This window comes from Odocoileus virginianus, chromosome 3, assembly GCF_023699985.2.
Source record: "Odocoileus virginianus isolate 20LAN1187 ecotype Illinois chromosome 3, Ovbor_1.2, whole genome shotgun sequence".
NCBI lineage: Eukaryota > Metazoa > Chordata > Mammalia > Artiodactyla > Cervidae > Odocoileus > Odocoileus virginianus.
In genome coordinates this window covers 4,967,549-5,087,138 of record NC_069676.1, presented here as the reverse complement: position 1 = coordinate 5,087,138, position 119,590 = coordinate 4,967,549, and the positions used below count along the sequence as shown (strand labels likewise).

The window sequence follows — 119,590 nt, the reverse complement described above, 5'->3', positions numbered from 1 at the left end:
GTCCATCCCCACTCCCGGAGCTTGCTCAGACTCACGTCCATCTAGTCGGTGATATCCAACCATTTCATCCTCTGTCGCTCCCTTCTCGTCCAGCCCTCAATCAGGGGGAGATGAGAGCTCATCAAAAAATCGCTGTCTCCCCCGCTTCACCCCTTTCCCCGCCCCGCATCCTTGTGTTGTTTCCTACAGGAGATTCAGAACAGACCCCCAGCCCCCAGTCCCACCTACCCTTGGGGGTTGGGAGGAGGACTCATCACAGACCTGCGTCTCTCTGTTCCCTCCCACCAAAAGGGTCAGAACCGCCGGCTTCCCCCTCCCCCCGGCCCCGCCCCAACCTTCCTCTTGAGGGTTTCATCATAGAACCCCCAGTCCTGTCCACCCCATCCAGGGGTCAGAACAGTCCCGCGGCCTCGCCCTCGGCCTCGCCCTCCTGTCCTCTTCCCCGGCCTCGTGCGCCCCGCGCGGCCGGGTCTACGCGGTACTTGCATCGGCGCAGGGGTTCGGTGAGGCTCCGCGGCGCGGGGTCGTCCAGATCCTCGGGCTGCAGAAAGCTGCGGTCCAGCACCTCAGCCGCCTCCTGCCAGTTGGCGAAGCAGGCGGGGCCCAGGCGCCGGATCTCGTCGGCCGCGTCGAGCGTCAGCACATCCCCGCTGGGTTTGAGCACCACGACAGCCGGCAGGCGCTCCACGGAGAACTGGCGCCCAAGGTCCCTGCGGGGCGGGTGGGTCAGTCCGATCGGACCCTCGTCCTGGATCCTGAGCTGAGGAGCCCTCCACCCCTCCTCCTAGTATTTACTGAGCGCCTTCTGTGTGCAACTGGCCCACACCAGCCTCTGGGAATGCCCAGGAACCCAGAGAGGCCGGGGGCCACACTGGCCTCCCGGCTGTGCACCCACCACAGGGCCTTTGCCCTGGCTATGTCCTCTACCTTCAGCACTCTCCCCAGACATCTGAGGATTGAGACCCTGTATGCTGCAGACACCTAGCCTTACGTTTCAGTGCCTCTCTCTCTGCTCATGCACGACTCTCAGCACCCAACACACTGCATAGTTTATTTCTCCTGTTGTCATTTTCTCCCACAGTAGAAAGTAGTTTCACTGGGGCACGGATTTCTGTCTGTATACCCGGGTGTCCCCAGTTCCTGAAACAGTGTGGGGCACAGAGTAGATGCTTGGAAAATGCACATGGGATGAAGGAATAAATATTGATCAATTCCATAAAGAGATATTAAACTGGCTAAGGGTCAGAGAGGGCCTCTCTCAGGAGGTGCCCTTGGAGCTGAGATCTGCAGGATGAGGAAGGGGAGAACAGGGGAAGGCTTTCCCAGGCAGAGGCTTAGCTGGTGCAAAGGCCTGGACGTCTGGGAGAGATTGGAGTGCCGCCCTGATCATAGTGCAGGGCCATGGGAAGGACTCGATTTTGTTTTCTGGATGAGAGGAAGGCTGTCAGAAGCCATCCACTGGAGGCCCCAGACTTCATCTCCCGTTTAGGCCAGAATCTTATGCAGTCTTCGTAGAGTAAAGAAGGCTGCCAGGGCTGGGCCCATTCATCAGCAGTTCTTAATTTGGGTTCTCCGGTGGCCCTTTTGCCAACCTTCATGCAGAGAAACATAGTGCTTGCAAAATCCCAAAGGAATAGGTTGCCAGACTTAGCAGCTAGAAATAGAGGATACCCTGTGTGAACAAATTTGAATTTCATGTAAACAACAAATAACTTTTTATAAGTATGTCCCTGAATTATGTGGGACATACTTATAATTCTCCATTGCTTATGTGAAATTTATATTGAACTGGGTAGCCTGTATTTTGTTTATTTTAAAAAATTGTTTTTAATTTGGCTATGCAGCCTATGGGATCTTAGTTCTGTGACTAGAGATCAAACCCACAACCCCTGCATTGGAAGTTTGGAGTCTTAACCCCTGGACCACCAATGAATTCCCCTGGGTATCCTGTATTTTATCTGGCAGCCTGGTATGTAGGAAGGGTAGAAACTGTCTGGATACTTGCCTAGGGGAAGGGTATCCTACTCTTTGTGACCCCATGGACTGTAGCCCACCAGGCTCTTCTGTCCATGGGATTCTCCAGGCAAGAATACTGGAGTGGGTTGCCATTCCCTTCTTCAGGGGATCTTCCCAACCCAGGGATTGAGCCCTTGACTTTTCTCCTGCATTGGCAGGCGGGTTCTTTACCACTAACACCACCTGTTGTTGAGAGGACCCTGCCCCAAACAAAGTTAGTGTTTGGCTGTGATGCCCTTGTAGTTGGCATTTCTTGCCCCGCGGGAGCGAGATATTTGCCCTTTGGGGAATGGAGCCTCCTCAGCTGCAGAAGCCTGTGGGAGTGAGCAAATTTGCAAGCTCTGATAATCTTGGGTAGTGGATAAAGGTCTCCATGACCAGAAACTTCGAAGTTTTGTAACAAAACTGATGAGATCAGTAAAATGTCCCAAAATCTGCAACATACTTTCAAATGGTTCAGCACAAACTTCACACCAGTGGAGATAAAGCAAATAGAAAAATATGAATAATTTTCATGGGGTTCATTGTGTGCTCCTTCCAACTTTTTGGTATCTTTGAAATTATTCTTATCTCTCTCTTTTTTTTCTCTTGGATGCTCTGTGTGGCTTGCAGGAAATTTTTCATGATAAAAACGTGGGGCTTAAAAAGAATATAAGTCTGAGACTCCCCTGGTGGTCCAGTGGTTAAGACTTCATGCTTCCACTGCAGGGAGCATAGGTTTGATCCCTGGTGGGGGAATTAAGATCTTGCATGCCATGTGGTGCAGCCAAAAAATAAAGAATGACAGTCTTATTGCAGAAAAGGGGAAAGTTTTAAAATAGCCACAAATAATCACACTGTTTATCGGGCAGCTCACTGGAAAGCTTGAACCCAACCACCTCTCTCAGCTCCACTGCTGTCTGAAGATCGCATGCCCGCTTATTAGGTGACATTTGGGGCACTGCTACACATGATGCCTGCTGGCTTCCCAGGTGGGCGCTGGTGGTAAAGAACCCGCCTGCCAGCGCAGGAGACAGACTTGATCCCTGGGTTGATCCCTGGGTCGGGAAGATCCCCTGGAGGAGGGCATGGCAACCCACTCCAGTATTCTTGCCTGGAGAATCCCATGGACAGAGGATGGCTACAGCCCATGGTTATAATCCATGGGGTCACAAAAGAGTCGGACACAACTGAAGTGACTTAACATACATGCATGGTGCCTGCTGGCTTCTTACTCTGGGTGTTCCCTGAACTGGCTGTTTTTTCTCCGAAATCCTCCAAGCCTTTGTGCTGTGTCTGTCCTCTGCCTGGAAACCCTTCCCTTTCCTCACTCTTTACCCTCCTATCTATCCTCTCTGTCCTTGGGGTTCTCCTTTTGAAGCCATTTCCTCTGGGAAGCATCCCCCGACTCCCAAATCTCAGCAAGGTCTCCCTGTTATATTTTCAGAAGACACCCTGGCTTTGGCCTTTGGAACTGCTGCAGTTTGTTATTATGTATTTCTTTGAATGTTTGAGTCTTGGTTTTATGTTTGGCCTGCCTGCTAGGTGGTAAACTCCCCTGCAGCTGGGTGGAAATGGGCTTAGGTGCCTCTCCCTCCCCCATCTCCACACCTGACTTCTCTGTCCTGATTGGCCCACAGAGGGTGCTTTTATCAACTCCAGATGGAACAGATACACCAATAAACAAATGGTCTTCCTGGGTAGCTCAAATGGTAAAGAATCTGCCTGCAACGTGGGAGACCTGGGTTCGATCCCTGAGTTGGGAAGATCCCCTAGAGAGGGGCATGGCAACCCACTCCAGTATTCTTGCCTGGAGAATTTCATGGACAGAGGAGCCTGGTGGGCTCCAGTCCATGGGGTTGCAAAGAGTCGGACATGACTGAGCAACTAACACTTCACTTTCAGCAGAAACAGCCCCTCCTCCAGGAAGCCCTCCCTGACCTCTCCTCTTGTCTCACCTCCTCAGGTCATCCTCAAAGGGCAAGAAGAGCCACTTCTTGGGCATGTCCCTGAGGAACAGGTCTTGCTGCTCCTCCGTCGGGTCCTGGGACACGTACACCAGGGCCAACTGGGCTGCCCGCAGCACGTAGAACTCATCCGTGAGCCGCACGAAGAAGTCCCGGAGGATGGGTGCAAAGGCCTGGCATTCCGGGCAAGACCCAGCACCAAAGAACAGCAGCAGCAGCCGGTTTTCCAGCCGACGGCTGAGCTCAGCCTCTGTGTCCAGCTCATCCTGGTCGCTGTTGTTTCGGATCAGGACGCGGCCAGAGAAAAGGGAGGCCATAGCAGCTCCGGCTGGGTGCTGGGGACAGGGTGGAAGGACTTCGTGTGACCCTGAGCCTGCTGGCTGGCTGCTGCCCCGGGATTAGGCATCCTTAAGAGGCCAGTGTAGGACGTCAGTAATCTGACTAAACCTCGACCTGATTCTTTGCTGCCTCTGAGGGCAGAGGGCCAGCTGCTCATGGGCTGGTCTCAGGAGACAGCTGCGAAGAAATTAAGAAGCCAGTCAGACTGAGATGCGGGTGTGAAAATATTTTATTCAATTGTGATGTAAAAAGATAAGTGAATCTTACTGAATGCACTCAGGAATTCAATCTTCATGAATGCATTTGGTAATCCTAAATCACAAAGACTCTATTAATTAATTACTGTGATGTCTAAGTTGTTGTCACTCAGTCATGTCTGACTCTTTGTGACCCCATGGACTGCAACACTCCAGGCTTCCCTGTCCTTCACTATCTCCTGGAGTGTTCAAACTCATGTCTGTTGAGTTGATGATGCCATCCAACCATCTCATCCTCTACTGTTCCCTTTTCCTCCTGCCCTCAATCTTTCCCAGCATCAGGGTCTTTTCCAGTGAGTCAGCTCTTCATGTCAGGTGGCCAAAGTATTGGAGCTTCAGCCTCAGCATCAGTCCTTCCAATGAATATTCAAGATTTCTTTCTTTTAGGGTTGATTGGTTTGATCTTCTTGCAGTTCAAGGGACTCTCAAGAGTCTTCACATTTCAAAGGTATCAGTTTTTCAGTGCTCAACCTTCTCTATGATCTAACGCTCACATCCCTACTTGACTACTGGAAAAGCCATAACTTTGTCTGTACGGACCTTTGTCGGCAAAGTGATGTCTCTGCTTTTTAATATACTGTCTAGGTTTGTCATAGCTTTTCTTCCGAGGAGCAAGTGTCTTTTAATTTCGTGGCTGCAGTCACCATCCACAGTGATTTTGAAACCCAAAAAATAAAAGTCTGTCCCCATCTATTTGCCATGTGATGGACTGGATGCCTGATCATAGCTTTTTGAATGTTGAGTTTACTGTGATTTCTAAGTTGAGATGAGTGTAAATGATACTTGAAGGTATCCGCCTGCCATGACCATGAGGTGCTATGAAATTATCTTAGATTTACGCAGGTGACAGAGTCACAGAACTGGCCAATAGCTGCTTTGGTAGCCCATGAGAACATGCACAATTCCAGTTAGAAGTTAATAAGAGTCAGCTATATTTTTTCTTCCCTCCTCCCTCCTGAATTCTGTGTGGACAGCCCACCTTGAGATTCCACGGTGTCTAAGTGTGAAACTCACCGTCATAGTATTTTGCAACCCTCTCCCATCAAGCCCTGGGGACTAGTTTCCCTCTCCTTAAAGCCAAGTTAGCTCCTAACTTGCCCCCCACCTTTTTTTAAAGTTTATTCATTAAAAAAATATTTTTAAATTTATGGGTCTGTTGGGTCTTCACTGCTACTCGCAGGTTTTCTCTAGCTGCAGTGAGCAGGGTCTGCTCTTCGTTGTGGTGTGTGGGCTTCTCATTGTGATGGTTTCTCTTGTTCCAAAGCACGGGCTCCAGAGCACAGGTTCAGCAGTTGTGGCACACAGGTTTAGTTACTCCGAAACATGTGGGATCTTCTTGGACAAGGGATCGAACCACTGTCTCCTGCATTGGCAGGCAGATTCTTAACCACTGAATGACCAGGGAAGTCCATTCTTAACTTGCTTTGACCAATAGAATGTGGTGGAAGATGCGAATTCTCAGGATAAGGCTATTCTCGCCTCCCACGCTCTTTTGGAACTTGGCCTCCTGACATCCCGTGTAAGGAAGCTGATCTAGCCTCAAGGCTGGCAGACTTTTTATGTAAAGGGCAAGGGAGTAAATATTTTCCACATTGTAGGCCATATGATCTCTGCTACAACTTGGAATTCTCTCATTATGTGCTTTCAAAAGCTTCTCTAAATAATATGAAAATGAATTTATGTGTCTGGCTTCCAATAAAACTCTGTTTACAGACATGGAAATTTGAATTTCCTAGAATTTTCATTTGTCATGGGATACCAATCTTTTGCCTTTTTTTTTTAAACTGTTCAAAAATGTGAAAACCATCCTTTGCCCATAGTGAGCAGGGTTTGGCCTGTGGCCCTGTTCTAGCCTACTGGTTCAGAAGCCACATGGAAGACACCTAGATGCCCAGCCAACTGCCAGGACCAACTGCCACACGTGTGCCCTTACAGCCTAGCTGCTAGCAGAATGTAGCAGAGTGACCGAGCCAGGTGAGGCCGGCAGGGGACCATCAAGTGTTACTGACCAGGGTTGGGTTCTTGGCCTCCTTAATCAATAGAAATTGATCAGAGGCCAGACAAGAAGTTCGAGCAAGACTTTACTGGCAACCCTGCTGTAGCAGTGGGGAGAGAGAACAAGTAAGAGTCTGTTGCTTGCTCACTCACTGGGAGGGGGAAAGCTTGTTCCTTATTTGGGGTGAGGCTAAGTGTGTGTCCAGGAGTTGGGTAGGAGCGGTGGCTTTGGTGGTGGTGTGTGCAGGTGGCATACCCGATTATTGTTGCTAAGTAACTCAGTCCTGTTCAACTCTTTGCGACCCCATGGACTGCAGCACGCCAGGCTTCCCTGTCCCATCTCCCAGAGCTTGCTCAAACTCATGTGTATTGAGTCGGTGATGCCATCCAACCATCTCATCCTCTGTCGTCCCCTTCTCCTCCTGCCTTCAATCTTTCCCGGCATGAGGATCTTTTCCAACGAGTCAGTTCATCGTATCAGGTGGCCACAGTATTGGAGCTTCAGCTTCAGCATCTAATGAATATTCAGGATTGACTTCCTTTAGGATTGACTTGTTTGATCTTGCTGTCCAAGGGATTCTCCAGCGTCTTCTCCAACACCACAGTTCAAAAGCATCAATTCTTCTGCATTCAGCCTTCTTTATGGTTCAACTCTTATATCCATACATGACTACTGGAAAAACCATAGCTTTGACTATACAGACCTTTGTTGGCAAAGTAATGTCTCTGCTTTTTAATATGCTATCTAGGTTAGTCATAGCTTTTCTTCCAAGGAGCAAGCGTCTTTTAATTTTGTGGCTGCACTCACCATCTGCACTGATTTTGGAGCCCCAAAAAATAGTCTGTCACTGTTTCCATTGATTCCCCATCTATTTGCCATGAAGTGATGGGACCTGATGCCATGATCTTCATTTTGTGCATACTGAGTTTTAAGCCAGCTTTTTCACTCTCCTCTTTAACTTTCATCAAGAGGCTCTTTAGATCCTCTTCGCCTTCTACCATAAGGGTGGTGTCATCTGCATATCTGAGGTTATTGATATTTCTCTTGGCAATATTGATTCCAGCTTGTGCTTCATCCAGCCCTGTGTTTCAAATGATGTACTCTTTATTTAAATTATATAAGGGGGACAACATACAGTCTTGATGTACTCCTTTCCTAATTTTGAACCAGTCCATTGTTCCATGTCCAGTTCTAACTGTTGCTTTTTGACCTGCATACAGGTTTCTCAGGAGGCAGGTAAGGAGGTCTGGTGTTCTCATCTCTTGAAGAATTTTCCAAAGTTTGTTGTGATTGACACAGTCAAAGGCTTTAGCGTAGTCAATGAAACAGAAGTAGATGTTCTTCTGTAATTCTCATGCTTTTTATGATCCAACAAATGTTAGCAATTTGATCTTTGGTTCCTCTGCCTTTTCTAAATCCAGCTTGAATGTCTGGGAATTCTCGGTTCGTGTTCTGTTGAAGCTTGTCTTGGAGAATTTTGAGCATTTCTTTGCTAGCATGTAAAATGAGTGCAACTGTGTAGTAGTTTGAACATTCTTTGGCATTGCCTTTCTTTGGGATTGGAATGAAAACTGATCTTTTCCAGTCCTGTGGAACTCCTGAGTTTTCCATATTTGCTGGCATATTGAGTGCAGCGCTTTCACAGCATCATCTTTTAGAATTTGAAATAGCTCAACTGGAATTCCATCACCTCCACTAGCTTTGTTTGTAGTGATGCTTCCTAAGGCCCACTTGACTTATCACTCTAAGATGTCTGGCTCTAGGTGAGTGATCACACCATCGTGATTATCTGGGTCATGAATATCTTTTTTGTATCATTCTTCTGTATTCTTGCCATGTCTTCTTAATATCTTCTGCTTCTGTTAGGTCCATACCATTTCTGCCCTTTATTGTGCCCATCTTTGCATGAAATGTTCCCTTGGTATCTCTAAGTTTTCTTGAAGAGAGTTCTAGTCTTTCCCATTCTATCATTTTCCTCTATTTCTTTGCACTGATCACTGAGGAAGGCTTTTTATCTCTCCTCGCTATTCTTTGGAACTCTGCATTCAAATGGGTATATCTTTCCTTTTCTCCTCTGCCTTTTGCTTCTCTTATTTTCTCAGCAGTTTGTAAGGCCTTCTCAGACAGCTGTTTTGCCACTTTGCATTTCTTTTGCTTTTAGTTTTACCAGTTTATTGCTACCAACCCATCTCCCTCCAGCTTCATCTATGTGTGCTCAGTCATGTAACCCCATGAACTGCAGCCTGCCAGGCTCCTCTGTCCATGGGAGTCTTCAGGCAAGAGTACTGGAGTGGGTTGCCATTTCCTTCTCTATGCATTTCTTTTTCTTGGCAATGGTTTTGATCACTGCCTCTTGTATAAAGTCACAAACCTCCATCCATAGCTCTTCAGGCACTCTGTCTATCAGATCTAATCCCTTGAATCTATTTGTCGCTTCCCCTGTATAATCATAAGGGACTTGATTTAGGTTTACCTGAATGGTCTAGTGGTTTTTCCTACTTTCCTCAATTTAATTCTGAATTTTGCAATAAGGAGTTCATGATCTGAGCCACAGTCATATCCAAGTCTTGTTTTTGCTGACTGTATAGAGCTTCTCCATCTTTGGCTGCAAAGAATATAATCAGTCTGATTTTGGTATTGACCATCTGGTGATGCCCATGTGTAGAGTCATCTTTTGTGTTGTAGGAAGAAGGTGTTTGCTACAACCAGTGCATTCTCTTTGCAAAACTGTTAGTTTTTGCCCTGTTTCATTTTGTACTCCAAGGCCAAACTTGCCTGCTACTCCAGGGATCTCTTAACTTCCTACTTTTGCATCCTAACCCCCTATGATGAAAAGGACATCTTTTTTTGGTGTGTGTTCTAGAAGGTCTTGTAGGTCTTCACAGAACTGTTGAACTTCAGCTTCTTCAGCATTAGTGGTTGGGGCTTAGACTTGAATTACTGTGATATTGAATGGTTAGCTTGGAAACAAACAGATATTATTCTGTCGTTTTTGAGATTGCACCAAAGTACTGCATTTTGGACTCTTTTGTTGACTATGAGGGCTACTCCATTTCTTCTAAGGGATTCCTGCCCACAGTAGTAGATATAGTGGTCATCTGAGTTAAATTCACCCATTCCCGTCCATTTTAGGTCACCGACTCCTAAAATGTCGACGATCACTCTTGCCATCTCCTGTTTGAGCACTTCCGATTTACCTTGATTCGTGGACCTAACTTTCCATGTTCCTATGCAACACTGTCCTTTACAACATCAGACTTTACTTCCATCACTAATCGCATCCACAACTGGGTGTTGGTTTTGCCTTAGCTCTGTCTCCTCATTCTTTCTGGAGTTATTTCTCCACTGATCTCCAGTAGCATATTGGGCACCTACTGACCTGGGGAGTTCATCTTTCAGTGTCATACTTTTTTGCCTTTTCATACTGTTCATGGGGTTCTCAAGGCAAGAATGCTGAAGTGGTTTGTCATTCCCTTCTCCAGCGGACCTCATTTTGTCAGAAGTCTCCATGACCCGTCCATCTTGGGTGGCCCTACCCAGCATTGGCTCATAGTTTCACTGAGTTAGACAAGGCTGTGATCCATGTGATCAGTTTGATTAGTTTTCCGTGACTATGGTTTTTATTCTGTCTGCCCTCTGATGGATGAGGATAAGAGGCTTGTGGAAGCTTTCTGGTGGGAGGGACTGGCTGTGGGGCCATGCTCAGCACATCTTTAATCCAATTTTCTGCGGATAGGTTGGGCTGTGTTCCCTTCCTGTAGTTTGGCCTGAGGTCAAACTATAGTAGGGCTAATGGCAGTAATGACCACCTTCTTCAAAAGGACTTATGCCAGAATGCGGGGCCTCCCAGGACTGCTGTAGTTAGTGCCCCTGACCCTCGGCAGGCCACTGTCAACCCACACCTCCACCAGAGACTCCTGGACACTCACAGGCAAGTCTGGCTCACAGTCTCTTGTGGGGTCACTGCTCCTTTCCCTGGGTCCTGGTGTGCACAAGGTTTTGTTGGGCCTTCCAAGAGTCTTGTTTCCCTGTGGGTTCTCAGCCCTTTAGCTGGATCCCCAGTTTGGGAAATCTGTTGTGGGCCTTAGAACTTCTGCAACAGTGTGAGAACTTCTTTGGTATAATTGTTCTCTGTTTTGTGGGTCATCTGCTCGGCAGCCCTATGGTGGGGCTAATGGTGACTTCCTCCAAGAGGATGTAGGCCACATGCCACGATGCCCAGGTCTGCTGCAGCCAGAGCCCCTGTCCCGTGGCAGGACACTGCTGACACTTGCCTCCACAGGAGACACCCAAACACTCAAGAGCAGGTCTGGCCCAGTCTCCTGTGGGGGTCACTGCTCCTTTCCCTGGGTCCTGGTGTGCATAAGGGTTTGTTTGCGCCCTCTAAGCATCTCTGGTGGGTCTGAGATTTGATTTGAAATGCGATTGCACCTCTCCTACCATCTTATTGGGGCTTCTCCTTTGCCCTTGGACACTGGGTATCTTTTTTTGATGGGATCCAACATACTCCTGTCAATAGCTGTTCAGTAGCTCGTTGCGATTTTGGTGTTCATGCAGAAGATGAACTTTTGTTCCTGATACCCTGCTTTTGTTCCCCGATCTTCAGAAGTGGCAGTTGGGGTTTTTTTTGGTCTTTTTGTACCTTGTTGTCCACAGTTTGCAGTTTTTTTGTGTGTGTTTTTTAAAAAATATTTATTTGTGTTTATCTATTTGGCTGTACCGGGTCTTAGCTATGGCATGCAGGATCTTTAGTTGTAGCATGTGGGATCTAGTTCCCTGGTCAGGGATTGAACCCAGGCACCCTGCCTTGGGATCGTGGAGTCTTAGCCACTGGACCACCAGTGAAGACCCATATGCAATAGTTTTTAGTGCTTGATCTCCCTCGTAGCTCAGTTGTTAAAGAATCTGCCTGTAATGCAGGAGACCTGGGCTCGATCCCTGAGTTGGGAAGATCCCTTGGAGAAGGAAATGGCAACCCACTCCAGTATTCTTGCCTGGAGAATCCCATGGACAGAGGAGCCTGGTGGGCTACAGTCCACAGGGTCGCAAGAGTCGGACACAACTTAGCGACTAAACCACCATGAAAGCAAAACTTGCTCAATCGTGTCTGACTCTTTGCAACCCCATGGACTATATAGTCCATGGAATTCTCTAGGCCAGAATACTGAGTGGGTAGCCTTTCCTTCTCCAAAACCACCATAGTTTCTTTGTATTTTGCTCCACAAGGAGACATTTGTCCAGGTACAAGCATTGCAGCAAAGGGTTCCAGGTCCCAGGTCCTAATCTCAGAGATAGCTCATGGGACCCTGAGAAAGAGTTGATGACCCTTGTATGAAAGCACTCAGTTTGGAGTGATTTACTACACAGCACTAGGTAACCAGAACACCAGATCTTGTGGACGTTTTCTTGATCTGGGGAAATGTGAGAGACTCTGAAAGAAACTCAGTACTGGTTTTAAATAGCAAAAAAGAAAACCCACGCAATCCTCATTCTCAAGAGTCTCCTTTGCCTTGTCAAGGCTTTTGTCACCAGGCCCATACCTGATGGGTCCTCTAGGCTTTGCTGGTGGCCCTGTGGTTAAGAATCCGCCTGCCAATCCAGGAAACGTGGGTTCAGTCCCCGTGTCAGGGGGACCCCCTGGAGAAGGAAGCGGCAACCCATTCCAGCATTCCTACCTGGAAAATCCCATGGACAGAGGAGCCTGGTGTGCTATGGTCCATGGAGTTGAAGAAGAATCAGATATCATTCTGATAGGGATAGAGTGAGATAGTTACAAGGTTAGAAATCCCACTTGGGGATGGTAGGTAGAGAAGGAAGTGCCCAGGCCTTCTGGCGACTAAGCAACAATTGGAACATTTTGAAATTAAACAAACTTACTTAGGCCAGTATCACAGAAAAAGATACAAGACCGGCTCTTGGCCTTGAGAGGTCTGTAAGATAAAGAATCCTGAAAAACTGCATTCCAGCACTTAGCGTACACAAGAATATGGGGGAAAGGTGAAAGAAACTAGGGGAAAGGTGACATTATACTGAACCCTGAGATGAATTACCATATTTTAGTCTATGTTACAGACTTTTTTCTAAAAACCAATGATTCTAGGTAGCCCATGAGAGTCCCACTTAGACCATATAGAGCTAAAAGAGGAGCTAATGATGTAAGTCTTGACATCTACCCAAGAGTGAGGAAGAAAGTGGCATTCTTTCCTCCCCACTTTTTCTTTGTAAAGATGTGTCTGTTTGCTTATTTATTTGTGGCGGTGCTGGGTCTCCGTCGCTGCTGGTGGGATGTCTCTAGTTGCAGGGAGAGGGGACTGCCTTACGTTGTGATGTGCGGGCCTCTCACTGTGGTGACTTCCCTTGCTGCAAAGCAAGGCTCTGGGAGCTCGTCTTCGGTTGCTGTGGCGCCCGGGCTTAGCTGCTCCAAGGCCTGTGGGGTCTTCCTGGACTAGGGAGCGAACCTGTGAGCCTTGTTTTGGCAGGTGTATCCTTAACCACTGGACCGCCTGCCTGTGGCTCAGACGGTAAAGAACCCACCTGCGATGCAGGAGACCTGGGTTCGGCCCCCCTCCCTCGCTTTGCCTGCCTGCTTGTGTCCTTCACAAGCATCTTACGCTATTAAACCCACTTCTTACCTATCACGTTGCCTCTTGTTGGATTCTTTCTGCACCAAGACAAAAGCATCTGAGCTTCAGCAAGCCCTGTGATCAGGTGTGACTTTCAGCTGGGAGACTGTGGGTTTGAGTCCCATCTGAGGCATGTGGCTTCAATTCCGTTCAGAAACAATTTCCTGGTCAGATTTTCCTCGGTCTGCCAGAACCGTGGGAAGTCCCAACTTGTTATGAATTCCAGATGTTACTGAGAGCAAAATAATTCTCAACAATGAATTTTCCCATGATGTTTATGAGGTGTGAAAAAAAAAAAGGAAGCCTCAGGAAAATGGTGTTGGGAGGCCAGAAGGGGGCGCTCTCACGCAGTACACTCAAGGTCAATGATAGAAAGAACTGTCCTTTACAGGCCCCAACAGAAGAATCATCAGTCACAGGCACCAAGAAGAAAAGATGTACATTGCATCGCATACAGGTAATCGACTACCCTAGGAACTTTGCCAATGAGAAACTGTCATCACCTGAACTCTCACTTTTCTCCGATAGATTTTCCTAAAACAATGCCTCTCAACTTCCTCCTTTTTCTTCGTAAAATAATGACCCTCTCCTTTAAAAAAATGATTATTTATTCATTTATTTGGTTTTTCCAGTAGTCATGTATGGATGTGAGAGTTGGACTATAAAGAAAACTGAGCACGGAAGAATTGATGCCTTTGAACTGTGGTGTTGGAGAAAACTCTTGAGAGTCCCTTGGACTGCAAGGAGATCCAACCAGTCCATCTTAAAGGAAATCAGTCCTGAATATGCATTGGAAGGACTGATGCTGAAGCTGAAACTCCAATACTCTGGCCATCTGATGCGAAGAACTGACTCATTTGAAAAGACCCTGATGCTGGGAAAGATTGAAGGTGGGAAGAGAAGGGGACGACAGAGGATGAGATGGTTGGATGACATCACTGACTCAATGGACATGAGTTTGAGTAAACTCTGGAAGTTGGTGATGGATAGGGAGGCCTGGTGTGCTGCAGTCCATGGGGTCGCAAAGAGTCAGACACGACTGAGCAACTGAACTGAACTGAACTGAACTGATTTATTTTGGCTGCATTGAGTGTTTGTTGCATCATGGGCTTAGTTGTGGTATGTAGAATCTTAGTTCCCCAAGCAGGGATTGAACCCAGTCCCTCTGTATTGAGAGCACAGAGTCTTATCCACTGGACCACCAAAAAATCCCCTTGTCTGTTTTTTTTTTTTTTTTTAATCATTGGACTTGCTTATGGTTTTTGCTGTAGCTTGCGTGTCCTGAATTGCAATTCCATGTTACTCCCCTATAAGCCCATCTTTGCTGGTAAAATAAATGTTTTATTTTTAAGGTCAACAGAGGTGCTGGCCTTGCATTCTCGGAACAGCCCTATAAAGCCTGCATGGTTTTACTCCATTTTACAGTGAAGCACAGAATCTGGGAGCAATCACTCAGCCAATGATATCTGTCAGACTGCACAGCCCATTCCAGCTTGACCGGATCTTTCAGCTATCCCAGAATTTCCAAACTGTACCACCTCCACCCTTTGGGCCCAGATCATTGTAGGGGCTGTCTTGAACATCACAGGACATTGGCAGCATCCCTGGCCTCCACTCACTAGATATCATAACAGCTTCCACTCCCACCACACATGATTCATTGTAACAATTAGCAATGCCTCCAGGGACTTCCCTGGCTGTCCTCAGCTGAGACTCTGAGCTCCCAACACAGGGAGCCCTTTTAGCCCCTGGTCAGAGAACCAGATCTCACATGCCACAACTAAGACCCAGCACAGCCATATAAATAAATACAAAAATAAATACTTTAAAAAACATCTCTAGGTGTCAACAAATGTCCAAAGGGGGCAGGATCGCCTCCTAGTTGAGAATCACTGCTCCAATGTGTTACCCTGCTGTTATTGGGCTGACTGGTTGCTCTTGCAGAGACATATGCAAGTCCTAACCTCTTAGAACCTGTGACTGTGACCTTTTTTTGGAAAAAAGGTCTTTGCAGATGTAATTAAATTAAAATTTCATGATGCAATCATCCTGGATTATCTAGGTAGGTCCTAAATCCAACAAGTGTCCTTGTAAGAGGAACAAGAGATACACACACAAGGAAGCAATGTGAACATGGAGGCAGAGATTGGACAAAGGTGGCCATAAGCCAAGAAATGCCTGGAACTGGAGGCAGGAGGTAGATGCTCGTCCACCCCCCCCCCACCCACCCAAAGTAAAGGGATCAGGGATTCATTCCCCGTGGACTGAAACTCCAAGACAAAAACTGCAGGACAATTAAAGGAGGAGGCTGGGCCCTGCCCAGACCACATATTTCTTATTCTCGAAGTCAGGAGAACTTCCCGACCACACATGTGCAGAAAGACTCTTTAGAAGTCAAAGGTGATGTGAAGGGATGCTCTATGCCTTTTCAGTAGAATCCATCTTGGCTAAGAGATGCGTACGCACACATGGGAGGATCCTGAGATATACCAAACATGGACTGCAAACCAGGAAATCAAAATGACTGTCCAAAGGAAGCCCAGAAGAAATGCCCCCTAAAAGCAATTCAACTACCACAAGGGCGTAACTCAGCGGCTCTTTCTCTCTCTGAGTTTGGCCATGTGCCTATCCACATGTCGGTCAGATCAGTCACTCTGTCATGTCCAACTCTTTGCGACCCCATGGGCTGCAGCATGCCTGGCTTCCCTGTCCATCACCAACTCCTGGAGTTTGCTCAAACTCATGTCTATCGAGTCGGTGATGCCATCCAACCATCTCATTCTCTGTCAACCCCTTCTCTTCCTGCTTTCAATCTTTCCCAGAATCAGGGTCTTTTCTAAGGAGTCAGTTCTTCACATCAGGTGACCAAAGTACTGGAGCTTCAGCTTCAGCATCAGTCCTTCCAATGAATATCCACATGTACTGTACTCTTTTTCTCTTAATAAATACCTTGTTTCACTACTTTCCATCTTGGCGGGAACTCTTTTCTGCAAAGCCGAAGGGCCAGGGCCTTGTCACTGACCACCAGTCCACTGGCTAAGATTTGGTGGTCTCCCACCGACCCGGTCTCAATCTCCAGCTGGGAACCCGAGCTCTGCTTCAGGCTGTTGCTCGCTGAGAACACCTGAGGTCAGAACCACCAGAAATTGAAAGAGGCAAGAAAGGACCCCTAGAAATTCCAGACGGAGTAAAGTTGCTGACACTGATTTCTGAGCCTGGCTTCAGGAAGAACTGTGAGACAATACACTCCTGTTATTTTTTTAAATTTTTTTATTTTTTTGCATCTGACATCACCTTTATTTTCAGGATAATGAAAGTGTTAATTGCTCAGTCGTGTTTAATGCTTTGCCACCCCATGGACTGTAGCCCACCAAGCTCGTCTGTCCATGGAATTCTCCAGGCAAGAACATTGGAGTGGGTTGCCATTTCCTACTCCACACTCCTGTTATTTTAAGCTCCGCAGTCTGTAGGATGTTGTTATGGCATCCCCACTGAACTAATCCCTCTACTGTGGTGGGCACTTGAACTTGGCTGAGAGAAACTACTCCCTCCCCCACAGGGCTCATGTTCTATTTATATTGCAATTCCCACGCTGTGACGGTCCACTTATTTTATTTCAACCTATGCTTCACTTCTCTCGTTCTGCCAGAAAGTTCCAATAATGCCCTCTGCTGAGGGCTCCAGACCCCTGTGGTTACCTGGGGAAGGGAGACACCTATCTTTCTGTCTCCCCCACCTACTGTGTACCTGTTCACCCCCCAGATGAGAAGCCCCCACGAAACTTTGTGCATGGCGCCCTGGGAGGTGATCACCCAGAGGGCAACCAATGTTCAGAGGTGAGAGGTGACCCACCCAAGATCACCCCACTGGAGAGGCTCAGAGCCTGCTTTGACGCTGAAGCTTGAGTTCTGGTCCCCTTGTCCAGGTCTCAGTTTCCCCTTCTGTGAAATGGGGACAGGACTGTTCCTTTACTGGTCATCTGGAACCATGGAGAACTGCTGTTTTTGGAACTGGGAATCATTCAGATCTTAGGAAGGAAAAGCTCCCAGGTGTTGTGTGATGTCCCGGAGGGTATGTGGAAGCCCCTATGTAAAGAGATAAAAAAGGGCTTCCCAGGTGGCGCTAGTGGTAAAGAACTTGCTTGCCAATGCAGGAGATGTAAGAGAGGTGGTTCAATCCCTGGGTCCAATGCCTGGGTCAGGAAGCTCCCTTGGAGGATGGCATGGCAACTCACTCCAGTATTCTTGCCTGGAGCATCCCATGGACAGAGGAGCCTGGTGGGCTACAGTCTATAGGGTTGCAAAGAGTTGGACACGACTGAAGCGACTTAGCAGCAGCAGCAAGGGTAAAAAAAGAACCCTGCTCACTGAAAACAGCTTGGGTCAGTGCTAGGGAAATGGTCCCTCCACTGGAGTACTGGCACCATCTTAAGAAAAAGGTGGCGCTCCAGAGCCGTTAGGATTTGGGGATTGCTGACTGAAGACCCAGAAGAGTGTCTCCGGTAGCCATGGCAGGAGTTAGAAGAGATCGTTATGCAGCATGTGGGATCTTAAGTTGCTCCACCAGGGATGAACCCCGTGGAAGCACAGAGTCTTAATAACCACTGGACCACCAGGGAAGTCCCATGTGTACTACTGATATTTAGTCAGGGCTCAGTAAACTTGGAAAGATGGGGGGAGGAGGAGAGAGAAGAAAGTGGAAGAAGAAGCGGGGAGGAGGGAAGGCCACAGGATGGGAGGAGGAGAAGGTAAGCAAAGGGGGAGTGGAGGAAGGCTAAAGGAGGGGGCAGAAAACTTGAAGAAGGGAAGGAGAATGGGGGAGAGAGATGGGTGGGGGGAATCAGGGCAAGATGGAGAAGAGGGAGAGTTTAAGGAAGACTGAAAGGGGAGGAAGGGGAGCAAGCTCTCTGCCCACATTTGTGAAAGAATGAATCTCAACTCCAGCTAGTGCAACAGCGTCAAGCCTCAGTTTCTTTACCTGTAAAATGGGGTGATCACAATAGTGCTATCTGGAAGGAAAAGAGCAGCTGCCGAAGTTTCTGGGCATTGCTGATCTCTAGCTGAGAAAGTCAGGGACCAATGGCTGGCTCCGGGCCTGTCCTCCGGATCTGTCTCCTCGTCCCCATTTCACCCACCCTAGGCAGCCTGCAGGGACCAATGGCAGCATGTGTGGGGGGGGAGTGCCTGCCCAGTCCTGTCCTCTAAATGGTGCTGGAAGCAGACGCTGGCTGCCTCCCAAGGAGAGAGCTGAGAAGGTCGGCCAAGCAGGGAAGAAACAAGCAGGGGTGGGATAGGCAGGAGGGCAGAGGAAGGGGGAGCTTGGAGAGAGGGTTCCAAGGCAGAAGCCCACATGGGCACAATGCAATCGCAGCAGGCCCCATGAGGCTGCAGAACCAGAAGCCCCAAGGGGAGGTCCTCTGTCTTGGCCTCACTGTCGGTGCCCGCCTCCTGCCTGAGCGTCTGGGAGCCCACGACCGAGCAGTCAAAGCCTGAGGATCCGTGAACGGCTCCAGGTCAGCCAGGGAACAAGGTGGTGAGCAGTGAGGATAGCACTAGCCCTCACCTGATCAGTTGTAGGGCTTTAGGGTCTCTAGGTGAGCATTTAGGACTCTGGAATGCAAATAAAGGACTCTGTGGAGCTTCCTGTGGAAGGATGGGGACCTGGTGTGTGGATTTTTTTTCCTCCCTGGGCAGCTGGGGTGTTATTGAGACTAAACTCACAAGATTTGGAGACTCATTCGTATTTGGGATTAGTTAGGTCCCTTTAAGACTGAGATAGGGGTTGGATTCCCTCGCAGATCAGTCTCAGTTGGTGAAGAATCTGCAGTGCAGGAGACCTGGGTTTGATTTCTAGGTCAAGAAGACCTAGAGAAGGAAATGGCAACCCACTCCAGTATTCTTGCCTGGAGAATCCCATGGACAGAGGAGCTTGGCAGGCTACAGTCCATGGGGTCGCAAAGAGTCGGACACGACTGAGCGACTAAACCAACCACCCAGGGGTTGGATATTCTGGGGCCCCTAAGCTGTGAGTTTAGGGCTCCTCAGGTTCCTGGAACGTCTGTTTAAAACCGAAGAGGCATTAAAGATTGGATTTAGAACAAGCTGGGCCAAAACCCAGTACAGGTAGGCCCTGAGTATAAACTGGGACTTTATAGTCCCCGGGCGGTTAGAATTCAGTTTGCCATCTAGGGGTTAGGCCAGGAGCGCCGGGGAGCCACGCCTTTTGGCTGAGGGACGCACAAGTTTTCTAATTACCAGGCTGGGAGGGGAGCTGGGAGCCTGGCGAAGTTTGGAGACCACAGCTGTCCTTGCCAGGGCGTTCTAGCCCCCGGGTCTCGTTGGCAGTCGTCACTCTGGCCAGAAACCCCTCTCTATGGTCCCGGCCTCCGGTACGGGGCGGGCCTCTGCTGTGCCGCAGGGGGGCTCTAAGTCAGGTGGGAAGAGAGCTTGTCTGGGAGAGCAGGTGGGGCGGGGCCTAGGGTACTAGGTGGGCCCGGGGGGTGGTGACTGCCAAAGCCTCAGGGCGGGGTCGGTAGCCGGGGTGGAACTCAGCCTGGGAATACCAGCTCAACCCAGGACTGGGGGCGGGGCCTGATTCAGAGCGGGGTGGGGCCATGGGACTAACCTAGGGGCCGAACCTGGTCTAGAGGGGGCGGGGCTCTGGAACCGTGCTTGGCGCTTACAGGCGGGGCCAGAGGCCCAACCTGGGGGCGGGGTCAAGTGAGTGGCGGAGGCGGGTAGAGGTGGGACCTAGAGGAAAGCCGCCCAGGACCAGGGTCTGTGGTGGGGCCAAGGTGGAGCCTAGGCTTGTGGGTAAGTCGTTAAGGTGGAGCTTGGGTTCAGGGTACCGCCGCTCAATCGACGCATGGGGCGGGGCTCGCCAGTGACTGACGGAACAGAAGACTGTGTCGGGGGCGTGGAGATACACTAATGATTGGCAGGAAAGCCTGGGCCGGGCTTGAAGCAGGGAGGTCTGGGACGGGGCGGAGCCTGTCCGAGACACGTCCAATCCCAGACATCGGGGCGGGGCCTGGCTCGAAGCGGGAGCGGAGCTCGACCTGGGGGCGGGGTTGGGTCGGTTGTAAGGCTGGGCCCGGGCTGCCCGCGGCCTCAGAGCTCTCTGCCTCCCCAGGATGCGGGCTCCAGGGGCAGGTTCGGCTTCCATGGCCTCTCTGGTGCTGTTATGGTTGCTCGGACTGCCGTGGACCTGGAGCACGGCGGCGGCGCTCGGCGTGTACGTAGGCGGCGGCGGCTGGCGTTTCCTGCGCATCGTCTGCAAAACCGCGAGGCGGGACCTCTTGTGAGTGCAGCCCGGGCCTGATCCAGGGGCTGGGGTCGGGGGCGGGCTGAGTGTCCACGGGGTCGAAGAGAGGTGGGCTGCAAGGGCGGCGTGAAGACTTAGGGGAGAGAGGTTTTGGAGACTGGGAGGCGGGGTTTGGGTGAGGGCGGGGCTAGGGGCGGTGCTGGGACGGAAAAGAGCGGATTGGGGACTCTGAGGGCACCTGCAGGGGTCTTTGGAGGGAGATGAGTAGGTTTCAATGCCCTGGAGACTGAGTGGGTGACTTCAGGGAGCTGGCCGACAGCTTGGAGGTATTAGGACTGCGAGTAGGACTTCCGGAGAGCTGAGACTGATGGAGGGGGAGCTGTGCGTTTTAGGGGGGCGGGGGTCTCTATGCGGCTTTGGTGACTGGGAGGACTGGGGACTCTTCAGGGACTCTGGTAGGTCCCTAGGGGGCTGTCAGGGGAACTTTCTCGGGGAAGATGAAAGGGCTTCCTGGGGAACGTGTAAAGGGTTTTTAGGGGCTTTGAAGGGTGTTTGTCTCCTCAGGGCCATTTACAAGTTTCTCTGTAGTTAGAATGCTGTTTGAGAGTTTGAGATCTGTGCGTGATTTGGGGGGTTGTTCAAGGCCTGCCGAGAGGTTGCTGTTATTCCAAGGCTTGCTTAGTGGTCTCTGGTGACTATCTCTAGGGAGGGTTCACAGGCATCCTTGGAAGATCTCTGGGCTGTCTCTGAGGGCCTTGTCAGAGAAACTGTTGGGAGTCCTTCTGGGGTGAAATAAATGTTTCTGGGCATTCCACCGGAGCAAGTCTTAGGAAGTCTCCACGTGGAAGTCCGTGAACACTTGCTATGGGTCTGCCAGTCTCGGTGCCCATGAGATGGGAGGACTAACCCATTGTAAAGATAAACTGAGTTTTGTGAGCCACAGGGATGGTGTGGAGTTGGGAAAAGTTCCTTTGCTAACTGACTGGTTCTGAACCTTTCAGAACCCGTCCTTTCCTTTCTACACCCTGGTCCCTGCCCATGGTTTTCTGACATGCGGCTCAGGTTGGTGCTCTCTGCTCACACAGTTTCCACGACCTCTACCCGATGCAGTAGAAAAGACTCAGTCCCTAGCTGTGTCCTTGGGGTTCCGCCATTCTATTGCCTGACCACTTACCACTCCCCATGTCTCCATAGGTTCACCCGGCCCCCAGATCAACATGCCTTGTCAGGCTCAGGCTGCTTCCTCTGCCTGGAACATGTACCTGTGCGTGCTCTGTCGCTCCGTGGTGTCTGACTGTTTGCGACCCCCTGAGCAGTAGCCCACCAGGCTCCTCTGTCCATGGGAGTCCCAGGCAAGAATACTGGAATGGGTTACCATTTTCTTCTCCAGGGAATCTTCCTGACCCAGGGATCAAGCCTGAGTTTCCTGTGTCTGGAGGATTCTTTAGCACCGAGCCGCCTGGGAAACCCATGGGCCCTCTTTTTTTTTTTTCCACCTGGTGATGCCTTATGATGTTGCCTCCCTCAGAGGAACCTTTGCTGAATTTTCCTAGGCAGCACTCTTGCATGGCTCCTTGTTGCTCTAAGAATCTAGACCACGTGAGCTTTCTGACCTTGTCCCCAACCTCCTGTCTTTGTCACTTTTCCCACTATACTGGCCTCCATGCCATTCCTAAACACGTTCCTATTTATTCAGACCCCAAGGCCTTTGCACTTGCTGTTTCCTTTGCCGAGATCACGGTTCCCTTGCTCTTTATTTTCATCATGGGTTAAATGTCACCTCCTCAGACAGCCCTCCCCTGACCCTGGGTCTCTGCAGACCCTCCTACCTTCCTGCTTTCTGGGAGAAGAGCCAAGATTGACGCGGGGCTCCCTCTGTGTGAGGCACCCTGGGAATCACGACTTCTTCAAGTCCTCCCAGCCACCCTGGGAGGTCCGTACTGTCTTGTCCCATCTCACAGATGAGCGGATTGAGGCGCAGCATGGTTTGGTCACTTGCCCAAGGTCACACAGCTGGCCAATACAAGGGGCAAGATTTGAACCCAGACAGTGTGGCTCCAGAACTTGACTTGTAACCACGAGCAGCATCAGTCACTTACAATTATCTTGTGTGTCTGCTTTCTTGCCTTTTAATTGTGGGGTGTCTTTCCCCCTAGGACTAACCTGTGGGCCTGGTGGGGGTGGGCGCACAGACTGTGCCACTGTGGCCCTGGCCTCCTCCCATCAGGGTGGTACCCAGCAGGTGTACAGAATATATTTTTTGCCTGACAGACCTTTCCCCACCTCCTTCCTTGGACTTGCCTAGGCCCCAGCTCTGCTCCGCGGGGCAGGGGCTATCTGTGCCCAGTCCTGTCTCCCCTGGAACAGGGTAGGAGCTGAGTCCACTCTGAATCCCCGACACAGAACTTGGCACACTTTCTGTACGGAGGCAGCTTGGAAGATGGTTGCGCTTTCTGGTCTTCATAGCTTTGTATGATCCCTTTGCTTTGAGTGTGGGCTGGACCTAGTGATTCACTTTTTTTTTTTTAGTTCACAAATGTTTATTACCAAATTGCTGAAAGCTTTTAAGAGAAAAGGTAAGAGGATTTCCTTAAACCTGGAAAAACAAAACACAAAAGAACCAGCAATGTTTTAAACAAAAAACCATAAAAAATTATAATCATCTTCATCAGTGCATTCAGTCCTATGCAATTAGTTTTTGATCTTCATCTTTTGTTAGTAGTTTTATGAATCTAGTTTTTCTTTAGAGTTCTATAAATCCTTACCCAGTTGATGTTACGATCTGAAAGTTACCATAAACTTGTATCCTAGAGTACTTGTCAGAATCCTTTTTAGAAATTTCTCTCAAGAAGGAACACTCTTGTAGAAACACTTTAGGAAAAACCTCACAGAAAAGCAGTAACTGTCTGTAAATGTCAAAAGATTTAAAATGCCATGGCTAAAGATCTGATTAGAGTCCATTACAGTGTAGTTGAAAGGGAAATTTGGTTATTTCTATGACACATAGCACTCTAAGACAGTAACTAGAATTATGACTGGTAATATTATCAGTTATTATTATATTATTATTATAAATAGAATATCACTATATGTATTATAATGTTTTATCACAACATTACCAGATACTAGAGTATATTATATTTCTAGGAACATCATATAATTTTAAAAATACTCATATACCTATATAAATACAATATAAAGAAAGCTTAGTATTTTTACTTGTTAATGCTTCTTCACATGTAATTTAACATATCAAATAAGTCTAACTAGTTTAACATCTATATTTTTATGAGAAGAGAGAAAAAAAATCTTTTGCAATATGCTAGGGGCTCTCTAAAAAAATCCTAAAGTTAGTTTGAGGTCAAAAAGACTTCTTTGAGAATTTCATTTTTGGGAAGTTTGTAAAAAAATATTAAAAGGTTTAAAAACACTTGCTCATATAGGGTCATAGGACACTGTGAAACAATACTAATGTATTTAACCAAAGTGGCAAAGACTTTACAGGCAAATATAGGTTGCATAGCTAATGATTCACTTCTGATGAACAGAATATAGCAAAAGCAGTAGGATATTTCTGAGATTAGGTTATCAAAGACTGTGGCTTCCATCTGGGGTGCTCTTTCGTGGGTCCCTTACGTGGCAGTCAGTAAGGCAGCTCTCTGGAGAGTTCACATGAGTGAACTTGGAAGTGGATTCTTTCCCAGTGAAACCTTGAGATGACCACAGGCCCAGCCAACACCTTGATTTACAAGAGAGCCGGAGCCAGACCACACAGCTAAAATGCTCCTGAATTCCTGAAACTGTAGGTAATGAATGTTTGTTATTTCCAGTTGATAACTTTGGGTGTAATTTGTTACACAGCTATAGCTAACTAATGCAGCTTGTCATAATACCCACCTTCCACTCCATACCAGTGTTCTAGAGTTGTCACAGTCTTGTAAGGAAGGAATGCTTACTAATCCCATTTGATCATTGATGAACCAAAGCACAGATAGGGCAGGTCATTTGCCTAAAAATGCATAGTCAGGGAGGGGCAGGGCTCTAGAGTCTGTTCTTAGCTGCTGTGTGGTGCTGGAGCAGTGGTGGAGGCTGGCTGCCTTTAGATCTGAGGTTCAAAAATGTTTAAGCACCCTGCCCCAGTTCTTCCAGCTCTCCTCTATTTTCATCATGAAATCTGATCACATTCATCCTTGTTTATTTCTTCCTGCCCCGGTGCCCTGGAGCTCAGGGTGGAAACAGGAGGGGGCAAAACGAACAGAGGGACAAGAAGAAGTCTCGGGAAGGGTCCAAAAGCAGACAGTGGCCTCTTTGTCCTCAGAGTGGGGGTGGCTTGCGCTGCTGCCAGGCAGGGCGGCCCAGGCATGTAGCTGGAGCCCAGCGCTGGAGTCCACAGCCCGCCCGTGGGTGTGCTCCGGAGAGGGCCGCCAGTGCTCAGGTGACGTGAGCACGAGCCCCTGCGGCCTCAGTTCACATTTCTTTGCTGTGTTGTCTGTGGACAGGAAGCACCCTTGTGGGGGCTCTTTCTTAGGATTCCCACCCTTACTGCTAACTCGCTGCCCATGGCTGTCACACTAGTACCCCTTCATGGGGTTTTTGGGGTACGCTATTGAATTCATCCATGGGAAGCTCTTAGAGGAGAGCTGGGCACCAAGCAGGTGCTCAGACTTGTTGGTACTGATTGCCTTCAGGCAGCGGTGGGTCCCTCAGTGCTTAGGAGCTTGGCGGCTGGAGCCAGAGTAGCTAGCCCGTGAAATATCACCCTCTGGGTCTCCGTTCCTTCATCTGTAAGAGTACACCTTGTACAGCGCCTCTCCTTCAAGATAACAGAGCACCTGCTGTGTGCAGCATGGGCACTTGGCCTGCCACGTGGTACCTGTTTAATGTTGCCCTCAGGCTTTGGGGCAAGCTTGAGCAGGAGCAGAAGGACCCTGCCAGGGGGCCTGGGTCTGGGTTGTTCCATCCTCTACTTCTTGTGTGACCTTGGGTATGTTAATTCACCTCTCTGAGCCCCCACCTCATCCACCATCTGACATGGGCATTTTAGAACCCTACTTTGAAGGGTGGCTGTAAGGTCACTCAATAAACACTGAGGAGGATGCTCATCGTAGCAACTCTGTTCATTGGTCGAATGGCCAAGATATCAGGATTTGACCAGGGAGTTGAGTGTATAAACAGCTAACTTTTGACATTTTACATTTTCAGATATTTTTTGGTAGTGATCAATACATAACAGGTACAAAATTCAGATGTTAGAGAGAGGTTTGCAGTGAATGTTGCCCTCTCTGGACTGCCTGCAGCCCTGCAGTTCCCCTGCTCAGGGGTGTCTTCTGTCTCTTTTCCAAGATATAGTTATGTAGGGGCTTCCCTGGTGGTCAAGTGGCTAAGACTCCATGGTCCCAATGAGGGGGCCTGGATTTGATCCCTGGTCAGGGAACTAGGTCCTGCATGCTTCAACTAAGAGTTCATAGGCCACAACTAAAGAGCCTGCTTGCTGCAAACAAAACCTGGTGCAGCCAGATAAGTAAATACATATTTTGAAAGAGAAATATATGCAGACCTTTTGTTGTTTATTAAAGGTATTTGGCTGCACCCCGTGACTTGTGGGACCTTTGTTCCTCAACCCAGGGTCAAGCCCATGGCCCTTGCCTTGGGAGGCAGAGTCTTAATCACCGAATGCTGGGAAGTCCCAGACCTCTTGTTCTTGGTGCTCACCAGTGGCCACACATTCATCATCATTTTCTTCACCTCATGCTTGCTTTCTTCTCTCCACTTACACTTGAAATTTTCACTTTTATTAAAGTCATGCAAGGTTCAAGATGAAAGATTCTAAGCCTTCTACCTCAAGTGGCAGCTGCCTGCTCAACCTTGACCCACATTTTCTCTTCTCTATCGGGAGTGATTCTTACCTCTTGTTTGAATCTCCAAATGGCTTATGTGACAATATCTGCATTTTTTCACTTTGAGAGCTGGTCTGTCATCTCCCTCTATGGAAGATGAGGATTCAGCATCCCTTTATCCCCCTGTCCTCATTTTCTTTCTGCTCCTGCGCATGTTGTACACATACCCACCGCCCTCATACATACCCAGACATACATGTTTTTCCATTCCTTCATTGTCCCAATATTATCACAGTAGATTCTCATCATCTGTTCTACAAAATTGCTGCAAACATTGAATTAGCAAATACTGAACCATTGTTCCTAGGGAAAATACAGGGTTAGGTTCCTGAGAGCCTCTGATCACAACATTTCCATCAACCAATCAATACATAATCTTGTGTTATACGTGTTCTATTTAAAGACACCTCCTATATATTGTTTATTTATTACAACTGAACTCACTGCCAACAACATTATAACTCATGCCTGAATAAAACTTATCTAATATGTACATCTTCTCCAGAAGGCGCATCACAGCCTTCTTGTGCTTAGGAACCCTAGACATCATTTCAGCGTTATGCGTAGGACCCCTTTTAAACAGAAAAATCACCAACAAAAAACAAAAAGCTGACAAAAACTGTGGTGTATGTGGTGTTTAGTAGACTGCCAAAAGGATGCTTGTTTATAATATGAGCGAAACAACTTTATGTATTTTCTCTGGAGTTATTGATTGCCTTTGTATTTGTTAGTTCTATGTATTTATCTGTACTTCAAGCTCAGACTCCACACATTTGTCTCTGTCTCTTCTTATGTTTATAGTATCAGATGGGCTTTCAATTTCACCTTTTTGGAGAAATCTCTGTTCTAGCCTCCAATCTGTCCAAACCGTGCAAATTGCCCTTTCCACCTGGTGTGTAACCATCACCCCAGCCTTGCTTCTAGCCATCTTCCTGAGGACTAGCATCACTTTTCTCTGGGTCTGGATACCCTGTTTCCTGAGTTCCTGGTAGCCCTCCTCTTTGATTTGCTCTTTTAGTTGGAGCACATCTTTATGAGTTTTGGGACAAATGATGCATGGGAATTTAAGTTTTTGAGACCCCCCCGCCCCCACATATGAAAATATCTTTATTTCCACCCTCACACTTGACTGATGGTCTGGGTATAGACTTCTAGTTTGGATATTATTTTCCTTCAAAATTGAAGGCATTTCTTATTTTCTTCTCACATCATGGTTATTAGTGAGAAGTCTAAAACCTTCTGGTTCCTGATCCTTTATAGCGGCCTGTATTTTTGTTTTTCTTTCTGGCAGCTTGTGGGATCTTTTCAAGAGAGTGGGCTATTTGCATCCATTGTACGATCTGTTGGTGGGGTTTCAGGTCAAGGAAGTTGTTTTAATGCTGTCACTGGTGATTTCCTCACCTTTCCTTCCTTTGTTCTTAGAACTCCTGTTATTGAGTGCCTGGAACAATGTCTAGCTTGATAACTATTTGTTGAATATGATGTTGGATCTTCTGGACTGATGCTATAATTTTCTTATCTGTTCTCTTTTATTTTCCATCTCTGTCTTTTTATTCTACTTTCTATGATATTTCTTCAAATTACTTATAACCCTTCTATTAATATTTAATTTATGCTCACATTTAAAATTTTTATTATGATTATCATTTGTTATTAATAAACTCTTTTTATTGATCTTTTAATTATTATTTTTTCTTTTTTATAAAGACTTCATTTTTTATTATCAGTTTTAGGTTTACAGAAATTGAGCAGAAAGTATTATATACTCCCTTCCTCTCCCCTGCAGTTTTCTCTATCTTTAAGATCTTGTATTGGTATAGTACACTTGTCACAATTGATAAGTCATTATTGATACATTACTATTTACTAAATCCATATTTTTCACTAGGGTAATGTTGTATGTTGTATATTCTATGGTGCCCTCACATTTAAATTTTCCAGGATCTTTTTTTTTCTTCATTCCCTGAAAGCTTTTTTTTTTATAGCATTCTATTCTTATTTCATGGATGCAGTAAATCTTCTTACATCATCAGGGATATTAATGATTTTATTAGGATTTTTTTTTCCTGTTTGCACAATCTTTTTTTCCTCAAAGGTTTTCTTCTTTGTTTAGTTTAGTCTCCATCATCTCTGTTAGAGGAGATCCCCAGGAGTCTGGTAGTCTTTGGTTATAAAGTCAATTAGAAGCTCTCAGCATGAGTGTGTGTAAGGGGTGAGGGATCTTGTCAACTGAGCTTCATGATGAGAGTCACCTGGCCAGGTGGTGCTTTGGGGAGACCTCAGTGCAGTGTCTTTGGGTCTTTCCTCTGGGCCTGGTCACATTTTCCCATAGGAAGCTCTTCTGGTCTTCTGCCTGGGGTAGAGAACCCACCAGCAGCATCCCAGGAATGCAGAGGGGGAAGAGGGCTGGAAGCTCAGCGTCTGGCAGGGGAACGTTAACACCCATTTGCAGGGAGGTGTCCCACCCAGAAACCATCCTGTGGTTGGATGTTCAGTCTCCTCCTGGGTGGCAAAGGGGCCACTTTCTTTCTAAATTTTATTTATTTATTAATTATTTTTGGCTGTGCTGGGTCCTCCTTGCTGTGTGGGCTTTTCTCTAGTTGTAGCAAGTGGGGGGCCGCTCTCCAGCCGCAGTGTGCGGGCTTCTCATTGCAGTGGCTTCTCTCGTTGCAGAGCACAGGCTCTGGGGCGCGGGCTTCAGCAGGTGCAGCACACGGGCTTAGTTGTTCCACGGCTCATGGGAATCTTCCTAGAGCAGGGATCGAACCCCTGTCTCCTGCACTGGCAGGCAGGTTCTCTTCCACTGAGCCAGCAGGGAAGCCCTGATTGAGATACTGACATATCATACTCCTGGTTTCCGGTGGGCAACATAATGATTGGCTATTTGCATAGAGGTTTCTCCTGCTATACAAAAATAGAGCATTCCTGTGAAACTGTTCAGAAGCCAGAAGGATGTAATGCAAAGAAGCAATTACCTTAGGATGCATCTTGCTAATGGATGCACAGAATCAATTGAGATAACAGTCAGATGCTCACAGAGTTCAAAGCTACAGTGGCTTGACACTGGGCTGCCGAGTGTCTTTAGTTCCAGGGTAAGGGGCTTGGCGGTGCCTCTCTCGCTGCTTTGGGTTCATGCTGCCCCTGTAACAGCTCCCTGAAAAACAAACACTGGGGGCTGCTTTCACATTTTGCCTTTTACCATAAAAGCGAAAGTCCTCTTTGGATTTCTTTTGGTTAACAAAAACAGGTACTCATTTAGGTCTTTCACATAAGTGAAGAGGCCTTAAAGTGAATTTTTGAGGAGTAGAGTGCATTATGTATATTATGAAATGATTACATTATATATATTATATCTTGTATATTATGAAATGATTAACCACAGTAAATCTAGTTAACATCCATTACTATACAAAGTGACAAAATTTTTTTTTCTTATGATAAGAACTTCTAAGATCTACTCTCAGCAACTTTCAAATATGCAATGAGGTATTATTAACTCTAGTTGGTATGTTGTACATGCATCCTCATGACATTGATTTCACAGAGGGAGATTCTTAATTTTATTTTAGTTTTTGGCCATGCCATGTGGTATGTGGGATCTTAGTTCCCTGACTTGGAATGGAATCTGCACCCCCTACATTGGAAGCACAGAGTCTTAACCATTGGACCTCCAAGGGAATTCCAGAAGGGGTTTCTTAAACAGATTTCTTTCAATCCTGCAGCCCAGGATTCTGCTTTCTCCCAACTCCTAGAGCCCCCACCTCTTATCTGCTGTTTCCCAGTTTTCCACAGTGAGGTGATTCGGTCTCTGTGCCCATCTTACCAGTGAGTACACACTTTAAAAAAAAAAATCCCTTTTGGGACTTTCCTGTTGGTCCAGTGGTTAAGACCCCACACTTCCACTGCAGTGGGCACGAGTTCAACCCCTGTTTGAGGAACTAAGGTCCCACATGCTGTGTGGTGCAGTCACAAATAAAAACAAAAAAAATAAACCCTTTACTAGCTGTTTGGGGGGATGCAGGGAGGTGTGATGATCAGTCAGTGTCTGGGTGCCCAATCAGCTAGCTACCTTTGCTAAGAGATCAGCACTGACTTTTCCCGTTTACCTTCAGTGTCCTTCCTCATTCCTTGCAGTGGGGGTGCCATTCTTGTGTGCAGCTTTCTGTTGTAACTTCGAGCTGATGTTCATCTAACCCCTCACCTACTGCAGGATGTTTGGATTCCTTCCTATCTTCTGCTCAAAGCTTCCCAGGTGGCTTAGTAGTGAAGAATCCACCTGTCAATGCAGGAGCCGCAGGAGACCCAGGTTCGATCCTTGGGCCAGGAAGATCTCCTGGAAAAGGGAATGGCTACCCATTCCGGTATTCTTGTCAGGATAATCCCACAGACAGAAGCCCCTGGTGGGCTATAGTCCAGTGGGTCACAGAGTCAGACATGAACTGAGCACACACATCCACCTTCTGCTCACTGGAAGCTACAAATGAATAATGTGCCATCATTTCCCCCATGTGACTTTAATGTGCCAAAGTCAATCCATGAGTTAGTGGCGTGATTCAGAGCCATGGAGAGAGATTTCTGATCCCATGCTCTTTCTACCCAGTCCTTGCTTCACTCTCTCTTTTCCCCCGTGGGCCTTTGCTCTCTATCAACCTGCCAATCTCCTTTCTGCCTTCAGGTCTTTGTGCTTGTGGAGCGCTCCATCTGGAATTCTTTCCCTCGAGCTTAACCTATGGCTGATTCCTTCTTATCCTTCAAAGTTCAGTGCAGATGTTGCTTCTTCAGGCAAGGCTCCCCTGTCCCCGTGGGTGAAATCTGGTCCTGGTTGTGCCTGATCACATCAACCTTGTTTGCTTTTCTCTTAGGAAACATATAAAACTGTCACGGCTTTTGTCTGCTTTCTCCGTGATTATTGACTGTAGACGCATGGTGGCAGGGCTCACCCCTACCTGGTCACCTGTGTGTCCCCGTTCCTGGCATGATGTCCAACATGTTGCAGCCCTTCATGGAGGTGCGCGGCACATGTGGATCAGCTCCTCTGGGGAGGTGTTCTCTGTGAGGAGGCTTCGGCTGCAAATAGCGGGGATCCCAGTTAGAAGTGGCGTCCATGGTAAAGCACGTGTATAGCCACATGCAGTGGGATACTGGAACATGAGATGGCTTCAGGCTGATCAGTTTGTGATCAGCATGTTCTATTGACCCAGGTTCCTTCTGCCTTTCTGCTCTGGCATCCTTGCTGCAAAGCCTTGGTGTCTCCAGTTGGTTACCCTCATGGTCTCAGATTGGCTGCTGTGGCTCCAGCCGTCACATGCTGACAACATCCTTGGACAGAAGAAAGGGAATACGGGACTACCATGTCCCAGGTTGCAGGGCGTGTGAAAGGAGCTATTGCGATGGCAGGGGGTCTGTGAGTTGGGCACTGATGGAGTCAGAGCCAGATTTCCAGAGCTTTGAACACTGAGCAGAAGAGTCTTACGTTCCCAGGGAATGGTTCTGAGTAGGGAAGCACCCCAGCCAGGCTGACCTGCAAAGAGGAGGATGGTGGCTTGGTGAGGAGGATTTGGGGCAGCCAGGCAAGAAGTGCTCTTGTTCCCAGATAGTGGGAATGGAGACACACACCCCTCTCTCCCCTTGAATGGGGCACAGGGGTGAGAGCAGTAAGGAAGACAACCAAAGGTTGGAGATGAAGCAGTGTGTGTTAGTTTCCTGTGGCTCTCAGAACAAAGTAGCGCAAACTGGGTGACTTATAACAACAGAAATTTATTTGTGGAGGCCTGCAGCCTGAGTCTTCCGAGGTGGCACAAGTGGTAAAGAACCCACCTGCCAATGTAGGAGACAGAAGAGATGGGGATTCAATTCCTGGGATGGGAAGATCCCCTGGAGAAGGAAAGAGCAAACCAATCCAGTATTCTTGCCTGGGAAGTCCCATGGATGGGGGAGACTGGTGGGCTACAGTCCACGGGGTCACAAAGAGTCAGACACGACTGAAGCGACTTAGCACGCACCCACAAAGTCTGAAGTCAAGGTGTGGGTAGGGCCTTCTGGAGGCCCCAGGGAGAATCTGTTCCATGCCTCTCTCCTAGCTTCTAGTGGCTTGCAACAATCCTTGGCGGTTCCTTGGCTTGTGGTTGCATCACTCTGTCCAGTGTCCGCCTCCACCTTCACATGGCCTTCTTCTCTGCGGCTGTGTCTCCTCTTCTGTCTCTTAGAAGGACACTCGTCATTGGATTTAGCTGTGCTGAGTCGCTCAGGCATGTCTGACTCTGCAACTTCATGGACTGTAGCGTGCCAGGCTCCTCCGTCCATGGGGATTCTCCGGGCAAGAATACTGGAGTGGCTTGCCATGCCCTCCTCCTGGAGATCTTCCCAACCCAGGGACTGAACCCAGGTCTCCCATATTGCAGGTGGATTCTATACCATCTGAGCCACCAGGGAAACCCATTGGATTTAGGGCTTACCCTAAATCCAGGAGGATCTCGTCTGAAGATCCTCAACCTTGTTCCATCTGCAGAGACCCTTTTTCCACATAAGGACTTATTCACAAGTTTGGAGGGTCAGGACTTGCATGTGTCTTTTGGGGGCCACCATTCACCCCACTACGTACAGGGTGGGGCCTGGCCCAGGGTGGAGGTGGGAGACTCGGAGGAGGGGCCTGCACTGTTTCAGGTGTGTGATGTGGGGCCTTGGCCGTGCTGGTGAGATCATCAGGCTCCCGCTAGTCTTCAACGGAGAAAGTAATTGGTTGTACCCATCCTTGCGGGCCTCCTGGGGACCACACCCCATCTGGGCTTCGGGATGCTGGGGTCACTGTGACGTGCTGTGAACACATCAGGCACTTCTTGTGTCCTCTGGAGCCCACAGCATGGTGAGGAAGGAGAACACTTGAGCAGGAATAAAGGAAATAATTTAAACATCAGAAAGTGACAGGAAGGGGGCTTCTCTGGTGGCTCAGCAGTGGAAGAGCCAAGCTGCCTGTGTGGGAGACACAGGTTCAGTCCCTGGTCTGGGAAGATCCCACACGCTGTGGAGCGACCAAGCCCGTGCGCCACAGCGACTGAGCCTGTGCCCCAGCGCCCGGGAGCAGCAGCTACTGAAGCCCTGCCCTAGAGCCTGTGCTCTCCAAGAGGAGCCAGCGCCACCAGCGTAGCCCCTGCTCACCTCTGATAGAGAAAAGCCCGAGCAGCAATGAAGACCCAGCACAGCCAAAAATGAAAACAAATAAATAAAATTTATTCTTAAAAAAGAGAGCAAGTGACACAAAGAATCCAGCATGAAGGGGGGAGTCAGGGTTCATGCTTGACTACTTCAGCCAGGGCGGTTAGCAGGGGGCACCCCGCACAGGTGCTAAAGAAGAAGGAACCAACCTTGCAAAGCCTAAGAAGGAAGACCTGCTCCAGGCAGAGGGGGCATCAGGTGCAAAGTCTGGAGGCAGGACCCTCCTAGGCAGAGTGATGATAAATCCCTCTTATTCAGTCCTTTTACTTGGTCGGGCACTTAATACACTTGACAGGTATTAGGGCAAGAGTCCTATTGTTTCCCCACATACACAGGCATTGCCACTCTGGGCCTTGCTTCCTGTTTGTAAACGGGGTGATGGCAGTACCTACACTTCGCTGAGCTGCAGAATACTTTAGAGGTTGTGATGCTTAGCCTTCTGATCCCAAGTAAGGAAACTGAGGCCCAGAGAGGGCAGGATCTGCCCAGGTGCCACAGTGGGTAGGTGGTACCAAAGCTTCAACTCCAGGCCACTTCTTCTTTCCTCTGGGTTCCGCTGGAGCTCAGAGCTCTGGGACAGACTTGAGGAATCAGTGTTTGCACAAGGCTCTCAGGTGATAACTTGCCCCATCTCCTAGACGCCTTGGGGATTTCTTGTGCTGGCCTCCACTCTTGGAACTTGTGTGTTCCTCTTTCTTCCCTGCAGGGTGGGTATGAGGCAAGTTTGGGAGCCTCCCTGGTAGCTCAGATGGTAAAGAATCTGCCTACAATGCAGGAGACCTGGATTTGAACTTGGGGTTGGGAAGATCCCCTGGGGAAGGAAGTGGCAGCCCACTCCAGCATTCTTGCCTGGAGAATCCCATGGAGGGAGGAGCCTGGAGGGCCACAGCCCATGGGGCCATAAAGAGTCAGACACGACTGAAGCAGCTGAGCATGAGTCAGGTTGCTGGGCAGATAAAATGCTAATTCTGTTCCGATTTCTTATTGATAGTGCCTACCTCCCTGAGGACAGGATAGTAGCAGAGTTGACTGAGAATGTAAGACGTGTCAGGCCCTGTCCTTAGAGTCTCCATCCACCTCTTTTATCCCCCAGTGACCTGGAAGGCACAGAGTCTCATTGTCTCCATTAACCAGGAAGCCCCATGCAGGATGTACCCAGCAGGGTCCTCTATATGAGTGTCCTGGGGCTGCTGTTACAAATGACCACAATCCTGGTAGCTTAAAAGAAAAGGAACCTGTCTCCAAGTCCTGGAGACCAGAAGCCAAAATCAGTTTCTGGGGACTCCAGGTGTCTTTGGCTTGTGGCTGCATCACTCCAGTCTCTGCCTCTGTCTCCACAGGGTTTTCTCCCTTGTGTCTCTGTGTTCTCCCTTCTTCTTCTTTTTGAAGGTCAATACTTCTTGGCCATGCGCATCACTAGCATGCAGGATCTTAGTTCCCCAACCAGGGACTGAACCCACAGCCCCTGCAGTGGAAGTGCACTGTCTTCACCACTGGACCACCAGGGACGTCCCTCTCTTCTTATAAAGATACCTGTCTGTGGATTTAGGGCCCACCTAGGCAATCAGGAAGACCTCATCTCATATTTATCTTAATTATATCTACAAGGACCCTGTTTCAAAATAAGGTCACAGCCTGAGATTCCAGGTATACATGAATTCTGGGGACACGTTTCCAAAACTACAATCACACAGAAGAGACTGGGTTGCATTCGAGTCAGCCTGTGGGACATTAGCATCATCCTTACATTCTAGGCCCTGTCTCTAGTGCTGGGATTACAGCTCTGGACACAATAGACAGACAGACAGACAGATGGCATGCCTGTTGTCACGGAAAAAGAACTGTGCAACCCACAGCTTCAGATTGTGATGATTGCTCTGAAGGAATAAAACCGTATGGAAGTGGGAACTGGGAGTGTATTTACCCACTGTTACCCACTGCTATGTAACAAATTACCCTTGAGCCTCAATGAGGGGCCTAGGGCAGATACTCCAGGCAGTGGGAGCTGTGCAAAGGCCCTAGGGTGGGAACCTTTGACTTGCTGAAGATCAGGGAAGGAGGCAAGAGCAAGCTGGGGAAATGAAGGGTGAAGAGGTGGTCAGATGCATGGGGCTGGTCCATGCTGGGCTTCCCGGGTCACAGGGAAGACATTTGATCAACAAAACGATGGGAGCCTTTGGAGAGTTAAGTATTATTTTTTTAAATTGATTTTTAATTTTTTTTAATTTTTAAAAATTTAGGGAATTCCCTGGGCAGTCAAGTGGTTAGGACTCCATGCTTCCATTGCAGGGCACCCAGGTTTGATCCCTAGTCAAGGATCTAAGATCCTGCAAGCCGCATAGTGTGGACAAAAAAATAAAAATTAAACAATTTTTAATTTTTAAAATGGAAACATTTTAAATTAAAATATTTTATTTATTTTAAAAATTATGTATTAAAAATTTTACTCTGGAAAATTCAAGGCTGCAAAAGTAAAAGAATAATGTAATAAGCCCACGTGGCCAACCCCCCAGCCTTCGTGATCTTCATATGATTGTTTCCTCATCTCCACCCACTTCCTCCTCTGTCTGAATCTCAGTGGCACCTATTTTCATCTGTTAGTTTTCCAGAGTATATCTCTGGAAGGCAAGGAGTCCCTTTTTTAACCTTGCCACAGATAGGCTTCATGAGTTTCAATAATTTTTGTTGTAGTAAAATGCATATAATTTACCATCAGCAACATTGAGTACATTCACAATGTTGTGCAACCGTTAGCTCTAATTCCAGAACATTTCCATCACCCCAAAAGGAAACCCTGTCCCCATTAGCAGTCACTCCCCATTCCCCCTTCCTCAGCTCCTAGTAACCACCAGTCTGCTCTGTCTTCATGGGTTGTTTTTGAGGTGTAATTTACATATAATAAAATGTACCCATTCTAAGTGTTCAAGTGGGGCTTGGGGTATCGCACCCAGGTTACCACCACCATCAAGATATAGAACATTCCTGGGCTTCCGTGATGGTCCAGTGGTTAAAAATCTGCCTTGCAATGCAAAGGATGCCGGTTCAGTCCCTGGTCCAGGAAGATCCCACATGCCGAGGGGCCACGTGCACCACAACTGCTGAGCCTGCGCTCTAGAGCCCTTGAGCTGCAGCTCCTGGAGCCCACCTGCCCTGGAGCCAGTGCTCCACACCCAGAGGAGCCACTGCAGTGAGAAGCCTGTGTGCCTCCGACAGAGAGCGGCCCCTGCTAGCCACAGCCAGAGAAATCCCGTGCACAGCAACAAGACCCGGTACAGCCACAAATACATACATAAATCAATATTTGTAAAAGTTGGACTGATCATTTAAAAAGATGGGGCGTTCCCATCTCCCCAGGGCCCTCTCCTGCCCCTTCCCTCTGCCCCAGGCCCCACTGATCTGCCTTCTTCCACTCGGTCAGGTCACCTGTCCGCAACAGGTGCTTACTGTTTCCAGGATGAGTGATGGAAACTGTGCCTTCGTACTGGCTGCCAGGAGGGGACAGGATTCTGGGCTCCATGTTCAGGGATGTGAATACAATCATTCAACTTCTGTTTACAGAGCACCTGCTATGTGCCAGGCTCCTGGTCAGATGCAGAGGGTGTTGCTTCCTCTGGGCCCCCTCACCAGGTTGCTGCAAACAGCGGCTTTGAGAGGGGAACGCTCCAATTGGACATGTTCACTTACAAGGATCCATTCAGCCACCAAGAGTAACAGGGCAGGCACCCAAAGGGACCTGGTGGGCAGGAACCTGCCCAGGACTCCTTGTCCTCGCTCTTCACATCTGTCCCCATTGCTGGCCCCTAGACTGAGAGGCCTTGCCCCAAGACCTTATTCATGTGTGGCTGCCCCAGCCTTTGCCAAGGATCTGACCAGGGCCTGACCAGCTGCTCCCTTTGGTTGCAAGGTTCAGACCTGGCCTGGGAGCCCCAGACCCTCCTCCCTTCCTCCAAGTGTCCCATGCGCTTCTTTGCGGCAGGCTCACTATACTCCAAGAGGATGAACCTTGGTCTGTCTCCTCCACTGCTGTTTCTCTTGGGCCTAGAATGAAAAAGACAGAAGCCCTGCCTACCAGGAGCAGGGAGAGACAACTCAGAGGCAAGTGGTGAATGAGTAAACTGCATTTGGCATTTGTGTGTATACATGTGTGTGTGTGTGTATGTGTGTGTGTTAGTTAGCTCAGTCATGTCTGACTCTGCGACCCCATGGACTGTAGTCTGCCAGGCTCCTCTATCCATGGAATTCTCCAGACAAGAATACTGGAGTGGGTTCCCATTGCCTTCTGCAGAGGATCTTCCTGACCCGGGGATTGAACCCAGGTCTCCTGCATAGCAGGCAGTTTATCATCTGAGCCACCAGGGAAGCCCTTTAAAGATCTTAAGTCCTTGTTAAAACACAAAGTCGGAGGGGACTTTCCTGGCGGCCCAGTGGTTAAGACGTCACACTTTTACTACAGAGGCTGTGAGTTTGATCCCTGGTGGGGAACTAAGATCCCACATGCTTTGAGGCATGGTCAAAGAACAATAATAATAAAAAGCAGGACGGAGTTCCCTGGTGGCCTAGTGATTAGGAGTCCATGCTTCCACTGCCATGGCCCATGTTCAGTTCCTGCTTGGGAAAGTGACATCCCACAAACCATGCAACACAGCCAGAAAACAACGAAGCAGGGACCCGAGGGGGAAGAGGAGGGGGTGATGCAATAACAGATGGGGGTCCAGGAATGGCCACCTGAGAGGGTGGCATTTGAGCCAAGACCTTACAGAGGTGGGGGAGGAGCCACTTGGATGTTGGGAGAAGAGTGGTCCGGGCAGAGGGCAGAGCCTGTGCAAAGGCCCTGAGGTGGAAGCATGCCAGGTCTGTTCAAGCAGCAGCAAGGAGGCTGGAGTGAGTGAGTGAGGGGGAAATCTGTGGGGAGGATGGAGGGGGAGGAGGGCTGGTCTCCATCACCACTGGGTCTCTCTAGGCCTGGCACACAGTAGGTGCTCACCATTTGGGGATGAATGGAATAGTCTGTGCTGGCTGCTAGAGAGGGCAGGCACACCAGGTTCTGAGTTCAGGCAAGAACGCAGTTATTCAGTTTCTGTTTACTGAGCACCGACTACATGCTAGGCTCCTTGGCTGGAGCAGATGTAACTTCCCTGGCTGCTCATAACCCTGGAGAAAACGGACTCACAACAGGGTGGCCTCACACAGGGGTTTTGATGGGGGCGGGGTGCTGCAGGTAAAGGGGATTAGGGAGGGCTCTTGGGGTGGACAAGAGAACATTCCCTGAGCCCAGCCAGCACCCAGTCCAGACTGACCCCCTTTGAGAATGTGATGGGGGAGCAGTGGGCCCAAGCCCTGGAGGGCTCCCTGGGGGAGGTGGTGAAGGAGTCACCAGAGAATGAGCAAGCATGTAGGCCTGTGTATAGCTCAGTGTGCTGGCAGGTGACATGTGTGGAGGTGCTCTAGTTGAGCCCAGTCACAAGGGCCACAGAATCCTGGTCCCTTCCCAGGGGCAGCTAGAGGGGCCTTCCAGGGACTGTCAGGATGTGCAGCTTGACCCAAACAGGAAGTCTCATAAATCTCTCAGAACTCTGACCTCTTGTTTTTAAAAACTGCAGATGCAGGTGGCTGTGTGGATCCATCCTCTCCTCTAACAGACCTTCCCGGCCCACCCAGGACCTTGTCTTCCTCCATTCCCCAGGTCCAGTCCGACCCCAGGGCCTTTGCACTGGCTGTGAACCTGGCTTTACACTCACACCACTGCTTCTCACTTCTGAGGCCCTGCACAGGCCTTACATGCCTGGCTCTCTCCAGGGCCACCGGTGCCTCCATTCTGCCCCACGTCACTCTGGCTGAATCATCTGTCACAGCCTTGTCATCATCTGGCACGTTCCTCATGCTCATTCATTTATGTAGACAGTGCTCAGACTTGTTGGTACTGATTGCCTTCAGGCAGCGGTGGGTCCCTCAGTGCTTAGGAGCTTGGCGGCTGGAGCCAGAGTAGCTAGCCCGTGAAATATCACCCTCTGGGTCTCCGTTCCTTCATCTGTAAGAGTACACCTTGTACAGCGCCTCTCCTTCAAGAAGACAGAGCACCTGCTGTGTGCAGCATGGGCACTTGGCCTGCCACGTGGTACTTGTTGAGTGTTGCCCTCAGGCTTTGGGGCAAGCTTGAGCAGGAGCAGAAGGACCCTGCCAGGGGGCCTGGGTCTGCGTTGTTCGGTCCTCTACTTCTTGTGTGACCTTGGGTATGTTAATTCACCTCTCTGAGCCCCCACCTCATCCACCATCTGACATGGGCATTTTAGAACCCTACTTTGAAGGGTGGCTGTCACAGCCTTGTCATCATCTAGCACGTTCCTCATGCTCATTCATTTATGTATACGGGGTTTCTCTCCTGGGAAAACTATGAGCCTCAAAGGATTGGATCTAGTCGTCTTTGAGCTAAGAATGCCCAGTGTGCAGTAGATGCTGGTACCAAGAAAAAAAGAAATCCTGAAACAAAACAAACAAAAGTAAAGCCAACTAGATCTTCTAATTAAAATATAAATAAAGCCAATTAGATCTTCAAACTGAAAAAAACAAACACAGTAGGCCCTGATACATATCAGCTGCCTTCATGAATTAGGGACAGAGGGAATAAATGAATGAATGAAAATGCTGAGGTCTGTTGTAAATCTGTTGAGTCTGAGGAAGCTACTGCAGGGAGTTAAGGAAGCAGCGCAGAGGAAGCAGTAGGGACACAAAGGATGGTTCTGAAACCAATTTGACGCTGAAACTGTTGGGACACAATAGCCAGATGAAGGCTCAAGAGGGGGCAGAGTCAAGACCACTTGTATTGGTCAGGGCAGAGGAAGCTGCTGTAACAAACAGGTCTTCACTCATCAGTGGCTTAACTCAGCACAACGTTACCTCTCAGGGCCAGGGGCTCTGGATGGTGGGGCAGGGAGCCAGATAAAGCCAGGACACCACTTGTTTCTTGAGCTTCTGCACTAGGAAGTTCTGGCTTTCTCGGTTCTGTGATCTAAAAGCCATCACTTTTTCTTTAAACAATACAAACAAGTTCAAGTCTCACTCATCTCATGGCCTGGCATCAGTGATGGCTCCTCATCTCGACAGGGTCATTTGGGAGACTGGCTCCTTCTCCTGGAGTTCTTTCCCCTGGGACCTCTGATCGCCTCCTTGTATCCTCTGTCCGGCGGGGGGACAGAGGAACAAGACCTCTGCCATTAGGGCCTCTCACTAGCCTGTCTCCTGGCCCAGCTTAGGTGGGGCACCCGAGCTGGATGACTCAGCCGACTCAGCCTAGTGCCATTCAGAGACTTGGGAGTGGAGCAGCCACCCAGCTCAGGGATGAACCCCAGGGCCCAGTTGAGGTAGGCAGGGCATGAGGAGTCTAGGCTGGAGGCGGTGTGGAGTCAGCATGGGGTACTCTGGATCTCCCAGTAAGGAGAAACGGAGGACTGGGCCCTCGCTTCCTGAGGGTCACCGGGCAAGCTGTGATGGGGGAGGACAGGGTGACTCTAATTAACACTGCATGGCCAGCTTTGAGAATCCACCTCCTTCTGGGCTGGTTGGTAAATAGCCCTTTGCCCTTCCTCATCTGAGAGACCCGGCAACCCAAACATCCTCTTCTAACCCTCGTTGCCCTTCGGGAACTGGGGTCTGTTCCTCTGCTCTCTCCGTGTGGGGATGCTGAGGCTCAGCGAGGTATCCGGGGTGGGTGGGGCACGCAGTGACACCGTCACCTCATCCCCCCTTCCAGCGGTCTCTCTGTGCTGATACGCGTGCGCCTGGAGCTGCGGCGGCACCAACGCGCGCGCCACACCATCCCGCAGATCTTCCAGGCGGTGGCTCAGCGGCAGCCTGAGCGCCTGGCGCTGGTGGACGCGGGCAGCGGTGTGTGCTGGACCTTCGCGCAGCTGGATGCCTACTCCAACGCTGTGGCCAACTTCTTCCGCCGGCTGGGCTTCACGCCGGGCGACGTGGTGGCCATCTTCATGGAGGGCCGGCCTGAGTTTGTGGGGCTTTGGCTGGGCCTGGCCAAGGCAGGCGTGGAGGCCGCGCTGCTCAACGTGAACCTGCGGCGGGAGCCCCTGGCCTTCTGCCTGGGCACCTCGGGCGCCAAAGCCCTGGTCTTCGGAGGGGAGCTGGCGGCGGGTGAGGCCGGGTGTGGGTAGCATCTTCTCGGTGGGGGTCTGGGGCTGCCCAGGGCAGGGAGATTCTGCTTCCCCGGCCCTGCGAGGGGCACTTGTCCATCTTCAACCACGACATGTTTCGGGCCGCAGTGGTGGCGGAGGTGAGCGGGCAGTTGGGCAAGAGCCTGGTCAAGTTCTGTTCTGGTGACGTGGGGCCTGATGGCGTCTTACCGGACACCCAACTCCTGGACCCGCTGCTGAAGGAGACCTCCACAGCCCCCTTGGCGCAGCCCCCTGGCAAGGGCATGGATGGTGAGTCCAGGTGGGATCCCCCTGCCCACGCCCATCCTGTCCCCTCGTCCCACCCAGCTCAGCCTCTGGTCCCCAACACCCGTGTCTCTCTCAGATCGACTGTTCTACATCTACACATCGGGGACCACGGGGCTGCCCAAGGCTGCCATTATCGTGCACAGCAGGTGAGGGGCCCGTGGGTGTTGCCCAACCCCCACCCCCCACTGGAGAGCCACTCCAGGTCGTCTCTCTAAGGCCTGATCATCCTGCTCCCCCCCCCCCCCGCCCCCACCCCAGCTCTTTTTGAGGATCTTGTGGGCATCTTAAAGTCAACTGGGTAAAACCCACAGCCCGTCTCAGGACCCAGTGCAGTCCTCTGCCCCTCCTCAGCCTCCTCCTGCCCCCATTCCTGCCCCCAACAGCCCTCCTCTCCTCGACGACCATAGGACATCCCAACTCGTGCCAAACCGCCCTGTACTTACCTTGGCCCTTGGATAAAAAGCCTCATGCCTGTTGTGCGACACCTGCCACTTCTCTGATGTCATTTTCCTCCTCTGCCTCTTTGCTCGCTCTCTCCTCGATTCCTCCAACCTGCCAGGTTGCTTCTGACCTCAGGACCTTGCATATGCTCTGCCCTTCATTTGCGTGCCCTTCCCTAGCTCTCCCCACAGCTCCTTCTCACCAGGTTTCAGTCGCATCCCCAGACAGTCACATCCCCGAGCCTCCCTGGCTTTGTCCCCTTCAGCTGCTCTCTGTTGCTCTGTGATATTCCTCATGACCAAGCATCATTTCCTTTCTTTGTCGCATGTTCCTCACCCGCCAGCCTGTAGGGCCCCTAAGAGCTGGGCTGGCTCCGCTTGGGTCCCTGCTGTGTCCCCAGCACCCAGCAGGCTCCCCACCCCCCGACCCCCACGCTTTTCTCGGGGACGTGGGCCCCAGCCCCTGCGCTCCCTGCCCCGCAGGTACTACCGCATCGCAGCGTTTGGGCACCACTCCTACAGTATGCAGGCAGCAGATGTGCTCTACGACTGTCTGCCTCTGTACCACTCGGCAGGTACCACGGGGCGGCTCGGGCGGGAGAGGGCGCGGGGGGCCGGGGACCCCTCACCGAGCCCACTCTCTGCAGGGAACATCGTGGGCGTGGGCCAGTGTCTCATCTACGGGCTGACGGTGGTCCTGCGCAAGAAGTTTTCGGCTAGCCGCTTCTGGGATGATTGCGTCAAGTACAACTGCACGGTCAGGCCCCGCCCCTCTTTCTCCCCTCCCCTCCCCCCACCCGTCCGCCATTACTTCTCTGAATGGCTGCCTTGCAGGGACATGAGGGGGCTCGGAGGGGGCCATCTGTGCTTTATGGTCTCTGTCCGGCCAGAGACTAAACCTGCAACATGTAAGCCCCTTGTATCCTCATAGCTGCTTGGGAGCGGGCAAAGGCATCACACCCATTTTGCAGGTAGGGAAACTGAGACTTCTAATGCAGTTGGGATTGGACGCAGACTGCCTGAGCTCGTTAAGATGCTGCCTTCCCCATGCCCTATGCTGGAAAGGTTTTCCATGCTGGTAGCTGCAGGCAAATGGGTGCCGTCACCGCCCTGGCCTGGTTAAGGCCACAAGGTCCAGGGCTTCCTGGTGGGGTAAGCATGAGGCAGAGGTGGAGGGCATCCAGTGTCCTGCGGAGCAGGTAGGGGTTAAGACAAGTCCTTTCCTCTCCTCTGCCCTCCTCAGTGAGAGGAGACACCTGGCAGGGCTCAGTGCCATGGTGGGGGTGGAAATGCAGGTGCTAGTACTTTCCTCCAGGTGGAAGAAGGAGTGAGAAGGGGGTGTGTCCAGAGACTGACACAGGAGGTACTGACCTCACCTTGAACAGGTGGGGCCCAGAGAGGTTCAGCCAGTTGCCTGAATCACAGAGTAGGGCAGGGTGGGAGCTCTGGGTTGGCATCCTGGGGGATCCCTCAGGGTGAGGCCTGTGACCTGCTCTGCTTCTGAGGATTTTATGTTGTACTTGGAGTTGGGGGAGTCTTGGGAAAAATTGCTAATCTGAATCTTGAAATAGAAAACAGTCCATTTGACTAACTTAATTATTGAGAGTTGCAAATATAAACGTGGACAGAAACGTTTAGGGGCTTCCCAGGCACCCATCACTCAGCTCCAGAGGAGATCAGATACCCTGTCCTGCCCCCTCCGCCTCCCCACCATGTCCCTCCTTCAGCCTTGTTGTGAGGCAACTCCAGACAGCAGCCTGTTTGCTGCATAGATACCTCAGTAAAACCTCCAGAAGATGATCGTTCATTTCTAATTGAGGTGAAATTTACATAAGATTAGCCACTTTGAAGTGGACACTTTAGTGGTATTTAGTCCATTCATAGTGTTGTACAACTAGCCCCTCTATGCAGTTCCAAAAAATTTCCATCACCTCAAAAGGAAATCCTGTCCCCGTTGGCAGTCACTCCCCATTCCCCCTCCCCAGCCCCATGGCAACCACGAATCTTTCTGTCTCTATGGGCTGGCCTGTTCTGGATATTTCTTGTAAATGGGACCTCTCTGTGGGCTTTTGTGTCTGGTGAGGGCTGTTCTTAAAACAGAAGATCTGAAAGCAGGGTCTCAAAGAGATATTTGTCCATCCATGTTCATAGCAGATTATTTACAATAGATAAAACATGAAAGCAACCCAAGTGTCCATCCACAGATGAATGGATAAGGAAAATGGGTGCATCCCTACAATGGAATATTATTCAGCCTCGAAAAGGAAGGAGATTCTGACACAGGCTACAACGTGGATGAATTTTGAGGATGTTATGCTAAATGAAATAGGCCCATCAAAAAAAGACAAATTTCACTTATATTAGGTACTCACAGTAGCTAGAATCATAAACAGAAAATAGGGTGGTGGTTGCCAGGGGCTGGGAGGAGGGAAGAGTGGGGAATTAGCATTTAATGGGGATACAGTTTCAGATTCACAAGAGTTCTGGGGATGGATGGTGGTGATGGCTGCTCAATAATGTAAATGTGTTTAATACCCCTTTAAAATGGCTACCCAGGTGGTGCAGCAGTAACGAATTTGCCTGCCAATACAGGAGACACAGACTCGATCCCTGGATTGGGAAGATCCCTTGGAGAAGGAAATGGCAATCCACTCCAGTATTCTTGCCTGGGAAATCCCAAGAACCGAGGAGCCTGGTGGGCTACAGTCCATAGAGTTGTTAAGAGTCGAACATGCCTGAGGGACTGAGCATGCACACACAAAAATGACTAAGATGGAAAAAGAAAATGCTAAGGTGGTGAACTGTATGTGTATTTTACCACAATAAAAGAAAGAGGGGAAAAAAAGGAGAAAAACTGCAGTATCATTATCACAGCCCAAAAGCGACAGGATTTCTCAATCATCAGGAATCTGGACACTGATCCCGTGTTTTACCATGTCGAAAATATGGGTTTTGTTTTTTTTTCTTGTTTCTATATATATATATAGTTTAAATTTAAAGTAGATAAGACCCACACATGGCACCTAGTTGATGTTTCTTGTAAGATTCCTTGTCTCTCATTCTTTCTCCTTTGTCTCCCCCCCTCCCTTTATAATCTATTTATTGAAGAAAGGGAGTTTGCCCTGTGGTGTGTTCCCAGTCTGGGGATTGCTGCAGGTCCCTTGACGTACTCTTGTCACTCTGGTATTTTCTGTGCCTTGGGAGTAGGGTTAAGCACAGCAATTTTTTTTAATCCATTTTTAAAAATTGAAGTATAGTTAATCGGCCATGTTGTGTTAGTTTCAGGTGTACCGCAAAGTGATTCAGTTATATATGTCTCTTTTTTTCAGGTTCTTTTCCATTATAGGTTATTATAGGGTACTGAGTATAGTTCCCTGTGCTACACAGTATGTCCTGTTGTTTATTTCATATATATTCATATATATATATTTCATATATAGTATGTGTATCTGCTAATCCCAAAGTCCTAATTTATCCCTTCCCTATCCTGTTGTTTATTTCATATATATTCATATATATTTATTTCATATATAGTATGTGTATCTGCTAATCCCAGAGTCCTAATTTATCCCTTCCCACCCCCAATCCCCTTTCATAGCTATTATTTTTCTATGTCTGTGAGTCTGTTTCTGTTTTGTAAATAAGTTCATCTGTATCAGTTTTTTAGATACTGCATGTAAGTGATACATGATATTTGTCTTTCTCTGCCTGACTTACTTCATTTTATATGATACTGTCTAGGTCCATCCATGGTGCTGCACATGGTATCATTTCACTCTTTTTTTATGGCTGAGTAGTATGTTTATTCCATTGTGTATAAGTACCGTATCCTCTTTATCCATTCATCTGTCAGTGGACGTTTAGGTTGCTTCCATGTGAACATTGAGATGCATGTATCTTTTCAAATTAGAGTTTTGTCCAGATATATGCCTGGAAGTGGGATTGCTGGGTCATGTGGTAGCTCCGTGTTTGGTTTTTAAGGACTGTGCTGCTCTCCGCAGTGGAAGCACAGCGTTTCTCAAGGACAGCAGTGCAGACGCTTGGTGCTGCCTCGTTCTCTGGGGTGGGGGCCATCCTGTGCACAGTAGGATATTTAACAGCAGTTCGGGCCTAAAATCACTGGGTGCCACCAGGACCCTACCTCCCAACTGTGATAACTCAAAATGTGTCCAGACATTGTCAGGTGTCTTCACCACTGCTTTAGATACTTGACGGATTCAAGGTCTGCTTTTTTGTCTGGGGTTCCCTGTGGGTGGTGGCATGGCCTCCTCCTGGGAGGCCCACAGTGTCTGATGGTCCCTCTCTTTGTCCTTGACATGCCTATGCTGCATCGGGCTTTGTTCACTGTCTCCAGGCCCCTGAAAGGCTTCTGTTCTGTTTCCTTGAAGAGTTACTTCTGTGACCAAGAGAAAGCATTGAGGGGCTCTGTAAGGAGTACAGAGGGTGGAGTCCTCAAGTGAAGGTCACTCAGTCGTGTCCAACTCTTTGTGACCCCATGGACTGTAGCCTGCCAGGCTCCTCTGTCCAGGGAATTCTCCAGGCAAGAATACTGGAGTAGGTAGTCATTCCCTTCTCCAGGGATCTTTCCTACCGAGGGATCGAACCCAGGTCTCCCGCATTGCAGGCAGATTCTTTACCATCTGAGCCACTGGGGATGCCAGGGAGACTTAAGAAATGCTGCTGGGTTCAGAAATCCCATCTCATGGCTGTTGGGTGGGGGAGACTACATGGCTGTTTTTCTTCTTTTGCAGTAGTGGGTGCTGGCCCAGAACAACTGCCCAGCTGTCCTCATCAGAGGCAGCAGGCTGTAACCTGCTTTCTTGGCTGCATAAAGCAGGTGGCAGGCAATAGACAAGTCAACCCATCATCCATCCATGGGCATACAGTTCCTGTGTCTCCCTGTCCCTTTGGGTGTGTACATTTGGAGTTGTAGCAGGGGTCCCAGGTTGACAATTCACTCCTAGCTTCTGCCCAGGTGCTGCCCCGCAGGTTGGAGGTCACAGCATGGGGCGCCTGGTGTCTCCTTCTCTGAGCTGACCTGAGTTGTTTTCCCCTTAGCCCTGGATCTGTCCAAAGGTCCAGGCCAGAGTAAAGATCAGCCGTTTGACTCTCAGTATGTAGAGCTGGCCTCAGAGCCGCAGGGATGTCATTGTCACCTTCAGCTGCCTCCGTGTGGTTGCGTTATCCCTTCCCCAGCCTAATTTCTGAAGAGGACGGTTGAAAGCTGCCGGGGACTACTTGTAATGGTCTGGAGGGCAGCTCTGTTCTTAGGCAGGACTTTGTCAGCTGACAGGTAAAACCAAAACCCTAGGCCCAGCCCTAACCTAAACTCTAGCTTTCTTGAGGAAAGGGTATATCAACTTATGGAACTGAGGAGGCCAAACAGTGGACAGCTTCAGGCACACCTTGATCAAGGCGGCGGCGGTGGGGGGTGGGTGGGTGGCTTCCTCCCCACCCTTGCTTCCCCGGGAGGGTTGACGAAAGAGCCTGTGGGCCCACCAGTCTATCAAAAGTCTCAGGGATGATTCTCATTGGCTGAGTTGTGATCACATGCTTATCCTTGAACCAATCAGTGTCTGAGGATGGACTGGATTCTGATTGGCCAGGCTGTATGACTTGCTCTGCCCTGGAACTGGGGTGGGCTGGGCCACCAAGAAGGAGCCTGAGGGCAGAGGGAGAGAAACCATCACGGGTCTCTGATCTTGCCTTCCCCAGGCTTGCCTCCTGGTGATCTTCGCCCAACTGCATCTCCTCCCTGGGTCTTAGTGCTTTCATCTTCAGTAGGGCGTTTTGGGAAGATTAAACAGACGAGCTCTGTGTTCGACAGGCTTGTATTCATCAGAGCCGCACCAAGTCCTGCTCAGCCATGGTGGCATTTGAACTGAGACCAGCCTCTCAGTGCGTCAGAGGGAAGAGTGTTCTAGGCAAAGGGCACAGTATGTTCAAAGGCCCTGAGGAAGAGACCCACGTGACAGCCAAGTGAGCACAGGAGTTGGCGGGAGACAACGCAGTGAGGAAGGCAAGGTAGTGAGGAAGGCAGGGCCAGATGGAGTTGATCACAGGTCAAATTTTATAATGCATTTTGGTGTGAGTACTTTGAAGCTATAATGACTGCCATGGTGGTTCATTCTGAACATGTAACTGTTTCATTGAGACTCTGGAGCCAGGATGCCGGATTCAAATCAGATTTCACCACATTCTCAGCCTTGGTGGGCGCTTCCTGTCTGTGAGCATCTGTAAAGTGGGGAGGGTAATTATTCAGAAGCCCACCCGGAGACGGGGACTCAAGGGCAACTGGGGTATCTGGGAGATGACCCAGAGGGTGGGGCCACTGGAAAGGGAGGGAAGGAGCCTGCGGAGAGGGGTGGTGAGTAGATGGCTCCCTGGGCCGCTGGGGCTAGGTCTGTGACTTGAGGGAAGCCACAAAGAACATGACCTGACAGTTGTCCCACCCCTAGGTCAGGGCTGTGGGCGGGCAGCCTGAGCTCAAACGGGGCTCTGAGCGAGTGCATAGGTATAAATGGTCTGGACTGTTCTCTTGCTGTCATAATCTTTAAGGCCGTTTTGCTCCTAGCGCCCAGATGGGAGGAAGGAGGTTGTTGGGTCTGGGGGACCTCCAGCCCACGGCAGCCTCCTCCCCCAGGGGGCTCCTTTCTGCCCCAGCGCAGGCGCCCACTGCTCACTGCCCACCTCACCCACAGGTGGTCCAGTACATCGGGGAGATCTGCCGCTACCTCCTGAAGCAGCCAGTGCGAGAGGCAGAAGGACAGCATCGTGTGCGCCTGGCATTGGGCAACGGGCTGCGGCCGTCCATCTGGGAGGAGTTCACGGAGCGCTTCGGGGTCCGCCAGATCGGCGAGTTCTACGGGGCCACCGAGTGCAACTGCAGCATCGCCAACATGGACGGGAAGGTGGGCGCGGGTGGGGCGGCCCGGGCAGGTCTAGGGGTTCGGGGAGCACTGCTCCCTCTGCCCCGCCGGCCCGGGTTCCCATAGAACAGCCTGGTTTGTGGTGGGCAGCTCGGCCAGGGTGCTGGGCAGCCTTCCTGCCAGCTTGCTCAGTCACCTGACTGTTGCCCCTGAGTTCCGACTCACAGCATGGCTCTGTGCCTCAGCCTTTCAGAGCCCCAATTTGTAGCAATGGAGGTGGCAAGGGAGAGCAGGGCTCTGGGGGATCCAGGGCCAGGAATGGGGTGCTGATCTTCTACTAGGCAAGTCACTCAGGCTTCTTGGGTCTCAGTTTCCTCATCAGTAAATGGGATTAACAATTTAGGTTTGTTCTAATCATGGAACATCCTGAACTCAGCATAGCACCCTTTCCCCCTGCAGTAAGCCCTCTGAAAACATGCAGACGTTTATGATTAGAAAGTATTATCTCCGGTCTATCCTTGCAGGACCCTTCTTCTCCCTTATCAAGTCTTTCCCACCCAATGTCAGGGACAGAAAAGGAGAATAATAATAAAGCAAGCTCCCTGGAGGCAGGCATTCTTTTCTGTCTCTTGCTGCTGGGTCCCCAGCGCTGGACGGCAAGGCCTGGTCCCCACCATATACATGGGTTGAATGCGCAGCCCCAGAGTACAGTCTTGCCAAACCAGCAGAGGTTGCTGCTGTAACAAATACGCCCAACCGTGTGCAGTGTGCAGACCCTCTAGATGGGCATTTCTGCTCATAGAACTGAGCCAGGCAGCATGCCATGCAATGGGCAGAAGCTCTGCCAGTCTCCCTTCATGGCTTCAGAGTCACTCTGGGCACCCACTTCCTGCCAGCTTGGAGGGTTTTAAGGACCAAGAAGTGGTGGCCTACTGGCAGGTCTCCTCATGTGACTGCAAGGGAGGCTGGGAATGGGGAGAGAGGGGGCATGATTCCTGGTGGGAGCCTGCACTTCATAACCCCCTCGTTCAGATCATCAGAGGTCACAGAGCTAGTGCTAATTCTAGGCCCTGAGGCAGGAGAGGCAAGGTGTCAGGGGTGGGGTTGGGGGAGGCCACACCGTGTCATTGCAGGGCTCCTCGCTGACTGGTTTGGCCCCATCCCAGGTCGGTTCCTGTGGCTTCAACAGCCGCATCCTGCCCCACGTGTACCCCATCAGGCTGGTGAAGGTCAACGAGGACACCATGGAACTATTGCGGGATGCCCAGGGCCTCTGCATCCCGTGCCAGACCGGTGAGCAGGGTCCCGTCCAGTGCCCCTGGGGAGCTGGGGACCCCACCTCCTGCCTGCCGGCACAGCCTGAGTGCTGCCTCCTCCCCAGGGGAGCCCGGCCTTCTCGTGGGTCAGATCAACCAGCAGGACCCGCTGCGTCGCTTTGATGGCTACATCAGTGAGAGCGCCACGAGCAAGAAGATCGCCCACAGCGTCTTCCGCAAGGGTGACAGCGCCTACCTCTCAGGTGTGCAGATCCCAGGGGCCGGCTGCGGGGATGGCAGGCCACCATCTCACCTCCCCGTCTCCCCTCTGCCAGGTGACGTGCTGGTGATGGATGAGCTGGGCTACATGTACTTCCGGGACCGCAGCGGGGACACCTTCCGCTGGCGTGGGGAGAACGTCTCCACCACTGAGGTGGAAGGCGTGCTAAGTCGCCTGCTGGGCCAGACAGATGTGGCTGTGTATGGAGTGGCTGTGCCAGGCAAGCTGGGGCTCTGGGGGTGGTCCCGGGGTCCTCGGGGCAGCCCCAGAGGAGCCCAGCTAGGAGGAACTTGGAGGTACAGGTACCCTGGTAGGCAAGACCTAAAGCAGTGCACAGCCTGCACAACTGCACTCAACAGGGTGGTGGCCTGGATCTGGAATTATTTCTCATGCCTGATGCTGAGCTTCAGTTTCCTCATGCAGGCAATGGGCTCATGAAATCAGCTGTGGCTCAAGGTTGCTCAATAAAGTGTCCACTGCTTCAGCGAGCATTATCCCAGGTGCATAGGGTTGGAGATCAGAGGCTGGGGGCCACCACTGGAGAAGGGATCTGGTTTCATGGTGGGGCAAGGGGTGGTGTCTCAGCCAAATCTCTGTCTCTAGGAGTAGAGGGCAAAGCAGGCATGGCAGCCATCGCAGACCCCCACGGCCAGCTGAGCCCCAATGCGCTGTATGAGGAGCTGCAGAAGGTGTTGGCGCCCTATGCCCGGCCCATCTTCCTGCGCCTCCTGCCCCAGGTGGACACTACAGGTGCGGCCCCCGCCTCTCCGTCCATCCATCCGTCAGCTTCTCAACCGTTTACTTACCCGTTCTGGTTCAGCCCCTGTGCCTGGTCTAACCTGATGGTCCACGGCCAGCCGGCACTGTGAGCTAAGCCCTTCTCTTCTTGTATTTTCACGCTTATTTCTTTCCATTCCTCATTCCTACTCCCACTGGCCATCCTGCAATGTTTGGTACATTTCTTCATTTCCGGCATTTATCTGAGGACTAGGAAATTTGAGCGAATCATCTCACACCTTTGAGGTTTCCTATTCTGTAAATCGTATCTTTGACCGATCTTAGTATTGTCTCATTCTTTCTTTGTGATTTACAGGAGTTCCTCCTAATAGTCTAGACGTTAATTCCTTAGCAATTGCAGACATTTTAAATCTCCTCTATTTTGGAATCTGTTAACTTTGTCCATGGTGCCCTTTATTGAAAAGAAGCTTTAATTTTGGTACAAATGTAAACCCCACCGTCATCATCTCCGACCTTGCTTTTTTAATCTTAAGGTTTGTACTTTTCAAGTTGCTTTCCTTTTTTTTTAATGGCCAAGCAGGATAACTTGTGGGATCTTAAGATCAAATCCATATCCCCTTCAGTGAAAGTGCAGAGTCCTAAACACCAGGGAAGTCCCTGAAGTTTCATTAAAAAGAAAACAAAAAGCCTTCCTAATTCTTGAGCACACAGGGATTCTCCCTTGATTTTCTACAAACCCAGATCTTTCACAAAAGATCTTTAATTGTCTACTGCAGGGAGTGCAAACTTTTTCTTTAAGGCCCAGATAGTAAATATTTTCAGTTTTGCGGGCCACAGCCTCTGCAGCAGTAATTCACCTCCTCAGCTGTAGGTAGGGCAGAAACGGCAGTAAGTAGTGTGTATGTGCCGGGGGGTGGCTTCCTCAGATGTGGGCTTGAATTTGGCCCGTGGGTGGATCATGGGCCTATAAGTTGCTGACCCCTGACCTCCTGTGTGACCAACCCAGCCTTTTCACCTTCTTGGTCTTGTGTGGGGTGGACATGTGACAGGCAGGGAGTATACATGGAGTTTTGGGTCATGCGGGGGGTGGTCAGGGTGGCCTCCCTGGCAGAGGGAGCATGAAGCTGAGATGCAAAGGCCAAGGGGGAATCAGGCGGGCAAAATGGGGAAGAATGCTCCTGGCAGGGGGGACAGCCTATTCAGAGGCCTGGAGGTGCCGGAGAAAATAGTGAACTGGGGTGGGGAGAGGTTCCTGGCAGCCCACTGCCAAGTTCCTCCCCCACTCCCACTCCCACTTCCGGCCCCGCCCCCACAGGCACCTTCAAGATCCAGAAGACCCGGCTGCAGCACGAAGGCTTCGACCCACGCCTGACCTCGGACCGGCTCTTCTTCCTGGACCTGAAGCAGGGCCACTACTTGCCTCTGGACCAGGGTGTCTACACCCGCATCTGCTCAGGCGCCTTCGCCCTGTGACACTCCTCTGTCAGCCCGAGACTCCGCGCCAGGCCCAGCGAGCAAGGCGGGCTGCAGCCAGACAGCCCTGCCGGGTCCTGGGGCAGAGAAGCCTGATTACAGGAGGAGCCCTTGTTTCCCGCCTTCTTCCTCCTCCTCTCCACCAGCTGGCCGCCCCCGCCTGTCTTCCACTCCCGTGTCTGTCTGTCTGTCTGTCTCTGCTCCCTGCTTCTGGGCCTCCCCGCTGTCCCTGACTGCCCCCTGCCTCCATCTCTCCTCCCCTGCCCACTTCCTGCCAAAAGTAGAAGAGGCATTTCTGGGAGCTCTGGTCTGTGTGGGCCCCACAGCTGTCCTGGGGGCCTCTGCGGGTCCTCCCTGCTGGGTGGAAAACCCAGAGTGGGGCCGCTCCACCTCCCTCTCAGCTGTGCCTTATTAACAAACCCCACCAGCCCAGCCCTCCCTAGGCCGCTGGATTCCAGGACTCTGTAGCCCTGTGGGAGCTCCAGGCAGCCCCTCCACCTTCCTTGCTGAATGAGGAGCTAGGCATGATCTGCCTGGACAGCTTGGGTTCAAGGGGGCCTCGGCCCAGGGCCCTCCAGGCCAGCAGGGTGTCTCTGCCCAGCTGGGCCAATTGCCTTTTGCACTTCCTGTCCCTGCTGGCTCTCCCTCCTCTTGCCTGCCTTTCCTGACGCCCCAGAAACTTCTGGAACTGATTGTGACCACTTGGATGTTGCCCCTGCCCAGCTGTCACCATGGAGCTCCTGCTAGAGGGAACCTGAAGATGGCCCTGGGTGGCTGCTTGGCCCACTGCTCAGATGCTTACCCTGGAGGAGGCCTCTTGGGGACCCCACCTGCCGTGGCTGCTGGCAGGACTCAGGGGAATGGCAGCAGTGGATTTGGGGAAGCCTCCAGGTCAGGGGTGGCCCCAGATGCCCTCAGGGGTTCCTGCCTATTCAATGTTCCCCTGACCTTGCTAGTGACAACTTGGACCCTTGGTTGGTGACATCCCAAGACCACCCCGCCAGGACAGCCCGGACATTCCCATCAGCTTCGTCGGTGGCTCATCCCAGACACCCACCGGTGGGGGTGGCCACCCAGACTGCCCCCCGTCCCTCCCTCTGGCAGCACCGTCCGGCAGCTAGAACAGCAAGGCCAGCAGCAAATGACCCCATGCTGTTTCGCATTGGCCTTTTCAAGCACTGAGGTTTTACTTCCTTATTGAGTTTAAGAAATAAACCTGCAGAGCATCTGGTGCCTGATAGGAGCTCAGTCACTCACCTTTTGTCCCCACGTGGCCCAGAACCCTGTGAGTTTCAGAGAGCAGGCCCCTCCCAGGGACCACATGGTTGGCCACCAGACACGGGCAAGACACGGCCTTCACTGACAGCTCCTGTTGCCTCTTCTCCCTCCGCAAGCTCCAGGGTCTGGAGACTTGGTGGCAGGGCCGTGGGTTAGTGTCCTTACCACCTCCCTACAGCCCAGGGTTCTGGCAGGTGCAAAGGATGGCCCAGGACAGACAGTATGTCTCGGCAGGTCTGGCTGCCCCTCTGGGGGGCCAGCATGTGTGGCTGTAGCTCTGAGTGAGAGCCAAGCCTGCGAGGGTAATTGTGTGAGCTGGGATTTGAACCCAGGACATTGAGGGCCAGAGTTCATCTTCTCAGCTTCCTCCTCCAGAATTACAATGTCTGTCTTATCTTGTCTCCAAAGAAGAAGGAAGAAAATCATGAAAATTGCTAGGTGCTAGGTGGGGGCACCCAGGGGATGACTCTGGGGGTGGATGGGGGTTGGATGAGTCCTGGACCAGCCTAAGAATGGATGAACTATTGTTGTGGGGTGCTGGTCCTTCACTGCCCACAGTGCAAGGAAGGTGATGCAAGGTAGAGCCTTTGAGATGCCCAGGGAAGGTGAGAAAGATGTGTCGTGGTGGGGATGGAGGCCCCTGGTGTGCTGATAAGCAAGTGCATTCTGGGTAACATCCCTTCAGACATCCGACCACCTGCAAAGGTGTTGTCCTGGTCCCTGTTGAACAGATGAGGAAACTGAAGGCATAGGGAGGGGAATGAAGTCACGGGGGCTCTGGTGAGGAAGTGGTCTAATGGGGAACTTTCTCATTGCAAAGTCTGTCACTCTAGCTGCAACACTGTAAGTTCCCTCCAGACCAGCAAGAAAATAATCCTGATGACTCAGGTTCCAGCTCTGTGTGTGTTTGCTCTTAAAAATTAATAGATTTTATTTATTAGGGCAGTTTGAGGTTTACAGAAAAATGAGCAGAAAGTACAGTTCTCATATGCCCTTTGACCGCTGTTTCCACTAGAATTAACATCTGACATTCGTGGGCTACATTTGTTACACCTGATGAGTTAATGTTGATACATGATTATTAAGCCAAGTCCGCAGTTTACATTAGGGTTACACTCTGTTGTACATTCTGTGGGTTTCAACAAATACATAATGGCTTGCAACCACCGTTAGAGTATCACAAAGAATAGGTTCTCTTGCTCTAAAAATCCCATGTTCCATCTCATCACTCCTATCCCAACCTGTGGCAACCACTGATCTTTTTACTAGTCTCCCTAGTTTTGCTTTTTCCAGACTCTCATGGATGGACTTGGAATCAAACTGGGTGTCCTCTTTTCAGAGTGGCTTCTTTCATTTGAGGTTCCTCTATGCCTTCTTGTGGCTTGATAGATCTGCATTTTTTTTTTCTTCGTACCAAATTAGAAGCTCCATGACTTGCCCCTGGGGACCCTCAGTAAATCATGAGGAGAGATGGGAACTATGGTGCTCTGCCCCGAGCTGCTCCTTTCTGGATGGGCCCCAGAAGAATGTGCAGAGAGAACGCCTGTACTTGTGGGAAGAGAAACGCCCCAGCCTGGTGTTGGCAAGTGTGCCGTGAGAGGCAGGGGCTGAGCCGTGCACAAGGGACCAGGAAGAAGCAGCAGCTGCCCGAGAGGGCATATGAGTAGAGTCAGCGCCAAGAGCTTCCCGAGGATAGGGGGCTGCAGGCTGGGTCCCTGCCCCACACTCTTCTGGCGTCTCCATCACTTCGGGGAAGATTCCAGGCTCTTTGGCTAGCACTGCCGTCCTGCAGGCTGTTTTCCTTGTACCATGGATAATTGTTTCCAGCCTATGTCTGGCTTCAATGCCTTCATTCCTATTGTTCCTTGTGCCCAAATCACTATTTTTAACTGAGCTAATTATTTAGACCATAAATTCGCCCTTTTAAATTGTGCAACATGGTGGCTTTTAGTATATTCACAAGGTTATGCAACCATCCCCTATGTCTAATTCCAGAACATTTTCATCAGCCCAAAACCCCCTCATATCCATTAGAAGTCACTGCCCATCCTCTGTCCTCAACCTCTGGCAACTACTACTTTCTGTCTCTGTGGATTTGTTTATTCTAGACACTTCATAGAAATGGAATCACAGTCTGTGACCTATGGTGTCTGACTTATTTTTCTCAGCATGTTTTTAGATTCATCCAAGTTGTAGCTCATTCCTTTTTATGGCCAAACAATATACCATTGTATGGGTAGACCACATTTTTTTTAACCACCAGTTGATGGACATTGATTTCTTTTTTTTTTGGGGGGGGGGGCGCTATTGTGAATAATGCTGCTGTGATCATTTGTGTAAGTTTTTGTGTGAACATATGTCCTGAATTCTCTTGGGTGTAAACCCAGGTGTGGAAATGCTGGGTCACATGGTCACTATGTTTAACCTTTTGAGGAACTGCCAGACTGTTTTCCACAGTGACTGTATCACTTTATATTCCCATCAGCAGCAGTGTGTGAGTTCCAGCTTCCCACATCCTTGTCAGCACTTGCTGCTGCTAGGTCGCTTCAGTCGTGTCCGACTCTGTGCGACCCCATAGACGGCAGCCCACCAGGCTCCCCCATCACTGGGATTCTCCAGGCAAGGACACTGAAGTGGGTTGCCATTTCCTTCTCCAATGCATGAAAGTGAAAAGTCGAAGTCGCTCAGTCGTGTCCGACTCTTAGAGACACCATGGACTGCACCCCACCAGGCTCCTCCATCAATGGTATTTTCCAGGCAAGAGTACTGTGGTGGGGTGCCATTGCCTTCTCAGCACTTAGTTTCTTTTATTTTGGCTGCACCGCTAGGCATGCAGGATCTTAGTTCCCCAACAAGAGGTCGAAATTGCGCCCCCTGCAGTGCAATCTTAGAGACAACCACTGGACTGCCAGGGAAGTTCTGTCTTTTTTTATTGTGGTTATTTTAGTGGGTATCCAGTGGTATCTCCTTGTAGTTTTGATTTGCATTTCTTGAGGGCTAATAAGCAGAACATCTTTTCATGTGTTTGTTGTTGTCTAGTTGCTAAGTCCTATCTGACTCTTTGCCACCCCATGGATTGTAGCCCACCAGGTTCCATGGAATTCTCCAAGCAAGAATACTGGAATGGGTTACCATTTCCTTCTCCAGGGGGATCTTCCCAATCCAGGGATCAAATCTGCATCTCCTGCATTGGTAGGCAGTTTCTTTACCACTGAGCCACCTGGGAAGCCATCTGTATACCTTCTTTGAAAAGAAATGTCTATTCAGATCCTTTGCCCAGTTTTTAACTGGGTTGTCTGTTTAGAGTTGGAAGAGTTCTTAATATAATTCTGTATACCAAATCCTTATAAGATATGGTTTGCAAATTTCTCCTATCCTATGGATTGTCTTTTCACTCTATTGGTAGCATCCTTTGAAACATAAATATTTTTCATTTTGATGAAGCCCAGTTTATCTATTTGTCTTTTTCTCTGGCCACACTAATTAATGCAGCATTTGGGAACTTAGTTCTGCAACCAGGGACTGAACCTGTGCTCCCTGCATGGAGTCTTAACTGCTGGGCTGCCACGGAAGCCCCACTCTTGCTTTTGGAATCAATTTCTAACCCAAGGTCATAAAGATTGATGCACCTATTTTCTAAGAAGAATGTTTTAGTTTTAGCCCTGACATTTAAATTTTTGTATACGGTTTGAGGTGGGGATCTGTATTAGTTTTTTAGTGCTGAGGTGACAAACACCGCAAACTTGGTGGCTTAACACCAATTATCTTACAGTTCTGAATGTGAAAAGTCAGAACTGGATCTTACTTGGCTAAAATCAAGCTTTGGCAGGGCTGCATTCCTTCTGGAGTTTCTGAGACAATCCACTTCCTTGCCTTTTCCAGCATTTAGAAACTGCCCACATTCCTTGGCTTATGGACTCTTCCTCCATCTTCAAAGCCATCAACAGTGGGTTGAGTCTTTTTCATGCTTTCATTTCTCTGGTCCTCCTCCTTCTGCCTCCTCCCATTTTCAGTGACCCTTGTGATGATATTGTGCTCATCCATGTAATCTCTCCTAAGGACAGGTGATTAGCAATCTAATTCAACCTGCAACCTTCATTTCCCCCTGCCAACTAACCTAACAAATTCAGATTTAGGGAACTATGGTGTGGACACCATTGGGGGACTACTTTTCTGCCTACCACAGGGTTCAACTTCATTCTTTTGCATGTGACTGTCTAATTTTCCCAGCACCAGTTGTTGAAAAGACTATTCTTTTTGTATTGAATGCTTCTGGCACCCTTGTTGGAGAGTCACTGATCACAGACATATGGTTTGTTGTTGTTCTAGCTCAGCTCTATTCCATTGATATATATATGTCTATTGTATGTCAACACCACAGTTTGATTCCCATAGCTTTGTAGTAAGTTTGAAATCAAGAAGTGTGAGTCCTCCAATTTAGTTCTTCAAGACTGGTTGGCTATTTGGGGCCCCCTGCAATTCCTCATGAATTTTAGAATCAGTTTATTGATATCTCAATAAAGGCTCTCAGAATTTTGACAGGGATTACATCGTGTCTACAGATCAATTTGGGGATTGTTGCTATCTTAACGGCTTTCCCATGTGGTTCAGTGGTAAAAAATCTGCCTGCCCATGCAGAAGACGCAGGGGTCACGGCTTTGATCCCTGGGTTGGGAAGATTTCCTGGAGAAGGAAATGGTAACCCACTCTAGTATTCCTGCCTGGAGAATCCCATGGACAGAGGAGCCTGGCAGGCTACAGTCCATAGGGTCAGACACAACTGAGCACAAGCACTCATGCTATCTTAACAATATGAAGTTTCCCAATCCATGAATATGGGATGTTTTTCCATTTATTAACATCATATTTTAAGTTACTTTTCAGCAAAGTTTTATAGTTTTCAGCGATTAAGTCTTATACCTCTCTTGCTAAAATTATTAAGTATTTTATTCTCTTTGCTGCTGTTATAAATGGAACTGTTTTCTTAATTTGCTACTTCTTTGAAAGATGCACTACCTATGCAAATCTCCTTGCACTTATTACACTATCCTAAACTCTCAGGTTCTGAGGTTGTTCGGCTGCCCTAACACCAGACCTTCTGCCCCTTCCAATCCTCCTTGCTCATGTTATTCCCTAAGTATTATATCTCATCGGGCTTCCCTCATTGCTCAGTCGGTAAAGAATCTGCCTGCACAAATGCTCGGGCCTGGTGCACTGATAAGACCCAGAGGGATCGGGTGGAGAGGGAGGTGGGAGGGGGGACCGGGATGGGGAATACATGTAAATCCATGGCTAATTCATTTCAATGTATGACAAAAACCACTGCAATGATGTAAAGTAATTAGCCTCCAACTAATAAAAATAAATGGAAAAAAAAAAAAAATCTGCCTGCAATGCAGGGGACACCGGTTCGATTCCTGGGTCAGGAAGATCCCCTGGAGAAGAAAATAACAACCGACTCCAGTATTCTTGCCTGGAGAATCCCATGGACAGAGGAGCCTGGTAGGCTACAGTCCATGGGGTCGCAAAGATAGGACACGACTTAGCGACTAAACCACCACCATTCTATCTTATCAGCCAAGGCCCACTTGTCTCAGTCTGGGAGCTTCTCCAGGCAAGACCCAGGGGGGAGGAGGTCTCCACAGAGAACATGCAGGAGAAATTCAACACAGCTCTTACACTGTGCCACAGTTAAGGAGGCTGAGAGGACTCTTGTGAACAAACCAAATACACCCGTCCTTATAAAGTATATACTTTAAAATACATAATTATACTTTAAAGAGAGAAACAACAAATACCAACAAGATAAACGTGCTAATTCAGAAATTTCAAAGTCCACCAAAATGCACGCCCTCCAAGAAATCGTCTCCCTCCAACCCCACCCCAGGGCTCCCTCATTGCGAGCCTCGAAGCTCTGAGCTCCGCTCTCTATTCCCGCCCTGATATCGGGAAGTAGAGCTCAGCTGCACCTACTCTGCCTGCTCCAGCCCAGGAAAAAGCTCCAAGATCAGGCAAAAAAAATCAATGAGCGCATCAGGACCTACTGCCTGCCCGCCCCCCCCGCCCGACGTCATTCGTGGGTCTGCGCATGTGCTACAGGCACCTGGGTAGCAGGACTGGCGTTCACGCAGGCGCACTCGTGGCCACCGGAAGGGCTTCCTCCTCCCTGCCACCGCCATCGCCATGGCCGCGCCGGCCCCCCACCTCATTTCTGTCTTCTCGAGCCCGCAGGAGCTGGCTGCGTCGCTGGCCCAACTGGTGGTGCAGCAGGCAGCAAGCTGCCTGGCGGATGCCGGCGCCCGCTTCATGCTCGGCTTGTCCGGCGGCAGCCTTGTCTCCATGCTGGCGCGCGAGCTGCCCGCTGCCGCCGCCCCCGCTGGACCCGCTAGCCTCGCGCGCTGGACGCTGGGCTTCTGCGACGAGCGTCTCGTGCCCTTCGAGCACGCCGAGAGCACGTACGGCCTCTACCGGGTGAGAGCTACGGGGGCCGCCGGGGGTCACGCCGAGAGGGCCGCGCACATCGCCTGGACCTGGCTACGGAGGCCACCGGGGTCATTTCGAAAAGGCCGCGCCCACCGCCTGAACCGGGCGACGAGAGTTATGCAGGGTAGAAACCGTGCCCTCTCCCTGGACCGGAGCTGGGAATGGCCCGCTGGGTGCCCTGAGGTTCTGGGTGCACCTCCACTGCCCCCCGGGTGGACCGGTGATGCCTTTTTGTGTGTGTGCTCTGTCGCTAAGTCATGTGCGCTTCAGGTAGCCAAGCAGAGGGAATGACAAGAGCAAAGGCATAGAGGCGGAACAGAGTGATCCATTCCAGGGACTTCGAGGTCAGACTCTGCAGGCTAGTAAGTGCAGAGGCCGAGTTAGGGAAGAGCCAGGTAGGCGGGCTCTGGTGTGGAAATTGGGCCTCGGTTTCCCCATCTCTAACCTGGCGAAATCTCTTTGATCTCCACTCTGCTTGTGGCGCTGACAACTCCGTGGCTGGTTATTTTTGGCCTGGGGCCCCAGACTCCTATAGAATCAGGGGAACCCCCCCACTCCCCATTTTATAAGCAGGGAAACTGAGGCCTGGAGGAGCTATGATCTGAGCTGCCCTTCACCCCCCCACTTTGAATCAACTCTTCCTGCCATGGTAGGAGAAGGAAAACCCACCCAGGGAGGTGTGGGAGGGGTGGGTTTGGCCAGAAGCCTCAGGTTGCTCGGGTCTTGGGTGTGTTGAGTTCTCTTCGCAAAGGAGCTTGAGCTGTTTTTTTGTTTGTTTGGTAATAAGGAAGGTTTACTGATTACCATGGCTTTATCCACATCATCTCATGAAACCCCACAAGTGCCTATGAGGCGGGGACTGTTAGTACCTGGGTTTCATAGATGGAGAAACTGAAGCCAGACAAGGAGAGTCACCTAGTGACCGTGGAGGGAGCTGGGGTATGAACCTGCTGGCGGAACCCCCAGAGAGCACCTGGGACACATTTCAGGGGCAGGGGCGGCTCTCAAGTCTTCATTGAATTTGTTACAATATTGCTTCTGTTTTATGTTATGATTTTTTGGCAGTAAGGCATGTGTGATCTTAGCTCCCTGGCCAGGGACAGAACCCATATTCCCTGCGCTGGAAGAGGATGTCTTAACCACTGGACCATCAGGGAGGTCCCTGAAAGACTTTTAATTAGGAAAGCCATACTTGCTCAAGTAACAGAATCCTAACAAAACAGTCAAAGAGAAAGTTGGAAGGATATTCTGTGTGTGTGTGTGTGTGTGTCCTTGTATCCAGCACTAGGGACAGTTCCCTCATAGGGCTCATAGTGCGGTGGGCCATCAACACACAGGGCAACAAGAGTGGAAATCCACTCATAGCCGCCGTGTAATGCAGTTTGGACAAAAGATAACAGTGTGAGATGATGGGGACTTCCCTGGTAGTCCAGTGGCTAAGACTCCACCTCCCAGTGCAGGGGAGGGACCTGGGTTTGATCCTTGGTCAGGGAACTTAGATCCTGCATGCTACAATGAAGATCAAAGATGCCAAGTGCTGCAATTAAGACCCAGTCCAGCCAAATATTTTTTAAAAACAGCATGAGATGATAAGTGCCAGGGGAGAAGGGAGAGCACCCTTCAGCCAGGGCACTGGGGCACTCTGAGGAGGTGACATTTAGGCAGCGACCGGGAGGATATGAGGAGCTGGCCACAGGTAAGCTGGGGCAGAGGGTACAGCACAAACAAAAGCTATGCGGTGGGAACCGATGTGGGGCGAGGATTTGCTCTTGCCAGTTTCCCCGGGAAGGGATGTTAGTTTCCTGGGGCCGTGGTAGCAAAGTACTAACCAATGGGTAGTTTAAAACAACAGGCATTGATTCACAGTTCTGGAGGCCAGAAGTTCAAAATCAAGGTGTCAGCAGTCCCATGCTCCCTCCAAAGGCTCTCAGGGAGGAGGCTTTCTTGCCTTTTCCAGCTTCTGGGGGTTCCAGGGGTTTCTTGGCTTGTGGCCACATCACTCCAATCTCTGCCTCTGTTTCTACGTCACTTGTTCATCTGCTTCTCTCTGTTTCCTCCTCTTGTAAGGACACAAGTCTTTGAATTTAGGGCCTATCCTAGTGCCCCATGACCTCATCTGCAGTAACGACAACTGCAAAGGCCCTCTTTCTAAATACGGCCACATTCTTTTTTAAAATTAATTAGTTAATTTTTTTGGCTGTGCTAGGCCTCTGTTGCTGCATGGGCTTTTCTCTAATTGTGGCAAGCGGGGACTACTCTAGTTGCGGTGCACGGGCTATTCTTGTTGTAGTGGTTTCTCCTGTTACGGAGTTCGGGCTTTGGTAGCTGTGGCTCCTAGGCTTTAAAGCACAGGCTCAATAGTTGCACACAGGCTCAGTTGCCCTGCGGCACGTGGGATCACCCCAGATTAGAGATCAAAGCCGTGTCTCCTGCATTGGCAGGCGGGTTCTTTACCACTGAGCCGCCAGGGGAAGTCCACATTCTGAGATTCCAGGTGGACGTGAATTTGGGGGTGGGGGGGAGTCGCTAAGCAACATGGTACAGGGATGCAGAGGCATTCCTCTCCTGGAGGAGGGACCCCGGGCAGTTGGGGTTCTCTGAGCATGGATGGTTCACCCTGTACCATGGGCCTTCTGCTCTCCAGGCTGGGAGGAAGAGCTGGGCCCACCTTCCTGGGGATGGTTCCTCAGCACCTGCAAAGAGTTTAGAGAGAACCCACCGGATCAACCAGCAGTTCCAGTTCTAGGAACCTGCCAAACCGTTGTCCAGCCTGAGGAGGAGGAAATGGCTCTGAGCCTCTAGGGGGAGGGCAGCTATGAAGGGGACTCAGGTGACAGAAATAGGGCACCCGTACTGCCCCCTGACTTCACTCAGTACAATCCCCAAGGGTGTGTGTAGATAGGGACCTTGGGCAAAACTGGTCTTTCCAACAATGGATCTGTCTGATCGTGCTCCTCCCCAGCTCACATACCCTCCTTGGCTCCCTGTTACCCTCAACACAGAGCCTGCACTCCTCAGGCCAGCATTTGGTGAGGAATCAGCACCATAAGTTCTGGCTGGTTTATCCCATGTCCTTGCTGCCCTCCCCTTCTGCTCCAAACACTATTTTTGTTGTTTACCTGCTTTTACTTTGTGGGTCGGCCTGGCATTGCCTTGGCTGAGCTAGGCCCTGCCCAAGAGGAGGCACCGAGGTGGGGGTTGCCAGTGTCCATCCCAGAGCAGATCAAAGGCCATGGGGCTCATCTCTGTGGGAAAGGGCTGGAGCCTTCTGCCTTGCAGGACTCCTGACTCCAGATACTTCTGCATTAAACCCACCAATCATAGGCTGGGGTGCTTGCTATGGGCCGAGCATGCTCACTCTATAGTGCAACCCAGAAGAGATATCAGTGCTTACCACAGTTACATGTCACACCCCCAAGCAGCAGTTGGGGAAGGTGCAGGCAGAGGTGGCTGCTCAGAGGAGGCAGCTTGAGGGATGTGTAAGAGTTTCCCGGGCAGGATCAAGAACTGGTGTACCTGCTGAGGCATGGAGGTCAGCAGGACCTCCTGGAGTGCTGAGAGGGGCTAGGTTTTATCCTGAAGCCCAAAGGACCCTGGGTGTTTACAGACAGGATCCTGGTGTGGCCAGACAGGTGCAGGCCGGAGCCAGGAGACCTCCAATCACCAGGGACTTGAAAGACCTCTGGCGGAATGCTGCTGGGATCCTCACTCACCCAGGAAGTGGGTATAGGACAGTCGTGTCCTAACCTGGAGGATCCAGGTAGTCCCAGGGGTAAGCCCCATGCCCCCACTGACTGTTTCTGTTGGTGACACTGTGCCTCTGTCCACTGCAGACCCACCTGCTCTCCAAGCTCCCTATCTTCGACAGCCAGGTGATCACCATCAACCCTGAGCTGCCTGTGGAGGAGGCGGCTGAGGACTATGCCAAGAAGCTGAGACAGGTGAGCCCCTTGGAGCCGCTGCAGGAAGACCTCATCCACCCAGTGCGCTCTCCTGGGGTGATGGAGTAAGCCTTGTGGTGACACTGAGTGGTCATCACTGGTACAGACTCTCCCTGGGGGCGGTCAGGAGACCCAGTCTCACCCTGGGCAGACCCCTCTGAGGATCCCCCTCTGAGAGGCCACAGCCCTGCTCGGGGGGAACCCCCAAAGGCAGCCTCACCCCTGGTAGTAGGCCTGGGTATTCACATCTTGGGGACAGCTGCATCCCCAGATTGTCAGGCCATTGAGACAGTGAAATGTGGAGCCTTGTTAACAGAGTTCCTTTTTTTTTGCAGATGAGGCTGAGCCTTGCTTACTGTGTTACAGCAGCTTGTTTTTCTGACAACTGTTTCTTTGTGTCCTCTGAGCTCTTCCCTCACAACTTCTCAGGACTGTCTTCTTTCCCCACCCAGGCCTTCCAAGGGGACTCCATCCCGGTTTTTGACCTGCTGATTCTGGGTGTGGGTCCTGATGGCCACACCTGCTCACTCTTCCCAGACCACCCCCTCCTGCAGGTGAGCACACCCACGAAGGCCCTGCTCATGTCTGAGCCCCGACCTCTGCCATCTGGGGCTCCCAGAGGGTTGGGAGGTACCTGCGGCATGGTGTGAGTCAGCCTCAGCCAACAGGCGTGCCCACTGGGGCTTGGCCCTTCTGAGCCTCGGTTCATCCCTCAAAACAGGGGCCTTCAGTCAAGTACCACAGAATTAGCAGGGTGGGATGGAAGGATGGCTGGACGGTGCCTGGCCTGTGTGAGTACTCAGGAAGTCAAGTGATGTTTTCCTGTTTCCACCTTGGGCCTCCCTGCCCCCAGGAGCGGGAGAAAATTGTGGCCCCCATCAGTGACTCTCCGAAACCACCTCCGCAGCGTGTGACCCTCACTCTTCCTGTGCTGAACGCAGCCCGAACGGTCATCTTTGTGGCGACAGGAGAAGGCAAGGCAGCTATTCTGAAGGTACCAGTGAGGGCCCCCTTCCCTAGAAGGTTGTAGGCAGAGAATGTGATCCCAGACACTATTGTGCTGAAAGCACCAGATCCCAAGGTATTTCGGTAATTCTTGGGTTGAAGGAGAGATGAAAACTGCAAATACAGGCTACTTAGGGGTTAACAATTATGAATTGAAATTGACAAGATATGGCCAAGATGGCTCACAGGTAAATTCATAGCACTTAATGTGTATACATATATATTTCATTATTAACTAGAAAACAATGGAAATAAACCAATCAAGCACTTTAGAATGAGAACAAAGGAAAATAACATAAATCTAAGAAAAGTCAGAGGAAGGAATAAGTGAGATTGAAATCACTGAATTGGCTCATATTCTTAAAAACTTAATGGTAAATAGATCGATAACATAGACCGCCATACATAGACAAAGCCATAACACAGACATAGATCCATAACATAACAACTACCCCTGGCAAAACTGGAGAAAGAATCATATGTAGTAGGAATAAGTAAAAAAAAAAAAGAAAAAAGTAGGAATAAGAAAAAAGGTATAGTTACACATAATATATTAGGAAAATATAAAATTAATGAATTTACATTGGGCTACCCTGGTAGCTCGGTGGTAAAGAATCCTCCTGCCAATGCAGGAGACATGGGGTTCGATCCCTGATCTAGGAAGATCCCACATGCCATGGGGCAGCTAAGCCCGTGCATCACAGCTACTGAGTGTGATCTAGACCCCACGGGCTGCAACTACTGAGGCCCACATGCCCTAGAGCCCAGCTCCACAGCAAGAGAAGCCACCGCAATGGAAGTGCCTGTCCCACCGCTAGAGAGTAGCCCCCACTCGCCACAACTAGAGAAAAAGCCCACGCAGCAGTTTAGACCCACCACAGCCAAAAATAAACAAATAAAACCACATTTTAAAAATCATAAAATGGATATTAAAAATAAACAAAAAAATACTTTAATTACCGTCACTAAAAAGACCAACAACTGAGGAAGAAACTAGACATATTTTTAAAGATAAATAAGTAACAATTCTTCCACCGAGTGTTGGGCCCAGATGTCTTCATGAGGGTGGCCAATGTTAGGGTTCAGGGTGTAGACTCCAGCAGACCCAGTGTCCCCGCCAGTGACACCCAGCATGGCCTTAAGACTGTCACTGAACCCCCCCCCCCACCACCCCACCAAGCCTCAACTTTCCCTTCTGCAAGGAAGGTCCCTCCCCATGACCCCCTGAGGGTCAGTTAAGGCAGCTCCAACCCACAGTCCACTCACAGGAGGCTGCCCTCAGCCTCAGCTTCCCGGACTGTAAAAAGAGGGGTGAAAAAGAGGCAACCCTGCAGGGCTGTGGTCAGAAGTGAGCAAGTTAATGACTCAAGAGTGCTTGCGGCAGACCCAGCTGGCAGAGAGTGCTACTTCCCATGCCCGCTGATCCCACCACAGCTAGAGGGACTGAATCCTCCTGACAGCTAAGAAGGCTTTTGACCTTTTGAAGCAGTTGGGAGAAAAAGCAAAAGAGGAGGAGTATTCTTCGGTGTGTGAAGATGTTACAGAATTCAGATTTCAATGTCCACGGATAAAGATTTGTTGGAACCTGGCCACACCCCCTTGGCGAAGAGTCACCTGCTGGTGCTTCTGCCCTGTAACCGCAGAGCTGAGTAGTTACATCAGAGGTGGGGTGTGGTCTGCAGAGCTGAGATAGTGCCTCTCTGGTCTTGGCAGAAAAGGTGTTCTGGAGACTTCCCTGGTGGTCTAGTGGCTAAGACTCCATGCTCCCGATGCAGGGGGCATGGGTTTGATCCATGGTCAGGGAACTACATCCCACGTGCCGCAATTAAAGATGCCCAATGCTGTAGCTAAGACCTGGTGCAGCTAAATAAATCTTTTTTTTTTAATGTGTTAAAAAAAAAAGTGTGCTGACCCCACTGTTAAACAGTCACAGATGATAAAAAGGAAGAGCCCCATCTCTGGTGATTGCCTGCAGCCAGGACATCTGGGAAGGGTGATCTCACCTCCTGAGGGTTGGAGAGGTCTGAGGGGTGCTGGGGTGCAGGGGGACCCCACGCTCCTGCCCTCTCCACACAGCGCATCTTGGAGGACAAGGAGAACCCGCTCCCCGCCGCACTGGTCCAGCCCAGCACTGGGAAACTTCGCTGGTTTCTAGACGAGGCAGCAGCCCGACTCCTGACCGTGCCCTTCGAGAAGCATTCCACTCTGTAACCCATGCCGAGAGATGCTACTGCTGTGACTGTGTGCAGTCCCAGTGGACTGGGACCTTCTGGGGCTGGGCCCCCCTGCCAACCCACTCCAGGCTTCATTTTTGAAAAGCTGAGTGGCGCCACTGGAAGCCGGTAGGGTCTGGCCACCAGGCCCGCCCAGGGGCTTAGCCTGTGGGCCGTGGCTCTGGGTGACTCGGATATTAAAAGGAGCATCTGTTTGAATTTCCACTGTCTCGTGGTCCTTGGTGGGTGGTGGGACCATCGGTCTCCAGGTGGTGCGCCTGACTCGTAACAGACATCCCAGCCTGTGGAGGGCAGGGATGGGCATCTGGCTTGAGTGTCCTGGGCCTGCCATAGCCAAGTACCATACGTCAGGTGTCTTTTAAAACAAGTGCAGGTCACTGTCTCACAGTTCACAAGGCCAGAAGCCTGAAATCTAGGTGTCGGGAAGGTTGGCTCCTTCTAGAGGCTTTGCAGGAGAGTCTGTCCCAGGTCTCTCGTGGCTTCTGGTTGCCGCTGGCAGTTCTTGACCTTTCTTGGCTCGTAGGCGCATCACTCCAGCATCTGCCTCTCTTGTCACATGGCCTTCTCTGTGTGTCTTTCCGTGTCCTGTCCTTTTCTTTTTTTCTTTTGGTTTGTCCTAATTTTTTCTTTGGCCATGCTCCTAGGTTTATGGCATCTCAGTTCCCAGGCCAAGGATTGAACCTGGGCCACAACAGGGGAAGCCCAGAATCCTAACCACTGGGCCACCACTCACTCCCATCCTCTCCTGATAAGGACCCCTGTCCTGGGACATAAGGCCACCCTCAGTCCTAAATCTTGAGAGTTCGTCTCAAGAGCCTGAATTCATTATGTCTATAAAAATGCTTATTCCAAATAAGATCTCATTCTGAAGTTTCAAGGGTTAACTTAACTTTTTTTTTAAACTGTATTAAAATAACACATAACATAAAATTTACCATCTTAACCATTTTTATACAATTCAGTGGTTTCAAATACATTTACATTTTTAAGCAGCCATCACTGCCATCCATCCCCATAACTCTTTTCATCTTGTAAATCTAAAACTCTGTATTTGGGACTTCCCTGGTGGTCCAATGGCTAAGACCCTGTGCTCCCAATGCAGGGGGCCCGGGTCCAATCGCTGGTCAGGGGACTAGATCCTACATGCCGCAACTGAGACCCAGTGCGGCCAAATAATTAAATAAAAATAATATATTTGTATAAATGTGTGTATATATTTATTTATTTAAAAACTGTATCTTATTAAATGCTCACTTTCTATTCTCTCCTCTCCCCAGCCCTGGCAAGCACCATTCTGTTTTCTGTCTTTATGATTTTTTTTTTAAGTATAGTTGATTTACAATGTTGTGTTAATTTCCACTGTACAGTACATTATTCAGTCACACATGCATATTCATTTTCCATATGCTTTTCCATCCATGGTTTACCGCAGGATGTTAAATGTTTTTCTCTGTGCTATACAGGAGGACCTTATTGCTTATTCTCTATCTTTATGATTTTGACTACTCTTAAGTGCTTCATATAATTAAAATCCTACAGTATTTGTATTGATGTGATGGGCTTATTTCACTCTGCGTGGTGTCCTTAGGACTCATCCATGTTGTAGTGTGTGTGAACTTCCTCTTTAAAATATGAGCATATCATATTTTAGTTATTTATTCATCAATCAGCAGACACTTGGGTTACTGCTGTGTTTTGCTATTGTGGATAATGCTGCTGTGAACAAGGGTGGACAAAGAGATCTTCTGGAAGAGATCTTCCAGAGCCTACTCTCAGTTCTTTTCAATAGACATCCAGAAGTGGAATTGCTGGGTCATGTGCATATGGTAATTCTATTTTTAATTTTTGGAGGACCCTCCGTATTGTTTTCCATAGCACTTGTATCATTTTTATATTCCTGCCAACAGTACACAAGGATTCCAGTTTCTCCACATCCTGGCTCACGCTTGTTTTCTGGTTTCTTGATAGTGACCTGTAGACGTTATCCTTTGGGGGGACACAGTTCAACCCTGTCCACACTGACTTGACCGAACTCCCGCTGCAAACCCAGGGCCAGGGTGACTTCTGCAGCTGGCCCTGCTGCAGGTCTGCTCAAACCTTGAATGCCCGAGGCACTGCTTCTTTGCCTCAGGGCCACAGCATTTCCCCAGTGTGTCTGCTTATGGCCCACCCGGCTCCAGGGGCCAGGGCAAGCTGGTGGGCAAGGGGCATGGGAACTGAAACCTCAAATCCGAAACCACAGAAAGTGAAGTTTCTTTCAACATCTTGTCTGGGTTGATCGCTCAGATGTGAGAGTGAGGAAGTGGGACTAATTCTGAACGGAAACCGAGGAAGGTGGAGGAGAGGTTTGGAAGGAAAGCAGCCCAGCCATGACCTTGGGCAACAGCAGGTGTCCTGACCCCTGAAGCCATAGGCGGAGGCTGAGAAGTGGAGGGAAAGTGATGAGACAGTTATGAAGACCCCATGTGGAGGGCCCTGCCTGAGGCGTGTCACTTCTGTACCCCTCTGTTTCTGCTCCAGACCTGCCTGTGGCTCCCCTTGCATTCATGGGAAACCCATCCTTCTCACTCGACCCACAAGCCCCCATGTGGCCCCTGCAATTCCCCACCCTCCTACCTCACATCTACCCCCCCATTCACTCTCCTCCAATCCATCCACCTTGCGTTCTTCCTGGAACCAGCCAAGTCCATTCCCACCTCAGGGCCTTTGCATGTGTTGTGCCTGCTGCTCGGTATTCTTTTTCATCCAGCTTTTTGCACGGCTTGGCCCTTGTTTCCTTCAGATCTTGGTGCACCATAACTTCCCTGACCCCTCCTTGCCCCTAGCATTTTCTATTTTTTCCTATTCCATGTTTTTCCCTTATCCATACTTTCTGACAGTTTTGTTGTTGTGCTAACCAGTGGTCCATGGGGGCTGGACCGTGTGGTCTGTTTTGCCCATGTCTGCATCTCTGCTCAGGGATGGCACTCAGGCTATTATGGAGTGATGTTGAAAACAGAAATTCTGGGGAATTGGTGAAGATGACAGTCAGATGCTCCTGGTTTAAACAAAATGGAGATTTAGCTTTTCCTCTGGAGGGAGGCCACCCAGAACTGGTGGAGCAATGTCATGAACTCTTTGGGGACTCTGCAACTGGCATCATAGTTGTGCCATTGTCATCATGTGAGTTTTACCTCGTGGTCCAAAGTGGTTGCGTATGCTCCAGCCATCATGTCCATGTTGCACCCACTGGAATTTGATGCTCTCTTCATCTGAAATCCTGTGAAAACCCCATCTGATCACATTTTAGTCTGAAATGTAGACCTTCCTTCCTCCCTGCCTGCCTTTCTGTCTTTCCTCCATCCCTCCCTTTCTTCCTTCCATTGCCAAACACTGAGGACTGCTTTGTGCCAGGCAGTGGAAAAACAGGTGAAGGGGTAAGGAGACCCAACTATTTCAGCACAGTCCTCTGCTGTAGCCAGGTAAAGCAGGATCCCAAGGGACATGTCCCACCTGCCTACAGCAGAACAGTGGCGCCCCTAGCACGGACCCCAGGACTGGAGGTGTCAGTCCAGTTCTGTCTTCCCAACCTGGGGCTGGACTAGGCCTGAATCCTTTTGGGCCCCAGAATCACCCCGTGTGGGTACAGATGAGGGAACAGGTACATGATTTAGATGCCCTATCCCTGCCTTCTCCCCGCTTCCCTGCCCTCCCAACACTAACCGTTGCTCTCATGTGCTGCCAGATGTCTGCCCTTCATCCACCCTCCAAGTCCAGCTAGGTCTTTTTTCTCCACCCGCACCCTGGGGCAGCCCCTACAGAAACCACCAGTTCTGGGGAACTTGGCCCAGGGGAAGCGAGAGGACGCAGGTGCAGGGTGAGGCAGGCGGGGCAGGGGCAGGGCCGAGTGGGGAGCAGGTATCCCACGCGCACAGACAGGACTGTGCTCTGGCTTTGGATCCCAGGCGGCTGGTCTTGCAGCATTTGGGCCCCTCAGGTCACCTTGCTCCCAGGTGGCCCCTGAGCTGAGGAACCTGGGGCGCTGTGGGGAGCAGAGGGGTGTTAACTTCACTCAGCGGAGCCCAGGAGACGGCAGCAGGATGGGCGGGCGCCCCTCCAGCCCCCTGGACAAACAGCAGCAGCAGCACCTGAAAGGTGAGTGAGGTGGGAAGGAGCCCGATGTTGGCAGGTGGGATTTAGGGCTGGGTTGTCAGCTACACAGGATGTCCTGTTAATGTGAATTCTAGAAAAGCAATGAATACTTATTTTAGTATCAGTATGTCTCAGATTTTGTATGAGGGCATATTTGTGCTGAAAAAAAGTATTCCTTAGTTCCCTGAAATTAAAATTTAATTGGTGCCATGTACTTTTATTTGGTTCAATGTGGTAATCCTACTTGGGGCATGGGTTCAGTTGTGAGGGGGGTGCATGGGGCCAGGAGGGAGGTGCCCCGAACCTGGCCAGACATGGAATGGTCCTCTCAGGCGGGCAGGGACCAATAGGCCCCTCTGTGTGGACCTCACGGACTGAGTCACAGTCCTCCTCGAGACAAAGAAGGGCCAGCGTCCTTCACACTCCGTCCTACGGCTGAGCACTCACTGACACGCGCACTGGGGATGTGGGGGGCTCAGACCAAGAAACAAGGTCAAGTTATCATTACATGGATGGATTCAATAAGCTACTCTGCGGAGTGTTGAACTTTTTTTCTGTAGTGGCTTAAGCAAGATATTTATTCTGTGTCTTATAAAGGGTTAGAATCCCTGAAGAAGGAAATGGCAATGCCTGGGAAATCCCATGGACAGAGGAGCCTGGCGGGCTCCAGTCCACAGGATTGCAAAAGAGTTGAACGTGACTGACTGACTAAACAACCACGACATAGAGGGGAACAGTGGGAGGCAGGCTGATAAAAGACAACCCATGTTCTCCATCTCATGATTCTACCATGCGTGGCGTCTGTGCCTGAGGTCACCGCCTGACCCAGAATTGCTGCTCAAGCTCCAGTCATTACATCCACATTCCAGTCTGCTCGATGGATGTGTTGTAGACACAGTCAAGTGCACACATCTTAGAACAGCTTAAAGAGCTTTAACACTTGTGTAATCACCTCCTAGATCAGGCTACAGGACACATTCATCACCCCCAGAAAGTTCCCTTATGCTGGGTGAGGTGTTTAAAGATTTTGATAGTCTCCTCAGGTAAGGGACACAAGGAAATTTTCAGATGCAATGATCTGTTCTTTACCTGTGATAATTTCACAGGCGTGTACATGTGTCAGACTCATTAACGTCTGTGATTTATACAATTAAGGTGTGTTGTACATCGGTTATAAATTAAGCCTGAGTCCCTTAACTCCCCTGCCCCCCACCATCCCCTCTGTGGATAAAAGCAGATAGTGAAGGGTTAAGGATGAACGGAATTGGAGCCTGTCTTTCAGGGAAGCTTTGGAGTGTGGGTAGGAATCCATAAGTAGCTTCTCTGCCTGTTTGGCCTCCACTCCGGCAGGTTGAGAGGACTTGACTCAGCTACCTCCCCATCCTCTTGTCCCTGCAGGCCAGGTGGACACCCTGCTGAGGAACTTCTTGCCTTGCTACCGTGGGCAGCTGGCGGCCTCAGTCCTGCAGCAAATCTCCAGAGAGCTGGGCCCCCAGGAGCCAGCAAGATGCCAACTACTGCAGAACAAAGTGGGTGCTACAAGGAGGGAGGGAGTGCAGAGCAGGCAAGGCTGGGAGGCTGTTTGTTTGAGGGGGCCTCTTCACATCCTTGCCCGTGCAGGAGCCATGACCTAGGGTGACTATTAATTCATTCTTGGAATGCAGTAGTGACATTTGCAGCCACATGGATGAAGCCACTAGATTAAGCTAGACTTACAGAGTGAAGTAAGTCAGAGAAGGAGAAATATCGTATGACATCCCTTGTATGTGGAATCTAAAAAGAAATGATACAAATGAACTTACAAAACAGAAAGAGACTCATAGACTTAGAGAAGGAACTTACGGTTGCCAGGGGGAAAGGATGGGGGGAAAGGATAGTTGGGGAGCTTGGGATAACAGGTTCACACTGCTTTATTTAAAATGGAAAACCAACAAGGGCCTGCTATATAACACAGGGAACTCTGCTCAATGTTATGTGGCAGACTGGATGGGACAGGAGTTTGGGGCCAGAAAGGATACAAATAAGGGAAAAAAGATTCATCCTTTGAACAAACATTCACCCAGCATCAACTGCCTGCCACATCCCTGGTTGGATGCTGGGGTGCAGGGTGGTGTTAAGTTGCTTCAGTTATGTCCGACTCTTTGCGACCCCATGAACTGTAACCCACCAGGCCCCTCTGTCCATGGGATTCTCCAGGCAAGAATACTGGCGTGGGTTGCCATGCTCTCCTTTAGGCATCTTCCCAGCCCAGGGATCGAACCCACATCCCTTATGTCTCCCGCGTTGGCAGTCAGGTTCTTCACCACTAGTGCCACCTGGGAAGCCCACCAGGGATGCTGAGGACATGGTAGGAACTGAGAGAGATTTCCCTCTGCCCTCTGGGGCTCACAGTCTAATTGGGAGAAACGACAAGTTAGTTATCAAGCTAACGTATCATGATGCAGGATAGCCCCTGATAGGTGCTAGGAAGACAAAATGAAAGGTGGTGTTGAGGGTGGGAAGCTGGGGTGTAGGAAGGCCCTTCTGAGCTGAGATGTAAAGGCTGAGACAGAGCCAGAGCATTCTGGAGCCCACATCGGAAGGTCATTTTGTGAGAGGGCACAGTCAATACAGAAGCCCTGAAGTTGGAAAAGGTGTGGCCTGGCTGAGTGTAGTTCCCAAAGGTGCAGCATGCCTGATGGACCCCCGGCCTTTTCACATGCCATCCTCCCTACTCCATCCCATCCTTTGGCTGCCACTTCTTCCAAGAAGCCTTCCTTGATTACCATCACCCTTGCCTGAGTGGGGCCCCTCCTCTGGAATCCCCGTCCGTCTGCTTCTCCAGCGCAGCTCCAGGGTCACAGGGCTGCCTCCTCCACTTGTCTGCTTTGTAAGGGCAGGGTTCAAGTCTTACTTCCCCTTCCCCCTCACTCCTTGTGCCCATGGGGGTGCCTGCACCCAGGAGGGGCTCAGGAAGAGTGTGCCAATGGAACAGAAGAGCCTGGAGCTGACCATTCTCAGCTCCAAACGTCTTCTGAGCTGGACGATGGTGCCCAGGATCTCCACGTACCCTGCCCAGCTCACCCCATCTTCCCCAGCCTCAGAAGATGAGTCTTTGACCATTGAGGAAACCAAGGCACAGAGAGGTGAAGTGACCTGCCTGAGGTCACACTGCCAGCAGGAGGCAGAGGCGAGATTGGAACCCAGAGCCCACAGTCCTCATGACACTGGGTCATCTGTCCCAGCCAGGGCTCTGAGAGCCTGGACACCCCATCTCCTGGCTGTGTCTGCCCTGCGATCGGGGCTCCCTGGTTCTGTGGACGCAGACCCCACTCCCACCTGGGATGCCACCTGTCCCGCTTGGGCACCACGGGGCCTGGGTGTTGCCCCCACCTGCGCCTTCCACCACCTGCTGGTCCCAGCCACCTGGCCAGGGCACAGCTGATGCTGGGGTTCAAGCGGCACGGAGGGATTTCCTCTCACTTCAGTTGGAACATTTTCTTTAGCATTTATTTTTATCTATTTGCATTAGGTGTATCATTTCCATAATAACATTTTTAAGAATATTGCTGTGAAAAATGTCAGACCTAGGAAGAGGGATGGAGAATCCTTTAACAAACATCTTAGTTCCCACTACTCTACCAAAGAATCAAAACATCACAAATGCTGGTCATTTAGTCATCAAATATTTACCAAATGCCAACTATGCACCAGGCATCACACTGGGGCTCAGTCGTGGGGCAACACAATTCAGGTGGACAGGTAGTGAGATGAGCAATAAAGAAAACGAAACAAGTTAATGTCCCATCCTGCCTGAGGGAGGGGTCTGTGGACAGAGGCCTGGCCATTTCTCATAAACTTAAACTAACACCTGTTCCATGATCTAGCAATCCCACCCGTATCAGTTAGCTATGCTGCATAACAATACACTGCAAAATCACTCCTTCAAACAACACACATTTATCTTTAAAAAAAATGTTTTAAAATTTATTTTTGGCTGTACTGGGTCTTCGTTGCAATGTACAGGCTTTCTCTAGTTGCAGCAAGCAAGCAGAGGCTACTCTTAAGTTGCAATGCATGGGCTTCTCATTGCAGTGGCTTTTCTTGTTGCAGGGTTGGGGCTATAGGTGTGCGGGCTCAGTAGTTGTGACTTATGGGTTCCAGAGCGTGTGGGCTCAGAGTTGTGGTGTCCAGGCTTAGCTGCCCCATGGCATGGAACCTTCCCAGACCAGGGGTCAAACCCAGGTCCCCTGCATTGGCAGGCGGATTCTTTACCACTGGACCACCAGGGACGTCCCAACATGCATTTATCGTCTCAGTTACGGTGGGTCAGGAATCTAGATGGAGCTATGCTAGGTCCTTTCTTTCAGTTTCTCACAGGCTGCAACCAAGATGTTGGTCAGGGATGGGGTCTTATCTGAAGCTCAAATGGGGGGGATCCCCTTGCAAGTAAATTGGAGATAACAAAAGTCTCCGCCTCGATTTGTATTTGGAAGTGAATGCTGTGAGCATGTGTGATAAAGAATAAAACATCACAACAGCAGCTCCCAAGCACCTTGTACTTGGGGGCACCCAGGTTACAGCATGAGCTGTCCAGGGGATTCGGACACTGGGACACTGTCAGATGCTTCTGACATCTGCCTGCCCATCCTCCCACAGAAGCTACCCCGAGTCCGTGAGCACCGAGGGCCCCTGACCCAGCTGCGGGGCCACCCACCCCAGTGGCAGCCAACCTTCTGTGTTCTGCGTGGGGATGGCCGCTTGGAGTGGTTCAGCCACAGGGAGGTGAGTGAGTGGCTTATAGTCCATTTACCTCTCCATCCCACCCTCCCCAGTGTGGATTTGTGGTCCAGGTCCCGGCATAGCCCCCCTCCTTTCTTCAGTCAGCAAATATGAATCAAGGTCATCTGTGTGCTTGGCCCTGGATGGGCAACCATCTCCTGCTGTTCCAGGTGGGTAAACTGAGGCCCAGGCCAGTGTAGGGACTCACTTGTGGTCATCAGCAGAGTGAGGTTGAAACCATGCGAGGCCTTTGCATAATCCACTTGCATCCTGCTTCCCAGCTGGGGAATTCTTGTTTCCCTGGGATTCAGTTTTCACCTCTGTGAAATGGGATGATGATGGTCTATGCCACATGGGGCTGTGAGGATTTGATGAGATAGTCCTCATATAGCACTTTGGACTGGCCTAACACACAGTGGGTACTGGGGGAAGGGATGGAGGCAGGGTGGTGGGTTAACCCCAGTTAACCCCAAATCTTCCCCTGATCCTACATTGGAATATAGAAGCCACCGTTTAGACCTGTCCCAAGACAGTTCTTTGGATGCCCTTTGCAGGAATATGAAAATGGGAACCATCCCCTGGGCTCCACTACCCTGACGGGGTACACAGTCCTGACTTCCCAACGTGAATATCTCCGCCTGTTGGATGCTCTCTGCCCAGACTCCTCAAGTAAGGCTCCTGGGGACTCCAAGAGCTGGTTTCTCTACTTTTGCACTGCTGATGCTGGAGCCAGATCATTGTTTTTGCAGTGAGGGATGCCCTGGGCACCACGGGATGTTAAGTAGTATCCCTGGCCTCCACCCAGCAGATGACAATAGCACGCTGCACCCCACATGTGACAACCGAATATAACTCCAGACATTGCCAAGTGTCCTTAGGGGCAGCATTGCCTCTGGGTGAGCATTTTGTCTCTTGGAAGAGAAACATCCACTCTTGTCAGGGTGCAGGAGTTAGGTCACTAAACCAGAATCAAAGCAGCAAAGGGTAAAAATGATAAAAATCTGGTGTCAACAACATATGGAGAGATGGACAGTGGTGGGCAGGAAAACTGTACAGACTTGTTAAGAATCTAATTGTTCGGTTTAGTGTTTCCAGGGGGGTTCTCCTTCCCTCCTTCCTGTCTTTACTCCCTCCCTCCATCCTCCTCCTCTTCCTGCCCCTCCAACCTCTCTTCCCCTCACCTCCCCTTCCTCCCCACTCCTCCTCCCTCTGAATAGGGTAAGGAGCAACGTAAGTGGCTGGCATGAATCTGACTGAGGACCTGCATCATATCATTGACTCTGCCCAGGAGGCAGTCCCATTACTAATCACCCCATTTCGTAGAAGGGGACACTGTGGCTGAGGACTACCATACCGTAAGGGATAGAGCCAGAATTACACCTTTGCTTCACTGCAGAGCTATTCTGCTGCTTAATGATGCAAAGATGTAGCAACAAAAACTGTCTGCAAAATGTTGATGATGTTGAAAACACGGGAGTCCACCCAAATACTCATCCTTTGGGGTTGCTTAAATAAACTACGGCCTCACCCTTAGGAAGGAAATCTGTGCAGCCTCTGAAGGTATCCCAGACATACACAGGAGCCAAAAGGCCAGCTATACATCAGAAAACTCCACCCTGTTAAAAAATGCATCCCAGAAAAGGGAACCCTCTTACACTGTTGGTGGGAACGCAAATTAGTACAGCCACTATGGAAAACAGTGTGGAGATTCCTTAAAAAGCTGGAAATAGATCTGCCATATGACCCAGCAATACCACTTCTAGGCATACACACTGAGGAAACCAGATCTGAAAGAGACACGTGCACCCCAATGTTCATCGCAGCACTGTTTATAATAGCCAGGTCATGGAAGCAACCTAGATGCCCATCAGCAGACGAATGGATGAGGAAGCTGTGGTACATATACACCATGGAATATTACTCAGCCATCAAAAGAATTCATTTGAATCAGTTCTAATGAGATGGGTGAAACTGGAACCCATTATACAGAGCGAAGTAAGCCAGAAAGATAAAGACCATTACAGTATACTAACACATATATATGGAATTTAGAAAGATGGTAACGATAACCTTATATGCAAAAAAAGAAAAAGAGACTCAGATGTATAGAACAGACTTGTGGACTCTGTGGGAGAAGGCGAGGGCGGGATGTTTCAAGAGAACAGCATCGAAACATGTATATCTAGGGTGAAACAGATCACCAGCCCAGGTTGGATGCATGAGACAAGTGCTCAGGCCTGGTGCACTGGGAAGACCCAGAGGGATGGGGTGGAGAGGGAGGTGGGAGGGGGGACTGGGATGGGGAATACATGTAAATCCATGGCTAATTCATTTCAATGTATGACAAAAACCACTGCAATGTTGTAAAGTAATTAGCCTACAACAAATAAAAATAAATGGAAGAAAAAAAAAATGCATCCCATACAGCTTTGTGCAGATTTAAAAATCTGGGGTAATGTCCCCCAAACTGTTAGCAGTTATCATTTCTGGAGGCTGCGATTAAAGGGATGCATGATGAGGAATGTCCACTTCTTTCTGCATTATTGTATTTTACTGCAGTGTGTATATATCACTCTGGAAATTTGAACAAAACACTTAAGGACTTATGAGATCCCAATTTAATTAATTTGGGGCTTTCCTGGTGTCTCTGTCTGTAAAGAATGCCTGCAGTGCAAGAGACCACAGGCAGCCTAGGAGACCTGGGTTTGATCCCTGGGTAGGGAATATCCCCTAGAGAAGGAAATGGCAACCCACTCCAGTATTCTTGCCTGGAAAATTCCATGCACAGAGGAACCTGGTGGGCTACAGTCCATGGGGTCACAAGAATCAGACACAATTTAGCAACTAAACCACCACTCATTTTTGTCCTCCCAACAGTTCTATGTCATTGGTATCACTTTTTAGCCCATTTTACAGATAAGAAAACTGAGGGTTTTTTAGGGTGATGAAAATCTGTGCAAAGAGATAGAAAATGGTTTGGCCAGGTATGAATCTGGGCCTAGCTCCAGCTCCCTCCAGCAAGCAGGGCTCAGATCACATGCAGTTCAGACAGTTGTTGGTGGCTGCCCAGGCCGCCGTGTTGAGGAGAATGCTGAGATGGATTATTCATATATGCCCTGGGCACACCTCCTCCTGGAACTGAGCTGAAATCGGGATCTTCTAAGCATTTCAGTATTCTTGCAAAAATTCCATGGACAGAGGAATCTGGTGGACTACAGCCCACGGGGTCGCAAAGAGTCGGACATGACTTGAGCAACTGAGCTCACACAAGCATTTCATGGTGAATGAAGGGAATGAATGAATGAAGACGCGAGCTTCTCTGTCTGCTTTCAGGAGACCATACACAGGAAGAGCCTGATCCCCTCTTGGAGATGCCAGTTAGCTCCCCCCTGTTCCTGCAGCATCCCTTCCGCAAGCACCTCTGCTTCTCTGCAGCCACAGGGGAGGCGCAGCGTGCTTGGAGACTAGCCCTGCAAGGTGGCATCCGGCTTCGAGGCACAGGTGGGTCCTGGCAAAGGGCAGGCAGTAGTGGGGTGCAGAATCTGGGGTCAGATGGCTCTGCTCCTGCTGGCTGTGGAATCCTCTCCAAGCCTCGGTTTCCTTATCTATAAAATGGATTGTGGGGAAGGACAGAGGGGAAACAGGCAATAATGCATGGCCAGGGCTGTGATGAGGGCACAGGCCTGTGGGAGCTTAGCCTGGGGATCAGGGAGAGGAAGTCAAAGCTGGAGTCTCAAAAAGACGAGGGACCAGCCAGGTCAAGAAGAGGAACAGAATTGACACATACAGTTGGGCAGGTTGTTGACTGAACAAATGTACCTAACTGGAGAGGCAATTGGAGACTGCCTCGGGACTGGGTGGTGACTGCCTGTAGGGGCTGTCTTTTCCTAAATGGCATTGGCATCCACAGGAAATTAAGCCAACTGCAGGAGATAGTGGAGGACAGAGGAATCTGGCATGCTACAGTTCACGAGGTCACAAAGAATCAGACACGACTGAGCACCTGAACAAGAAAACATAAAGCTCGCTTATGGGCTGGTGATGGTCTTAGGGAGGTGTGCTTCCTGCGGAGGGCAATTCTTTGTGCAAAGGACTGGAAGTGGTTGACCCAGCTGTTTGAACCTGGCGAGGAGGTGGAGGGCTTCCTCCTGAAGTGATGGGGAGCCAGGCAGCCTGAGGAGAGCAGGGGAGGGATGGGTGGAACTCAGGAGTCGCCCCCTCAGTCCTGCAGCGAAGTCAAGCGCCGGCAGCCCGTGCCTTCCTAGATGCCATACGGCTCTACCGGCAACAACACGGCCAATTTGGCAACGATGACGCGACCCTAGGCTCCGACGCTGAGGTCAGTGCCACACCAGGCCGCACCTGGGACCCCCAGGACTCCTCTCGGCCCACCGAAGCACCCACGGTCACCGCTCCTCCAGGTGCTGACCTCGGTACTGATGCGGGAGCTGCTGCCAGAGCTGCGAGCCCAGACTCTGCCCGGCCTGCGAGGAGCCGGCCGCGCCCGGGCCTGGGCCTGGACCAAGGTAGGCGCAGGGTCGAGGAGGTGGAGTAGGGACGGGGGGAGGCCAGGAGGGGCAGGAGTCGGACTTGAGTGCCCAGTTTCTCTGCGCGTCTCTCTGTGCCTGTCTGTCCCTCCGTCCCTCTCATCCCCGCCCCGTCTCGGCTGTCTACCGCGCCCCTGACCCTTGTGGGGTCCCCTCGCTGGTCTGAGCAGCTCCTGGATGCCGTCCACGCTGCAGTCCTGGCTGGGGCCTCCGCGGGGCTCCGCGCCTTCCAGCCCGAAAAGGACGAGCTGCTCGCGTCCCTGGAGAGGACAATCCGCCCAGACGCGGATCAGATGCTGCGGCTGAGGGCGCGCGTGGCTTCAAGGCTGAAGGGTGCGGTTCGGGGGCGTGGCCTAGAAGGGCGTGGCTTGAGTGGGAGGGGAGGGGCTGGGAGCCCTAGAGAAAGAAGGGAAACTGGTTGGGTGTAAGCGGTGGGGGCCGATGGTCTGGAACCCGGAGACCTAGCAGGGGCAGGGCCAGAAAAGGAAAGGGCGGGGCCGAAGTGGGAGAATGGACGTGGTTTTGAGGTTTAGGATGAGGGTGGGGCGAGACTAGGGCCGAGTCAAAGGAAGGGCGGGGCCACGGGAAGGGGGAGAGCCAGGGATGCAGAGGGTGAGACTCCAGACCCTGACTCGGTGGGGAGAGGAGCCGAACCTTTGGCAGTAGCGGGTCTGACCCGGGTTGGGGGTTGTCCGGTCAGACAGCGGAGATGGCAAAGAGAACTGGGTTGGAATCCGGACTCAGCTCCCAGTGAGCGACTTTTGAGCTGACCCTCATCGCACTTGAAGCCTCAGTTTTCTCATTTGTAAAATAGGGTAGAGGAGGATGCTCAGAGTCTGCGCTCCCATCTTCCTCACACTGTTTGAGCAAATGGTCGCACACCTCCCCCCTTCCCTATCCCATTTGCTGAGCACCTAGAGGAGATCCAGGCCACTGTCTTCCACTCGCAGCCGAGGTCCAGAGCCCCCTGGAGTCGTGCCTGTGCGGGAAGGTGGACGCACAGCTGCCCCGGATCACGCAGACGCTGCTGAGCACTGTGGAAGCTGAACTCGCGGCGGTGCGGACCCTCCTAACCCAGGGCATGGACCGCCTGTTCCGCCTCCTGCGTGGGAGCTCCTCCAGCACCCAGCTGCGGAAGGAGGTGAGTTCCAGGGGCTCTGGGTTCATCGGCCTATGGGCAGTGTCTTAACTTTATGGAAGAGTCACGTGAACCTTGCATCTTTCTTGTTTGAAAATCATCTTTTGAAAATCTCCAAACTTTCACTTTCTTCTAGGCTGCATTTTACTTAGGGTGGGCCACGATGGGCGGGGAGGAGTAAGAGGACAAGATTAGCGATTTAGTAACATTGATCTGGAGTCACCTTACCTGAAAACTCTTCCTCTTCCCATTCACTTGTTTGGCCACAGCCCACCCCATCTCCTGAGAGAATTCTGCTCTATGCAGGTCAGCTCAGTTCTGATATGAAATGAGAGCGTACTATATGCTAAGAAACATTCAACTCATTAAGTGTCTGTTGACCTTTAAAATGAAAAAGCCAGTTATTTTACCAACAAAACACTTTAGGGAGAGAGAGACAGCCTCCACATTGCAATTTGGGACAGGCAAGCTAGGGCAAAACCATAGGCATGTCTAAAAAAGGGGAGGAACATTATAGAGAAAAAGGAGAAAGTTGGGAGGGGTGACTTTGAAGGAAAGCAGTAGTTCAGGATGGTGACACTTTCTCATTGGCTGAATGGTGGTAGTTTCTCACTGGTTGAGGCTGTTGCTGGATAAGGAGGAAATCCTCCTGTGGGAGTGGTAAAGCCGTAATTTTCTTTTCCCTGTTTGGAGTCTGCAGAGGGCAAGGAGTGGCAGTGCGTGAGAGCTCTCCCTTTAGGGCTTAATGGCTTCATTTTATTTATTTATTTGGCCCAGCCACTCGACTTGTGGGATCATAGTTCCCTAACCAGGGACTGAACCTGGGCCGTGGCAGTGAAAGTGCCAAATCCCAACCACTAGACTGCCAGGGAACTCCCACGACTTAAATTTTAAATGAGGTTTCCAATACTCTTGACTGGAGAATCCTATTGACAGAGGAGCCTGGTGGGCTACAGTCCACAGGGTCTCAAAGAGTCAGGCACAACTGAGTGACTAACACTAACACTCCCTTTAGTAATCTTCACATCTCCATTTCATAATCACCTCCTCCAGAAATTTTCCCTAGCCCTTTCTGTAGCTGCAGCTGCTTATGCTTCCCTCCTCATATGAGCATTTACGCATCACTATAGTTGTTTGTTTAAACTCCTGTCTCCTCCAACTTCTGCGTGAGCAATTTGAGGGAAAATACCACTTTGGATTATTCCACTTCTGCAGCCTCAGGATCCAGCACAAAGAGAACATCAGGTGATGGCATTGGTGGGACGAGGGCTGGGCATGCCCATTTCCCCTCAGTCTCGCCATCACCACATTATCATTTTTTTTCTTTTTTTTAAATTTTATTTATTTATTTATTTTTTTCATCTATTTTTATTAGTTGGAGGCTAATTACTTTACAATATTGTAATGGTTTTTGCCATGCATTGACATGAATCAGCCATGGATTTACATGTGTTCCCCTCATTTTTTTCAAGTTTCACCATTTTATGTCCATCACAACATACCTCACCTTTATTGTGGGACTTTTTTTTTTTTTGGTGACAACTGAGTTGGGATGTGTTTCCAGTTGTGTTTCTCCTTCAGTGAATGGGCTCTATGGCCCTTGGCTCTGCTTTTCCACTGGTGGTGTTTTTCTCACCTGACTGTCATTGGAATGCAGGTGTACTCATTTGGGGAGATGCCATGGGACCCAGAGCTGATGCAGATTTGCTACCGAGAGGCCAAGAGGAGCCGGGGGCAGCTGGGGCAGCTGGCAGCACCGTTTGGCTTCTTTGGAACACAGAGCCTAGTGTTTGGGGCCCAGGATCTGGCGCAGCAGGTAAGGGTTGGTGGGAGGCTGGGAGGAGACGAGGCAAGGATGGCAGCCCCTACCTAACAGGTGCTACGTGTGTGCTGGGGAGACCACAATGACCCAGCCAGACCTGAGCCTCCCTGGCCAGGCTCCCAGTGTCACGCAGACATGAACTCATGAGCAGGCAGTAACCACATCTGATGGACAGGGCTGTGATGGGGGCACCCAGGGTGCTATGAGAACCCTGAGGGGGCACCTGATCCATCTCCAGGGTGGGGAGATTTTCCAGGAGGAGAGGACTGCCAGGCTGGGGCAGCCATGGGAGGAATGGGAATAGGGTATGTCCTGGGTGTAATGAACAGTGTGGCTAAGCCCTGGGAGGTGAGAGAGCTTGTCCACCTTTGGGAAAGTAAAGCAACTTAGAGACATTGGGTTGTAGATTTCAAGAGCGGGCAATGATGTGAGAGATATGACAGAGAGGTGGGGAGGCAGATGAATCAGGGCCTTGAGTAATGGGGCTGCAGGGGCTGGGTTCTTTTCCAGGGCAATGGGAACTACAGCAAGTGTGTGAGTGGGATAGGGCACGAGCAAATTCAAAGGTTTTTAGAAAGCCCTGCCTGCCATGGGGAGCAGTGGCTGTTGGTGGCAGGAATGGAAGCAAGGAGGTCTGAACCAGAGCAGGTTGGTGGAGAGAAGCCAGGGGTTTTGAAGGCCAAGGGGGTGGGACCTGCTAATGGACATGGTGAGTGAGAGAGACAGAGCTTGAGAAGACCCAGTACTGCCTGGCCCGGTTGTTCGGTCTGCGTACTGCACAAGAGGGCTCAGTCATGGAGCCTGGACTCTGGACAACTCTCTGCTCCCCATGCTGGGCCTCCTGGCACTGACTGGATGAGGCCCAGGTCCTGAGAGGAAGAGAGTGCTATATTTGTCTTTTTTTTAATTGTATTTTTAAATATTTATTTATTTGGCTGTTCCCAATCTTAGTTGTGGACGCAGAATCCTTAGTTGCAGCACATGGGAATCTTCAGTTGTGCCATGCGAACTCTTACTTGCATCATGTGAGACCTGGTTTCCTGATCAGGGATCAAACCAGGCCTCCTCATGGGAGCTCAGAGTCAGCCACTGAACCACCAAGGACGTCTCAAGGGTACTGCATCTTGAGACAAGAAGGAGCCTGGGGCGAGGTAGCTGGTCAGGGCAGGCTGGATACTGAGAAAGGTTCAACTGAGCAGGCGCAGGGCCCAGAAAGAGCATGGATTTCCAAGGCTCATCTCAGCATCTCCTCCCACAGCTCATGGCTGATGCCGTGACCACCTTCCTACAGCTGGCTGATCAGTGTCTGACCACGACTCTGGACTGCAACCAGGCCACCCAGCAGCTGGAGAAAGTCAGGGGGCGCGTGCTGAAGGTGAGGTCTGCGAGGAGGGCGTGGCAATGGGCCTGACTGTTCAGGTGGTTGGGGGACCAGCTGCTGTGTGTGTCCTGCAGAAATTCCAGTCGGATAGCAGCTCGGCGCGGAGGAGGTTCATCCACGGCTGGCTGCTCTGCATCTTCTTGCCCTTCGTGTTGAGCCAGCTGGAGCCGAGCTGCAAAGCGGTGAGCTGATGGGGGACAGGCCCTACAGAATAACCAAGCATCATAGAACCACCTTGATGCGTAAAGACTTTTGTCCCCTGAGCCCCAAGGCTGGGTCAGATGGCTCTTCTGGGCTCCCATAATGTCCTCTGCTTCTCCCATGACGGTGCTCGATGTCTGCCATTTGAGAGTTGGCATGGGGTCCCAGGTATCACATATCAGCAGGTGATAGAGGCTTCAGAGAAAGGAGGAAGCAGGGAGGACTGTGCGTGGGGGAAGGGTTCTGAGTGGTTAGGGAGGGTCTCTTTGAGAAGATGATGCTTGAGAAGCAGTGAACTAAAGGCATGAGACATATGCAGGGGAAGGGTGTTCTTTGCCATGTGCATAGGCCCTGAGGTAGATCCATTTCTGGTATGTCGGAAAACAGTGAAAAGGCGAGTGTGGCCGGAGCTTGGCGAGCAAGGAGGTAGGAAGTAGACAAGGAAAGAGGTCCCAGGCACCTGGCTACAAACGGCTTAGGGGCACTGGAAAGTGGTCTGCAGCAGGGGTCAGGCAGGCAGTGGCTGTGAGGGGACCCAGCAGGAACACCTATACTGTTCCCACTGAGGTGTGATGTGCTTTATTTCACCAATCCCCACAACAACCAAGGGAATAATGAGTCAAGGAGCCCATTTTAAAGATGAGGAGACTGAGGCCCAAATTTACCTGGCTAATCAATGGACATGAGTTTGAGTAAACTCTGGGAGTTGGTGATGGACAGGGAAGCCTGGCGTGCTGCAGTCCATGGGGTCACAAAGAGGCAGACACGACTGAGCGACTGAACTGAACTGAATCAGTGACAAAGCTGGGGAAGGAGCCCATTTTAAAGATGAGGAGACTGAGGCCCAGATTTCCCTGGCTAATCAGTGACAAAGATGGGGCTGGAACCCATGTCACACAGAGCCCACTCCTCTAGCTCAGCCCCTCACCTGCTTCGGTTTCAGGAGCTGCTTAAGTTTGAAGGGGACGTCCTTGCTGTGGGCAGCCCTGCCCTGACTATCGAGGGGATTTACGAGGATGTTGTCCGGGGGTTCCTGCTCCAGAGGATCAATCGAGGTGAGCCCCGCCCCCTACAGCTCAGGGGCGCCTGGTGACTCCTTGCTGGGTCTGCTGAGCCCTACCAGAGTCCCCATTGCCTCTCACTTCCTGTGAGCACTAGCCTTTTGACTCAGGGCCAGGACTGGGAAAGAAGGTATCTGGGGTGGGAGAGCCTATAGGGACAGTGATGGAAGTTCCCTGAAGGAGGGGGCACTGGAGTGGGGCTGTGAGGGATGTGTAGGAGTTCTGAGGCCGAAAGGAGGGAGGGAAAATTTTAAAACTGGGGATACATATTACATTTATTCATTCAGTAACCTCTTCCTGCTTTATTCTGAGCTTGCACTGAGGCCCCAAGTGTACCTGGACTTGGGAGTAGGCCTCTCAGGATTTCCTGGGCTGGGAAGAGGTTCCTGAACGGTGTCTTCTCCCTCCAGCCTTGTTGCTTCCTTCTTGACCCAGTGCCTGTGGCTGCTGAGACATGTGTGCTCACAGGGTGATGAGCAATGTCTCAGGGTCTTTCAGGGAATGCCACAGTTGACATGGAAGGAGAGGGGGCTGGAGGCTGCCAGGGAAGATGTGCAGGGCCTGCATGGCAGGCAGAGGCGTTTAGACATCTCGTGGCAGGCAATAGAGAGCCACGGACAGTGTGTGAGCAGAGGGCCACAGAGGCCAGACTGGAAGCCAGAGAGGAGGCTGAGGACCTGGTCCTGGGAGCAAACGATGGATTGAGCAGGCGCAGAAACCAAGGGGATGGAGCCCAGGCATGAGGAAGAGGCAGAAATCAGAGGCTGCTGTTGGCCTTGGGTGTTACTGGGTACCTGGGAGGGACCACAACCCTGGAAATGGTGTGGATAGACTGGAGAGGTGTCCCAAGGGCCTGGATTTGAAGGACACAAAGAAGAAAGGGGTCTTGCCTGGCAGTCCAGTGGTTAAGAATCTGCCTGCCAGCGTAGGGACACAGGTTCGATCCCCGGTCTGGGAACTAAGATCCCATATGCCTCAGGGCAACTAAGCCCATGCACTGCATCTGCTGAAGCCTGTGTGCCCCAGAGCCTGTGCTCTGAAACAAGAGAATCCACTGCAGTGAGAAGCCTGAGCCCTGCAACTGGGGAGGAGCCCCCACCCGCTGCAACTCTAGAAAAGCCCACGCAGCAACAAAGACCCAGTGCAGCCGAAAATTTAAAAAAAGATAAATAAAACTCAATGCATATATATGTATATGTATTTTTTCTTAAAAAAGAGTAAGAAGGGATGCAGAAAGAGCAGTCAGAGTTAGCAAAATTCTGGGAGCCAGGAAGTAAGGGTGAGAAGAAACTCAGAGAATCTCAGAGGAGAAACTCAGAGATAGCAAAGTTATGGGAGCCAGGAAGTAAGGGTAAGAAGTTTCCTTGTTCTGTGCATGGTCAAACAAAAAGAACGCGTTTATCTTAGAATAGGGGACATTTTAAATGGAAAAAGGCTATCCTGTGGAAACAATTTTTTAGAAAACAAGTTTCTATTCCTAGAGGCTTTACAGGTCATGTGGGTGGGGTATGGTGGGTAGTTGGGGGCGGGGTTTCCATCCTGAATTGATTTGTGATGTCTGTTTGAAGTGCTGTGCTGGAAGGTAGAGTAGGTCGCATTCAGGCTCAGTGAAGGTGTGAAGATTGGCTAGCAATGTCTGCCATGGGTACATGGGACATAGGTTGGTATGAGCCATTCCTTTAGGGTTCCTGGTTGAGATACATCCCCCATCCTTTGCCCTCTTGTGGCCTCTATGGGAAAATTCATGGAAGCCCTGGGATTACGGGGTTTGTCCACATGGGCCCAGGGGTTTCTGTTTTATTTTAGAATTGAAAAAGGCCCTTGGGGCCAGAAACATGTCCTGCATTCTGGATGACTGCTCAGAGGAGCCATGGGACCAGGCAGAAGCAGGTGAGGCCCTCAGAGGCTCTTGGCCCATGCCAGTGAATTGCTGGGGGTCAGGCAGGGGGGTCTCCAGGGGGGTTGTGAGTGTGGGTTCTTGGATGGAGCAGCGTGCACCTTGTCTGTTGACTTGGCCAGGTTGTCCAGGCTCATAGTGAACTAGGGCAATGGGAAGCCACAGAATGTACCTGAGTGATAGTGGTATCCTCTGACATGCATGTGAATTTGTGTCCCATTTCTTCTTGTCAGGACTCTACAGGGCCTCTCCCAGCAGCTACTGGTTCCCAACACTGGTGGGGAAGATAGTGGTGGTGGGAGTTTTGAGTTCACCTTGAACAATACAAGGAACTGATTTCAGGGCTGGGGTAGCCTGGCCTCCTACTATAGGACACTACAGCAAGCTCCTTGTTGGAACAGTAAATGTGTGTAGGGCTGAGGCTGTCACTGCTGGTGGTGTGGGGATCCTGAACTCCAGCCCTAAGATGGAAATGTTTTATGGAGAATTCCCTGAAATTGGACAGAAAATAGCTGGTCTAACTGGAAGCAGACCAATGGGCAAGATGTTTATAATCTGGGTGCTCAGAACCCAGGGTGGATGTAGGGATTCTGGAGTGGCTCACAGCTCCTCAACTTCCTTGGGTATCACTGTTTAGAGAGCTTTGTGAATCCACCCAGCTACGTGGCTCCTACATTCTTTACCCACAGAAACTCTGAGATAATAAATGTAGTTTTCAGTGGCTAACTTTTGGGTCCTTCGTTATGTGACAGTAGCTAACTAATACACATCCCAGCTGATCTGGGACAGCATCTCAGAGTCAATCGGGTTTCTCAGGTAGCTCAGTGGGTAAAGAATCTGCCTGCAATGCAGGAGATGCAGGAGATATGGGTTCAATCCCTGGGTCAGGAAGATCCTCTGGAGGAGCGCATGGCAACTCACTCCAGTATTCATGCCTGGGAAATCCCATGGACAGAGAAGCCTGATAGGCTGTAGTCTGTAGGATTGCAAAGAGTTGGACATGACTGAAGTGACTGAGCTCATGGTAATTTTTCAACAGATTTAAATGTCTACTCGTGGAATTTCTGAGTCAAAACATATATACCATTTCAAGGCTTATCATATGACCCCCACACCTTCACCCACTCCTCTCCGGAAAGGGTGTGCCTTTTAATGAACTCAGAGTCAATTGCTGCAGATAAATTGATGAATATTCACACTCACTGGGATGAATGAAGATTAGACAATTTTTAAATGATTAAAATTATCCTGAAATGTCAGAATATTTGGGGATTTGCAACTAGGATGAGGGATTGTGGATGGGTTTCTTAACCTATTATTCAGTTGCTCAGTCATGACTGATTCTTTGTGACCCCATGGACTGCATCACGCCAGGCTTTCTTGTCCTTCACCATCTCCCAGAGCTTGCTCAAACTCATGTCCATTGAGTCAGTGATGCCATCCAACCATCTCGTCCTCTGTTGTCCCCTTCTCCTCCTGCCTTCAACCTTTCCCAGCATTAATTTAACCAGAATCTAATTGATGATGGGTTTTTGCGTCTGGTCTTTTGCACTGATAGCTAATGCCACTGTGAATGGCCTTTCATGCACTTTTCATGCAAGTGGGTAAATCCCCCCAAGGTGAAATCTCAGGGTTTAGAGCACATATGTTTATCATTTCAGTAGCAGTTTCCAGAGTGCTCTCCATCAGGGTGGTCCCATCTGGTACCCCCTCACCTGGAGGTGGACTATTTCCCCACAGGCTGTCAGCTGACTTGGGATTTCTCAGATCTTCTGGGTGAAAAATGTCTCAGCATCATTTTAATGAACATATCTTATTGGGAATGAGGTGGAGAGTCTTTTCATGTGTTTAGGAGCCTCTCTGTGAAATTCTGTTTTTCTCGGTGGCGCACGTATGTATCTTCTGGGTGCTTTTCCATTTCTATTAAGCTTTTCTCACTAAGCTTCCATTTCCTAGGTATTTATTATATTCCAGGCACTTGTTATGTCCAAATGTTTTGGCATCATTATGATACTTTTCCATTTTACAGATGTAGAAACTGAGGCTCGGAGAGGGACTTGCTCCAGGCAACCAGGCCCCAGCACCGAGGACTAGCCAGTATGCCCACTGCCTCCTCCGGGGACATTCCAGCACTGAAGCTCTGCCCACACTTACCGTCATTCTCAACAGATAAATGTCTACTTGTGGAATTTCGGAGTCAAATATATGTACCATTTCAAGGCTTATTATGACCCCTACACCTCCACCTTATTCCTCTCCAAAAAGGCTGTGGCTTTTATTAACACTTCCACCAACAGTATATGTGCATATTCTCCTTTCCAAACACTGGGACTTTTCATAAAAGAAAGACTGCCAATCTGATAGACACACACAGATTGCATTGTTTTAATTTCTTTGATGACTACATGCATGCATGCTAAGTCACTCAGTTGTGTCTCACTCTTTCTGACCCTTTGGCCTGTAGCCCATCAGGCTCTTCAGTCCATGGGTTTCTCCAGGCAGGAATCCTGGAATGGATTGCCATTTCCTTCTCCAGGGGATCCTCCCAAACCAGGGATGGAACCCTCATCTCTTATGTCTCCTGCAATGGGAGAGGGGTTCTTTACCACTAGCATCACCTAAAAATATCTCTACGGACCATTTATATGTTTCTGTGTTTTTATGTTTTGCTTTGTTTTAGTGAGTCGCCTTTTCAGAGCTTTTACCTACTTTTCTCTTCAGGAGAGTTTATCTTTTTCTTATTGATCTCTAATAACTCTTTATATATTAAGGATATTAACAGTTTTGTGATACAAGCTATAGATTTTTTTTCCCCCTCAGCTTGCTGTGTGCCTTTGGGATTGTTTACTTGCTCCAAATCTTAACTTAGTATCAAGTTTCCCAGCTGACAGTAGAATTTTAATGGTTTCCCCCTGCCTGCCAGAAGTCATCAGTCCACTGGAGGTTGGCAGCTTCTGCACATCACAAGCCTTCCAGCTGCTTCCGGCACCAGTCCCGAGAGGGATTTCCCCAGTGTTTTTCTCAGTTCAGCTTTCAGAGGTAGGACATGCAGACTCCCTGGTTTTCTCCCATTCTGCCCTGGAATGTTCATCCTCCCCCAAGAGAATGAGATTTTCCTTAGCTTTCCCTCCTAAACTTTTGCCTCATGTCCCTTGAGCACATTGAGGACACACAATCTGTGCTCTGAATTTTACCTAACAATATTGAGCCTTGCCCCACCGCTCATGTTAACAGACATCTGAGCATCTTTCTTAAAACAATTTTTTATAATGACAGAAAAGTGATCAGGGAAGCCTGGTGTGCTGCCGTTCATGGGGTCGCAAAGAGTGGGACACGACTTAGCAACTGAACAACAAAAAGTGATTAGAAACACATTAGATTATTGGGAAAAAATTAGATTGTGGGAAAAAAATAGATTATTGAGAAACAATCCCCTTGTAGCATTTCTCGGGAAACACCCACCTTGTCTCCAGAGCGTGCTCAGCGAGTTCTATCCTCTGACAATTCTGAGGTCGTTATGACTCCATTTTACATATGGGCAAACTGAGACACACACAGCCACCCCCCACGCGGGAGCTGGATTTATAGCCAGGTCTGGGGACTCCAGGGCCCACGCTCTTAGTATCCAACAACCCCTGAGGACATCTCTGGGAAATCGAGAACTAAGATGGTAAAACCATGTCGCAGCAGAGGAAACTGAGATTCGGATCTCAGGAGCCTCAACCCAGGTCCTAACTATCCAGATCTGCCTCGTGACACAATCGGGGGCTTACACAAATAGAAGTGGGACAGAGAATCGGGTTGATCCCGGCGGGGAGCAATTTCTGAGGCAAGGCAGATTCTGAGCTCTGACACCTTTACTCCACAGACCCAAGTTCAGGGCGCTCCAAGTCTATGAGGGGGCGGGGGACCCCGAGCCTGCCTATAGGTTGACGTCATTCCTCCTAGGGGGCAGTTGCTGAGGCTACGAGGCACTTTGTGTCTTTAAGACCGTTTGGAGGCGGGCCCTAAAGCCTGATTCCGCCTGGAGCTCTCCTCCCCTTTAAGGCGCGCCTCAGGGGCGGGGTCCTGACGTCCCCTTTAAGGAGCGGTCCGCGTCCGCCGGCAGAAAAGCGGCTTAAAGGCGACTCGTGGCGCGATGGCGGCGGCCCCACGCGCGTGCAGGGGACACGGGCGGCCGCTCCCGGTACTGCTGCTGCTGCTGCTGACGCCTTTGGGGGGCCCGCCCGGCGCCGCCGCCTACTTCCCCGAGGAGCGCTGGAGCCCCGAGTCGCCGCTGCAGGCGCCGCGAGTGCTGATCGCACTGCTGGCACGCAACGCGGCCCACGCGCTGCCTGCCACCCTGGGCGCCCTCGAGCGGCTGCGGCATCCGCGGGAGCGCACGGCGCTGTGGTGAGCGCGGCGCCCACCGGCTCCGCATCAGGCCTGCTGTCCCCGTCCCGGCGGGTCCACGCCGCGTCCTGCCCTCTGTCTTCGCACTGGGCAGGGCGGACTAGACCCACGCGTGCCTTCTGCTTGCTGTCTCCTTCGGGCGGGCCAGACCCGCGCCGCGCGCGCGCGCGCCCTGCCTGCTGTCCCGCATCAGAGCGGACCAAAGCCGCGTGTGCCTTCCTGCCTGCTTTCCTCCGCCGCGTTAGCACCGGCGGAACCGCGCTGAGCCCGCTGGCCTCTTTAGGGTGGGGCGAGCCACTGCTCTGCAGCCTACTGGCTTCCCTGCCCCCACTCCCATTAGGACGTATCCGGGATCACCCGTGCCGCGCAGCCCGAGACTAACCCCTTAACCCACTTGGGAGCACTCACAGCTTCAAACATGGGAAGCCTGAGAACCACCCCCCCCCCCCCCCCCCCCCGCATTGGGGCGTTGCCGTGGCCCACATTGTACTTCCACTAACTGAACGTCTTTTCGCTCCTGCTGCCGTTTTGGTCTCTGAGCCCAGCCTGAATCAGACTTCCTGACTACTGGAGTGGGTGGGTGGGGTGCCCGGCGGATGGTGGAGGGTAGGGGGAGCAGATTCTTCCTGGAAGCGGAATGGGGCAGGGCCAGGAACAAATCTGGCTGGTGACTCATTGCTTCCTACCTCAGTTTTCTCATCTGGAAAGTGGGGATACTAAGCTAACTCTGATTGAGTTGTTTCTGAAGATGAACCAGTTAATGAGTGTGAAGCCCTTGTGCTGGGCATCAGTGACCAGAGTTGTGAATATTATAATAATAATTTTGTTCGATTTTGTTGTTATGACTGTCATCAGTGTTACCGTTGTTGTCAACTAAATAACAATTCATTTGGGAGAATAGCTCTTGGCTGATGGCTTCCAAATGTTACTTTTCCCTCCAGTCCAGAGAATCCAAGCACATAGTTGGTGCTTAAGAAATGGTTTTTGAATGAATGAGTGACAACAACCCCACTACTCACAGGAGAGAGTTGAAGAAGGCAGGACCAGACCATATGATATATATGTATTTTTACTAAATTGTACATATTTAGTAGCGAATATGGTTGTAAGATCCTAGATGCCCTAGAATACTGGCATCGTATCTAATGTGTTTTTCCAAAATTATCTTGTGTAGTCCCCTCTGCAACTCAGTGAAGTGGGCCCAGTCCTCACCCCCTGTGTTACAGATAAGGAACTGGGGCATGCTGGGGGGACGTGTCATGCCCAGGGCCGTGTAGCTGGTGTGAGGCCCAGCTGGTATGTGGCAGCCCTTGCTGCCTTACTGTTGCCTGTCCTGCCTCCGTCTCCCTCACTTCACTCACTGTCCTGCTCTGTCTGCAGGGTGGCCACAGACCACAATGCAGACAACACGTCTGCGGTGCTTCGGGAGTGGCTGGTGGCTGTGAAGGGTTTGTACCACTCTGTGGAGTGGCGGCCGTCGGAGGAGCCCAGGTGAGCGCCAGGCCTTGCCCTGATCCCCCTCTCTAGTTGGATCTGGCTGTGTCCCTGCTCACACGCCCTCTATGGCTCCCATTGTCCCGAGACAGACACACTCGCCCCCTCCCTCCAGCCCCTGACATTCCAGTCCGTCCTTAGCCTTTCGCACTGGCTCTGGCTACCTACCCACCTCCCCTCCAGTTCCCCAGTGGGCCATAATCCTTCTGTTGGACTTTTACCCCCTCTTTTTAGTCCACCTGGAATTCCTTCATTCCCTGGGCTTTGTGGTGGACGCCCGCTGCTTTATTCCTCGTCTGTCTTGGCTCAGTTGTTTACTTTCCCCACCAGCCCTTAGCCGATGTGGACTTCAGTTCCTTTCATTCTTTCGGGCTTTAGTTTTGTACCCACCCTCTGCCCAAAGCAGATTAGGAGTCTAGGAGGACAGGCTCCCAGCTTTCTCCGACTCCCCCTCCCGCTCCGAGATGGGGGCGTGTCCCTACAAGACAGTAGAGACCCCTGTGCCCCTCACCCCTCTCCAAGCGTTCTTCCCCGCTGGGTCTTTGCACACCCTGTGTCCCCTACTTGGGACACACCATACCTCCGTCCTCCTCTGTTTTCTCCTTGCTCCTTCCCAGCCTTCAGATCTAGTTTACACATCCCCTCCTCCAGGAAGCCCTCTCTGACTAGCCCGCATTCAGCCAGCTCAAGGCCTCTCTGGGCACCGACTGTGCCCTGTGCTTCCCCCATCACAGCTGCCTCTCCGCAGGTCCTACCCAGATGAGGAGGGCCCCAAACACTGGTCTGACTCACGCTACGAGCATGTCATGAAGTTGCGCCAGGCGGCTCTAAAATCAGCCCGGGATATGTGGGCTGATTACATCCTGGTGAGTTTTTCGCCCACCCAACCTAGGGGTCCCCAGCGGGAGGGCTGGGGTCTCCAAGGGAAGGCGGAGCAGTGGGATTCAGAGACCAACCTTAACCCTATTTTACAGAGGGGGAAACTGAGACTCTAAGAGGGGAAGTGAGTTGTCAGAGGTGACACAGCTGGTTAGTGGAGGAGCTGGGTCTTGATCCTAAGCCACCTGGGTTCTTAATCATCAGAAGTGAGTGGGTTTTTATGTCCCCGTGGTTAGACCCTTGTTCATCTGCCCTTTTAACACCATCACTAGTGATCTGATATCTCTGCAGAAACACAGTGATGACCTCTGGGTGACTCCAAGAAGCAGGAGGATGGGGTGGGGGCTGGGGGATGTTGGTGACACTGAGCTGCTGACCCCTGACTTTCACTTCCCCTTCCTGGGCCCCTGGCAGGAAGGGGCTGGTTGAGGTTTGAATGCAATATTGGGATACATGCTCACAGATCACGAGTCTTCTCTGAGCTCCTTCAGCCTGGCCCCTTGACCAGGCATGGTCCCCTCACTTGGTGCGATGCAGGGGGCACTGACCACTGAGCTTAACTCTCTGGAGGTTGAATGTAATAATGCCAGACTAAGTGCCTATGGTGGTTTCCCATCTATGCACCAGACCCCAAGCTTTGATCTTTTCCTTCTCTTAAAAAAATTTTTTTTTGGCTGCGCTGTGTGCAGGCTACTCTCTAGTTGTGGTGCGTGAGCTCCTCATTGCAGTGGTTTCTCTTGGTGTGGAGCACGGCCTCTTGAACACATGGGCTTCAGTAGTTGTGGTACATTGGCTTAGTGGCTCTGTGGCACGTGGGATTGTCCTGGACCAGGGACTGAACCTGTGTCGAACCTGTGTCCCCTGCATTGGCAGGCAGATTCTTAGCCACTAGACCACCAGGAAAGTCCTGGTCTCTATCTTCTTATTTATTTATTTTTGGCTGCGCTGGGTCTTGGTTGCTGCATGTAGGCTTTCTCTAGTTGTGGCAGGTGGGAGCTTCTTTTCCTTGAGGGGCACAGGCTTCTCATGGCGGTGGTTTATCTTGTGGCGCACCGGCTCTAGGGTGCACAGGCTTCGGTAGGTGCAGCTCCTGGGCTCTGGGATGCTCAGGCTTCAGTAGTTGCAATGCTTGGGCTCAATAGCTGTGGTGCCTGGACTTAGTTGCCACTGGGCATGTGGGATCTTCCTGGATCAGGGATCTAACCTGTGTCTCCTGCACTGGCCAGTGAATGCCTTCCCACTGAGCCCCCAGGGAAGCGCTGGTCTCTGTACCTTCTTAATGTGTCAGTCTGCATATGTCTATCAGCCTCTTCCCGTGCCCCCCTCGTGCCAGGCCTAGGGGACACAGTGACGATTAGCACAAGCTGAGCCCCAGCTTCCCCGGAAAGGTGAATGTGACCAGAAAGCAAACAAAACCGAACGAGGAAGTATCAGAAGGCAGCCAGCGCTCTGAGAGACACTTGGCAGCGTGATCAGTGTTCGGGGCTCCTGTAACAAAGTGCCAACACTGAGGGGCTTCACATGCTACAAGTTTCTTGTCTCACACTTCGGGAGGCCAGCAGTCTGAAATCTCGGGGAGGGGCTTCCTTGCCGCTTCCAGCTTCTGGTGGCTTCAGGTGTTACTTGGCTTGCGGCAGTATCCCTGTAGTCTCTGCTTTTGTGATCACATGATCTTTTCTAATAAGGTCACTAGTCACTGAATTTAAGGCCCACTCTAATCTAGTGTGGGGCTTCCCCCGTGGCTCAGCGGTGAAAAATCTGCCTGCAGTGAGGAGCTGCAGGAGACAAAGTTTCGATCACTGCGTCAGGAAGATCCCCTGGAGGAGGGCATGGCAACCCACTCCAGGATTCTTGCTGGGAGAGTTCCATGGACAGAGGAGCCTGGCGGGCTACAGTCCGTAGGGTTGCAGAGAGTCAGACACGACTGAAGCGACTTAGCATGCATGCACTAATCTGGTATGGTCTTCCTGGTGGCTCAGATGGTAAAGAATCTGCCTGCAGTATGGAAGAGCCGGGTTCAATCCCTGGGTCGGGAAGATCCCCTGGAGAGGCAAATGGCAACCCACTCCAGTATTCTTGCCTGGAGACTCCCTGGGGACAGAGGAGCCTGGTGGGCTACAGTCCACGGGATCGCAGGGTCGGACACAACTGGAGACTGACACTTTCACTTTCACTAATCTAGTATGAGTCCCATCTTTTTTTTAAGTGATTATCGTTTTGTTTATTTCATATTCTTTTCCATTATGGCTTATCACAGGATGTTGCATATAGTTCCCTGTGCTATACAGGGGGACCTTTTTGTTCACCTATCCCGTGTATAATGGTTGACCTCTGCTAATCCCGTACCCCTCGGCCCTCCCTCCCCCACCCCTTCTCCCGCTTGGCATCCACAAGTCTGTTCTCAAAGTCTGTGAATCTCTTTCTGTCTTACAGAACAGGTTCATTTGTACGGTATTTTAGCTTCTGCATATAAGTGACATCACATGGTATTTGCCTTTCTCTTTCTGGCTTACTTCACTTGGTATGACAATCTCTCGTTGCATCCACGTTGCTGCAAATGGCATTATTTGGTTTGTAGTACTCCATTGTATACACACACATGTTTTCTTTATCCATTCATCTGCTGATGGACATGCAGGTTGTTTCCACGTCCTGGCTGTTGTTAACAGTGCTGCTAGGGACATAGAGGTGCATGTGTCATTTTGAATTACAGTTTTGTCTGGATATATGCCCAGATCTGGGATTGCTGGATCATATGGTCATTCTATTTTTAGTTTTCTGAGGAGTCTCCACAGTTTTCCATAGTGGCTGCACCGACAGCATAGGAGGGATGAACTCCATCTTAATTACATCTGCAGAGACCCAGCTTCCAAATAAAGTCACAGTCACAGGTACCAGGTATTGGGGACCTCCCTTAGGAGGGGGCCCTAGCAGAGATCTGAAGGAGCAGAGGAGCTGGCCTCAGTGGGCGCTGGGGGTCAATGTCCGAGGCAGAGCGAACAGAGCAGGAAGCAAGTGTGGGACGTTCAGGGACTGGCTAGGAAGCCAGTGTAGCCAGAGTGAACTGATGGAGGGGCTGGTCCTGAAGTGGTGGGTGGGGGCCAGACTCTACAGGCCAAGAGGAAGGGATGTGGCTTTTACTTTGAGGGTAATGGGGAGCCATGGACGGTGTGTGAGCAGGGAGGGCTAGGTTCTGATTTCTGATTTTTAGAAGTCCCTCTGGCTGCCATGGGCGCGGGGCCGATGGGGCAGGAACAGGGGCAGCAGGAGGCCAGGGTGGGCGCTGGTCTGGGGCAGTGGCTTCGGGATGTGTTCTGAGGCTGAGAGAACAGTCCCTGCTGGATGTTTGGATGCCAGAAGGACCTCGCACCCTGACGTGAGCCTTGTGGGGAGGACAGCCATCTCCTGGGAGGAGGAAGGAGGTAACAGGCTCCTCCTGGGAGCCCTGTGACTTGGCGCCTTATCAGACCATTTCATAGATGGGAAAACGGAGGCTTAGAGAAGTGACAGCCCGCTGGGTGGCCTCTCAGACCCAGTGAGGGACAGAGGTGGGACTCAAACCTTTTGGAGCCATCCAGCCCAGGGCCACCTTGTCTGCCTCCCTGGGTTTTGCTTTCATGGTTTGAGGTTGGCTGGTTTTCACTTTTTTCTCTCAGCAAACCTGGGTGGAACTCAGGGATCTGGTTCAGAACTCAAAGCAGCTTTTGACACACTCCTGTATTTTTGTAACTGAGGGCTTTGGTAATCCATATTGGAATGTGAAATCATTTGTTGAGTGTTTTGGGGTTTTTTTTTTTAAATAATTTTATGCATTTATTTGGGGCTTCCCAGATGGTGCCGTGGTAAAGAATCTGCCTGCCAATGCAGGAGACTCAAGAGATCCAGGTTCCATCTCTGGGTTGGGAAGATCCCCGAAGGAGGAAATGGCAACACACTCCAGTATTCTTGTCTGGAAAATTCCACGGACAGAGGAACCTAGTGGGCTTCTGTCCATGGGGTTGCAAAGAGTCAGACATGACTAAGTGACTGAGTACATGTATTTATTTATGTTTTAGTGCTCTGGGTCTTCACTGCTGCACGTGGGCTTTCTCTAGTTGTGGCTAGCAGGAGCTCCTCTTCTTCTTTCGCGGAGCATAGGCTTGAGGGTGTGCAGGCTCCGTAGTTGTAGTGTACAGGCCCGGTTAAACCATGGCATGTGGAATCTTCCCAGACCAGAGATCTAATCCATTACCGCCTGCATTGACAGGCAGATCCCCATCTACTGTACCACCAGGGAAGTCCCTAGTGTTTGAAAATTATTATTAAAAAGCCCTCTTTTTATGGATACTGTGGCTGTTACTTGTAAGAAAATACATAAGAAACAGTAAGAATTAGTTTAAGAAAAAAAAAAAAACACCATACCTTGTAATGTTACCTCCTAGAGAGACTAACTCTCTGGCTGTGGGTTTTTTTTTTTTTTTGGCTGTGTTTTTTTAATTGAGGTACAAGTCACGTAACATAAAATTAGCCCTTTTCAAGTGTACAAATCAGTGGCATTTAGTACGTTCATCATGTTTTGCAAGCACAGTCTCTGTCTGGTTCCATCACCCCCCAGGGAGACCCAGTGCCCACGAGCAGTCACTCCCGACTCTCCTGTCCCTGGTGACCATTGATCTGCCGAAGTTTCTGTGACTTGGCCTGTTCAGGGTGTTTCGTAAACTATGCGTAAATTAAACTGGTTCTGACTTCACTCGGCCTGGGGTTTTCAGCGTTCACCCATGTTGCAGCGTGTGTCCCTGCTTCACTCCTCGCCACGGCTGAGTCATGTTCTGTGTGTGAAAGGACCACATTCTCTTTTCCTCCACTGATGGACACGTGATTGTTCCCACTGTTTGGCTTCTATGGATAACGCCTCTAAACATGGTGTACAAATGTCCGTTCAAGTCCATGTTTCCAGTTTGCTTAGTCTGTATCTCTGAGTGAACTCACTGTAACTCGATGTTTCACTTTCTGAGAAATTACCAGACTGTTCTGGCTGTTTTCACTGCGTGTATGCTCCAAGGTCACAGATTCAAATGTCCACAGCGGCTGGGCGGGGAATATAACAGGACTGCATGGTGTGTCCCAAAGGGCAGCCGCTTCCCATCTCCAGCTGCACCTTACCTTGTGGGAATGCCGTTCCCGTGTTGCTGGAGAAGGCTGGTGTTCTAATGTTTGCTGTTTGCAGCAAATGATTCGAGCATTCTCACAACTGTGCATGGGTAATCGATAGCATGTTCTGTGGACCAGATGCATTAAAAAAAAAAAGAAAAACCAAGAATCCGACCTCCTGACAGCTCTCTGTAATAGACTGTGATTTGTATGTTTTCACATCCCGGTAGAGAGATCCTTACCTGTTTTATGTTGTTTGATTTTCATTTGTCTCGACTCTGTAGCCAGACAGTGGGACAGGGCCAGAGTTTCTGTAGCTGATTCTCCACGGCTAGACTCCTGAGTCGTTCCCAGCTTGTGTGATGAACGACTCTGCCGTGTGGCCTTCCGGGGATGACCAGTAAGCGCACACCTCCCCCCCGTGATGACCCTGTCTGTGGGTTGGTGAATTTCCTTCCAGGTTGCCACAAATGGGTGATCATCTTTTTACTCCAATATTCAACGTGTTAAAGGAAAAAAAGAACGTTACGTAAAGATCCTATTTTTACGAATTTTTTGGTTGGTGTTTAACTCACATAGAAAAAAGCGTCTTCCTCCTGGCCCCTCCCTGCAGAGGTGGCTTCTGCTCCAACCTTCCTCGTCACACACCAGCGCTGCCCATCTTGAAAGTTCCCATAAATGGAGCCATGTGAGCACTGGCTGTCACTTCTGGGGTCTCGCCAGCACTGTGCGTGGGACCCGTTTGTACTGCTTTGTGCCATGTGGCCCGTCCCTTCTCTTGCCGTGTCGTGTATTTCATCATGAGATCGTAACTCTGCTGGTGGCTTAGGTCAGAGCTGTCTGTTGAGAAGCACGGAGGCTTCCAGGGCCGCGTGTGCTCCCCAGGGTACCCCAGGCCCCCGGGACTCTGGCCTCGGCCCCAGCTGCTCTAAGCCACGGCCCAGGCCAGGTGACTCTGCTGGCCCATGCTGATGTCACGTTGGGTGTTTTGCAGTTTGTGGATGCCGACAACCTGATCCTCAACCCGGACACGCTGGCCCTGCTCATCGCAGAGAACAAGACGGTGGTGGCCCCCATGCTGGATTCCCGGGCTGCGTACTCCAACTTCTGGTGTGGGATGACACCCCAGGTCAGGGCGCCCGGGGGCGGTGGGGGCCGAGCAGGGCAAGTAGGGGCTGGGTTTGAGATCTGGCTTATTACCATGCTGCCTCATCGTGAACGTTTTATAAACACCATTGTGACAATCCTTAAATGAGGGGATGGGCTGCGATTGTTTCCACCCCACCTGCTGCCCCCGGCCACCAGACTCTGAGGCAGAGACACAAATACAGAGAGGGGGAGAGACTTGCCTATGCAAACATAGCTACGATGTGGTAGTGCCCGGATAGGACTTCAGGCATGGCTGGATCCATGTTTTCAGCTAACATTTCTCTTCCTCCTTCCCTTGAGTGACTTCATTGTCAAACTCCTGGGGAATAATTCCAGCAGCATTCAGCTAGTTCCCTCTGATTGACCCTTGTCCAGTCTCCTTTTTCACCTGAACCAATTACTGAAGCCAGGAAAACGCTAGGCTCTGATTGTCCCAGCCCAGAGTTGAGGGTGGGGTTGTAGGGAAAGCCAGAGGGAGTGACAGACAGGTGCTGGAGCAGGGCTGTGCCTCGGGAAGGGGTCCAGGTGGCTAGAGCCAGCAAGCTGATCTGTCCTGTCTCTTCCTGTCTTTTTGTTTTGAATTGATATATAATTCATAGAATATAAAGTTTGCCATTTTAAAAGTGAATAATTCAGTGGTGTCTATATTTTAAAGTATTCGTAGAAGTCTAAATTTATATGCTAACAATTCTAATTTGTAAAGGGGACAAGGAAGAGAGATAACTCCAGATTTTTCCAGAAGCTTTTAGAACTTCTAAAAGAGTCCCCCTGACTTTTTTGAAGTCCCGCGTCTGGTGTTTCGATTTTAAAATCAAGGAATCTCAAGTGTCCGGTCCCTTTTCAGCTTTTTAATTGCCCTTCCCAAATGCTGCCTTTCTGATCAGAAGTATTGATCTGGGTCTGTGAGTAACTATTTCCCTGTTTCTCTGCCACTGCCCAGCGACCGAGGTTTGGGGGTTGGAGACTGCTTGGCCCTGCCCAGAGCTCTGCACTCAGGGAATGCCCACTGCAGCCGGAAGCTGACACCTGGTCTTACTCTCCAGGTGTTCTGGGCCTCCCGTTGTCCTGGTCCCCAGCCTGCCCGCTAGGGACCCCCGCGCAGAACTCTGCCCCCACTCCCCACAGGGCTACTACAGGCGCACGCCTGCCTACATCCCCATCCGCAAGCGGGACCGCCGGGGCTGCTTTGCCGTCCCCATGGTGCACTCGACCTTCCTGATCGACCTGCGGAAGGCGGCATCCAGGAACTTGGCCTTCTACCCTCCGCACCCTGACTACACCTGGTCCTTTGACGACATCATTGTTTTTGCCTTCTCCTGCAAGCAGGCAGGTGAGCCCGCGGGGCGTTTGCCATCCTGGGGTGTCTGTCTGGTTCTTTGGGCCCAACTCTCAGCCCACAGAAGGTTCCCAGAACCAGCACGGCAGAGCACAGTGATGACTTCAGATGCAGCTGTATCCGGGTGTTCAGGGGATATCTTCAGGACCCGTTCTCTCTCCAGCCCTGGCTCTGCTGGGAGACTTCACTCCCCAGGTCTTTAAGACCTCCTTACTGATATTTCCCTATGTTCTTCCAATTATCTATAGTTAAGCATAATTGCTCTCTAATTGTATACTTAGGGCAAAAAAAATTTTTTTAAGAGAAAGAGAACACTGAATGCTGAGTTGTCATTTATTTTAAAGATGGGTCAGCAACTCATGGCCTTTGGGCCAAATCCAGCCCACCATCTGTACTCACTCATATGGATACAAGCTAGAATGTCTAGGATCCAACTCCCGTGTGTGTATGTTGGAGATGGGGTAATTACCCATGCCAACCAGCAATTCTAGGACACCAGCAAGGTGTCTGATACTTCAGCAATTCTATTTCAATTTTGACTGTGTCTACTTGGAGATAGCATCCGATTCCACAGGTTAAGGTCTCAGGCCCACAGAACTGACCCCTCTCCTGCTTCAGATGCTGGTCACAAGTTCAAGTTGTCACCCGTGTTTCTACTGCATACTCAGTTGCTCAGTTGTGTCTGACTGCGAGACGTTAGGGACTGACTGTAGCCCGCCAGGCTCCTCTGTCCGTGGGATTCTCCAGGCAAGAATACCTGAGTGGGTTGCCATTTCCTCATCCAGGGGATCTTCCCAACCCAGGGATAGAACTCACGTCTCCTGCATACATTGCAGGTGGATTCTTTACCACTGAGCCAGCAGGGAAGCCCGCATGCTTTTGACCAAATGGCTATACATCAGAGGTTTCACAGCTTCCTTGGGTCCTGCTAATTTGCAAGAGCAGCTCACAGAACTCAGGAAACTCATTTACTAACTAGGTTACTATTTATTATAGAAGTGTATATAACCCAGGAACAACCTGCAGGAAGGGATGCATGGGGCATGGTGTGGCGAGGGGCTCAGAGCTTCCATGCCCTTTCTGGGCACATTCTGAAGGCAGACTTGAGTTGTTCAGATAGAGCAGTTTGGCCCACAGACCTAAATATTTACTACCTGGCCCTTTAATGAAGTGCTTCCCTAGCAGCTCAACAATAAAGAATCTGTCTGCAATGCAGAAGCCTCAGGAGATATAGGTTCGATCCCTGGGTTGGGAAGATCCCCTCGAAGAGGGCATGGCAACCACTCCAGTATTCTTGCCTGGAGAATCCCATGGACAGAGGAGCCTGGAAGACCACAGTCCATGGGGTCACAAAGAGTGAGACACAACTGAAGCGACTTAGCACCCACACACTTTGAATGAAAATCATTTTGATTGGGATTATCACTTTAAAAAAAGGTATATACTTGTTATAAAGTTTTAAATCATTCAAAAAATGTTTTAGCTATTCAGAGAAGCACAGACACAGACAGAGGTAATGATATTCATGGTTTGTCCAACTGCATCTCATTTCTGTGCATAAACGTGAGGATTTACTGTTCTCCCACCATTTTGTGGTTTGCTTTGTCATGGAAGCCTGCAGGCCCTGTCAATACCCATGAAAGCTTCTTGCTAACAGTTCTGGAGTTTTTTTTTTGTCTTCTCATCTGGCATTGTGAACCCCTCTTCTGACCCCAGTTCCCAGATGGAGTGCTGGGGTGGTCTCTGCCAGTTGCTGGGAACAGCTGGACCCATTTACGCCCCGGCCCCACGCCGGGCAGTGAGGCTAATGCTGCTGCTAAGGAGGCTGCCTCTGAGGCCTTACTGCTCTGTATTCCGTTCTCATCGTGGTTTCCTTGGCCCCAGAGGTCCAGATGTACGTCTGCAACAAGGAAGTGTATGGCTTTCTGCCGGTGCCACTGCGGTCACACAGCACCCTCCAGGACGAGGCCGAGAGCTTCATGCACGTGCAGCTGGAGGTCATGGGTGAGTCTGTCCGCGCCACCCCGGGAGGGCCAAGTTGCCTCCCTCTCCCCACCATCTCGCATCTATCCGTGAACACTGACTGAGTGTCTGTGGGCATCAGTCTCTTTGCTGGGCACTGAGAATCCAGTGTGAACAGTTGGCCCCGCTCTCATGGCTTACAAGCGGCTACGCATGGCACGCTTGGGGAAATCAGGGTGAGCTTTCTGGTGGGGGTGGCATTAAGATACAGGGTGAGTTAGCTGGAAGGGAGATTGCAGCCGGAGGGAGCAGCATGTGCAGAAGCTGGGCGGCTAGAGGGGCTGCGAGCTCAAAAAACAGGCAAGGTTGGTGGGGCAGAAGGGGGACAGAGCCAGCAGGCAGGGCCACGGTGGGGACATCAGACATTGGACTTAGGAGCGGGTCTTGTCCCTGGGGTAGGCAGGAGCCGTGGAGGGTGTAGGAGCATGGAAGGTAGCAGGTTTCACTGATGACCCTGCACGTGCTTGGCCGTGTCAGCTGTTCATCACCCGTGCCCCTGCCAGCCCCCAGACCCACTGTTTGTTTAATGTTTATCTTATCGGACACTTTCTTTTTTTAATTTGAATACACTTTGAAAAGGAAACTTTAATATGTATTTTTACTGTGGTTGCAAGCTGCTGTCTGTCTAATACATACACAGACAAACCCGTGGACTGTTATATTAGCACCTGGACCTCTGGTGAGGTGGGCTGAGTGCACAGGGCTGGGCCACCGTTGAGGCTGCTTGAGGACGGGGCCTCTGCCCCAGCTGGGGAGTCTCTGCAGCAACCACACAGTGAAGCCACGTCCTCTTCTGTGGGGGCCTGGCCCTGCGCCGAGCACCCACTTCCCTGTGAAGGGCTCTGAAGCAGCACAGCGATTCCTTCCACTGCACAGAGAGAGGATTGGAGGGCCAGGCCCCTGTCCTGGGGCTCAGACCCCATCCCCCCATCCGTTTCTAGAAGGTTCTGACTGTGGCTCCCCCTTGTGGTTGAAGATGGAACGACACTCTGCTCTCTGTTGAGAGGGGGCTCTGGGGTCTTCCCTGGTGGCTCAGATTGTAAAGAATCTGCCTGCAATGCGGGAGACCCGGGTTCGATCCCTGGGTCGGGAAGATCCCCTGGAGAAAAGAATGGCTACCCACGCCAGTATTCTTGCCTGGAGAATTCCATGAACAGAGGAGCCTGGCAGACCACAGTCCACAGGGGTCACAAAGAGTCAGACACAACTGAGCGACTAACACGTAACACTTTGGGTCTTTTGAGATAACACCTGGAGACTGCAAGGTCACCAGGGCGAAGACTCCCCCCTCCACCCCCCCCCCCCCCCCCCCCCCCCCCGCCGCCCCCGACACCCAAGTGTCTGCCCCCTGCAGCTGTCCAGGCCCAGCACGGCGGCCCCCCCCGTAGTCCAAGAGGTGGGTCTCTGCTTATTGCCAACTCCTTTCGGTGACTGGACCCTGAGAAGCTTCTCTGTGGCTACTATTGATGGTCCTAGTTTAAATTTTCACATATATTCTTGTTTCTGGTCAGGAAACCATTCACTCCACTGTTATAAACACAAACACAACAGAGGCATGCATATTTTCCCGTTTTCTGAGGGCTCGAACAGATCACCCAGGACAGAGAGAAAGAGGGTCTGGAAGTTTCAGATATTTGTGCAAATCCTTCTTTACAGTTCTTGAGAAAACTATCTTTTCTCTCTGCCTGTGTGTGGGTACCTGGTCCCAGGCCATGCCTGTGATTTTACATGTGTTCAAAGATCTTTCTTACAATAAAATTTCAAGCTTACAGAAAACCTCAAAGAGATGCCCTCTGTTCATGGGGAATCCAGCAGCTTGCTTCCTTCCCTGGCTGCTCATGGAGTGTCTTCCCAGTTGGCCCCATACACTTGGCTCAGTGTGAGTCCTGTTCTCTGAGTTTTAGCACACAGGGCAGTGACGGGTCACGGGTGTGCAGCGTGATGATTGTTCTTATATCCTTTTATATCCAGATGCAGACCAAGCCCTGACCCCTCCCAGTGTCCCCACCGCCCTGCATCCGCCAGCTGACAGGCTTTTCCCACTTTGTGCTTCACATCAGTGGAATCACACAGTGCGCGGCTCGGGTGTCTTCCACGCAGCGCCCCTGTCTGCGCTGCCGCTGGCTGCTGAGCGTGGCCGTGACTCCCTTCCTTGCTGCCTAGTATTCCATGTAGATGTTCAGCTGCAGATTTGTTTACTCTTGGCTGTGTCATATGTCAGTTTACCCATCTTTTCTGGGGCATGTAGGGCATTTCTTGTTTCCCAGCATTGCGGTGTGTACAAGAGAGTTCTAGACATGTATCTGTGGGTGCAAAGTTAGGAAATAGCTACAAGATTGCTCTCACTTCTTACACCAGTTACAACATCAGGAGTGCCCAGGAACAGGTTCAGGTTGGATAATCTACTAGAAGTACTCGGAGCTCACTGCAAGCTGTTATACTCACAATTTGTTACAGGAAAAAGACACAAATTGCAATCTTGGCAAAGGGGAAAGGTGCGTGGGGCAGCATCCAGGAGAGTTCCAAGCAAGGGGTTCCTGGTGTCCGCACTAGTGCGTGACAGCATGCGCGGCGCACTGTCAGCCGGGGCTGCTCCCCAAGCCTCCGCGTCGAGGGCTTGTGCTGGGGCTCACTCAGGTCCGGCTGACTGCCATGTGGCTGACCCCCATCTCTGCTGGGGCTCACTCAGGTCCGGCTGACTGCCATGTGGCTGACCCCCATCTCCAGTCGCTGTAGAGACTGAGCCAAGACCCCCACCCTACATTACACGGTTGGCATAGATGCCCACTGTGGCCCAAGGCCTGAAAAAACAAAGACATTTCCAAGGTCTTCAACTACCCAGGAGCAGAGAGCAAAGGCCAGACCTGTCTGTGGTCAAGATTAATCCCTCACCCTCTAATAGGTCTAGCAATGTTACAATTTTTTTTTTTTTTTTTACTGCATCTGGTGTTAGTTGCAGCCTGTGGGATCTTCCACTGTAGCTCACTGACTTTGTAGTTGCCCATGTGCCGGCTTAGTTGCCCTGAGAAAATGGGATCTTAGTTTCCCGACTAGGGATTGAACCCACATCCCCTGCACAGGAAGGCGGATTCTTAGCTACTGGATGACTGAGGAGGTCCCTAGGGGTGTTGCATTTTTATATCACTGTGACATAGCTGCATTGCCTTGCTCTTTCTGGACCCTAATATGCTCCATTTCCCCAGGACTGATAAGACAGGATAAAGAGATACCTCCACTTCCCACAGGCAGATCCTTCCCACACGTACACCCCAAGGGGGCAGGCAGAGACTGAGAGAGAGAGGGAAAGCGATTTGCAGCCGGAGTCTCAGATCCCAAAGCCTTGCCCTTTTGGGTCCCAGGGTCCCCTGAGGATGGCAGGGGGTGGCAGGGAGCTGTGATGGGCCCTGAATAGGAAGAAGCCCAGGGCACAGTGTCGCTAGAGGAGGAGGCCCAGGCTGTGAGGTGGAAGGCTCTGGGTGGACTCTGGGCCTCACCCAGGCCTCTCCCAGACAGAGGGGCCTGTGTCTGCCCTGGTAGCTCACACGGGGCCTTTGTTCTTAGGGAGGTGGATGCCACACTCACTGGCACACTGGGCTTTTCTGGGCCAGACTGGTAGATACCAGGAGCCTCAGCAGGCTCACAGTCCCCTGTGGATCTATTCCTTCTATGGGAAACCATCAGGCATGGGCCAAGACAGGGCTCTGGGGATGTGGTCTGAGCACCGCCCACAGCAGCTAGAAGGGGAGCGATCATGACCACCCTGAGATTCTTAGTGCGTCTGGGCTTGTAGGTGGGTCACTGCGGCCACATGGCTGCCAGCTCCCTGTGTGTCTTCACCCTCTACCCTCCGTGTGTGTCTCTGTGTCCAGGATTCCCATTTTTATAAGGACCCCAATCACACTGATTACATGCCAGGTGTATCTGTGTAGCGGCTCAGTCGTGTCTGACACTTTGTGACCCCATGGACTGCAGCTCTGTCCATGGGATTCTCCAGGAAAGAATACTGGAGTGGGTAGCCATTCCCTTCCCCAGGGCATCTTCCTGACTCAAGGATCAAACCTGGGTCTCCTGCATTGTAGGCAGATTCTTTACCACCTGGGCTACCGGGGAAGCCCATACTGATTAGGGCCCACCACCCTAATGACCTCACTAAAGATCCTGTTTGTAAATAAGATCACCTTCTGAGGTACTGGGGATCAAGATGCCAGCGTATCTTTGCAGGGAGGACACAGTTTAACCCAAAATAACATGTGTGACTTCATGGCATCGTCTCATGATATAAACCTCTGAGAGGCTTTTTAGCCCATTTTCAAGATTGAGGGAAGGAGGAGAAGGGGGCGACAGAGGATAAGATGGTTGGATGGCATCCCCAACTCAATAGATATGAGTTCGAGCAAACTCTGGGAGATGGTGAAGGACAGGGAAGCCTGGTGTGCTGCAGTCCATGGGGTCGCAGAGTCGGACACAACTTGGTGACTAGACAACAGCACAGATGAGGAGTGTCATTCCTTTGCTTGTTTTATGAGTTCGTGCCAAGTTCCTTGTTGGGCGCCAAGGAGCCAGTGTGAGTGGGTGGACCTGGTGTCCATCTGGTGGAGCTCACGGGAGATAATCAGAGAACTGGGACTTAGGGTAGTGGAATGAGGCTTTGACGAAAGCCCAGGAGCTGTGGGGGCCTCCAGAGAGGTGCCTGACTCAGCCTGGGGAGGTCAGGAGACTCCTGTTGGCACATCCCCCCCTCCCCAAGAAGACATCATAACTCAGGGAAAGGAAGAGGGGAAGGAACGGGGTTTCAGCAGAGGCCCAGAGGTAGGAATAGGGGACGGGTAAGTCTGGAGCAGTGCCAACAGCCAGAGTGTGTAAGAGGCAGGGGAGAGAGACTGGGGCCGCTTCTGTGGGCGGGGCTGGGTCAGGCAGGGTCTCAGCATCAGGCTGAGCAGCCCGGTGACACGGAGCCATGCAGAGGCTGGGGAGGGGGCATCAGGAGCGAGGCTGGCGCCCTCTGTCTCCATGACCCCCTGGTGACCCCTCGGCCTTGCTGCCCCCCAGTGAAGCTCCCACCCTCGGAGCCCTCGCAGTTCATCTCAGTGCCCACCAAGACGCCAGACAAGATGGGCTTTGACGAGGTAGGCCGGACCTTCCCTCGGGGCGGGTGCCGGGGCCCAGCCTGGAGGGTCCAACAGAGGCTCTGGGCTGCAGGTCTTCATGATCAACCTGAAGCGGCGGCAGGACCGGCGGGAACGCATGCTGCGGGCCCTGGAAGAGCAGGAGATAGCGTGCCGGCTGGTGGAGGCTGTGGACGGCAAGTGAGTTGGACCCTGCTGGGGGAGGGGCGGCGCCACGGGTGGGTGTAGACCACCCTGATGGCCGCCGCGGAGGGGGCGTGGGTCTGACGCTGGCTGGGTGCTCACAGACCTGCGCACGGGTGTAGACCACGCCTGAGGCAGGCCACATCCGGTCCATGATGGGTTAGGGGAGGGTGGGGAAGGGAGGCTCACTAACTGGTGGGACTGTAGATAGATACGGTCTTCCTCTGCCCCCGACCCCTCCCTACTTGCAGAGCCATGAACACCAGCCAGGTGGAGGCTCTGGGCATCCAGATGCTGCCCGGCTACCGGGACCCCTACCATGGGCGGCCCCTCACCAAGGGTGAACTGGGCTGCTTCCTCAGCCACTATAACATCTGGAAGGAGGTATGTCTGGCAGGGGGGCAGGACCCTCCTTGGCCCTTCTTTTTATAAAAAAACAAATCTTACTTATTATTATCTTTATTTATTTGGCTGCATCCGGTCCTGATCGCAGCACTCGGAGCCTTCCCTTCACGCGGGGGCTTTTCCTTGCAGCTAGGGGATTCTCCAGTTGTGGCACTCGGCCTCTCTAGTTGTGGCTCGAAGGCTGTTGTCCCACCATGCAGTAGCTGAGTTCCCTGATCAGGGATCAAACCCATGTCCCCTGCGTTGCAAGGAGGATTCTTAAGCACTGGACCACCAGGGAAGTCCCCTCCTCGGGCTTCTTAACAGCTCAGGGAGGGAATCCCCTGCACCCCAGGCAGGCCTCCAAAACCACTGCAGGACACTCAGCCTCTCTCCTTGGGTGAATGTGGCACCCGAACCCCGGGTGGGGCAGCTGCCGTCCTTCCACTGTGCAGATGTGAGTCCTGAGTCTGAGGAAGGCTGAGCCTGACTCTAGAAACAGGTGGGGTCTGAGGCCCAGGACCTCCAAGTGAAGCCTCTTCATAGCCAGCCACTATCAAGTATCTGGAGCCTGGGCACCGTGCTCAGAGCTTATTAGTAGGAGCACCAGCCATGGTGATGTTAACTAATGCACACCCCACACACTGGTACCCCACCAGCCACAGAGGCTCATCAGACACCCTGGGAGGGAAAGGTTATGATGGGCGAGGATGCCAGATGGGTCTTTGAACCTGGGATCATCCAACTTGAGTCCACATTTGGAGTTTGAGGCAGTGCATTCCCGCCCAGGTTGCTCTCTTTTTCTGACGTTCATCATGGAAGGTACGGGGCAAAGGTTGCAGTGTTCAGGCAGCTGTGGAGCCAGAGGGGATCCAGGTTCAAGTCCAGCCCTGCCTCCGAGCGGGGTGAGCTCTGTGAGCAAGGACGGCATTTCCCAATCTGAGCCTCGTTTTCCCAAATGAAGAAGACAGAGTCTTCAGTCATGAAGATTATCGAGTTCATTCATTCAGGGAAGATTTGTCAAGTACTGACTGCGTGCCCAGCCTGGTGCTGGTCCAGGGGACACAGCAGCCCCCAAGACACACCCAGCTCCCACAGGGGAATCACAGCCCTGGGAGGTGGGGAGACTGATGATAAACCACAGGGAAATGACTAACGTTGAAATAAGTGAGAGAGGTCCAGGGTTATGAATCGTCCTCAACTAGCAGTTTTGGGTGATAGTCACGAGGGATCTCTTTAGTTGACATTGGAACTGAGGCCAGCAGGGTGAGAGGGATCCTGCCTGCTGCTGCAAGGGAGAAGGGTGTTCTGTATCACAGGCGCGGCAGGCGCAGGCCCTGGGGTGGAGAGGGGCAGCCAGGCTGAGGCTATGCAATCTGCTTCCAAGTTGTAAGGAGAAGGTTTTGGCCAAGAGGTAGATCTGGACTATTGGTGGGGTGTGTGTGTGTCTATTTTTCTTTTTTCCTGGTGCCCCAGACCTCTTAAGCAGAACTGGCTTTGGGGTCAGGCCTGGACTTGATCTCTCCAAGATCCTAGTGGGGCCTCCTCCCTCAGGTTGTGGACCGCGGGCTGCAGAAATCACTCGTGTTTGAGGATGACCTACGCTTCGAGATCTTCTTCAAGAGGCGACTGATGAACCTTATGCGGGATGTGGAGCGGGAGGGTCTGGACTGGGACCTCATGTGAGTCGGGCCTGGGTGGGGCCGGAACTCCAAGGTGGGGCCTGGAGACTAGCTCTGCGGGCCTTTGCAGGTTAATAGGTTGGGTCGACTTGTGGGAGGTTGGCAGGAGGACTCAATACTTGACCTGGAAGTCTGGGGTCTTGGAAGCCTGCCAGCTCTTTCAGGGCTTGGAGACTTGACTGAGGCCTTCCTCTTACTTAGCCAGTGTGGCTAAGATTTGACCTGGAAGCCTGTGGATGTGGCTAAAGAACTTGGGGGTGTGGCCTGGGTGGGTGTGGTCAGGGCTTGGCAGCAGGGCGGAGCCTTTGGTGCCGAGTGTGGGGTGTGGCCAAAGGAGTCTGGGTCTTAGACCAGTACTAGGTGGAGGGTGGCCAGAGTATTTCCAGAACAGTCTCCTGTAGGTGGGTTGGTTCATCCCCCGCTGCTTCCCCCTCCCCTGTGCAGAGCCCTGATCCGGGTTCTGAGCCTCAGACTCAGCAGCGTGTCATTAAAATGAATAGTAATGGGTCCCCTTCACTCCTGACCGCTTCACCTGAACCCTCCATCTTGCCCACCCGTCCCACTGCCCTCTGAACCCAGAGCAGCTTCCTTCTCAGTCCCACTGTCCCCCGGGTGGGCCCTAGACCGCTGTGGGCCTGTTCCCACCCAGTCCAGCCACACGTGCCTCAGCAGTGCTCCCCAGCTCCCCCCACCCCAGGGTCTGACAGCGGCTGAGTGGCTCCCTGGGTTAGCATTCTTGGGCAGGTGAACAGGCGGAGGGTGACAGAGCCCCATTCTGCACCCCAGCTACGTGGGCCGGAAGCGGATGCAGGTGGAGCACCCCGAGAAGGCTGTGCCCCGCGTGAGGAACCTGGTGGAGGCCGACTACTCGTACTGGACCCTGGCCTACGTGATCTCCCTGCAAGGCGCCCGCAAGCTGCTGGCTGCCCGGCCGCTCTCCAAAATGCTGCCCGTGGACGAGTTCTTGCCAGTCATGTTCGACAAGCACCCAATGTGAGAGGGGGCGGCAGTGGGCAAGGGGAGCTGGGGTCTCGCGGTGCAGCTGGCCTGCGTAGGGGGCGTGAGGCTCACGGGCCCCGGGAGGGGGCTTCTCTGCCGCTTCTTTCATGAGTCCCCTCCGCCACCCGCTTCTGTCTCCTGCCTCTGACCCCCACCCCGCTCCTCCCGCGCAGGTCTGAGTACAAGGCCCACTTCTCCCCTCGGGACCTGCGCGCCTTCTCCGTGGAGCCCCTGCTCATCTACCCCACGCACTACACAGGGGACGACGGGTATGTGAGCGACACGGAGACCTCAGTCGTGTGGAACAACGAGCGCGTCAAGACCGACTGGGACCGCGCCAAGTCCCAGAAGATGCGAGAGCAGCAGGCCCTGAGCCGCGAGGCCAAGAACTCCGACGTGCTCCAGTCCCCGCTGGACAGTGCCGCCCGGGATGAGCTCTGAGAGCTCTGAGGGCCGGTGGCCGTGGAGCCAGAGCAGCGGTCGCTGGCCCGGCCCCACACACCCACCGGGGACAGCAGGGCCCGTGTGGCCCCTGGCAGGCCCCGGAGGGCTCCCTGCACGGGGCAGCATCCAGCCGCCTCTTGCTCAGCAATCACGTGCACACAGGCAGCATTAATGGAGTGCCTACTGTATGCCAGGCGGACTGGGTGGGAACTCTTCATCTCTGGGTGCACCCAACACTTTGATTGGTCACAGGGTGCCAGGTTCCCGTGTTCTGGCAGTGAATGAGGTTTGATTACTCCCTCCAGCAGTGATGGAGTCAGTCCTCAAGCATTATCAATCCTCCATCAAGAATCAGGCACTAGTGATACACATTCACTGTTTCAATTCATGCGAGTATTTATTGAGTGCCTACTGTATGCAAGGCACCATTCCAGGCTCTGGGACAAGTGAGGCAAACTTTCCTTTATTTGAACACATACTGAACACCTACTCTGTGCCCGGTACTTGCGACGCAAAAGTTCTTACTGACTCAGTGCATTTATGGAGTGCCTGCTGTGTGCCGGGAGCTGAGCGTGGTGCTAGGGCTTAAGATAATCAAGGTGCTTTTCACTCTAATTGGTTTCTTCTCCACACATCCAGAGAGCATCTCCTACACTAGTGATGCAGATGTTCAGTCAGCATCTGATCCCCCCACAGAGATGGACGAGTCCTTCCATTTCTTCATGCAGCAAGCATTTATTGAGTGCCTGCTGTGTGCCTGACCTCGCGGACTCCCAGTGGGGCTGACTGAGTTTGATTCCTCTCCTGCACCACCCCTGTCACCTGAAAGGTGTGTACCTAACACCCCCCCACCACTGCCCAGGAATAGGCAGACTCTTCCCTCAACAGGGAGAGCCACGAATTTCAGTGACCCCATGTCCTCATGCAAGGCTCCCTGAGACCCAGCCCCCCTGGAGGGGGCGAGGACCCCCCTGTCCTCAGTTGCTTGGCCGCCCTGCCCTGCATCTCAGGTGTGGTCTACCTGCTTGATGGCATTCTTTGTCCAAGCCTCTGGTGGGATCATGTGTTTGGGGCCTTGGACGGGCTCCGCTGCACTGGGGCGCTATCCGTGGCCTGGGCAGGATGTCCCCCAGCACAGCCGGGAGGACTCAGCGTGCCTTCAAGCCTGAAACAAATGTCAGAACCGGCCAGCGGTGCCTCGTTCTCGGAGGGGTAGCTAACTGCTGTCCCAGTCGTGTTCTGGATAACTTGCTTATTTTTTTATTAAATGTTCCTGGTTGGGTTTTCACATCCATCTGTGTTCCCTTCTTGGCCCGATGGTCTGCTCATCGCCTACACACCACCCCCTGCTTCAGACCAGGTGCTGGCGAGGAGCCAGAGAGGCGGGGGGAGGGTGGAATGAGAGCCTGGTGTCCCAGCGCACCCCGTGAAACTCACCCAGAATAGAGCAGGGAGGACAGCTGGTCAGCCGTACTGTCCTGTAGGGTCAGCTGCCAGGGCTGTCTCAGGTGACAGAACGAGGAGGGGGCTGTCATAGTTTGGAGTCTGCAGAAAATAGACCCTGAGATGAGGACTTGAGTTATCCAAGAGGTGACCCCCCAAGTAGCCCCCAGGGTGACGTGAAGAAGAGCAGGGAGGAGTCTGCAGGGGTCGCCAGTGAGCCCTTCATTTCTTCAGTCGCTCAGTCGCGTCTGACTCTGACAGTGAGCCGTTAACTACAGTAACTGGAGACCTGAGGTGGGGCTGAGCAATACAGGGCATCGTCCCTAGAGTGGTCCCAGCCCCCAGGTGAGGGAGGTGGGGCATTTATCCACCCTCAACGGCATGTACATTTTCTGGGTCAAATACTTACACGTTTTCAAGGTTCTTAAGCCCATAGGGCTTGCAGGCATATAACCGGGGGCTTTTACAAAATAACAGATGGTGTGTGATCCTACTGAAGAAATGAGAACTTACAGCTAAGCAAACTGAAAAAAGCAAAATTAAATCACACCTCCTCAGAGATAACTTTTTGGTGACAAACCTTTTCAGTCTTAGCCATGTGCATGGTGCAAATATATACATGTTTTGAAAAAGAAGTTTCATATTACATAAACTCTGTTACAACCTGCTTGTATTTTCTCTCACACAGCACTTATTTTCTCCCACACAACACATTTTTATTTCAGAAACAGGATCAAATTGTATCCAGGGTTTTTTTTTTTCTCCCCTGCAAGGATCTTTTTAAGTTTAACAGCATATTGTGGACATTCTAATCAGCGCAGGCACCTACCAGCTCTTTTTGGATTGTTACATATAATAAAAAATACCATAATCAGGATGGACCAGCCAGCATTTACTCAATCATCCTGACTGAAGAATATCACAGTCCGGCAATGAACAGCAATGTACAACACATCTTTCCTACTGGATTTTTTATTTCGGTTGGGTAAGTTGATACAGATGAGATTGCTGGGTTAACAGAAATGAACGCTTGATGTTTCAGTAGAGACTACCATATTTACTCTGGTTAAATCCTAACTATTCATCATTTGTCTACCAGGGTGTCCAGTCCCCTCTCATCAAAGACTGCAATCATTTCTCATGTGTTACTGTTGCGAGTGATGTTTCCATATCTTATTTTAACTCTTAGGGGTTAGATTTTAAAATTTGGTGGGTCACTATTGGATTGGATTGTGTCTTTCCAGGACATTTGGTGATGTCTGGAGATGTTACTGGCTGTCATGACTGGGGGTGGGTGCTGTTGGTGTCTGGCAGACAGAAATTAAACACCATGAAGTGCATGGAGAAGGTCCATAACAAAGAATGATTGGGCCCCAAAAGTCCACAGTCACACCCAATTCCATTCAGCCTCTTGAAGACATGAGCCTCTAGAAGAGACTTCTTTGTGGCGTGAGTAAAATTTCCTTGGCTATGAAATGTCTCTGATTCAAATGTAGATTCTTAGGCTCTGTTTCCAAACTGAAGGGATCAGAATCTTGGAGGTGATGCCGAGGAACCAGAGTTTTATTTGGAGGGCAGCAGAGGATGAGATGGTTAGATAGCATTACCGACTATGAATTTGGGGAATGACATGAATTTGGGGAAACTCTGGGAGATAGTGAAGGACAGGGAAGACTGGCAAGCTGCAGTCTATGGGTTGCAAAGAGTCAGAAATGACTTAGCCACTGAACAACAACGGTCCAGTTGTCTATGGGGCTATCCAGGTGACTCAGGAGGAAAGAACCCACCTGCCAATGCAGGAGGCACAAGAGACTCAGATTTGATCCTGGGTTGGGAAGATCTGCTGGAGAAGGGAATAGCAACCCGCTCCAGTATTCTTCCTTGGGAAATCCCATGAACAGAGGAGCCTGGTGGGCTATATAGTTCCATGGGGTCACAAAGAGTCGAACAAAACTGGGTGACTGAGCACACATGTAGGCATCTTGTTATCTAACTTGGAGCTCTCCTTTGCTCTCCGAAGCTGGGAGAACCACATCCTTCTAGAACATTCCAACAGAACTGGCTCACCCGGAGGAACTGAGGCTCCCCACACTCACAGAAGGGGGGCAGTTGGGAGATTCTAGAAACCTCCAACTTGGGGCACATACGTGAATCTGCCTCCATCAGAACTGCTTTTCTTTTATTGTTGTTTTTGGTTTTGAGTTTTGGCATGTGGCTTATAAGACCCTTAGTTCCCCGACCAGGGATCAAACCTGTGCCCCTGCTATGAAACCACGGAGTCTTAAGCCCTGGACTGGCAGGGAAGTCCCACAACTGCTTTTCAGTGCCTTCCAAACTGGTTACTGAACAAGGGAATTTGAATTCCAAAATATCAGATGTTTCCATGCCCCACTGCCGGCAGTGTGAAGTGAAAGCAAAACCAAGACAACTCCGATTACTTCTGCCTTCCAACCCTCCACCGCCGCCCGAGGGCACCTCTGGCCCGTGGACCTGAGCGCAGACCCTGATGCGAGGCTTTCTCGCGGTGTGGCTGCACGTCTGCAGCCTCTGCCCAGAAAGGAGTTGGGTGGGAGCAGGTGCTGATGTCAACCCAGCACTCCCTCTCATTTAATGACTGTCCATTGTGATGGTGGGAAGAATGACTGTGTAATTGCAGACTGCATAATCATAGAAACCATTCTATGTAATTGCAGGATTAGGAACTGAATAATTATAATGCAGTATAACAAATTACAGAATGAAATGTAACCGTACGTAGATCGGGAATCACACAGTCGTGTTACACCCTTCAGGAACCGAGTGTGCATTTCGTTGACTTTCTCTGAGAGAGCCTGCTGTGTTGGCAGGTGTCAGGACGCAGAGGTGTGTGTAAATGGGGAGAGGGTGGGATTGCGTAGTTTGAGGGGGAGCAGAGGGTTCAGGTGAGAGTGGGGGGTGGGGTGAGTATAAGGAAGGGTGGTGATAAAGTTTGGCCTAAGGTTGGGAGAAGTGAGGGGAACCAGGAGGGGAAGTTGAAGAAAAATGGATTAAGTCATGTACCATCCTGGTGGTCCAGTAGCTAAGACTCTGAGGTCCCAATCCAGGGGGCCTGTGTTCCCATCCCTGGTCAGGGAACTAGATCCCACACGCTGCAACTGAGAGTTCGAATGCCACAACTAAAGATCCCACATGCCTCAACTAAGACCCAACTCAGTCAAATAAATAAAAAATAAATATTTTTTAAAAAAATGGATTAAGTGAGGAGTTGGCAAACTACGGTCTAAGGGCCAAATCTGGTCAGCCATGTTTCATTGTTTTTGTTTTTTTTTTTTAACTGGGACTTGCCTGGTTGTCCAATGGTTAAGAATCTGCCTTGCATTACAGGGGACTCAGGTTCGATCCCTGGTCAGGGAACTAAGATCCCGCATCCCCTGGGGATGCTACTGAACCTTCGAGCCACAGCAAGTGGCGCCAGAGGTAAAGAATCTGCCTGCCAATGCAGGAGACATGAGATATGGGCTTGATCCCTGGGTTGGGAAGATTCTCCTGGAGGAGGAAATAGCAACCCAATCCAGTATGCTTGACTGGAAAACCCCCATGGACAAAGGAGCCTGGTGGGGTTCAGTCCATGGGGTCCCAAAGAATCAGACATGACTGAGCATGCATGCACAGTCAAAAATAAATAAACAAATATTAAAAAATAAAAATAAATTTTTTATTGAGGTGAAACTCGGGTAACAGAAAATTAGTCATATTAAAGTGTACAATCTCATAGCATTTACTGTATTCACATTGCTGTGCCACTATCACCACTAGCCATTTCCAAACATTTTCATCCTCCGAAATTGAAATTCCATCCACAGTAGAGACTAACTCGCCATTCTCCCACTCCCAGCCCCTGGCACCCACTATCCTGTTTTCTGTTGCTATGAATCTGATGACTGCAGTGACTTCATGTAAGTGGAGTTATGTTATAATTGTCATTTCGTATGTAGCTTATTTCACTCAGCATA

At 50.8% G+C, this 119,590-nt stretch overlaps 5 protein-coding genes across 10 annotated transcripts; 4 read left to right on the top strand and 1 right to left on the bottom strand.

Annotated features, from left to right (window-relative positions):
* Positions 1-391: 391 nt before the first annotated feature.
* On the bottom strand, positions 392-4,376 carry NXNL1 (nucleoredoxin like 1). The gene is made up of 2 exons (XM_020898813.2): positions 3,954-4,376; positions 392-710 (listed from the first exon to the last, which is right to left on the bottom strand). Exons 1-2 carry the CDS (start codon positions 4,277-4,279, stop codon positions 392-394), a joined length of 645 nt encoding a protein of 214 aa, XP_020754472.1. The 5' UTR covers positions 4,280-4,376.
* Positions 4,377-18,488: 14,112 nt separating this feature from the next.
* On the top strand, positions 18,489-54,293 carry SLC27A1 (solute carrier family 27 member 1). 3 transcript variants are annotated; one of them, XM_020898800.2, is made up of 13 exons: positions 18,489-18,689; positions 20,309-20,476; positions 41,297-41,691; positions 41,820-41,981; positions 42,076-42,145; positions 42,923-43,014; positions 43,087-43,196; positions 49,141-49,350; positions 50,475-50,601; positions 50,690-50,827; positions 50,900-51,064; positions 51,448-51,594; positions 52,898-54,293. In XM_020898800.2, exons 2-13 carry the CDS (start codon positions 20,310-20,312, stop codon positions 53,053-53,055), a joined length of 1,941 nt encoding a protein of 646 aa, XP_020754459.2. In that variant the 5' UTR covers positions 18,489-18,689; position 20,309; the 3' UTR covers positions 53,056-54,293. The 3 variants fall into 3 exon arrangements, with proteins under 3 accessions (XP_020754459.2, XP_020754460.2, XP_020754458.2); XM_020898801.2 differs by lacking the exon at positions 18,489-18,689 and adding an exon at positions 19,912-19,989; XM_020898799.2 differs by lacking the exon at positions 18,489-18,689 and having other exon boundaries at positions 20,211-20,476.
* Positions 54,294-60,456: 6,163 nt separating this feature from the next.
* PGLS (6-phosphogluconolactonase) lies at positions 60,457-68,194 on the top strand. 2 transcript variants are annotated; one of them, XM_020898803.2, is made up of 5 exons: positions 60,457-60,804; positions 64,650-64,757; positions 65,210-65,311; positions 65,665-65,751; positions 67,839-68,194. In XM_020898803.2, exons 1-5 carry the CDS (start codon positions 60,517-60,519, stop codon positions 67,971-67,973), a joined length of 720 nt encoding a protein of 239 aa, XP_020754462.1. In that variant the 5' UTR covers positions 60,457-60,516; the 3' UTR covers positions 67,974-68,194. The 2 variants fall into 2 exon arrangements, with proteins under 2 accessions (XP_020754462.1, XP_020754461.1); XM_020898802.2 differs by having other exon boundaries at positions 60,459-60,804; positions 65,611-65,751.
* Positions 68,195-71,985: 3,791 nt separating this feature from the next.
* On the top strand, positions 71,986-91,306 carry NIBAN3 (niban apoptosis regulator 3). Of its 3 annotated transcripts, none has more exons than XM_070462091.1 (15): positions 71,986-72,130; positions 73,526-73,656; positions 76,766-76,891; positions 77,443-77,557; positions 80,225-80,389; positions 81,112-81,227; positions 81,310-81,414; positions 81,606-81,768; positions 82,386-82,576; positions 84,231-84,389; positions 85,654-85,770; positions 85,851-85,958; positions 86,921-87,032; positions 88,845-88,928; positions 90,965-91,306. In XM_070462091.1, exons 1-15 carry the CDS (start codon positions 72,076-72,078, stop codon positions 91,027-91,029), a joined length of 1,812 nt encoding a protein of 603 aa, XP_070318192.1. In that variant the 5' UTR covers positions 71,986-72,075; the 3' UTR covers positions 91,030-91,306. The 3 variants fall into 3 exon arrangements, with proteins under 3 accessions (XP_070318192.1, XP_020754464.2, XP_070318198.1); XM_020898805.2 differs by having other exon boundaries at positions 80,222-80,389; XM_070462097.1 differs by lacking the exon at positions 88,845-88,928 and having other exon boundaries at positions 80,222-80,389.
* A 1,722-nt stretch (positions 91,307-93,028) lies between these two features.
* Positions 93,029-115,449, top strand: COLGALT1 (collagen beta(1-O)galactosyltransferase 1). Its single transcript, XM_020898804.2, has 12 exons — positions 93,029-93,327; positions 94,708-94,818; positions 95,570-95,687; positions 101,825-101,959; positions 103,105-103,309; positions 105,200-105,319; positions 110,387-110,463; positions 110,537-110,643; positions 110,898-111,030; positions 112,585-112,712; positions 113,499-113,705; positions 113,885-115,449. The coding sequence occupies exons 1-12, from the start codon at positions 93,074-93,076 to the stop codon at positions 114,150-114,152; spliced, it is 1,863 nt and encodes a 620-aa protein (XP_020754463.2). The 5' UTR covers positions 93,029-93,073; the 3' UTR covers positions 114,153-115,449.
* Positions 115,450-119,590: the final 4,141 nt, after the last annotated feature.

Excerpts from the sequence above, each read along its gene's own strand:
- NXNL1 (XM_020898813.2), bottom strand. The coding sequence starts at position 4,279 with ATGGCCTCCCTTTTCTCTGGCCGCGTCCTGATCCGAAACAACAGCGAC. Across the intron at positions 711-3,953 it reads TTTGAGGATGACCTGAGGAG|GGACCTTGGGCGCCAGTTCT; the intron begins GTGAGACAAGAG and ends CCCGCCCCGCAG.
- SLC27A1 (XM_020898800.2), top strand. The coding sequence starts at position 20,310 with ATGCGGGCTCCAGGGGCAGGTTCGGCTTCCATGGCCTCTCTGGTGCTG. Across the intron at positions 49,351-50,474 it reads TCGCCAACATGGACGGGAAG|GTCGGTTCCTGTGGCTTCAA; the intron begins GTGGGCGCGGGT and ends GCCCCATCCCAG. Across the intron at positions 51,065-51,447 it reads GTATGGAGTGGCTGTGCCAG|GAGTAGAGGGCAAAGCAGGC; the intron begins GCAAGCTGGGGC and ends CTCTGTCTCTAG.
- PGLS (XM_020898802.2), top strand. The coding sequence starts at position 60,517 with ATGGCCGCGCCGGCCCCCCACCTCATTTCTGTCTTCTCGAGCCCGCAG. Across the intron at positions 64,758-65,209 it reads ATGCCAAGAAGCTGAGACAG|GCCTTCCAAGGGGACTCCAT; the intron begins GTGAGCCCCTTG and ends TTCCCCACCCAG. Across the intron at positions 65,312-65,610 it reads CAGACCACCCCCTCCTGCAG|GAGCGGGAGAAAATTGTGGC; the intron begins GTGAGCACACCC and ends CCCTGCCCCCAG.
- NIBAN3 (XM_020898805.2), top strand. The coding sequence starts at position 72,076 with ATGGGCGGGCGCCCCTCCAGCCCCCTGGACAAACAGCAGCAGCAGCAC. Across the intron at positions 72,131-73,525 it reads GCAGCAGCAGCACCTGAAAG|GCCAGGTGGACACCCTGCTG; the intron begins GTGAGTGAGGTG and ends TTGTCCCTGCAG. Across the intron at positions 82,577-84,230 it reads GCACCCAGCTGCGGAAGGAG|GTGTACTCATTTGGGGAGAT; the intron begins GTGAGTTCCAGG and ends ATTGGAATGCAG.
- COLGALT1 (XM_020898804.2), top strand. The coding sequence starts at position 93,074 with ATGGCGGCGGCCCCACGCGCGTGCAGGGGACACGGGCGGCCGCTCCCG. Across the intron at positions 112,713-113,498 it reads GGTCTGGACTGGGACCTCAT|CTACGTGGGCCGGAAGCGGA; the intron begins GTGAGTCGGGCC and ends TCTGCACCCCAG. Across the intron at positions 113,706-113,884 it reads ATGTTCGACAAGCACCCAAT|GTCTGAGTACAAGGCCCACT; the intron begins GTGAGAGGGGGC and ends CCTCCCGCGCAG.